General features: G+C 44.2%; 3 protein-coding genes across 4 annotated transcripts; 1 reads left to right on the top strand and 2 right to left on the bottom strand.

Moving 5' to 3' along the window:
• Nucleotides 1-6,059: 6,059 nt before the first annotated feature.
• Nucleotides 6,060-75,925, top strand: LOC110509667 (LHFPL tetraspan subfamily member 2a protein). 2 transcript variants are annotated; one of them, XM_021590682.3, is made up of 4 exons: nucleotides 6,060-6,699; nucleotides 30,279-30,355; nucleotides 61,553-62,566; nucleotides 74,413-75,925. In XM_021590682.3, exons 3-4 carry the CDS (start codon nucleotides 62,050-62,052, stop codon nucleotides 74,667-74,669), a joined length of 774 nt encoding a protein of 257 aa, XP_021446357.1. In that variant the 5' UTR covers nucleotides 6,060-6,699; nucleotides 30,279-30,355; nucleotides 61,553-62,049; the 3' UTR covers nucleotides 74,670-75,925. The 2 variants fall into 2 exon arrangements, with proteins under 2 accessions (XP_021446357.1, XP_021446359.1); XM_021590684.3 differs by lacking the exon at nucleotides 30,279-30,355 and having other exon boundaries at nucleotides 6,276-6,699.
• Nucleotides 75,926-80,137: 4,212 nt separating this feature from the next.
• LOC110509325 (butyrophilin subfamily 1 member A1-like) lies at nucleotides 80,138-85,675 on the bottom strand. Its single transcript, XM_090227080.1, has 6 exons — nucleotides 85,545-85,675; nucleotides 83,099-83,365; nucleotides 82,884-82,904; nucleotides 82,116-82,451; nucleotides 81,129-81,717; nucleotides 80,138-80,929 (listed from the first exon to the last, which is right to left on the bottom strand). Exons 3-5 carry the CDS (start codon nucleotides 82,897-82,899, stop codon nucleotides 81,692-81,694), a joined length of 378 nt encoding a protein of 125 aa, XP_090083206.1. The 5' UTR covers nucleotides 82,900-82,904; nucleotides 83,099-83,365; nucleotides 85,545-85,675; the 3' UTR covers nucleotides 80,138-80,929; nucleotides 81,129-81,691.
• Nucleotides 85,676-87,837: 2,162 nt separating this feature from the next.
• Nucleotides 87,838-106,615, bottom strand: LOC110511055 (secretory carrier-associated membrane protein 1). Its single transcript, XM_036967388.2, has 9 exons — nucleotides 106,146-106,615; nucleotides 98,319-98,396; nucleotides 96,262-96,372; nucleotides 94,775-94,886; nucleotides 94,512-94,640; nucleotides 92,072-92,231; nucleotides 91,857-91,958; nucleotides 91,586-91,703; nucleotides 87,838-91,354 (listed from the first exon to the last, which is right to left on the bottom strand). Exons 1-9 carry the CDS (start codon nucleotides 106,200-106,202, stop codon nucleotides 91,205-91,207), a joined length of 1,017 nt encoding a protein of 338 aa, XP_036823283.1. The 5' UTR covers nucleotides 106,203-106,615; the 3' UTR covers nucleotides 87,838-91,204.
• Between the last annotated feature and the right edge of the window lie 5,986 nt (nucleotides 106,616-112,601).

Genomic DNA, 112,601 nt, shown 5'->3' with positions numbered 1-112,601 from the left:
AAATGGGTTAGGAGTATTTTAGGGGTCAGAGGTTAGAAACATGAGGAATGTCCCAGATCCTGCTGGTATGGCCAGAGACATAACATCCACGCCCCAATCATACACTGTCTGTCTCACTATCAGAGAGCAGCCTTGTGTGTGTGTGATGTTTGGATTCACTTGAAGTTCTAACTCTGTGCTACTAGGTGTCTAAAGAGAATATGGTTCAACGAGCCAATGATATATTAACATGTGAGACCCTCTCAGCGTAATATCATGTTAATATGTAGTACACTTGTTAGTGCAGAATGACAAACCGATGTACACACATTCCCCCCAGTGACCATTTCCATCTCTAAGAAACGCATTTCCTCTACAGACACTTTATGACCGCCCCTCTCACCCCGCCCTTTGACCTCCCTCCGGCCAGCAGCATGCTGGGTAGTCACAGGAAACGCCGCCTGCGGAGGGCCGACGGCCTGGTCACCAACGTGACCGTTGACACTTGGCCTGTAATGTGAGCTGATTGACCGCAGGAGAGGGACAAACTGTACCGCTAGCGACATTTAGAAATAACAAAAGATGACAGTTGCATGGCCCAGATTTTTACCGCATCATATATATCCTTTGTCAAAGAGTAAACGGAAGAAAGACGTCCTCAAATATTCTGTATGTCAGAAGGGAGACGCACAGCACTCTGGTGGCTAAGCATTGATTTAGTTTCGAGTGTAGTCCCTCCCACTTATCTCCTCAACGTTCCCATTACTCCAATTTGACACAGCAGCAGCAGGCCTGTGATATCACTAACTACAGCACTAACCACAACCCCCTTTTCTCTCTCACACACATCTCTCTCACTCCTAACTGTGCTGTTTACCCATCACCTCTTTCATCCCTTTCTCCCTTCATTCATTAAGAGCTTTTTTTAAACTGTAACTCTACCTGTGTGTGTGTGTGTGTGTGTGTGTGTGTGTGTGTGTGTGTGTGTGTGTGTGTGTGTGTGTGTGTGTGTGTGTGTGTGTGTGTGAGAGAGTGAGAATGGGGTATACCGACCAGAGTGTGTGTCTGCTTTTCACAGCCGACACTCATCACTGCGAACAACTGGCAGCATAAAGGTGAAGGCCTCCTGTGGTGCAGCAGTCTTAACTTGCTAACCACACTGCTCGCATTACAAAAATACATGTACACACAGTTGAAGTCGGAAGTTTACATACACTTAGGTTGAAGTCATTTAAAACAAATGTCTTGTTAACAAACTATAGTTTTGGCAAGTCGGTTAGGACATCTACTTTGTGCTTGACACATCATAAATGCCGACAATTGCAGTTTCCCAACAATTTTCCCAACAATTGTTTACAGACGGATTATTTCACTTATAATTCACTGTATCACAATTCCAGTGGGTCAGAAGTTTACTATGCTTTTAAACAGCTTGGAAAATTCCACAAAATGATGTCATGGCTTTAGAAGCTTCTGATAGGCTAATTGACATAATTTGAGTCAATTGGAGGTGTACCTGTGGATGTCTTTCAAGTCCTACCTTCAAACTCAGTGCCTCTTTGCTTGACATCATGGGAAATCAAAAGAAATCAGCCAAGACCTCCGCACTTGGTGGCAGCATCATGTTGTGGGGGTGCTTTGCTGCAGGAGGGACTGGTGCACTTCACAAAATAGATGGCACCATGAGGATGGAAAATTATTTGGATATATTGAAGCAACACCTCAATACATCAGTTAAAGCTTGGTCGCAAATGGATCTTCCAAATGGACAATGACCCCAATCATACTTCCAAAGTTGTGGCAAATGGCTAAGGACAACAAAGTCAAGTTATTGGAGTGGCCATCACAAAGCCCTGACCTCAATCCTATAGAAAATGTGTGGGCAGAACTGAAAAAGCGTGTGCGAGCAAAGTCTACAAACCTGACTGTCAGGAGGAAAGGGCCAAAATTCATCCAACTTATTGTGGGAAGCTCGTGGAAGGCTACCCGAAACGTTTGACCCAATTTAAACAATTTAAAGGCAATGCTACAAAATACTAATTGAGTGTATGTAAACGTCTGACCCAATAGGAATGTGATGAAAGAAATAAAAGCTGAAATAAATAATTCTCTCTAATATTATTCTGACATTTCACATTCTTAAAATAAAGTGGTCGTCCTAACTGACCTAAGACTGGGAATGTTTACTAGGGTTAAATGTCAGGAATGGTGAAAAACTGAGTTTAAATGTATTTGGCTAAGGTGTATGTAAACTTCCGACTTCAACTGCACGTTATTCAATCATTGCATACAAACAGCTCGCTCGCGCATGTCTTCTTAGCTAGGCGCTAAAATAGAACTTGGTTCTATTTGTGACGCTTGATGCGCTGCAAGTCCCACCTATCCCATCTCCTCATTGGTTTTTAGGGGCATATAACCACGTGGGGGATTGAAAGATTAACTGAGGTCCACACTCCAGTCCAGTTGGTAGTGGTAATGCACCTTAAAGTTGGTTGCCCACTGTCATATAAAGTCCAAATAAGAAGTCTGACAGAAGAGAGATTACTGAAAATGAACTCGGTTTACCCTTTTATCTGTGGATTAATAACAACCCAATGTTTATCCCAGGAAAAATTAGCTAGCAACAGCAAGCTAGCTAGCTGAATTGCCATGAATGTTTCATGCTTTTCGACCTGTCCCCAAATGAATATAGTTGGTTCGGAGTTTGTTTGGATGTTTCAACCTGCGTGTCTTGAGCACATCTGGTGTGGATAGACAAAATCAACTTGCGCACACCCAGTCTAGTCAGCAAGTAAGGCACTGCATCTCAGTGCTAGAGGTGTCACTACAGACCCGGGTTTGATCCCGGGCTGTGTCACAGCCAGCCGGAATGTCCTTATCCGTACGGAAGTTGCAGCGATGGGACAAGACTGTAACTACCAATTGGAGATCGTGAAATTAGGGAGAAATGGGAGTTAAAAGTACCACAAAAAAAATAGCAAAGATGAAGAATGTAGCAAGACAAGAGCGTTGTCGCGTCCTGCATGCTTGGGATTTTCCAAGACCGGCGCGGGATTCTGTCTGCTGCTCTCACAAAGGTCACAGGTCGTCTTCATGGTTCCTCTCATTACAAACCACCATACTGAAGCTAATAGCTTTGGACTGAAGAGTTGAGGTGTGACATGACATTTGAAAGTAGACTCTTTGCTCGTCCCAGACTCACTTGTGAATATTGTTACAAAGAGTTCCTCTGTAGTTTGGTCTGATTTCACATTGTATTTTACATGCAGTTAGTAAGTTGTCCAATTCCTGGAAATTCACTAATAACCATACTGCAGTGAATAACCTTAGTCTACCTAAATCTTCTGCAGCATTAATTGTACATTTGACTCAACGTTTGCTCTGTTTTCTGATGTGAAGAGAATAGTTAATTGAAGTTGATGACATACATTTTTTGTTCAGGTCAACTTCAAACCACAGGTAGGAAAACATTTGGCAGACTTTATATGACACGTGTCAAACAAGGCAGAATCTATCCCGTGACACATTTCTATCAGGCTCACGCAATGATTTGTATGGAAATTACATTAAATTCTCTGGCAACAGCTCTGGTGGACATTCCTACAGTCAGCATGCCAATTGCACACTCCCTCAAAACTTGACACTTCTGTGGCAATTGTGTTGTGTGACAACTGCACATTTTAGAGTGGCCTTTTGTCCCCAGCACAAGGTGCACCTGTGTAGTGATCATTCTGTTAATCAGCTTCTTGATATTCCAAGATAACATGGATTATCTCGGCAAAGTAGAAATGCTCACTAACAGGGATTTTCTGTGAAAAATGTCTGGGATCTTTGATTTCAGCTCGAGAAACATAGGACCAACACTTTACGTTTTGGGTTTATATTTTTGTTCAGTGGACATTATAAAGGGACATATTTTTCAGAATAAAACAATGGCCAGTTTGGGTGGCAGTTGTATGCACTGTTTAAAAAAAAAAAATTAAACAGCATAATAGGCTATACGTATCTTGGCTGTGATTTTTTAATATTTTTAAATATGGCCCTTGAGCTGACTGAGTTTGACACCCTTGTTGTACAGGAACTAGCTATCCCCTAAACAAAAACACAAAGCCCCTCCCTCTTCTCCTCGTCATTGTGAACAAGTGTTTCTCTGCAGTGTCGTCATAGTCTGTCTCCTCCCCTCAGTGTCTTTGATTCACACTGCTGCTGGCTGCCTTAGGGTGTGATAAACACACGTCTCTCCAATGTGGCCTCGCTGAATCAACCCCATCTGATTCACCCTGGCACACACACAATCTCTCTCTCTCTCTCTGATGTAGGCCCACCACTCACATTTGTTTTATCAGCTGTGGTAACGCTAAGCCAGAGATCAGATCCCCCTCCTCAGCCCCGATGCCCCTGATAGACATGACAGTGGCCCTCGTTGGCCTCGCCAATGTCAGACTCAGATGTTTCCACGATGACTTCATGCGGAATAGAATGTGTGCCGCACCTTGATTCCATTCTGGAATGTCCACAAGGATGAAATCCACCAGCCTGGGGAAGTTCTCAGCTCTCATATAGCGAAGTCAGACTGAGAGAGGAATTCCAAAGAATATTTGTGTGTGTGTGTGTGTGTCTGTGCAGCCTTGCCTGCCTGTGAAAACAGATTAGAAATCCTTTACTGACCAATGCAGGCAGGAATGTGTTGGACCTTGAGCCTCACTCACTCAAAGGCCAGGGGAAATCAAGTGCTCATCACACCCAACACTCAGAAAACATTATCCTACAGATCCATCAACTGGTTGACGCGCACACAAGCACAGGGTCGGGGAGTAACTGATTACATGTCATCTGATTACAAAAAACGAATCCGTTACATTACCAGTAGAAATATTGTAATTGGATTACAGATACTTTTGAAACACTAGATGATTACATTTTGGATTACTTTTCAATTCAGAAAGGATGTTTGCAAAAAAAATACATTGACACTTTTCTGTTTTCTCAATGACATTCAGTTAAACATTGAAAAAAGGCACAAGTTTAAGTTTGTTCCACATGAGCAAGTCTGAGCACAAGTCCGAGACCACTATGATAACACACCAAACACGTTTGATGGATTATTTTTGTCTTCTTCTAATGCCTCTTAAACGGAAAGTGAACCAAAAGTAACTGAAAGTAATTAGATTGTCACTAAATTGGGTAATCTAACAATTCCATTACTGATTTCAATTTTGGACAGCTAACTAGTAACTAACCGATTACATTTAGAAAGTAATCTACCTGACCCTACACAAACACACACGCACACCATTGTGTAAAACAATAGTAATTACCAGCAGTAAGGCTTTTTTAGGAAGAGGAACTTGCTCAGTGCTAGGTCGTCCAAGCCCTCCAGGTGTGTGTGTGTGTGTGTGTGTGTGTGTGTGTGTGTGTGTGTGTGTGTGTGTGTAGTCATAACAAAGACACAGAGCTCTGCTCCACTGTAAACAAACTGAGCTGGAGACAGCCCACTGCCCTTATCTCTCTGCTGTCACAAGGACTGTGTCAAGAATGCCCTTGATGTGAGTGTGTGTCAACTTCTTCATCAAAAGTTACATCAAAAGTACTACTTACATGGTGGTTTTATTTCAAGCTATTTTGAGGGTGTTGTATTTTCTTTAATCAAAATATATATATATACATATTTTTTTAAAGGAAACTACTCAAAGTAGCTAACTATAAAAGCCTGTCAACCATTTTAATCTGGTGATGATGGTTTTAGGATGTGGTTTCCTCAAACCTCCTTGGTTGAATCTGCTCAGTAGTAAGTCCCTGTACCAGTAACTTTTTCCCAGCTTCATTCACATTTCAAGAAGCACAATTATACGTTTGAGAGTTCCTGGCACCAGTTGTTCCTTCCCCCAGTCGCAACAGCCCATTCTCCCTGCTCCTCTGCCCTGTAAACTTAACACAATGTCAACTAATACACAAAAGCTGTTATTTCTTCCTATTCCTGTTTTCCAATGTGGCGCATTCACAACCCTGAACTGAGATATCTGCTATGAATGGGCTCCATCTCTCCATTCATTCGGACTAAAACGCACCAGACCACAAGCACTAGAGACTACGTGTGAATGGGAGATGGCACAGTACAACCATTCACATAAGTCAAGTAGGTTCAACTAGGATTTCAGTGTTGCCTTTTTCACTGCAGTAATACATGTAGTATGGCTATGACCTCTAACTACTCTGGCTCCTCTGAAGAACGTGAAGTGTTCAACCTGAATGACATTGACTTGTGTTGACCACACAACTACGACATGAGTGCGCATGGCATAAGATCATGTAGGAATGGAGCAGGGTTAACTCATATGGGCACACAGAACAGGGCATAACTCCCCTCAAACGTCCTCCAGTAAAACTAGAAAGTTTTAATGAGAGAGAGAGAGAGACGGAGAGAGAGAGATTAAACGGTAACACGAGAATAACGTCACTCGCTCTCAGATGTAAGCAGACTGGTCCGGAGAAAACCGCTTGCGCCTCACTCATTCGTGGTCGAAGAGAGAAAGCGTGGGGTAGAAATAGACTTGGACCAAGGAATCGTGTGGGTAGAGGCAGCACACGGCATTATCCACAAAGAAACGTGTAACGCAAAAATAGTGGTTTTAAAAAGTTATTTCCGCCAGTTGGATTTTTTTTATTGAAAAGCGCCCATATTCATCGCTGGACGTTTTGCAAAACGTGGAAAACCTACCCGTAAGTAGGGAGAATGATTTATTTTGCTTTTGCCATTCAATCCGTTTTTCATCTATAGCCTATTCCCGCTATTCACTTACACTGATTTCCTATACAATGTATTTTCAACAATGCTTAGATTACTTTAGAGGAAATGTCACAGTAAATGTAATTGTTTTCATTTGTCTGGGAGCGGCTGGTTCGGCGTTGTGGGGAAACCAGATTGACGAAAAGTTTGCCAGGCAACGTTTCACATTCTACTCTTCCATTATTTTTCATGTTATTACAATGTTATTAGGCCTGTGTATGTACGCCCGATAGCTATTTCAGCAGTTTCCGTCAAATTAACTTTGAACAAATTACACGTCAATAATAGGACACAGAGAAAAGGTATATATGCCCGCACAACAAAAAATATTGCCCTTACAAAAAAAGATTAGCAGTTTGAAATTGCAGTAAAAGTGCAGTAACTGCAGTGGGCTGTTGTATTTTAGATGCAGTTGATCTGCAGTTATACTGCGCTTTAACTGAAGTTACACTGCAAAATTACTGCAGTAGAAACACACGTGTTATTTTGAAGGCAGTATTTGCAGCGTACTGCAGTTATACTATGCTCTAATCTTTTTCCCTACGGGAATGAACGACATTTGATTTTAAAAACACAGCCTATTTATACCTGGAAAACATCCAACTCATAATGTGAACAAATGCAGATGGGGGTGTTGTCACTGAGGCAGAAGTAGCTTCTTTTTTTCTCTGACCTAGTGGCTGGCCAGTTTGGCTGATCTTAAATGGTCCAGAGGGAACTCCCTGAACTGTGATTTTGGTGGAATATCCCAACTAGAATGCTGATCTGTCAAACTGAAGGGCTAATTCATGTCAAACTAAAAAAAAGAAGTCCAAAAAGGAGAGGACATATCTTTCCTAGATGGGCTTTTGAGACTGAAGTGGTCATAAATAGGCAACTTGCTAGAGTTTTGTTGTTGTCGTTCCTGACCCTACTCCCCATCCCCCCTTTCAAAGCAACAACCTGGAACCATATCCCACCTGTGTGCGTGAGCACGTGCACTTCTGTAAGCCTATGTGTGGGAGAGCCCTGGGGGGTAAGAAATATTATATTACTGGCTACGGTGAAGCCTTTTGGACCCCTGTATTGTCAACCTCATAATAGCAGTGATATAGAGATTGTGTCCCATGAAAACCATCTCATATATGAGATCTGCTATATAGGCCAGCCTGGCCCTCTCCCCTTTCCTTAGTTAGCCATCCCATAGCTCTGCATGGGGAGTTGGCTGCCAATACAATTGTCTAAATAATCCAAACTGAAGTGCTGCAGTAAAATATTGATTTGTGTGAATAGTGGATGTGGCACTGTGTTGAATGAGAATGCTTGTTTTTGTCCCAAGGCTCAAGCCATTTAAGGGGTGTCTATAGCAGCAGTCGTTAGGGAATCAATAACTATTCACCTAAGAACAAATCAAATTCTATTAGTCACATGTGCCGAATACAACAGGTATTCTTACAGTGAAATGCTTACTTACAAGCCCCTAACCAGCAATGCAGTTTAAAAAATACAAATAAGAATAAGAAATAAAAGGAACAAGTAATATAATAGCAGCAGTAAAATAACAAGCAAGGCTATAAACAGGGGTTACTGGTACAGAGTCAATGTGCGCGGGCACCGGTTAGTCGAGGTAATTGAGGTAATATGTACATGTAGGTAGAGTTATTAAAGTGACTACACATAGATAATAACAGAGAGTAGCAGTTCTAGTCCTAGTGTTAAGTTTCTCTCTTACTTTTCTCTTGTCATTTTCTATGTTTCCCGTCACAGTACTTGCATGAAATTCCCGAGACACATTTAGAAAGACCGGACCTTTAAAGTAAATAGCTAAACATGCTACCATTCATTGTCACACTGTAGCCAACTGCGTGGCAGTGGCATGCTGCAGCACAGTCACTGTGTGATCTTGGTCAGAAGATGCCACATCATTCAATGGGGACTCACCTGTGTCTAACAATAAAGATGGCAGCCATTGGAAGACCGGTTGTGGAGTGGAAGACTGGCTGTGGTTAATGCTGGAGGTCCGAAGCACGTGGCGTCCCTCAGAGCTCCATGTTTGGACCAATAAAAAAAAAACTGGAATCAAACAGGCAACAATCATTATAGGCCTGCTGGAGAAGGCTCCACTGTTCTGCTCGGTTCAGCTCTGGCATCAGGAAAAGGGGAAAATATCCACTTCCTCCTGCTGGCTGTCTGGGCAGGCTAGGAGTGCAGCAGTTGCCTTGGGAAAGTTCTTTAATGTTATTGGTTTTTCTTCTTCTTCTCCCTTTGCCTAAACAGAATGGTGAATTATCAAAGGGTGGAAAAAATCTTACCAGCCTCTGCTTTTTTTGCGGCCTGCCTGGTGCTGTGAGTGCAGTTGGCGATTCTTTTAACGTCATATAAAAAAAACTCTGCGGACTTCGACTGGCAACCAGTTCATACAGACCACATAGTCTGCTCTCCAAACTTCAGCTTTTCTGCTCTTTGATGACATTGTCGACATGTGTATGTCATCAGTCCAGGCCCCTGACCTCAGTTTATAGCTTTCGTCAATATGTTCCCCTTTGGCGTGGCGACACTTAAAGCGACTTTCAATTGGAGGGTTTGGTGCGCACCTTTTTCATGCCCTCAGTGGTCGGGCCTTTTTCAAATATAAACATTTGCTCAATTGATTAAGTTAACATCAGTATTTCAAATCAAATCCAATTTTATTGGTCACGTGTCAAATACAGCAGTGAAATGCTTACTTACAAGCCCTTAAACAACCATGCAGTTTTAAGAAGAATACAAAAAAAAAAGAAAAGTAACAAATAATTACAGAGCAGCAGTAAAATAACAATAGCGATGCTATATAAAGGGGGTACTGGTAGAGAGTATTTGGAGACGGTTCTTAGCTGAAATCAGATCCTTTCTCTATCAGTGTGTGTGTGAAACCCGAGGCTGGACCACAGGCTCGGTGTGACAGGCCTGTGAAATTGGCTGATTAAATGGAATCTGTGGGGTCAGGGGTCAGGCTGTAGTGTGGAGGCAGGGATCCACATCTGGTGTACAGTTTGGCACAACAGGACCCCACTACTCACTACTAGAGGAGATGGGGCTTATAACATGGCTGTTTGGTTTGCGTCAGATTGCCTGAAGGGGAATGAACTGGGTCTCAGTAACACGCCGTACTCGACTTTACTTCTTACTTTTTTCCATACCAGGGGTTGTGGGTAAGAGCTGGTGTTCTATAAGAGATGCTGTTACTCAAGCAGTAGGTTAGAGTTTCAGTACTGGTCAGCCCCTTCAACCACTGTTTGCATCATACTGCTTCAAACTAACATGTTACAGATGCAGGAGGGGGAATAGAAGAGTAAAAGAAGAGAAGTTTCACTTTCACTGATTCACTGCAGCATCTGGTTTTGACATAGTCTTAGTTTTTTTTTCTTTTACCCCCTCTACAATATTCTTTGATGTTTGTGTGCAAGTCAGTGGAAGCCTTTCAACAACAACCCCCAGGAACCCTCTAAGCGATCCCAACGCGCAAAAGGAAGATTTTTTTTCAACGTCCTTTTGTTTCCCGAAGATTAGTTAATTGACAGTAAAACCACCGGAGTGACTTTGAGGAGGGCTGCGTTGGAACACGGGCAGGCGGAACCTACTGACTGACTAACTGGGTCACATTACGTTAGGAGGTTTTCCATCACAGCCTCCCGAAAGGAGACTTTGTGATTGAATTAAAAGCAGCCGTCTGTCTGTCCGAGGGAGGGTTGGGAGATGCTCTCCTACATTAGGCTCTGGATGGAAAAGTGTCACACGATTTTAGTCAGCAGAGCACAGTGGAAAAGTAGGGCCTGGGTGTGTGTGTGTGTGTACACACTGTGTGTAAATGCTTTACAGTATACCGGGGTCGTTGCTGTGTAAAGGGCCAAAGGAGTGGAAGCAGTTAAGGTGATGGAGTTTTTCCACGATGGTCGAAAGAAATAAAGAGTTTCTTTTTAGATTTCATCCTCAGAGCCATCTTCCACAGATCATAGTAATGTGTAGCACTGTATAGAATAGTGAATACCACATTCTTTCTCTGTCTCAGCCGCTCAGTCTCTCTTTCTCTCTCTCTCTCGCTCTCTTTCTCCTCTGCTCTCTCTCTGTCACGCACACTGTTAAGATTAGGCAGCATTGGAGTGAATCTGTCTTCTCTCCTCTATTTCTCTCCCTTTCCCTGAGTGTACTTTGCTTTACACTCTTTCATACTCTGACACATTCTCCCTCCTCTCCCACCGTCCTTTGGGCTCATGTGGCTCCCAGAGATGAGGCTCTGCTGGGGGTACAACAGACACTCCCGACCTCCTCTTGGCGCCTACCGGCCCCCAGCCTGGTCCCTTTACTGGGAAACCAGCAGGGAGGGGCCCACACAATAACAAAGAACTACCCTCTCTCTCTCTCTCTCTCTCTCTCTCTCTCTCTCTCTCTCTGTCTCTCTCTTTCAATTCAATTCAAATGGGCTTTATTGGCATGAGAAACATATGTTTACATTGCCAAAGCAAGTGGAATTCACAATAAACAAGACACAAAATAAAATCAACAAAACACGGTTGGAAATTAACCGTAAACATTACATCACAAAGGTTTGAAAAAGATTAACACATTTCAAGTCTCTCTCTTTCTCCTCTCTCTCTCCTCTCCCTCTCTCTCTCTCCTCTCTCTCTTCCTAAGAATAAGATATCCGGAGACTGACTGACAGGAGGGGAGGTGGGTGAGGGAGGAGGTTAGAGGGCAGGACCGGGGAGGTTCCAGTCTGTCTGGCTGAACAAGCAGAGGCGAGTTGGGGTTTTGTCCCATTGTGTCTGTCAATGGGTCAGTCTCAGGGAACTACGGACAGACGGACATCAGCCGTTCCCAGCTGGTCTATCATAGAAATTAGATTCAGATTAGCTGTTTGTATTCCCGGTTTGTGTGGGAAGTAATGTGCCGATCTCTTATTTCTGCATGTAACATGCTCAGTGTAGCCAACATGTAACATACTAGTCTGGGGATCCACTAAAACTGGTTCCCTTTTTGCCGATGTGACACTTGAGGACAATGGACATTCTTTCCTTTATGGATTCTGAGTTCCCTGCAGAAGGATCCTTTCAGCCATCCTTAGGTTGCCGTGGCAGCAGACGTTCTGTCCGGGGTTTATGGATATTGATTGGCTGAAACTCAAGTGACCCGGGCCTCGGCCTCGCAGCTGTATGCTAATGAAAGAGAGAGATTACAGCCAATCAGAAACATCTGGCCCTCTGCGCATGGTGATAAGGAGATTATCATTTGGTGTGCGTCTGTTTACGAACAATGTGCTTTGAGTCGGGTTTGGTACAGGTGTTGAAGATGACAGGCTACATGATTGTAGTGGTTCATCAGGCTTTGTGATATGAGTGTTATGTGTTTTTGTTCGTAGCTGGGTAACATCTGAAAGATAGAACTGTTCACCGTGGTGCAGAAATCAACTCCCCCCTCCTGTAGAAGTCAAGAAGTCTGACCAAGCGCTGACCAAACTCTTTTCTAGCTAACAGTTAGTTTATGACTGATCTGTCCTCTTCTCTTTCCCTGTCACCATGACTACTCCACTTCAGTTTGGATTAGCAAGCCTTCAGCGGTCATTATCACCAGCAGCTAGGGCCATCGTAGCGCCACAGACGGAAACCAACTGCCATAGCGGTCTCTGTCTTTCTCCTCCTCCTCCTCCTCTGTTCAATTCAAATGGATTTATTGGCACGGAAAACACATGTTAACATTGCCAAAGCGAGTGAAATAGATAATCCAAAAGTGAAATAAACAATCAAAAATTAATAGTAAACATTTACGCTCACAGAAATTTCAAAGGAATAGAGACATTTCAAATGTCAGATTATGTATGAATACAGTGTTATAACAATGTGCAAATAGTTAAAGTACAAAAGGGAAAATAAATAAAAATAAATATGGGTTGTATTTACACTGGTGTTTGTTTTCTTGTTTGATCTTGCTGTTGTGATTGTACACTGTGGTATTTTACCCAATAGACATGGGAGTTTATCGTAATTGTGTTTGTTTTCAAAAAGTTTGTGGTTCTGTGTAATCTGAGGGAAATATTGTGTCTCTAATATGGTCATACATTTGGCAGGAGGTTAGGAGGTGCAGCTCAGTTTCCACCTTGTTTTTTGGGCAGTGTGTACGTAGCCTGTCTTCTCTTGAGAGCTAAGTCTGCCTACAGCGGCCTCTCTCAATAGCAAGGCTAAGCTCACTGAGTCTGTACATAGTCACAGTGGTCAGGTATTATTCCATTGTTTACTCTCTGTTTAGGGCCAAATAGCATTCCAGTTTGCTCAGTTTTTTTGTTAAATTCTTTCCAATGTGTAAAGTAATTATCTTTTTGTTTTCTCATGATTTGGTTGGGTCTAATTGTGTTGCTGTTGCCGTCCTGGGGCTCTGTGGGGTGTGTTTATGAACAGAGCCCCAGGACCAGCTGCTTAAGGGACTGTTCTCTAGATCTCTCTGTAGGTGATGGCTTTGTTATGGAAGGTTTGGGAATCGCTTCCTTTTAGTTGGTTGTAGTATTTAACGTCTCTTTTCTGGATTTTGATCATTAGCGTGGATTGGTCAAATTCTGCTCTGCATGCATTATTTGGTATTTTACATTGTACACGGAGGATGTTTTTGCAGACTTCATAGTCTCAATTTGGTGTTTGTTCCATTTTGTGAATTGTTGGTTGGTGAGCGAGCCCGGACATCACAACCATAAAGGGCAATGGGTTCTATAACTGATTCAAGTATTTTTAGCCAGATTCAAATGTTATGTTCCTTTTGATGGCGTAGAAGGCCCTTCTTGCCATGTCTTTTAGATTGTTCACAGCTTTGTGGGAGTTACCTGTGGTGCTGATGTTTTTTGGAACACCAGTCTTACTGAGATTTAACGTCAGGGCCCAGATCTGACAGAATCTGTGCAGAAGATCTAGGTGCTGCTATAGGCCATCCTTGGTTGGGGGATCTCTCTCTTTCTCTCTCTCCTCTTGGCCCACCAAGTTGTGCTAAAGACGGGCTGTCCTCTTCCAGACTAGTGTTAGGTGATTTTTCAAGCCATACGGTGTTTCAGGGAGATGCGAGAGCTCTAAGTCTATGAGTTAGTTCCAACTGTAAACCAGGGTCTGCTAGTTAGGTGTTGAAGGGTATCTGACTCAATAGGTGATCATGACTTACACACACTGGGCACTATTCAATCAAAGAGTCGATGTGGAAGTGTCAGGGCTAAGGTTAACCAACCAACAGTCGTATATTGAATTAAAGTAGTTGAGTTGTGTTTAACCTGCCCAGGGACTGCGGTTGAAAATTAGCCGGCTGGCTAAAACCTGCACTTTTACTGAAACGTTGATTAATGTGCACTGTCCCTGTACATTTTTACTCAGTTTTGCATAGTTTCACATAGTTCATATTTTTCTATTGATTTCCTTTTATTATAGATAATCAATCCAAATAGAATCATATTCTCAGTGCAAGAAGCATGGACAGCTAGTGTTTTGATATTGTATTTTGAGTGAATAAGGCCCACTGTTTGAATGGAAGCCAAGGGCCCCGGTCACTGTGTATAGGCCAGGTTAGTGGTGTGTACCAGGTCTCTCTGTGTAATGAATAGTGTAGGATTAATGGTGTGTGCATCTGGGAACGCATTTGTTGCAGCACGAAAGAGTCTCCAGGGTTAGCTGCTGCTGCTGCAGGGGACTGGAGAGCTGTCACACTGGATCGGACAGGGGGCGGGATATAATGATACATCACCTAGGGGACTGTAGACAGATGCAGCCGCGCGCACACACACACACTCACACTCTCACACATGTGCATGCGCATGCCGTAGCAGATTCAATGACATGAAGCGTGTTTTTATTGTCTCCCAATTGTTCATGTTAGTCTGCCCAAGGACAAACTGTGAGCTCTGAACCAATAACCGACAGAGACAGATTCAGTCTGATTGTTTGGCAATGACCATACCTCCAGTTAAACCCACATAAAACAGCACAGTGTCCCGAGGCCCCAGAACTCATATCCCTCTGTCTCATGAATACAGGACTAATTGAATTCAGCTGGAATCAGCCAAAGCAGTTATATCACCACTGTACAGCCTCTCCTCTCCTAATCAACAGATGCATCCTGTTTGGTGAAATCTCAGGTGCTGTGAAGGACAGCCGGGCACTGACACACTTTCAGTCACTAAACAAACACAGAATGAACTGACACAGTTTCAGTTTCACCTCAAGCTCACCTTCCTCTCTCTCATTCCCTGTTAACCCCTCCCCCCTTCCATTGTCTATAAACCTGCAGTGCTCTACTCTACTTTGTTTCAATCCCTGGTCCTATCACACTTAGAGTACTGTCCAGTTATATGTTCATCTGTAGCGAAGAAAGATTTTAAAAAGCTCCAAATGGCTCAAAACAGGGCTGCCAGATTACCTCTTCAATTGGTCTATCTGAATGAATATTAGTCAAATGCATGAGAATCTCTCATGTCTTCATGTTGAAAACAAATTACTATCCAGTTTTCTGATTTTCTTTAGGAATGTTATATTTTTCCAAAAAACACAGTATTTTTCAGGCAAACCAGACAGGCAAAGACCCAAGCCAAGGACAAATCTCATTAAATCTACAGTTTTATATAGAGCAATAGCTGAATGGAACTCTTTACCAATCCATATTTTTCAGGCAAAAAGTAAATCGACCTTCAAGAAAAAAATAAAAGAACATCTAATGTGATAGATCATATGACTGGACAGGAAATAGAAAGTATCGATTGAATGTTAAATGTGTTCCCTGTCAGGTATTTGAATTGTCTGTATTGTCTACTTGTTGAATGATTGTGAAGTCTTGATTTGTGGTTGTTTGTAATGTCTGGTTAATTGGTTTTTGACCCCAGGAAGATTAGCTAGCGTTATGGCGTTAGCTAATGGGGATCCTAATAAAAATGACAAAATGTCTCCTGTCAGGGAGACTTCCTGTGAGGCTACAGTAGTACAGTGCCTTCAGAAAGTATTCACACCCCTTGACTTTTTCCACATTTTGTTGTGTTACTGCCTGAATTTAAAATGTATTAAATTGTGATTTTGTGTTTACAAAAAATTAAAAGCTGAAATGTCTTGAGTCAATGAGTATTCAAACCCTTTGTTATGGCAAGCCTAAATAAATGAGGAAGTACAAATTTGCTTAACAGGTCTCATAAGTTGCATGAACTCATAGTGTTTAACATGATTTTTAAATGACTACCTCATCTCTGTACCCCACACATACACTGAGTGTACAGAATATTAAGGACACCTTCCTAACCCCCCCCCCCCCCCCCCCTTTCCACTCAGAACAGCCTCAATTCTTCAGGGCAGGGACTCTACAAGGTGTCGAAAGCGTTCCACGGGGATGCTGGCCCACGTTGACTCTAATGCTTCCCACAGTTGTGTCAAGTTGTCTTGATGTCCTTTGGGTGGTAGACCATTCTTAATACACACGGTCAACTGTTGAGGGTGAAAAACCCAGCAGCGTTGCAGTTCTTGACACAAACCGGTGCGCATGTCACCTACTACCATACTCCGTTCAAAGGCCTTGAAGCCGTAAGACTGCTGAACAGTTAATCAAATGGCCACCCGGACTATTTGCATTGACCCCCTTTTTTATTGTTATCTATCTAAGGCTTTTATTGACAATTATATGAAGTTGATGCAAAGAGTCAATATTTGCAGTGTTGACCCTTCTTTTTCAAGACCTCTGCAATCCGCCCCGGCATGCTGTCAATTAACTTCTGGGCCACATCCTGACTGATGACAACCCATTCTTGCATAATTAATGCTGGGAGTTTGTCAGAATTTGTGGGGTTTTGTTTGTCCACCTGCCTCTTGAGGAATGACCACAAGTTCTCAGTGGGATTAAGGTCTGGGGAGTTTCCTGGCCATGGACCCAAAATATCGATATTTTGTTCCTCGAGCCACTTAGTTATCACTTTTGGCTTATGTCAAGGTGCTCCATCATGCTGGAAAATGCATTGTTCGTCACCAAACTGTTCCTGGATGGTTGGGAGAAGTTGCTCTCTGAGGATGTGTTAGTACCATTCTTTATTCATGTCTGTGTTCTTAGGCAAAATTGTGAGTGAGCCCACTCCCTTGGCTGAGAAGCAACCCCACACATGAATGGTCTCAGGATGCTTTACTGTTGGCATGACACAGGACTGATGGTAGCGCTCACCTTGTCTTCTCCGGACAAGCTTTTTTTCCGGATGCCCCAAACAATCGGAAAGGGGATTCATCAGAGAAAATGATTTGACCCCAGTCCTCAGCAGTCCAATCCCTGTACCTTTTGCAGAATATCAGTCTGTCTCTGATGTTTTTCCTGGAGAGAAGTTGCTTCTTTGCTGCCCTTCTTGACACCAGGCAATCCTCCAAAAGTCTTCGCCTCATTGTGCGTGCAGATGCACTCACACCTGCCTGCTGCCATTCCTGAGCAAGCTGTGTACTGGTGGTGCCCCGATCCCGCAGCTGAATCAACTTTAGGAGATGGTCCTGGCGCTTGCTGGACTTTCTTGGGCGCCCTGAAGCCTTCTTCACACCAATTAACCATTCTCCTTGAAGTTCTGGTTGATTTCGGTGCAATCTTACTGGCAGCAATACCCTTGCCTGTGAAGCCCTTTTTGTGCAAAATGATGACGGCACGTGTTTCCTTGCAGGCAACCATGGTTGACAGAGGAAAAACATTGATTCCAAGCACAACCCTCCTTTAAAAGCTTCCAGTTTGTTATTCAAACTCAATCAGCATGACAGCGTGATCGCCAGCCTTGTCCTCGTCAACACTCACACCTGTGTTAACGAGAGAATCACTGACATGATGTCAGTTGGTCCTTTTGTGGCATAGCTGAAATGCAGTGGAAATGTTTTTGGGCGATTCAGTTCATGTGCATGGCAAAGAGGGACTTTGCAATTAATTGCAATTAATCTGATCATTCTTCGTAACATTCTGGAGTATATGAAAACTGCCATCATACAAACTGAGGCAGCAGACTTTGTGAAAATTAATATTTGTGTCATTCTCAAAACGTTTGGCCACGACTGTAGGAGATATATTCACCTTTCAGCAGGACAATAACCTAAAACAACAACAAAAAGTCCAAATATACACTAGAGAATGCTCCTGAGTGGCCTAGTTACAGTTTTGACTTAAATCAGCAATCAAATCCATGGCAAGACTTGAAAATGGCTGTCTAGCAATGATGAACAAACAACTTGACAGAGCTTGAAGAATTTTCAAAAGAATAATGTGCAAATATTGTATAATCCAGGTGTGCAATGCTCTTAGAGACCTACCCAGAAAGACTCACAGGTGTAATCAGTGGCAAATGGGATTCGAACATGTATTGCAAACATTTATAAATACATGTTTTCACTTTGGCATTATGCGGTATTGTGTGTAGATGGTGGAGAAAAAAAATACATGTAATCCATTCAGAATTCAGGCTGTAACACAACTAAATGTGGAATATGTCAAGGGGTATGCATACCTTCTGAAGGCACCATATTACTTCAAATGAATGATAACAATTGGATGACTTTGGGCGATTCAGATAGCAACAATTGGATGACTTTGGGCGATTCAGATAGCAACAATTGGATGACTTTGGGCGATTCAGATAGCAACAATTGGATGACTTTGGGCGATTCAGATAGCAACAATTGGATGACTTTGGGCGATTCAGATAGCAACAATTGGATGACTTTGGGCGATTCAGATAGCAACAATTGGATGACTTTGGGCGATTCAGATAGCAACAATTGGATGCATACTTTATTCCAATATTTTCATAATTCAGTGATATTTATTCCAGTGGTGGAAAATGTTGTCACACAAAAATGGTCATACTTGAGTAATAGTAAAAATACCTTAATAAAAAATGACTCGAGTAAAAGCGAATGTCAGCATGTAAAATACTACTTGAGTAAAAGTCTAAAAGTATTTTGTTTAAAATATACTTAAGTATCAAAAGTAAAAGTGCAAATAATTTCAAATTCCTTATATTAAGCAAACCAGACAGCACAGTGTTCTTTTCTTTTTCTTTTTTCTATCTACGGATAGCCAGGTGCCCATTCCAACACTCAGACATCATGTACAAACAAATCATTTGTGTTTTGTGCGTCCGCCAGATCGGAGGCAGTAGGAATGACCATGTTCTCTTGAGAAGTGAGTGGATTGGACCATTTCCCTGTCCTTCTAAACATTCAAAACGTAACGAGTACTTTTGGGTGTCAGGGAAAATTTATGGAGTAAAGAATACATTATTTCTTTAGGAATGTAGTGAAGTAAAAGTTAAATATAAACAGTAAAGTAAAGTACAGATACCCCCAAAAACGACTTAAGTAGTACTTTAAAGTATTTATACTGAAGTACCACTGATGTATTCCCACAGTAATTTATTATGGATCCATTCAGTTGTGGTTAAGAAAACTGTGCATGTGGTGGGCTGTGCGAAGAGATGGGCGAAGCTTAGAACTGCCAGGAGGATAGATGTAATGGGCGCTGCCTAGCACCCATCAAGAGGTTAAGAGCGTAGTGCGTGTGTGCCATTACAGCTACAATTCATACTGAGCCGCAGGCAGAACTTTACCAATCACGACTAGGTCGGTTGGCGGGAAAGAAAAGTAGAGACTTTGTCGCCGGCAATACCGTTCGTACAGTGCCTTGCGAAAGTATTCGGCCCCCTTGAACTTTGCGACCTTTTGCCACAATTCAGGCTTCAAACATAAAGATATAAAACTGTATTTTTTTGTGAAGAATCAACAACAAGTGGGACACAATCATGAAGTGGAACGACATTTATTGGATATTTCAAACTTTTTTAACAAATCAAAAACTGAAAAATTGGGCGTGCAAAATTATTCAGCCCCTTTACTTTCAGTGCAGCAAACTCTCTCCAGAAGTTCAGTGAGGATCTCTGAATGATCCAATGTTGACCTAAATGACTAATGATGATAAATACAATCCACCTGTGTGTAATCAAGTCTCCGTATAAATGCACCTGCACTGTGATAGTCTCAGAGGTCCGTTAAAAGCGCAGAGAGCATCATGAAGAACAAGGGACACACCAGGCAGGTCCGAGATACTGTTGTGAAGAAGTTTAAAGCCGGATTTGGATACAAAAAGATTTCCCAAGCTTTAAACATCCCAAGGAGCACTGTGCAAGCGATAATATTGAAATGGAAGGAGTATATGATCACTGCAAATCTACCAAGACCTGGCCGCCCCTCTAAACTTTCAGCTCATACAAGGAGAAGACTGATCAGAGATGCAGCCAAGAGGCCCATGATCACTCTGGATGAACTGCAGAGATCTACAGCTGAGGTGGGAGACTCTGTCCATAGGACAACAATCAGTCGTATATTGCACAAATCTGGCCTTTATGGAAGAGTGGCAAGAAGAAAGCCATTTCTTAAAGATATCCATAAAAAGTGTTGTTTAAAGTTTGCCACAAGCCACCTGGGAGACACACCAAACATGTGGAAGAAGGTGCTCTGGTCAGATGAAACCAAAATTGAACTTTTTGGCAACAATGCAAAACGTTATGTTTGGCGTAAAAGCAACACAGCTGAACACACCATCCCCACTGTCAAACATGGTGGTGGCAGCATCATGGTTTGTGCCTGCTTTTCTTCAGCAGGGACAGGGAAGATGGTTAAAATTGATGGGAAGATGGATGGAGCCAAATACAGGACCATTCTGGAAGAAAACCTGATGGAGTCTGCAAAAGACCTGAGACGGAGATTTGTCTTTCAACAAGACAATGATCCAAAACATAAAGCAAAATCTACAATGGAATGGTTCAAAAATAAACATATCCAGGTGTTAGAATGGCCAAGTCAAAGTCCAGACCTGAATCCAATCGAGAATCTGTGGAAAGAACTGAAAACTGCTGTTCACAAATGCTCTCCATCCAACCTCACTGAGCTCGAGCTGTTTTGCAAGGAGGAATGGGAAAAAATGTCAGTCTCTCGATGTGCAAAACTGATAGAGACATACCCCAAGCGACTTACAGCTGTAATCGCAGCAAAAGGTGGCGCTACAAAGTATTAACTTAAGGGGGCTGAATAATTTTGCACGCCCAACTTTTCAGTTTTTGATTTGTTAAAAAAGTTTGAAATATCCAATAAATGTCGTTCCACTTCAAGATTGTGTCCCACTTGTTGTTGATTCTTCACAAAAAAATACAGTTTTATATCTTTATGTTTGAAGCCTGAAATGTGGCAAAAGGTCGCAAAGTTCAAGGGGGCCGAATACTTTCGCAAGGCACTGTATATAAAAGAAAGGTTGGTGGTAAAGCATCTTGGTTTGGAAGGTGTATTAGAGGCATTACAGGCTCCATTATGGCCTTGTTAATGTAAAGCCATCAGATTCCTGGGGGGAGGGGGGGGGGACTAGGTGTGGCTTCTTTTCTGCTGAGAAGTATTGAATTCCAATGGAATACAATAGAAATGGATCACAGTCAATACTCAGGAAGAACAGAAATAGGATTAGTCTCGACCTGGAAGGAAGAGTGGAAGGAGGAAATGTGTCTGGTCCAATAGTGGATGTTTTCTCCTGGGAGAGTCAGGGTTGGCCCAGGTCCATTACAGGAGTGTTAACCTCCCCATCCGTTATTATAGGACAGTTATTAGCCATGCCTCTGCGCGTGTGTGTCCATGCTAAGTCTATCAGAGAACACATTATAGCTCAGACACACCGGTGGGATTTGTCAAACGTTTGCCTCCCGACAGTACTTAGCACCTCTGAACAGTGTGTCGGCTGTCAATCTCGTTTTGTGTTCACCCCAGCAACTTTGAAGTCGTCAGCCTCTCAACCTTGTTAAAATACTCCCAACAAGAAGGTAGCAGTAACGTTGTCTGGCAATGTGTGTTGCTAATGGTCTCGATTCCAATGTTAGCTCGCTAACTGTGCTAACTGTGCTAACGTTGCTGTTTCTTTTGTAGAAAGTACTTGATGATCATAGCCAGATGGCCACAGCTAGATAACTGATGACGAAGAAACTATTTCATTCACTCTCCAAAATCTTGGAGGAATGATTTTGTTTTGTGTGCAACATCCCATAGCCCACATTGCATATGAAATGTGACTGGCTCATGTCATTTAGCCGTGGATGTACGGAGAAAATGCCCTCTTTTTCCCTCTTTGTTGTCAAGTTGTTGGCCATTGGCAAGCTTTGCTATTCTACATGTAGAAAAGGCAAGTCCCCCGCAACTGGATCGGCACGCAGCAGGTACCGCTTTTGTTCTAGCAAGAGAAGGAAAGGCCTTCCACTTTGGTAAGTACCTGTCAGTAGTCTATCGGCAGTGAGATTCTTGGTTCATGCTTCAGTCTCTCCCTGACTCCAGGCATCAGGGACCCATATTCACAGCACTCTTTAAATCTGCAGGCCAAATGTATTCACTAGTGTGTGTGTGTGTGTGTGTGTGTGTGTGCCTCTGCAGTCGTATTGTGTTGCATATTTATGCTCTGTTCTCCTGCCTTGGCTGCATGCAATCAGGAAAGTCAGCTCATTCTCTCAGTTGGAACAATGAAGTCAACTAAGTCAACTAAGCAACACACAGGCCAGAAGCCCCCCAGTCATTGAGTTCATAACCATTCTCTCCTCTCCTATCCTGGCAAGTAGAGTAGTGTGCTGCTGGAAGGTACTGTGTCTTTGTTACAGATGTGTTTGTGGTCAGATATTTTCCATCAGGCAGTAGCTGGCCTAGCGGAGAGAGAGACAGGTCCTCATTGTTAGGCTGATGCTGCCCAGCCATCTGTGCAACTCCACAGCCTGTACTCTGCTCAGTTATTAGAGTCATCCCTGCAAGCTGATGTAATCTGTCTCTGTGTGTGGTCGTTTGTGGGCAACACACACATGAAAGCACAGTGCACCATATACAAAATACACACACCTACAACACATGAAGGAATACATACAACTTACACACATACAAGGTACACACCATCATAAAGACAGAGGAAATTAAAGTGTGTGTTTAGCCTAATCATTACGTTTGCTCAAAGTCTGTAATCAACAACGTGCATATTGCCTAAGGGTGGTTTGCACACCTTGTATTTCAACATTACAGCTGGTGTCCTGTCTAAATGGCCCAAGTTGCACAGCAGTGAAGTGAAAGTGTGAGTGTATTCAGGCGAACAAGGATGATTTTGCAGAGGCAACTAAACGCTATTGGAAGTGATGATGTCATTAAAAAGGGACTGTTTTGCTTGGATCTGTACTTCAGTTTCTGTTGAACTTCTCTCACACATCCAGTTTGTTCCTTAATCTATGCTTCTTGGTTGGGGCAGCGAGGCAGTAGGGCTGGCCAGTAAACCGCATTTGACTATATACCAGAATTGATGCACTGACCAGTTTGGATCTTTACTTTACCTTACATAACGGTATTGCAATGTTTTGTTTGTTAAATGTTTTATAAATGTAATAACTGAGTGATGAAACTCAAAAAAAAGTATGGCAGTCGTCCGTTCTTCCCGCCAGTAAGAGACTGCTAACCGCTGAGAAATGCTAATTTGCGAGCAAGAGCTTCGGGTTCACACTGCGCACATGTCATTTTATGCCATGAATAGTGCCTGTGAGGCAATGCTGATGCAAAAGGTGTGGACATGTACTTTTTTGCCATGAATCTTGCCTTTGTGGCAGAGCAGGTGCCAGAAAGCACCTTTAGAAATCGGAACAATGCCCCTTGTGGCTAAAGTAAGAACTGCCATTGAATCCATTGAAAATACATGGTTCTATAGGATCATAATTAATAGTAGTGGTTCTATAGAAAATGCATGGTTCTATAGGATCATAATTAATAGTTAATAGTAGTGGTTCTATAGGATCATAATTAATAGTTAATAGTAGTGGTTCTATAGAAAATGCATGGTTCTATAGGATCATAATTAATAGTTAATAGTAGTGGTTCTATAGGATCATAATTAATAGTTAATAGTAGTGGTTCTATAGAAGATGCATGGTTCTATAGGATCATAATTAATAGTAGTGACTTTCTTCATGATAAATAGGCATACAAAGACAAAATAAATGTTTTACATTGTGGAAATTAAAACCAATTAGTGAAGGAAATGCAGAAATTGATGAAAATGCTGACAATGATTTTCATGTTGAAGTTTGATTGAACATTATAAATCAATCAGAAGAGAGAACGCTCTATCAAAACACTTAGCATATACCTGTTGCCACCCTGGGATCATGCTTTACTCATGAAGAATATTTAGACATTTTATTATTAAAAAACAAAATCATACTGTCAAAAATGTGAAAAATACTGTGATGTGATAATTTGGCCACATCGCCCAGCCCTACGGGGTAGCGACAGTAGATGTTCTTCTGTACAGTAGCTTAAATGTAAAGCACACATCCTGAGTTAAGAGTCAAGAGTGATGTTGTCCCAGTCGCTCTCTCTCTCTTTCTTTCTTTCTTTCTTTCTTTCTTTCTTTCTTTCTTTCTTTCTTTCTTTCTTTCTTTCTTTCTTTCTTTCTTTCTTTCTTTCTTTCTTTCTTTCTTTCTCTCTCTCTCTCTCTCTTTCTTTCTTTCTTTCTTTCTTTCTTTCTCTCTCTCTCTCTCTCTCTCTCTCTCTCTCTCTCTCTCTCTCTCTCTCTCTCTCTCTCTCTCTCTCTCTCTCTCTCTCTCTCTCTCTCTCTCTCTCTCTCTCTCTGTCTCTGTCTCTCTGTCTCTCTCTCTCTGTCTCTCTCTCTCTCTCTCTCTCTCTCTCTCTCTCTCTCTCTCTCTCTCTCTCTCTCTCTCTGAGGCAGCTAGCTAGCCCTGACACCAAACGGAAGCTCAGCGGCACCACAAATCCAAAGCTTTTTCCTTTTCCTCCTCTCGTCTCTTTGAAGAGCTCCTGGCAAGGCTTTCAAAGGCCCTGGTCTCCTCTCTGGTCTCCCAACGTAATGTGTGTTAAATGTAAGACAGCTGGCCAGCAGAGTAGGAACAGAACAGAGTTTATAGCTTGGTTATCATTGGTTGTGTTTGTCATCTCAGTATTTCAAAATTTCTCTTATAATATACAGTCGTATCCAGGGTTAACACCCCTACTCTTGCGATAAGTGCCATGGGATGTTTTGTGACCACAGAGAGTCAGGACAACCTTTTAACGTCCCAGCCGAAAGACGGCACACTGTGCAGGGCAGTGTCCCCACTGCCCTGGGGGATTAGGATTTTCTTAGACTGGAAGGAAGAGTGCCCCCTAGTGGCCCTCCAACAGCATCTGGTCTCCCATCAAGAGATCGACCAGGACCGTCCCTCCTTAGCTTCAGAGGCAAGCCAGCAGTGGGATGCAGGGTGGTATGCTGCTGGCAATGTCAGCAGGCGTTTCTTATAGAGTGGAGTCAGAATAAACACATCGAATCAAACTTTATTTAAAGCCCATTTCACACGTATCGCAATCAGCGATAGCAACACATTTTACACAACCCTAATGGAGTCATGTGTAAACATTCTTCACAGTGTATGTGTGTCTTCCTTGCAATGAATGTATATCCCATACTTGGAATAAACAGTCATTGAATTACCATGGATATTGCCCGTGTGTCCAAGACGTAAACATGGAAACATACTGTACATAAAGGGTGACTATTGGTCAAGACGACCAACTATGTGTTTGGTGTTGTGTAAATAGTCACGAGCAGCTATGAAAAACATTGGAGAACACAGTTTTTCCAGTTCAGTTTACTGTACGCGTTCATCTGATACACAAGAAAGCACTGAGAGTGAGCGGAGGAGTGCCAGTGTGTAACAGATGGAGAGATATGATACAGAAAGCGTCTTCCGAGGAAGCGTTCTGTTTCTGTGATATTTGTCTCCTCAACTCTCCGCCTTTTCTCTACATTTTGATCCCTACCGCCTCCTTTCACTTTCTCTCTCACCCCCTTGGTCTTTCAAACACACGTATAGCCAGGTGAGAGGTGTGTGTGCGTGCGTGCGTGTGCGTGTGCGTGCGTGTGCGTGCGTGCGTGTGTGTGTGAGAGCGAGAGAGAAAGAGAGTAAAGCAATACTGACCATCGCTTCTGTCGTTCGGGGATTCAATCACAGCTTGAGAAACGTTTAGGACCAGAGAGAGTCCCCCAGTAAGCCCCCTCCTTCCCCACTCCATCACTTCACTTCCCCAAACAACCCACCTCTTCCCCGAACTCCCTAACGGCTATAAGAGAGACCCCACTATGGTGGGGTTGGCCACAGTGGACATATTATATAGGAAATCTCAGAGGACATCTTATTCCCTATACTATGTTATGCAGCCACACACTTCTATGCTCCACTATCAGGAGAGAAACGGTGTACGATTTGACCGAGCTTGTCGTAACTGTGTGACTGTGTAACTGGGTTGTGATAGTGGAGGGAAAAGCCCCTTGGCCAGGGTCATTTACTGTGACCTGAGTCTTCAGCTCTGTTATTGGGAAATACTCTGCAAGAACCTCGAATCGACACTGTTCGGGTTCAGCTGAGTAACGACGTCAAATGGCACATGCACGCGCACGAACACGAACACACACTCGGACACATACACACAATGGAAACCTAGAAAGCCTTCAGAGGGGACGTGTGAAGTGTATGTGTGCATTAAACATTACGGTATGATGATAAGAACATGATATCTCACTCTACTTGGCATACCTCTGGGTGGAGGAGTAAGGACCGATGCCCTGGCTTTGCTTCAGTAAATCTGAGTTGAAGGGGTGAATTGCACTCTCCTTTCAAACTGACAATGGTAGTCTGTGTTCTAGTGGCCCAGGGCCAAGGCAGGTGTCAAGTGTTTGAAGAAGTCCTGAGTGCTCTCCGGGGGCAGTCTATTGATAACCATGATAGCCCAAAGGGGTGGGAGGTATCCCACTGATAAACCTATTAGGCTGTTCACTCACCTGATCAGCTGAGAGCTGTTGTTGGTCAGATGTTATCACAAGAGCAGCTGGATCCAGTAACGGATAATAAGGCTCTCAGACCCCCCAAACAAACACTCCCCGCATAGTGTCGGATGTCAGTCATCTTTCTGGGAATGTCTAGTTCTCCTCTGGCTCTTATCCTCCCAGAAAGCCCATAGATAACATTACTGCCTCACTATCACAATAGCAGACCTGCCACACAACAAACATGATCTCGTTGGGATCAGGAGCTGGACAAAAAAAAAGAAGTATGGGAAATGAACGGTTGTTTATGGATCGTTCCTTTTCCTCAGGAAGCTGAGATCATGATATACTGTAGCCGTTGAGACGTTTCTTGCAGGATATTGATTATTGAACTGGTGGACATTAAGTAGAGTGCTCCTACTTTACGTAGCTGATGCTTAAGGTGGTGTGTTCTGAAACATATGTCTTCATAGTAGGCTACTCACATTCAGAGTGGGGGAAGCTATTAACACAGCTCTTCATCCCCCTGTTTCATCACAAACCCCCTCAAAAAGTAAACAGCATTGTCTGTTTGAAGATGGTTGTGGACAACACATTAAGAACACCTTCCTAATATTGAGTTGCACCCCCCCCCCCCCCCCCTTTTGCCCTCAGAACAGCCTCAATTCTTTGGGGTATGGACTCTAGGAGGTGTCGAAAGCGTTCCACATGGATGCTGGCCCATGTTGACTCCAATGCTTCCCACAGTTGTGTTAAGTTGGCAGTGTTGGAAAAAGTACCAACTTGTCATACTTGAACAAAAGTAAAGATACCTTAATAGAAAATTACTCAAGTAAAAGTGAAAGTCACTCAGTAAAATACTACTTGAGTAAAAGTCTAAAAGTATTTGGTTTTAAATATACTTAAGTATCAAAAGTAAATGTAAATGCTCAAATATACTCAAGTATCCAAAGTAAAAGGACAAGTATAAATCATTTAAAATTCCTTATATTAAGCAGAGCAGACGGCCACATTTTCTAGTTAAAAAAAAATGTACAGATAGCCAGTTGCACACTCCAACACTCAGACATCATTTACAAACAAAGCATGTGTTCAGTGAGTCCGCCAGATCAGAGGCAGTAGGGATGACCAGGGATGTTCTATTGATAAGTGCGTGAATTGGACCATTTTTCTGTCCTGCTAAGCTTTCAAAATGTATCGAGTACTTTTGGGTATCAGGGAAAATGTAAAAAGTAAAAAGTACATGATTTTCTTTAGGAATGTAGTGAAGTAAAAGTAAAAGTTGTCAAAAATATAAATAGTAAAGTAAAGTACAGATACCCCAAAAAAACTACTTAAGTAGTACTATAAAGTATTTTTACTTAAGTACTTTATACCACTGCAAGTTGGCTGGATGTCCTTTGGGTAGTGGAAAACTATTGATAGAGGAAACTGTTGAGCGTGAAAAACCCAGCAGCGTTGCAATTCTTTACACAAACCGGTGCGCCTGGCACCTACTACCATACCACGTTCAAAAGCACTTCATTATTTTGTCTTGCCCATTCACACTCTGAATGGCACACATACACAATCCATTTCTCAATTGCCTCAAGGCTAAAAGAGCCTTATTAACCTGTCTTCTCCCCTTCATCTACAGTGCTTGAAGTGGATTTAACAAGTGACATCAATAAGGGATCATAGCTTTCACCTGGATTCATCTGGTCAGTCTATGTCATGGAAAGAGCAAGTGTTCTTAATGTTTTGTACACTCAGTGTAAATCTCCCTGGAGTTTAAATCTGTATTGTTTTCCATATGCACCTGGAAATAAGGTGTGTGAACAACCTAAAACTGCAGAGCAACCCTTGAAACAACCCCAGTGATTCCTCCTTCTAATCTACTCCGTCTCTCTCCGACAGTAAAGCTGTATTCTGTAAATCAGTTGGCTCTAGATGCCATGCCACAGTGTTCCTCTTGAGAACACACACAGTCATTCCACAAATGGAACATTATGACTATAACTACTGTTCCCTGAAGGAGGGAAACAAGGTATAATCCACTATGACGCCTGACAATGCCAATGAAAACTTATCCTCGCTGGAAGCCCTGCCTTAGGTCACGAGCGTGAGGCTCGGATTCATTCCTTCCCGTCACCGAGCCCCGTAACGAGCGGAGCGGGGCTAAACAGGTACCTTGTTTCCCTCCTTCAGGGAACAGTAATTATATTCATAACGTTACATTCCCTTTCAGTCAGTCAACTTCGGTACAACATACTATGGGGAAATAGGATCATGCCCCAAGCCTGGATCCCAACGGATCCTAAATGAAAACGGCCCATGGCAGACCACTCAGACCTGACCCCCCCCCCCCCCCCCCAGATGCGTCAGTCTGGGTATTGTGCACACGGCGTGTTGCCAAGTGTCCCTCTCCTGTCCCAGCTGTCTTTTATGATTATCACGTCACACTACGATGTCACCAAGGGTCAGTTCATAGTTTGAGCGAAGGGAGCAGGTCAGAGGATGGTAGATGATGGTGATGGATCCTGCTGACGAACTTGAAGAGGGAAATTCTGGGAACCAGCCTGACTCTTAGAGCCACTGGATGTCTCTTCTTCCACTCTGAGTAGCACCCAGTTGGATGACGCCTCAGCAGCTCTGAGGGCCAGAAAGCTCATCACACACAGTTCAAAATAGTAGCCAGTCATCCTCACTATGAGCCCTCTGCCTCAGAACTGATGTATCTCCCATTCCTCTCACGCTTCAGGCGACCCTTCAAATAATGTTCTCAGAAGATCAGGAATTGGCAGCCAGTATGGCTTTTAAGCAGACATTGCGATTTCAGCCGTCTTATGGCACGATTTAGCCATCAGATTGGCCCTCCCTAGGGCCAGGCCTATAGGAACCAAATCTCCGGCCTCGCTTGCCAAACCTACGACAACAGGGGTGACTAATGTAAGACAGTCTCGTGTTCCAATTGTTTGTTGTAGTGAATCCTTCCTGTTCACACCGAGGTGAAGAGAGAAATAATTGAATGAAAGAATCCGGGCCGCACGCTTATCACCTGTGGAAGGTGGGGCATCCAGCAAAGAGCGGTTTTCATTGGTCTTGTCAGGCGTGATTGTAGATCCTTCAACCAAAATGATATTTTTTTTTTGTCTAGGCAAGTCAGTTAAGAACAAACTCTTATTTCCAATGACTGCCTTGTTCAGGGGTAGAACGACAGATTTTTACCTTGTCAGCTCGGAGATTCGAGCTTGCAACCTTTCGGTTTCTAGTTTAACACTCTAAACACTAGGCTACTTGCCGCCCCAAGTATATGTTGAAATGGAACTTCCCTTGCTTAACAGTATGCTAATGTTTCTAGCATAACCTATATTATGCGTTCTTGCTGCAGCTTTGGGTAAATGAGGGATGCAGACCCTTTTATTAAAGGATACGCTCTGTTGAACAGTTTCCATATCTCTCCAGGTGTGATGGCTCTCTCTCTAAACCTCCTCCTCAGACTCCTCAGGTTGAGTGGAAAATAAAATAGCATCTCATTTTGTCAGGGAGCCAAAACTGACGGAGCTCCTGACTGGTCAACCTGTGGTCTCTCTAGAGATGCTGTGGTTTCATAATATAAGCAGTTGGCATGTGCACAAGCGCGAGAGTGTGTGTGTCACTCTGTAATGCATCATCTCTGCTGCCTCTACAGGTTCTGAAGAGAAGACTTGCATAACCAGGTCTGAAGTGAACCTGACTCTGGCTCGTCCTCAAGACTCCACACAAAAGGTTAGCACATTCGGTACACGGCATGGTCTGAACTATACGAAACAGTAGATCTGACATCATTCTGAGTCCGATTCTGATTCCAGGATAAATCTATTGACCTCATGGAGAACCGAATTCTGAAACGTAATGGGATAGTTTGTGATTTTGGCAATTAAGCCATTTATCTACTTCCCCAGAGTCAGATGAACTCATGGATACCATTTTTATGTATCTGTTCAGTTCGATGGAAGTTGCTAATGAGGCGTTAGCGCAGTGACTACCTCTAACTTCCTACATATTGGACGCAGAGACATAAAAATGGTATCCATGAGTTCATCTGACTCTGGGGAAGTAGATAAAGAGCTCGTTGCCAAAATCCCAAACTGCCCCTTTAACATGCATAACGTGCATAACCTGCCTTGTGCTGCTTTTCCCATTGTATTTTTAACAAATCAGATTAGGAGAACTAATAATACCTGTTGCATCATCATTATAATAATAATAATAATACCCAACTGCGTAGCTAACCTTGTCCACTCAAACAAACAGAGCCATGGTTTCCTGTCTTTGTTGCTATTGTATTGGGTTCCTGGCACCTGTCCTAACCTGATGGAACGACAGCCTTGTCCCCAAGGTCCCATTGTTCAACTGTAAGCATGTGTCAGCTGATTTGAACCTAGGTTGTCTGAGTGCTATAGGCATTAACTCGAGGTCTTCAGGTCTCAGACAAGAATCATCTTTATGTGAATGTTACATATGCTAGGGGATCATAACCCCGGTTCTCAAGCCAAGACATACTGTAGCCTAGCAGTATTTTTACAGTACTAATAATTTAGTTCTCTGTGCTTTAGTGAATTACAGTATACTGTAGTGTTAGCTGGTTGAACCACCATAACCCCCATAAACCCAAAGACAATGACACCTTAAAACCCCAGCAACAACCCATATTTCCCTTAGGATTTGTTTTAGCAGCGGTGGCATAGTTAGTGGGCATGGCCAATGCGGTGTTTTACCGCTGAGACAAAATGTTGCTGTTTGAAAGCAACTTTCCTGCAATTCTACACATTTTACTATGGGGCAAAGCAAACATTTGACCCTTTTAAAGCTAGTTTACTGCAATTCTACACATTTTACTATGGGGCAAAGCAAACATTTGACCCTTTTAAAGCTAGTTTACTGCAATTCTACACATTTGCTATGGGGCTGAGAGAAAATGTTTAGTTTCGAAACACATTTCCTGCAATTCGAAACATTTCTCCATGGGGTTGAGATCATTTTCAGGTTTAAAGCGAATTTCTTGCAATTATACACATTTTGCCATGGCTTTTGCATTTTTCTTATGTTATCTGAGTGATTCAAACATAATAAGATCAGTGGGGACCCCCATGCCATGCCATTTTTTGAATTTCAGATTCTCCCTGATTGTCTAGTTTTTATTTTGGTGATTGTAAGTTCTCATAGATGAGCTTATGAAATATATTGCTACATTATCTTTTCTACATACACAAAGTATGTGGACACCCCTTGAAATTAGTGGATTCGGCTATTTCAGCCACACCAGTTGCTGACAGGTGTATAACATCGAACACACAGCCATGCAATCTCCATAGGAAAACATTGGCAGTAGAATGGCCTTACTGCAGAGCTCAGTGACATTTAATGTGGTACCGTAGGATGCCACTGGCGCCGACAGAGATGGTCGCCTCGCTTCGCGTTCTTAGGAAACTATGCAGTATTATGTTTTTTTTAAATGTATTATTTCTTACATTGTTACCCCAGGAAATCTTAAGTCTCATTACATACAGCTGGGAAGAACTATTGGATATGAGAGCAACGTCAACTTAACAACATTACGACCGGGAATACGACTTTCCCGAAGCGGATCCTCTGTTTGGAACACCACCCAGGACAATGGATCGGATCCCAGTAGGCGACCCAAAACAATGGCGGGGCAGACGCAGCGGTCTTCTGGTCAGGCTCCGTAGACGGGCACATTGCTCACCGCTCCCAAGTATACTACTCGTCAATGCCCAGTCTCTTGACAACAAGGTAGACGAAATTCGAGCTACGGTTGCCTTCCAGAGAGACATCAGAGATTGTAACATTCTCTGTTTCACGGAAACATGGCTCACTTGGGATACGTTATCAGAGTCGGTACAGACACCTGGTTTCTTCACGCATCACGCCGACAGAAACAAACATCTCTCTGATAAGAAGAAGGGCGGTGGTGTATGCGTTATGATTAACGAGTCGTGATATGATCATAACAACATACAGGAACTCAAGTCCTTTTGTTCACCTGACCTAGAATTCCTTACAATCAAATGCAGACCGCATCATCTACCAAGAGAATTCTCTTCGATTATAATCACAGTCCTGTATATCCCCCCAAGCAGACACCTCGAATGCCCTGAAAGAACTTAATTGGACTCTATGTAAACTGGAAACCATATATCCTAAGGATGCATTTATTGTAGCTGGGGGTTTTAACAAAGCTAATCTGAAAACATGGCTCCATAAATTTTATCAGCATTTCGAATGCGCGACCCGGGCTGACAGCATTCTGGATCATTGTTACTCTAACTTCCACGACGCATACAAAGCCCTCCCTCGCTCATCCATATATGTATGTGTACATATTCTTATTCATTCCTTTACACTTGTCTGTATTAGGTAGTTGTTGTGAAATTGTTAGATTACTTGTTAGATATTACTGCATGGTTGGAACTAGAAGCACAAGCATTTTGCTAGACTCGCATTAACATCTGCTAACCATGTGTATGTGACCAATAAAATTTACTTTGATTTGATTTCCAACAAGTCAGTTCACCAAATTTCTGCCCTGATAGAGCTGCCCCGGTCAACTGTACTGTAAGTGCTGTTATTGTAAAGTGGAAACGTCTAGGAGCAACAACGGCTCAGCTGCGAAGTAGTTGGCCACACAAGCTCAAAGAATGGAACCACTGAGTGATGACACTCGTAAAAATCATCTGTCCTCGGTTGCAACACTCACTACCGAGTTCCAAACTGCCTCTGGAAGCAACGTCAGCACAAGAACTCTTGGTCGGGAGCTTTCCAAAATGGGTTTCTATGGCCGAGCAGCCGCACACAAGTCTAAGATTACCATGCACAATGCCAAGCTTCGCCTGGAGTGGTGAAGTGTAAAAGCGTTCTCTGGAGTGATGAATCACGCTTCACCATCTGTCAGTCCAATGGATGAATCTGGGTTTGGCGGATGCCAGGAGAACACTACCTGCCCGAATGCATAGTGCCAAATGTAAAGTTTGGTGGTGGAGGAAAAATGGTCTGGGGCTGTTTTTCATAGTTTGTGCTAGGCCCCTTGGTTCCAGTGAAGGGAAATCTTAACACTACAGCATACAATGACATTCTAGACAATTCCAACTTTGTGGCAGCAGTTTGGGGAAGGCCCTTTCCTGTTTCAGCATAACAATTGCCCCTATGCACAAAGCGACGTCCATACAGAAATGGTTCGTCGAAGACCTCCTGAGTGGGGCAGCGGTCTAAGGCACTGCATCTCAGTGCTTGAGGCATCACTACAGACCCGGGTTCGATCACAGGCTGTGACCGGGAGACCCATGAGGCGGCGCACAATTGGCCCAGCGTCGTCCGGGTTAGGGGAGGGTTTGGCCGACCGGGATGTCCTTGTCCCATCGCTCTCTAGTCGCCAGTTGTACAGTGTTTGCTCCGACACATTGGTGCGGCTGGCTTCCGGGTTAAGCAAGCAGTGCATCAAGAAGCAGTGCGGCTTGGCAGGGTCATGGTTTTGGAGGACACATGGCTCTTGACATTCGCCTCTCCCGAGTCAGTACTGGAGTTGCAGCGATGGGACAAGACTGTAACTACCAATTGGATATCACGAAATTGGGGAGATCGGTGTGGAAGAACTTGACTGGCCTGCATAGAGCCCTGACCTTAACCCAATCGAACACCTTTGGGATGAATTGGAATGCCAACTGCGAGCAAGGCCTAATCGCCCAACATCAGTGCCCGACCTCACTCATGCTCTTGTGGCTGAATGGAAGCAAGTCCCCACAGCAATGTTCCAACATCTAGTGAAAAGTCTTCCCAGAGAGTGGAGGCTGTTATAGCAGCAAAGGGGGGGACCAGCTCCATATTAATGCCCATGATTTTGGAATGAGATGTTTGACGAGCAGGTGTCCACAGTTTTGCAGTGCGCCTCTGCTAAATGTATATAGGGGAAACTGACTTCCTCCTCCTCTCACCAAGTTCACGGGCTGTATTATTCCTCCCCCCCCCCCCCCCCCACCCCCGACACAGAAGATCAGTCCAGTCTGTTTATTATGTGGAACCGGCAGGAATGAGGAAGACAACGTTTTTCCAACATGGTGGGAAAAAAATGGTGTGAGTGATACTGCTCTGCTCTGGCCTGCCTGGCTAGCTGAGACCATCTGGGAAGGTCATCTCAACGAGGAAAGCCCCTGAAACAATAAACACAATCATCACTGCTGATTGTCACTGGCCTGGGCAGAGAGAATAGAGAGGATAGGATAAGGGGGTTTCTGAGAGTGTCATGGGATCAGTTCCTGTTATCTGGTACCTGTTTTGGTGCTCTTCCTGTCTCTCTGTGTACCGGATTAAGCACACAGCCTGTAGATCTGAGGAATGTTATCGCTCAGGTTCAAAAGGTTGTTATCTTTTTAGTTTTTGTTGTTATCTGTGAGATTTTTAGCGATGACTTCAAATTGCTTGTGTGTGAGTGTGTGTGTGTGTGTGTGTGTGTGTGTGTGTGTGTGTGTGCGTGTGTGCGTGCGTGCGTGTGTATCAGACAGTAGAGTGAGAGCGGTAGAGTTATTCTCCCTGGAGCGTGACTGTCTGTAACACCGTTCTCTTTGTCTCCAGTTGAAAGCCATGTCACATCCAACTTACCCCCGAAACCAGCCAGACAATACCTACACACGTCCACATCTCTCACTTTCTCACCTTGTCTTTCTCTCCTCAGTTTCCTATTTCCTTTCTACCTCTCTCCTCATCTTTCACCATCTCCACCCCCACACACTCTCGTAAAGGCCCAGTGCAGTCAAAAACGTGTTTCTTCTGTGTTTTATATTTCCACACTATGAATAATACTGTGAAATTGTGATGATAATGATGATAATGCCCTTTTAGTGTAAGAGCTGCCTGAAACGTCAGCCTGTTTCGGGGGAATGGAATTTTGGCCTCCCTGCTGAAGGTAAATTAGTTAACAGACCAATAAGAAAGGGAGTTCCTAACCTCTCTGCCGACAACAGCTAGTTTTCAGTTTCCCCCTCCCCTACTCAGACCACTCACAGACAGTCCTAGCAAAATTCTTGCTTGAGAAATTGCTCTGTTGAACCATTTTAATTGAAAACAATCTCAGTAAGGTACTTAATTATTACCCAGAAATTATATTTTTTCAGAAGAAAGAAAAACCATCTGCATTGGACCTTTATTTAGTTTAGCTGCGAGCGGGCACCAGACGCAATATCACCTGATGCTCTTATTATTATAGGAAGGCTGAGATTCTGAGCCAGTGTACAACTCCCCCACACCTCTGTGGACCAGTGAGTGCTTACTGTTGTTGATTGGAGCATAGTATCAGGTTTTCCTGAGAGCGCCTATATAACACACACACGCACGCACACGCACGCACGCGCACACATACACACACACACACAGTCCCTGGTCTGCCCTGAGGGTCGTTGGTCTAAAGCATTAAGACATTAGATTTCCATCTAGCAGCAGGTCTATAGTGTTCTGTGCTGGGGAGCACAGTGGGAGGTTCTGCAGTTACCCTCAGGTCAGTTAGTTTGAAATCAAACTGCTGTCATCCCCTGGGCAGGACACAACCCCTCCGGAACATTACTGACTCCCTGTTAGGAAAACAGAAGCATTCACAAAGGATTTGGCTGAGGATTGGGAGTGTAAGGACTTTCCTCTCCCCCTTTTCATTCTGGGGTCATGTGAAGGGTTAAGGAGGGCTGGAAATGGTTAAGTATAATGGGACCAGTGTTAAGGCCTAGAGAGCCTGTTGGTCAGTGGGAAGTGGGGTTTTAAGACCTTACTGAAAAAGCAGTCTTTTTCTTGTCAGTCTGTTATGTTGTTGAATAGTTTTCTGATTTCTCCTGGTCTTTGTGAGAGCTGTTGTATACTGTTGAGCATATTATCTGGGTTTGTTTGGTTGCTTTTCTTCTTTTTGTGTGTGTGTGTGTGTGTGTGTGTGTGTGTGTGTGTGTGTGTGTGTGTGTGTGTGTGTGTGTGTGTGTGTGTGTGTGTGTGTGTGTGTGTGTGTGTGTGTGTGTGTGTGTGTGTGTGTGTGTGTGTGTCTTTCAAACATCTCCAAGGAGGCATGACATCACAGCAGTGTAGTCTAACTGCTCAGAGATCACAAACAGAGGAACTGGGAAAAAACGTCCTGTTGCGGTGCCACTGAAACAGCAAACAGAGATCTTTCCACAAGATGACTGTCCAAAACAACCCTACTCCACTCCCCCTGGTGTGGCCTGGCGGTCTGTCTCTCTCTGGGGGCGTTGCTGGTTGGCCACCCACTAAGACAACGGCAGACTCTGATATGTCAGATGGTCATTTTTTTTCCAACATCCTCTTAACCTCAGAGACCTCAGAGACACTGGGCTCCACAGAGGCCAGTCAATTTAGGGCGGTATAAAATCTGTTTTATTTTTTGCCTGATTCCATTTAGTTTTTTTTCTCCAAGTTTCCGTTTCCCCCTCTTTCTTCAGGTTTTCACTCTCAAAAGAACACTTTTTAAAATAAAAAAAACAGCTAAATTAGATGTTGTAAGTCCACAACAATGCTTAAACCACATTAGGAGACCACTTTTGAGGTCTGGGAAAAAATGTAAATTGACATTTTTTGGTGTAGTTACCCTTTAATACCAGTGCCCACCTAGCAGAGGCTGTTTAGCAGTGTTCATGTGATGGTAGAGTTTGCAAAACAAGTACCGTACATTTTTGAATAAGACTGTAATGTAACAAAATGTGGAAAAAGTCAAGGGGAATGAATACTTTCCGAATGCACGGCTTTGTAGTTAACATTTAATTAAGGCTTCTTTCTTTCCATCTACCAGAAGACTTTTAATTAGCATCATGCTAACGGTTACACAAATTGGTCGATGTGCGCACTGCACATACACAGACGGGGAATTCTCATTGCTCTTCAGAAAGTTGCAGGAAATACGAATCACTCTAGCATTCTGTTCATATATTATGATTAACTTAGGAAAATTAATTTTTTTTTTTGTGTTTTTTTTCTTCTTTTGAATTTTTTTTTAGCCCCTTTTCGTAGTATCCAATTATTAGTAGTTACTATCTTGTCTCATTGCTACAACTCCCGTACGGGCTCGGAAGAGATGAAGGTCGAAAGTCATACGTCCTCCGAAACGAGTCGCTGGTGCGCGATGAGACAAGGATATCCCTACCGGCCAAACCCTCCCTAACCCGGACGACACTAGGCCAATTGTGCGTCGCCCCACGGACCTCTCTCTGGGTGCGAACCCAGAGTCTCTGGTGGCACAGCTAGCACTGCGATACAGTGCCCTAGACCACTGCGCCACCTGGGAGGCCCCAAATTAATTCATTTTCAATACATTTACTAAGTTCAATACATTTCTGAATATTGTTCCAAATATGAATGTCTGGATTCTGTGATTGTGTCCGTGTTATAGGGCCATATCAATGTGAGAAGAAGAAGACGAAGAAGACGCACACACTCAAACAAACACACACACCCGGACCCCCCTCCAAGTCTCTTCCTGTAATATGCCCAATACTCCCACCCTCACAAAATTCAAACACATATACAAACATACACATGAGGAAGGAAAGAGATTGGAGGAAGAGAAGAGAAAAGGAAAGGCATTGAGACTTCTGTGACGGGTGGATCCAACCACTGCCCCTCAGCTGAGAAAACACCCTCTTATGTCCTTCTCTTTCCTCCTTCTCTTTTGTCTTTTTTCCACACTCCGAAATAGCTGAGACTCCCTCACCTTCAACACAGCCCTGTGTTTACACCTCCTCAGTCCCTATGCACATGGAAAGATACAATATACAACCACAATATCTGCTACTAGACATTCACTACAGGGTCATTCCATGTAATTTCAGCAAGCCATGACCCACAATCTCAGATAGTCCTGTAATCGTTTCTATAGTTAGAAACAGATAAAATTATATTCCAAGAAAGAATGCTAATCCTATCATCCATATTGGGCATTTTAATTTATAGGATTCATATAATATTCAGTAAATATAGTACCTAACATCTGATTTGGACAAAACTTTTTTCCAACAATGAGTAAGGCATAAGAAATCCAAATAAATTGTCAATAAAACACCATAAACAGCACCATCTAGTGGTCAGAACCTGGTAGTATCAGGATGTAGGATGAGATTAACTTCAATTTCTCGGAATTTCTCTAATTTCTCTGAACAGGAGGAAAAACGTCACCAAATTGGAAATACTTTACAGAGAAACAATACTCAAAGCCGCAGTTGTATGGAGTGTCGGTGGCTTCTGACCATTCCTTTGACCATTCCTTTGGTGTCACGTTCTGACCTTTATTTCCTTCGTTTTGTCTTTATTTAGTATGGTCAGGGCGTGAGTTTTGGTGGGCATTCTATGTTTGTTTTTCCATGTTTGGTTTCTGTTTCGGCCTAGTATGGTTCTCAATCAGAGGCAGGTGTCGTTAGTTGTCTCTGATTGAGAATCATACTTAGGTAGTCTGGGTTTCACTGTTGGTTTGTGGGTGTTTGTTTCCGTGTGTGTGTTTGTCGCCACACGGTACTGTTTTGGTTTTTGTAGATTTCAAGTTATCGTTTATTGTTTTTGTTCGAGTGTTCATTTGTCTTTATTAAAAACATTATGGACACTTACCACGCTGCATCTTGGTCCTATCCTTACTCCTCTTCAGACGAAGAGGAGATGTGCCGTTACATTTGGATTCTTCATGTCTAACTCATTGTTAGAAAAAAGTTTGGTCAAAATACGATGTTAGGTACTATATATTGAATATTATATGAATTCAAATTGACAATTTGGATGCAGTCAATTAGCTTAATTTATCAGAGATCTAATTATATTTCAACAAATAATGTTGGAAAAATAATAATCTCATCTGTTGCTAACTACAGAAACAATTTCAGAACAATCTGAGGTGGTGGATCTCGAAGTCCTCTTTCTGGTGCTTTTTGAGGTGGAACGACCCTTCACTCAGCCTAGAGGTTAGCTGACCTAGGTGCTAATGGAGTTGCTGACTGCTGAAGTTGATAGGGCTTCAGCTTGTCTTGTCAGTCCAATAGCATTTCATTACACGCAGGAATGAAGACAAGAGCACCTAAGAGGTGCCAAATGGATGGACAGATGGATGGTTTATTTTTCAGGGAAGTTTTGACAATCCAGTGGCCTTTCAACGCTGTCGTTATGTAAAGCAGGAATGTCTAGTAGTAAGGTGGTCAGTCAGGCAAGCTTTATGACTGTGTGTGTGTGTGTGTGTGTGTGTGTGTGTGTGTGTGTGTGTGTGTGTCTGTGTGTGTCTGTGTGTGTCTGTGTGTGTCTGTGTGTGTGTGTCTGTGTGTGTGTGTGTGTGTGTGTCTGTGTGTGTGTGTGTGTGTCTGTGTGTGTGTGTGTGTCTTTACCATATTACATATCTTTACCATCGGTATGTAGACTCAGATATGCAGGCGTGGAATGACCTGCTGTATACTGTACTGGAGTGTTTCCCAAACCTTGGGGACCACAAGATGTTTCACAGTTTAGTCTTAGCCCTGAACTAGGAGCAAACGTGGAAATGGTGGAAATGACCAGTTGTGATGTCATAAATAACGGCCAACATGCTGCGTCAACCATAAACAAAATCATGCTTGTAAACAAATTATAATATTCAAAAACCATATTGATAGATTGCTTTTTATAAATAATGTTTTGTTGGTACATTTAACCGCTAAAAATAAGGCAATTTCCTTAGTAGATGACGTCAGAGCTCAGGGATGATAGACAAGTTTCCCACTAGTAATTGCCAGTTGGAGGGGCCATTCAACTGGATTTTTCTTACCGCCTTGCCACTTGGTTATGAATGCGACAAAAGGCTTGATGATTAGGTCAATCAGGTGCTAGCTCTGGAATAGATCAAAAACATGGAAGGGCAGGAGGTCCCAGGGGAGAGGTTTGAGAACCACTGCTGTACTGTACTGTATAGGCTGCCTCTGTAAGTGTTGGAGATCCGGACCACAGTGTTGTGACAGTGTAACAGGAATAGTCTCAGAGCAGAGTGGCCTGTCGTTGGTAGGATTTCTCCCTGACTGGAAACTCCACAGACTCATCGGGAATCTCAGTGAGCTGTCTTTCCATCTTCTTTACATTTGTCCGTCCATCAGTTTCCACTGGGATTTTATGAGGGGGCTCTGGATAACCTCTTCGACGCTGACTGGAGACTGGGGTGATTTAGAACGCGTATACACACACACACACACACACACACACACACACACACACACACACACACACACACACAGGCACAGGCACGGCACTGATCTAAAACACACATGGATGTGTATTAACTGCTTGGAGTCATATTATGTGAAGCACGTCCGGAGATCTGGCTCCGAAGTCAAGACAAAATGGACTCAAGTGCATTCCATCTCAATAGTATATGGGGTCTCTCCTCACCTCCTCCTTCACCCCAATAGTCTGAAATGGCTGCTTTCTTTGTTTGTTTGTACGGTATATGTAGGCATTCACTATATTGCTGTCACAATAGCTTAAAAAAAAAAAATCTGCACCTTGATTCCAGGGAGCAAAGTCAGCAAACTAAATAGATCTGGTCAGCCTGTTTTCTCTTTTGTACTTTCTCTTCTTTAAGAGCTCGTCCCTCTCTCATACTCTGTTTAGCTCTATGGTATGCTGTTGATTGATCTGTGTCAAGGAAGACAAACCACCCACCGTCTGTGTGTGTGTGTGTGCGTGTGCATGTGTGTGTGTGTGTGTGTGTGGGTGTGTGGGTGGGTGCGCGTGTACAGTGAGTCTGTGCTCTGAGCTCTATGCTAGCGCAGAGGGGATGCAGTGTGTGTGTGTGTGTGTGTGTGCTGCTATATTCAGAGCTGAGGGTATTTCTGTCTGTGCTGTCTCCTCTGATCCTTCCAGTCTTTGATGTGAAGGCCTGCTTTGTGTCGGAGACCCACAATCTGCCAAGAGGAATCACCCTTAGAGCACCGAGTAGCCCTGCCATACACACTCCATCGGTAAAATGATACACCGTGTCAGACGTGTGTGTGTGTGTGTCTGGCTGTCTGTCAGTGTCAGGCTCCGCTCACCCCAACCGAATTACACAAGTGGCAGCAACACAAAGCTATAAGGGTCGGTACTGCAACATTTGATGGGCATTTTAATGGCAGCAAGCTTTAAAAAAAAATCAACAAGTAATGTTGGAGAAATAATAATCTCATCTGTTGCTAACTACAGAAACAATTTCAGAACAATCTGAGGTGGTGGATCTCAAAGTCCTCTTTCTGGTGCTTTTTGAGGTGGAACGACCCTTCACTCAGCCTAGAGGTTAGCTGACCTAGGTGCTAATGGAGTTGCTGACTGCTGAAGTTGATAGTGCTTCAGCTTGTCTTGTCAGTCCAATAGCATTTCATTACACGCAGGAATGAAGACAAGAGCACCTAAGAGGTGCCAAATGGATGGACAGCTGGACAGATGGATGGTTTATTTTTCAGGGGAAGTTTTGACATTCCAAAAAAAGAAAAAAAAAGCAGAGGAGGGATTTGAAGAGGCTTTTAGAATTCTCTATTTTCTGCTGAGGACAGCATTAAAACCAGATCAGCACTGGTGTGGTACTATAGACTAAGACCACACCGTATGGCCTTAAACAGACCATTAACCTCTCTCTAACACACACACACACACACACACACACACAAGCAGTAGACAGATAGAGTTCTGTTTGTAGCATTTATAGACCCAGGGTCACAGAGGAGTCTTTATATTGGGCTGAAGGTGAACGCAGATGGATTATAGTAGCAGACATTGTTGAAGTGTTCTGCAGCTCTGCTACCTCAAGTGGATCGATGCATGGTTTCTCTAACCCTTCTCCACTCCTTTCACAAAGAACCGCTTATGCATTTGTTTCTTCATGTGATGGGTTTAAATATTCTAGGTGGATTTGAAGAACCACTGGCCACACGACCCGCAATATGCATAAATTATTTATTTATAAATAGAGACCCGTTCTGAATGTACCCGAGGACAGTCAGACCCGTTCCGAAAAGGACGGTTGGAAAACAGACTGCGGGGACTTGCATCCATTCAGCCACAAGAGCATTAGTGAGTTCGGGCACTGATGTTGGTGAAGCGTGATTCATCACTCCAGAGAACGTGTTTCCATTGCTCCAGAGTCTAATGGCGGTGAGCTTTACACCACTCCAGCCGATGCGTGGCATTGCGCAATGTGATGTTAGGCTTGTGTGCGGCTGCTCGGCCATGGAAACCCTTTTCAGGAAGCTCCCGACGAACAGTTATTGTGCTGACGTTGCTTCCAGAGGCATATTGGAACTGGCTAGTGAGTGTTGCAACCGAGGACCGACCATTTTTACGCGCTTCAGCACCCGGCAGTTCCGTTCTGTGAGCTTGTGTGCACTACCACTTCGCAGCTGAGCCGTTGTTGCTCCTAGACGTTTCCACTTCAAAATAACAGCACTTACAGTTGACCGGGGCAGCTCTAGCAGGGATTTGATGAACTGACTTGTTGCGAAGGTGGCATCTGATGACAGTGGCATGTTGAAAGTCACTGAGCTCGTCAGTATGGGCCATTCTACTTCCGATGTTTGTCTATGGAGATCGCATAGCTGTGTGCTCAATTTTACGCACCTGTCAGCGCCGGGTGTGGCTGAAATAAATGAATCCACTAATTTGAAGGGATGTCCAGATACCTTTGGCCATATATCTGGATATATTGTTCGATTAAAGGAGTAACTCTGGTCGGCGTAAAAACATTCTTCCTCACCTCGATTGTCGGAGTCAGTTGGAGCGCCCCGGGGCTCAGCCTTCATAGGCCTGCTGTATCGAAGCCTAATAATAACCATACCACACCAAACCTTCACAACAGTTGTTTAACTTTATTTAGGGTAATATCAAAAGTAAGTCAAGTCATTGTTTAAAGGGAAAATATGAACAGGTTATTATATTGCGGCGTTAAAAGTCATGGTTTGAGTGAAAGTAGCATAGTAGGCCACATTACATTATATATCGGCAAACACAGCATTACAGCTGGAACTTCTTTTGGCCAACGAAAATAGCTTAACAGAATGAAAAGTGTTTGCCTACCATAGGGCTGCCCAACAGATCACAGCAATAGGATTATGCTATTTATTTTACAGCAGGCCCATAATAATAATTATTATTATAAATGGCGAAACAATTGAAAGTAAATACGAAAATAAATAAATGAAAGGTAGAAAATTGCATCAAACCTGAATAGCGAGTTGCACCACAGTCCATTTGGCCTAGGCAACATTCTTCTCATCTTTGTCCGCTACAATATTAAAACTTATTCCCGAGGACATTCCCCTTGTCGGCTACTTTTCACTGTACACTTTCTCCTTTAACTTTTCTCTCTCTCTCTCCTTCTCTCTCTCTCTCTCTCTCTCTCTCTCTCTCTCCTCTCTCTATCTCCTCTCTCTCCTCTCTCTCTCTCTCCTTCTCTCTCTCTCTCCTTCTCTCTCTCTCCTTCTCTCTCTCTCCTTCTCTCCTTCTCTCTCTCTCCTTCTCTCCTTCTCTCTCTCTCCTTCTCTCCTTCTCTCTCTCTCTCTCTCTCTCTCTCTCTCTCTCTCTTCTCTCTCTCTCTCTCTCTCTCTCTCTCTCTCTCTCTCTCTCTCCTTCTCTCTCTCTCTCTCTCCTTCTCTCTCTCTCTGACCACAGCAGCAGTCGGTAAACACATTTTAATTGCACATAACCAAGTCCCTCCCAGATCCGAGACAAAAGTCCGAATTTAGGACCCGGTTGGATCTTGGGAATTTAGGTCCTATTGGACCTGTGACGACCTTTAATGTGGACCCTCTCAGGGCTGTGGCTCCGGTGTCTGACCAATCAGTGCTGGCTGTGAGTCCAGGGGGGAGGAGTTACGGGAGGAGTTACTGACTGGGGTCTCAAGTGCTCGTGAGCGGTTAGTTGTGTGTGGGGACCAGAACCACCAGTAGTACACAGCTACAGCAGAGCTGCACTGAAGGAGGAGAATATGTTTTTTTTCTTTTTTTTCTAATCTTCTGTTTGGTGTTGTGTCAGCTGTTCTCTCATCAGAGTATATACACGAACATTACTTGTTGTCATGTTTAGCTCAGCTTAGCCAATGAGAGCGCTCCACACTCACCTCTACCTCATAGTGTTTAGAAGACAGTTTCAAGTGTTATTTTTCCTGATTGGCAGTGCTTCCCAAGTCTAATAAAGGGCTATGAATATTATGTTCCATCTTCTGAATCATAATGTAACTGTAGTGTTGAACAGGTTACACAGTAGCCCTGGCAAAGGTTGGCATTCTCACAATGGAAATGTTGAGCACTACAGACATTCGTCACCAAACACTGGCACTACTACCATTGTTAAGTCATATACTTATTTACTTATTACCAGAGGACTAGGTGGTGTGTGTGTGTGTGTGTGTTTGTGGTGTGTGTGTGGGGGGGGGGGGGGTATATCTGCTTGCAAGTGTGTATGTGCAAAAATCTGTGTGTCCTCTGATCTTGTGTTTACGCCAGAGGTGAAGAGGGTCTCTTCCTCATCCTGACTCACACTGATGACTCCCAAGTTGTTTTTCAGTAGGTCTATAGTAGGCCATGGGAATGTTCCACTATTGTAATGGTTTATGTTTTTGAAGAGTCCGCGCGTGTTTCAGAAGTTGCTTTGCGGTACAGTAGCAGCTGAAAGTGGTTTTCAGGACAGGAGTGGAGAGTGAAGACCATGTCGTTTTGCAAAAAGCATAAACTGCTGTGGTCCGAGAGAACGGATAGTTACAAGCCTAACCCCAAATCATAACCTTAACCATTAGGTGGATCTGAAGAAATCTGACCCTGGGCCAGCATTTAGGGGATGTCTAGAAACACACATATTGTTGTTCCCCTGCCTGCCCTGAGTTGATGGACGGATGACGTTATTTGGGTCTTCCTAATGAAAACCTGATGTGTGGATCTAATTGTATAGTCATTCCATCCATAGCATCAGTATGTGTATGTATGAGTGTTTGACCTACAGTTATCCCCAGGGAGTGGGAGAGAGAATAGGAAGAGAGAGATGCGATTGAGAGACCACCATGCACCATCCACCACCCAGAATGAACCACTTCGTCGTCCGGGAGACGCTTACCGTAGCTGTGGCATTACCATAGATATGCAGATAGTTTCCTGTCAATGGTAGTGTGCTGAGGGACTCCCTGCTGTTGAGACTTTGTCACACTGTGACTCAGGCAGCTTTGTGTCCTCTGTAGTGCAGATGAAGTGTAGCGGGGGTGGTATTGTGTACACACACATAGACACACCCTAGGGTTTGTAAGTCTAGGGTCACAGGTTCAGTGCAGCTGGCAGGGGGTCTTATTAGGTATCTGTGTGTGTGTTAGTGCTGAGCGATTAACCGAAACGTCAGTTATTTTCAGTTTTTTAAACAACTAATTGACCAAAGTCCGTTCAATTATTTAAATCGTAATTTCGTCCCGTTTTTTTTTCTGTGAGCTCAATGAGCAGTTTCTCTAGCGATAAGTCAGATCAAGCCCGAACTGTGCAATGTAGTCGGGAGTTGTAGTTTCCAACAGGCCAATATTCTACATAGTTTAGCACAGAAAATGTGGTAATTAACTACAATGACCATAATCCATTGCGCGTCTATTAGTGTGGGGCAGACACGGAGAGGGAGAGAAGAAAGCGCAATGGAGAGGGATAGAGAGCAGTTGTTTCGCGATGTATCTCTACCTGAAAATACATGATCTAAGTGACTGAATGTTGGTATTCAGTATGCCTTATTTACTTTGAAGAACTACTAAAATAGTGATTTTGTCAGACGGCGTAGGCAGCAGCTGACTTGATGGCTTGGAATTAAATAAAAGTAATCAAATAAAACCAATGTAATATAAACATAGTCAAATATTTTATTCAAGTAGAGTAATGTGAATAAACGATTGTTAATAAGTGATACGCAGTAATGGGCAGTCACTGCCATCATGGAACTTATTGTATTAATTGTTTTATTCTGCATTCAACCCAAACAGAACCAACCTCAAAAAGCACTAATCTCTCAGCACTAGTGTGTGTGTGTGTGTGTGTGTGTGTGTGTGTGTGTGTGTGTGTGTGTGTGTGTGTGTGTGTGTGTGTGTGTGTGTGTGTGTGTGTGTGTGTGTGTGTGTGTGTGTGTGTGTGTGTGTGTGTGTGTGTGTAATAATATGATCCCTAAATAATCGTAACCTACCTCTGTCTTCTGAAAGAGGGTAATAGACATCATAAATCCAGTCACTGCCATGAGTCACACTGCTGGGAAAGTTCTGCTCATGATAGCTAACGACTTGAAGCTCTGCCTGTCTTGTCTATCTGATCTGTCTCTAGGGGGAATATCGAAGTAGGCTTTTTCCTAACATTACCTTCCTACACACTATACACTGCCTTATGATACACTAGTAGATATGTCGACTGTAAGCAAATATTAAAGTTTTATCTTAGTTACAGATACTGCGCTTGACCAGACTTTGAACTTTTTGACTGTTCCAGCATGTTCTTCATTTCGAGTACTCGAATGCAAAAAAAAATACCAGTTGTGTTTTGTGTTAGCTAATCCAAGTTTATAATTTTAAAAGGCTAATTGATCATTAAAAAAAAATTTTGCAATTATGTTAGCACAGCTGAAAACCTTCTTTAGACTAGTTGAGTGTCTGGAGCATCAGCATTTGTGGGTTCGATTACAGGCTCAAAATGGCCAGAAACTTTCTTCTGAAACTCGTCAGTCTATTCTTGTTCTGAGAAAGGAAGGCTTTTAAAAATTATAAACTTGGATTAGCTAACACAACGTGCCATTGGAACAGAGGAGTAATGGTTGCGAACAATGAGCCTCTGTATGTATATGTAGATATTCCATTAAAAAATCTGCCCGTTCCAGCTACAATAGTCATTTGCAAGGACATTTCTAAGTGACCCCAAACTTTTGAAGTAGTGTGTATTCAGTCAATACAAAAAGTGCTATTTAAGATTGATTTATTGAAATCGGAATATCAGCTGGTGATATTATATCATGGATCACAATCTTCAAAAGGCAGTAACCTCAGCAGTGGCACTCGTCCCAAAAGTTCTACTTTTGAATCATCTGTCCATAGAACATTCTTCCATGAGTCTTGATGATCACCCAGGTGCTTTTTTGGCAAACCTGAGTCAACTTTTTGGATGACATGGATCACATTATGTCTGGCGAAAACGGAACACTGCATTCCACTGTCAGAACCTCGTACTAATGGTCAAGCATGGTGGTGGCAGTGTGATGGCTTGGGAATCTTTGTTGCCTCAGGACCTGAACCCTTTGACGCGTACCAACACACGGGTAGGATCATTCTACAGTGGTGACCTGCAGCGTGCGCTCAAACCGGTGTGATTAGAATGCTTATTTAGAACGCCCATTTGCGATTGACGCAGGAGTTGGCGCTGGCAACACTTTTTTTTCACAGAAACTTTTTGCACAAACAGTCCTTACAACGTTGCGTTCACAGAAGTGGCAACAGCCTGACACAATCATCCAAACCGTAAAATGTAGGCTACATTAGTCCTAGCACTAACTGAGGGGAGATTGACCTAACACAAGCGGTCATATTTAACTAACAGAATATGAATTAACTAATAGAAATGACTATTGACAATTCATCACATCACGGGTGAGCTCACCATTGATCAATATAATTGAGTAAAACACTTTCTAAAAATGTTAATTCATCAGACGATGGGTAGTTTGTGCGCGCCGCCATGTTTGTTTTTTAGAGGTCAACTAAAGATAAGAAGAGGAGGCAAGATGAGTTGGGTCTGTTTGCAGTATGCATGCTCAAGGGGGTGTGTCGTCATTACAATCTATGCAAGAATCGGAATGCATGATTTGTCACCAGTAATTGAAAACATGAATAAAACAGTAAATACATTATGCTCCATACCTACATACTTTATGCTACAGTAGTAACGACAACACGATATACAGACAATAAGGCATTTACTTTGATAGGAAAGCACACATATCCAAAGTTATTTGTAAGGAAAACAACAATGAAGGCAATGCAAGCGCCAGCCAGAAGATGTGCCAGGGGGAAAAAGCTTGTGCTAGACTGCGCAAATGTCTGCATACATAATCTGAGGAAACACAGGGGAGGTGGTTGGGCTTTCATCAAAGAGATAAGTTTGTCCAGTTCAGTAAATCCTCGAACATTCATTGCATTCAGAAAGTATTCAGACCCATTCCCTTTTTCCACATTTTGTTATGTTACAGCCTTATTCTAAAATTGATTAATTTCTCCCCCCCCCCCCTCATCAATCTACACACACCCCAAAATGACGAAGGGATTTTTTTTTTGGCAAATGTATAAAAATAAAACATCTTATTTACATAAATATTCAGACCCTTTGCTGTGAGACTTAAAATTGAGCTCAGGTGCATCATGTTTCCATTGATCATCCTTGAAATGTTTCTTCAACTTGATTTGAGTCCACCTGTGGTCATTTCAATTGATTGGACATGATTTGGAAAGGCACACACCTGTCTATATTTTGTCTAAATGTAACCTTTATTTAGCTAGGTAAGTCAGTTAAGAACAATTTTTTTATTTACAATGACGGCCTACACTGGCCAAACCCGGACGATGCTAGGCCAATTGTGTGCCGCCCTATGGGTTCTCTCAATCATGGACGGTTGTGATACAGCCTGGATTCGAACAAGGGTGTCTGTAGTGACGCCTCTAGCACTGAGATGCAGTGCCTTAGATCGCTGCACCACTTGGGAGCCCATATAAGGTACCACAGTTAACAGTGCATGTCAGAGCAAAAACCAATCCATGAGGTCGAAGGAATTGTCCATAGAGCTCAGAGACAGGATTATGTCGAGGCACCGATCTGGAAAAGGGTACCAACAAATTTCTGCAGCTTTGCAGGTCCCCAAGAACACAGTGGCCTCCATCATTCTTAAATGGAAGAAGTCTGGAACCACCAAGACTCTACCTAGAGCTGGTCGCCCAGCCAATCTTTGCAATCGGTGGAGAAGGGCCTTGGTCAGAGATGTGACCAAGAACCCAATGGTTACTCTGACAGAGCTCCAGAGTTCCTCTTTGGAGATGGGAGAGCCTTCCAGAAGAACAACCATCTCTGCAGCACTCCACCAATCAGGTCTGTGTGGTAGAGTGGCCAGACGGAAGACACTCCTCAGTAAAAGGCACATGACAGCCCGCTTGGAGTTTGCCAAAAGGCACTTAAAATCTCTTTTGGTGCATGAACCACTAGCGGGACACCTACGACAACATCCGGTGAAATTGTAGAGCGTGAAATTCAAAATACAAAAATCGTAATATTAAACATTCAAGTGTCATACATCATTTCAAATATTAACTTCTTGTTAATCCAACTGTGTTGTCAGATTTCAAAAAGGCTTTACTGCGAAAGCATACCATGCGATTATCTGAGGACAGTGCCCCACACCAAAATACTTTTTCAACCAGCACAGGCGTCACAAAATCACAGAGATAGAGATTCAATAAATCACCTACCTTTGAAGATCTTCCTCTGTTTGCAATCCCAATGGTCCCAGCTACACAATGAATGGTTGTTTTGTTCGATAAAGTCCTTCTTTATATCCAAAAAAGCCTGTTTAGTTGGCGCCAATAATCTCAGTCATCCACTCGTTCAACGTGCATACAAACTAATCCAAAAAGTTACTGGTAAAGTTTGTCCAAACAAGTCAAATTATGTTTCTTATTAATCCTCAGGTACTCTAATATCTAAATAAATGATCATATTTAAGACGGAGAATAGTATGTTCAATAGGGAAGATAAATAACGATGAGCGCGCACATCATTCATGTGCCAACAAGCCTACTTTTGTAATGAGAGACACCTTGTATTTTTTCAAACTACTTGCTCATTTTTCAAAAAACAAGCCTGAAACCCTTTCTAACGACTGTTGACATTTAGTGGAAGCCATAGGAAATGCAATCTGGGTCCTATCTATTTGTATTTCCCATAGGCTAGCACTGAAATGGCCTGTGACCTCAAAACAAAAATACAGATGGATTTTCCTCGGTTTTTTCCTGCCATATCAGTTCTGTTATACTCACATACAGTGCCTTGCGAAAGTATTCGGCCCCCTTGAACTTTGCGACCTTTTGCCACATTTCAGGCTTCAAACATAAAGATATAAAACTGTATTTTTTTGTGAAGAATCAACAACAAGTGGGACACAATCATGAAGTGGAACGACATTTATTGGATATTTCAAACTTTTTTAACAAATCAAAAACTGAAAAATTGGGCGTGCAAAATTATTCAGCCCTTTTACTTTCAGTGCAGCAAACTCTCTCCAGAAGTTCAGTGAGGATCTCTGAATGATCCAATGTTGACCTAAATGACTAATGATGATAAATATAATCCACCTGTGTGTAATCAAGTCTCCGTATAAATGCACCTGCACTGTGATAGTCTCAGAGGTCCGTTAAAAGCGCAGAGAGCATCATGAAGAACAAGGAACACACCAGGCAGGTCCGAGATACTGTTGTGAAGAAGTTTAAAGCCGGATTTGGATACAAAAAGATTTCCCAAGCTTTAAACATCCCAAGGAGCACTGTGCAAGCGATAATATTGAAATGGAAGGAGTATCAGACCACTGCAAATCTACCAAGACCTGGCCGTCCCTCTAAACTTTCAGCTCATACAAGGAGAAGACTGATCAGAGATGCAGCCAAGAGGCCCATGATCACTCTGGATGAACTGCAGAGATCTACAGCTGAGGTTGGAGACTCTGTCCATAGGACAACAATCAGTCGTATATTTCACAAATCTGGCCTTTATGGAAGAGTGGCAAGAAGAAACCCATTTCTTAAAGATATCCATAAAAAGTGTTGTTTAAAGTTTGCCACAAGCCACCTGGGAGACACACCAAACATGTGGAAGAAGGTGCTCTGGTCAGATGAAACCAAAATTGAACTTTTTGGCAACAATGCAAAACGTTATGTTTGGCGTAAAAGCAACACAGCTCATCACCCTGAACACACCATCCCCACCGTCAAACATGGTGGTGGCAGCATCATGGTTTGGGCCTGCTTTTCTTCAGCAGGGACAGGGAAGATGGTTAAAATTGATGGGAAGATGGATGGAGACAAATACAGGACCATTCTGGAAGAAAACCTGATGGAGTCTGCAAAAGACCTGAGACTGGGACGGAGATTTGTCTTCCAACAAGACAATGATCCAAAACATAAAGCAAAATCTACAATGGAATGGTTCAAAAATAAACATATCCAGGTGTTAGAATGGCCAAGTCAAAGTCCAGACCTGAATCCAATCGAGAATCTGTGGAAAGAACTGAAAACTGCTGTTCACAAATGCTCTCCTTCCAACCTCACTGAGCTCGAGCTGTTTTGCAAGGAGGAATGGGAAAACATTTCAGTCTCTCGATGTGCAAAACTGATAGAGACATACCCCAAGCGACTTACAGCTGTAATCGCAGCAAAAGGTGGCGCTACAAAGTATTAACTTAAGGGGGCTGAATAATTTTGCACGCCCAATTTTTCAGTTTTTGATTTGTTAAAAAAGTTTGAAATATCCAATAAATGTTGTTCCACTTCATGATTGTGTCCCACTTGTTGTTGATTCTTCACAAAAAAATACAGTTTTATATCTTTATGTTTGAAGCATGAAATGTGGCAAAAGGTCGCAAAGTTCAAGGGGGCCGAATACTTTCGCAAGGCACTGTACATTATTTTAACAGTTGTAGAAACAGAATGTTTTCTATCCAATGCTACCAAGTATATGCATATCCTAGCTTCTGGGCCTGAGTAACAGGCAGTTTACTTTGGGCATGTCAGTCATCGGAAATTCCGAACAAAACAGGTTAAAGACTCTCAGACCATGAGAAACAAGATTCTCTGCTCTGATGAAACCAAGATTGAACTCTTTGGCCTAAATGCCAAGCATCAAAGTCTGGAGGAAACCTGGTGCCATCCCTACAGTGAAGAATGGTGGTGGCAGCATCATGCTGTGGCAATGTTTTTCAGCGGCAGGGACTGGGAGACTAGTCAGGATCGAGGGAAAGATGAACGGAGCAAAGTACAGAGAGGTCCTTGATGAAAACCTGCTCCAGAGCGCTCAGGACCTCAGACTTGGGCGAAGGTTCACCTTCCAACAGGACAACGACCCTAAGCACACAGCCAAGACAACGCAGAAGTGGCTTCGGGACAAGTCTCTGAATGTCCTTGAGTAGCCCAGCCAGAGCCCGGACTTGAACCCGATTGAGCATTGCTGGAGAGACCTGAAAATAGCTGTTCAGCGACGCTCCCCATCCAACCTGACAGAGCTTAAGAGGATCTGCAGAGAAGAATGGGAGAATCTCCCCAAATACCAAGCTTGTAGTGTCATACCCAAGAAGACTCAAGGCTGTAATCACTGCCAAAGGTGCTTCAACAAAGTACTGCGTAAAATGTCTGAATACTTATGCAAATGTCATATTTAATTTATTTTTAAATACATTTGCAAAAATGTCTAAAAACTTGTTTTTGCTTTGTCATTATGGTGTATTGTGTGTTGATTGATAAGGTGAAAAAACTATGTAATCCATTTCAGAATAAGGCTGTAACATAACAAAATGTGGAAAAAGTCAAGGGGTCTGAATACTTTCCGAATGCACTGAACATTGTCCGCAACAGTGAAATGGGCTACTTCTATGTGAATTTATGTGGAGGCGGAACACACCTCAATTCAAACTGTTGTCAGAAAATTAAACTTGTTTGAAAATGATTTCAAATCCACAAGTTGATATTAGCCTATAGATAATTAGCAGACAGCATGTGTTTTGGTTTGAGGGCAGCGCAGGTTAACTCTCCTGTTGAGTTCATTCTGACATCCTGCTCATAAAACAACTCACACTGGGGTGACCATTAGAGATATTTTGAACTCACGTGTGGAAAGGTCAATAGAAGGAAGCACGAATTCTGCTCTGGATTAAAGAGTTCTACAGGAGAGTGTCAGGCCATCTGTCCATGAGCTGAAGCTGAAGTGCAGCTGGGTCATGCAGCAAAATATTGATCCAAAACGCACAAAACAAATCTACATGAAAATGGTTCAAAAGCAACACATATGAAGTTTTGGATTGGCTAGTCAAAGTCCAGACCTAATCCCAATTGAGATGTTGTGGCAGGACTTGAAACCAGCAGTTCATGCGTGAAAACCCACAAATGTCTCTGAGTTACAGCAGTTCTGCATGGAAGAGTGGGCCAAAATTCCTCCACAGTGATGTGAGAGACTGATCAACAACTACTGGAAGCGTTTGGTTGGAGTCATTGCAGCTAAAGGTGGCACAACGAGTTATTGAGAGTAAGGGGGCAATTACTTTTTCACACAGGGGAATTGGGTGTTCCATAACTTTGTTTATGAACTAAAATGAAATAAGTATGTAATTGTTGTGTTATTTCTTCACTCAGGTTATTCACTTCAGTATTAAAAATATGCAAAAGTAGAGAAAACTGGAAAGAGGGCAAATCATTTTTCACGGCACTGTATTTCCCCACTTGAAAATCCAATCCATTTAGAATTTGTGATAAAACAAAACAAAACTTGTCATTTGGCATGGAATGTAGCTCGTGTATCCCTTCAGTTCGATAGATTTTATAGGCACATCTTTCTGTAGGCCTAACGTGAGCTTGTGTGCGTGCTCAAGCAGCGTCTGTAGAGGGAGCGGTCGGAACTTAGGGAGGAGACCTGTGTGACGCTTGGCTTGGTTCCTTTTCTGTTGTGACCCGCAAATGCACATGTAAAAGCGGAACACTAGAGTCAAAGCAAATTCACGCTGTCTTAATTTTTTACTAATTTAATCAGGACACATTTGCAATTGCCCGTTCTGGCAGCCACAAAGCACATTCCACCAAATAGTTTGACAGTATTCGAAAAAATATTTGATCTCTAGTTAAAGATCGAGTTTTGACATAGAGTAATTTACTACTCATGCCCATCCCTAGACCAGACATGCCCAGACTTGTCCACTTCTCCTCTCATCACTTTTCTGTCTGTTTCTGTTTCTCTCTGACCCTCTATCCATCTGTCTCTCTGTTTCTTTCTCTCTGTCCCTCTGTCTATCTGTCCCTCTGTCTGTCTCTGTTTCTCTCTGACCCTCTATCCATCTGTCTCTCTGTTTCTCTCTCTCTGTCCCTCTGTCTCTCTGTCCCTCTGTCTCTGTCTGTTTCTCTCTGTCTATCTGTCTGTCTCTCTGTTTCTCTCTCTGTCCCTCTGTCTCTCTGTCTCTGTTTGTCTCTGACCCTCTATCCATCTGTCTCTCTGTTTCTCTCTCTGTCCTTCTGTCTCGGTCTCTCTGTCTGTCTCTGTCGCTGTTTGTCTCTGACCCTCCATCCATCTGTCTCTGTCTCTCTGTCTCTTTGTCCCTCTGTCTGTCTCTGTCTCTGTTTATCTCTGACCCTCCATCCATCTGTCTCTGACCCTCCATCCATCTGTCTCTGTCTCTGTTTGTCTCTGACCCTCCATCCATCTGTCTCTGTCTCTCTGTGTCTTTGTCCCTCTGTCTGTCTCTGTCTCTGTTTATCTCTGACCCTCTATCCATCTGTCTCTCTGTTTCTCTCTCTGTCCCTCTGTCACTCTCTCTGTCCCGCTGTCTCTGTCCCTCTGTCTGTCTCTGTTTCTCTCTGACCCTCTATCCATCTGTCTCTCTGTCCCTCTGTTTGTCTCTGTCTCTGTTGCTCTCTGACCCTCTGTCTAGCTGTCTGTCTATCTGTTTCTGTCTCTGTCCCTCTGTCTCCCTGTCTCTGTCTCTGTCAATTCAATGCTCTATCTGTTTCTTCTACCTATCCCCTCCAACAAACACACAAACACACACACACACACACACACACTGCAATCAGGCACCCCTGTCGGTTGGAGTCAAAGGCCAAGTGGCCTAAGCTTCAAAGCAGGTCAGTTGGTCCTGCCCTGTGTACCTACCTCCAGCTGCTTCAGATCCTTTCTGCTTTCTAAGTGTTTTTAAACAACATCCATGTGTGTGTGTGTGTGTGTGTGTGTCTCTGTGTGTCTCTGTGTGTGTGTGTGTGTCTGTGTGTGTGTCTGTGTGTCTGTGTGTGTGTCTGTCTGTGTGTGTGTGTCTGTGTGTCTGTGTGTGTGTCTGTGTGTCAATGAGGAATTAGTCTTTGCAACTGGCCGGCAAACATTTGACCTCTGCCTCAGAGTGTCTCAGTGCATGACTGAGCCAGAATCATTCCTCTTGGCGCTTTTTGAACTGTAGTCTGTGGAACATCACAGGTGTCAGAACATCTACAGGTTTTTGTGTCAAGAGACTGACTCAACTATGAACTAGAACGACCTGGCGTGCGTGTGTTTGTGTGTCTTTGAGTGTGCGCATGTGTTTGTCCGTGCGTGTGTGTGTGTGTGTGTGTGTGTGTGTGTGTGTGTGTGTGTGTGTGTGTGTTGAAAGTAGAAAGAGTTACTGGAAACGTTGTTTTGCATCAAGACAGTGACTAATCCTGTCCGGTTGAGGTCGTCGGGACTGTTTGCGTGTGTTTAGTTAATAAGCACATTTGCGATTTAATAAAAGTAATTCTAATCCTACGCCTGTTCTTATGACCTCACCAGACTTGGAAACACACCACGCGACACACAGTCGCTAGCCACCCACAGATCTGGGTCATTCTGTCTCTTTAGTGGAAGAAGAGAGGAGAATGAAACTGAGGGAGGAAAGCCATGGGGGCTGTTGATATTTCAACAGGATAACAGAGGTCAAAATGTCAGTATGCTGTCATTGTATCATCTCCCTAGCTCAGGCATAATGAATTAAACACACACACTAAGCCCCCCTAAAGGGAGTGTGACCTCATAGCAGAGCAGACTAACCCGCTCCATGGGGGCCGTGTGACCGAAACGACCAGGAGGTTCAGAGCGTAGGCAGCACACGCGTCACCACTAGGGCTGTGGCGGTCACGAAATTTCGTCAGCCGGCGATTGTCAAGCAAATAACTGTTGGTCTCAGGGTAATTGACCGTTAATTAACATAAACACATTTAGCATCTCCTGGCTTCCACACATAGCCTACTAGTTATTTGGCCACTTTAGTTGTGAATACAAACCTTATCAAAACTTATAGGCCTATGTGCTAGGCTACATGAGGCAAGCGACTATTCGGGGAAAAAAATACTTTGTTTCTTGCCTTAGGCTGGGCATCATTCACAAGTGATAATATATTTATATATATATATATATATATATATATATATATATATATATATATATATATATAAGTGATAGGCTAATATTGTCACCCATCACACTATTCTTGGTTTAATCTTATCTTTACATATACTACATAATATATGTGTGAAATTTGTTAGGATTTAGCATATGCTATTATCATAAACCTGTCATCTATGTACTTAAATAGCAAATGAAGGACTCTTTTCCCGTGATTCATGTTCATACCAGCAAGGTAGGCTATACTCCTGTTGTAAAGATAAGCAATGTGCTTAATATTTGCTTAAATTGAGAAATAGATATAGGAGGCCTAGCCTATAGAAAGCTGATGGGATCCTCCTCTTTTTAATAGAGGCCATCACTCTATTTTCTTGCACAATTGCATGGCCTATAGAAATGTTGCGCAATATGAGCTCATGGGCTGTCATGAAGTGTTTAATTCGATTTTCGACGACATTTGCATTGATGTCAGAGTGATTCGAGGGACAATAGAGTGCTGAGTACCAGGCAGTTAGCAAGTTTGGTTGGCTACTAATGACCATCAGCAGCATCAGAGCTTGGAGAAGCCTAATTACCATGACTAAACGGTCACGTGGAATTTGACTGCCTTCATGAGTGTGGCAGTAATACGGCCACCACAACAGCCCTAGTTACCACCGGCCCCTGGCTCTGCTCCAGGCCGCTCCACGAGCCGCTTCGCTCCTTACCCGGCTCCCCAGACTGCCTGGCCCCATGTTCCCCCAGACTCTCCCACACCGGCCCTCCCTCCCACTCCCCACACACTGTCCAGGAACGGGCTGAGGGATTCCCATGAGCTGGTGAGGGAGGGAAGGTGGAAGCAAGGGCGGGAGGGAGAGGGGGAAGGTAGCGGTTCAGAGAACAGAGGAAAAAAAAGGTCTGTGTGTGCGATCATCTCTCCAGTCTCAGTGCTTCACGATACCAGACACAGTTTTACTACTCACTGATGTGCTCGGGAGTCTGCACTCATGACTGGAGTTGTTTGATGGAAAACGCAGCGCTAGTTAGTGAGCCTGCTGAGAAGGTAGAACCTTATGTAAGTGGTTTTCAGCACACTCAGGAGAGTGTTAACGACTTCAAAATAAATAAATAAATCCCCGTCCTTCCAGGTGTGTGTGTGTGTGTGTGTGTGCGTGACAAGGTGCGTCCTCCGCTGACCCTTTAAAAGTTCCACGCAGATGAAGTTATGAACTCAGCTCCAGATCCAGATCCAACATTCCCATATTCACTCCTGGGAAAGGCCGAAATGTCACCCTGGAAGGATCCACTCAGCTGTCAGATGAGTTATGAGAGAGTGAGTGATTCCCAGTAGACCCAGATACTTCATTGAGATCCAGAGGCCCAGTGAGAGGCACAACCTCAGCCTGGCCTGAGGAGGAACCCATCAACACGTGACTCCCTTGCCGTTTGGGCTCATCAACTGTTTAATACAACGTGTGGTTTCTAAGCCAGCAGCTTTTACATTCGAGTCGTTTACTGCAGCATTGATGTTCTGTAGCAGGATCTCCTTTACATTAATATGGTGGTTCACATGGACTGCTAAGCTGCCTTATTGTTAGTGTCTATGTGCCAAGTTGGACTGTACATTAACATGTGTTTTTAGGTAAACTAACAGTTAGATAAAAGAAGACCACTGTTTGTGAAAAGGCTTTTTTGAAGTGAAGCCAGTAGGAAGGGATATATTATTTCCTCCGACTGATGTTGCTCTGGTTTATCTCGCCAAGGCCTGTTGTAGTGCTGAGTGATTAACTGGAATGTTGGTTATTTGTCGGTTTTAAACAACTAATTGACCAACGTCGGTTTATTCCATCCAGTTCGTTTTTTTTCTTTTTCTGTGTGCTTTTCTGTAGAGATAAATCACGTCAAGCCTGAACTGTGGGATGTAATGGGGAGTTGTAGTTTCCAACAGGCCAATATTATGCAAGGAAACGTGGTAATTAACTACAATGACCATAATCCATTGCGCACCCACTTAAACTGGTCCGGTCTGTGAGAAGCAGACAAGGAGACTGAGGAGAGAATGATGGAGAGCAGTTGCTTCACGAGCCTGAAAAATACATGATCTAAGTGATTGATAGTTGGTATTCAGCAGTCATAAAAGTATGTCTTATTTACTTTGAAGAATGACTAAAATAGTCATTTTTTTTGGCAGACAGCGTAGGCAGCAGCTCTATAGGCATGAGATGATGACTTGGAATGAAATAATAAAGTCACCAAATAAAATAAATATTTTATTAAAGTAAAGTAATGTGAATACATTGTAGTTAATAAGTGATACGCAGTAAGGGACTGTCACTACCATCATGGGACTTGTTTTATTTTGTTATTGTTTCATTCAGTGTTGTTACAGCATTCCACTCACATGATGCTGTAAATAATCAAACCCCAAACAGAACCGACCTCAAAACAACACAAATCCCTCAGCTCTAGTCTGTTGACATGCTTTATTTATTGTCTATTCACTTTAAAGGCCATGCTGTGGAACCAAAGCCCTGTGGGTCAGCTATCTGGTTCCTGTTTAGAGATGGTGTGTGGAATGGCCGAGTTGTGAAATGATGTCACGGCTCGTTATCCCACAGCCTTCTAGTGATGGTAGTGAATGGTGCGTTGTTAGATGGGAGACAGTCTAGAGTGTCACTAGGTTATCTATTCAACTCTCCAGCGAGTGACAGACTCTGCGAGATGACGGTGTTGTTGTGAGATAGAGATCGGGTGTGAGATAGGGATAGTGAGATAGGGTTACCCCCGCCCCCTGGAGTTACCCCCCTGGGGTTACCCCCCCTGACATTGATAGAGCTTATGACATGTTCATGTCACTGGGATATGTGTTGGTAGTGTTTTTGTAGCTTTTATGTGATGGTGACACTGGGGTTCTGTAGTGCTGGTGTTTATAAATTGACTGTGTCAGCAGGGTTATCTCAAGCAGGCTGATTCTAGATCTGTTATGTGTTAGCTCCGCGGTGGTTGGAAAGCCGAGCTGCTATCAGCTGGTAACTGACCGTAGGTCAGCGGCGCGGGCTGTTTCATCTGAGACTGGCGTTTGTTTTTTTCCCTCCGTCTGCATCCATTTGTCAAAAAATCCATCATCCCTTCTTTCCACATCTCTCCTCTCTGACCCCGTGAGTCACGGAGCTCTGCGGGGGGAAACCAAAACAGAGAGCAGAGCAGCCGGGTTCCTCCGGGCTCTCCGACATGAAGACACTCAGAAAGGAGAGGAGGCCCCACTTCAAACGAACACTGACACACATCTAGACATCTGTGTGACCAGGCCTCCTCTCTCTCTCTCTATCTCTCTCTATCTCTCTCTCTCTCTCTCTCTCGACCTCCTCCGTCTCTTCCTCCTCCTCTCTTCCTCTCCAGGTCTGGCTTTGTTTAAGCCTGACAGGAGGTTGTTGACTCGCAAGCCCTCTGTCTGTGTATGTTTTATTCACCGTGATTCTCGTTCACCACGGCTGCGCTACGCCACTTACTCTAAGAGCAGGGGTGTCAAACTCAATCAATGCCAGGGCCATATTGGGGAGGGGGGGGGGGGACCACAACGAATTTGTGGGCCAGACAAGTTAGGCCTAACGGAAAAAAAACGTGTCCACAAACTGCGACCCAAACTGTCCGTTGTTTTATTTGTTTTATATTGGAAAAAATATATCCCTTTACAATAGGATTCTGTATGTAATTTTTTTTTAAATACATTATAATACAAAATAATGATATTTGTCCAGCCTTTGCTGCTATGCTTGCAGGTGTGCATAATATGGCGCGACCCGAATCGAAAGGTGTTTAACTCCAGATAACAAAAACATGGCTAGGTTGTTGTAACGCTTAAACTTAAAACCTCTTTTTCATTTTCGTATCTCACTGCATGCATGGCCAGTACGGTTGAATGCAGCGTTGGTGTATGGTGCAATCTCAAGGTCTTGTAGTGGAGTAGCCAGCCGAGGCCTGCTACTCAAATGTTGCTGTAAGAGGCCTCCTTTGCATGGTGAACATTTTAGTGTCCTAGCTAGGACGGTGGCCTGTGTACACTTCTCCTCCGCTGCGCACAGTAAACCCGACACACGAACGCAGCTTCATTGACATTGAATTCACCCATGCGATGCCATCAGGCTGTCATTTCATGAAGTAGACTGTTGACTCTTTTATACTCGCTTGTGTGTCCTATTGTCCTTTAGTAGTAATTTATACCGGCGTGTGAGTCCTTTATCTTTTCACTTATTGACAATCAAGATGACATGTTCTGTAGAATACTGCAAGGACCTGTTGGTACTGAAACCCGGCATGGGGGGGGGGGGGGGTGCAGCACGTTGGCAGCGCTTGCTGTGACTTGTCAGTGCAGTGCTTCGCGAGCTGTATGGGAGCGGGCCAAAATTAATTGACAACCCAAATCGTTGCGCGGGCGGGATCGAAATGTGTCACAGGCACATGCGGCCCGCGGGCCTTGTGTTTGACACAACATGTCTTAGAGTTATGGTTGGTTGATTAAAACTGCTGTGTCAATGGCCCCGTTTTGTGTTTGCTGATTTAAAGTGACATTTTATGCGAGTTGGGAGGCGGCTTCGGAAACATTCCATACCAACACTGTTAATACAGTCACAGCTATACGTTTTTACCATGGTCTGTCATAAATTATGATCACATCCTCACTTTCTTTTCCCTTCCCTTCTCTCTCTCTCTCTCTCTCTCTCTGTCTCTCTCTCTCTGTCTCTCTCTCTCTCTCTCTGTCTCTCTCTCTCTCTCTCTCTAGGTGTGTAGTTGGTGAGAAGCCAGCTGGCTGGCCCTGGAGACACGCCTTCACTACGATGTAGAGTCCAGAAGAGAGAGAACGAGAGAGAGAGAAAGACGAAAGCGATACTGTTTACTCGCTACGCACAAGACGGGATAGAGAGCAAGTGAAAGAGGGTGAGTAAGACAGTGGGAAGGACGGAAAGAAAATATCGAGTGACTGAGCAGAAAGAAGGAACAAGAACAACAGCAGTGCCCGAACCACATCAGGAGGAGATAAGAGCAAAGAAAGAGAGGGACACTGTGAATCATTGACCTCAGGCCCTGCCTCCAAACCAGCCTCTCCCGCCCTCCACCTCCTCCTTCCTCCTTTCCCTGCGTTGGAACTGTTCACTCTCTCCCACACCTCTGTCACAACAGGAACCCATTCTTTGCTCTCTCCCTCCACCCGTTCCCTTCTTCCTGAAGACCCCTGAGGACTTGAACCTTCACCTTTGACACCACCTGTGTGACCCCTGGATGACAGTCCACCTCTCCCGGAATCAACCCCGTCGAACTTCACTGAACAGACAACACCAGGAACACTTCAGAAGCACTGCAGACGTCAACACCACCATGTGTCACGTGATCGTGACCTGTCGCTCCATGCTGTGGACTCTACTCAGCATCGTGGTCGCCTTCGGCGAGCTCATCGCCTTCATGAGCACTGATTGGCTGGTGGGCTCCCCCCGGACACCGGACGCCGTCTTCAGCCCTCACGGCACCACTGCAGCCGGCGAGGCCTACCGGCCCACCCTGGGCATCTACGGCCGCTGCATCAAGCTGCCCCACCTGCAGCGCGGCGTGCTGTGCGGGCCGTACGCCGCGCACTTTGGGGAGATCGCCAGCGGGTTCTGGCAGGCGGCGGCCATCTTCCTGGCGGCAGGCATCCTGCTGCTGTGTGCCGTGGCCTTCATCTCCGTCTTCACCATGTGCTTCCAGAGCATCATGAAGAAGAGCATCTTCAACGTGTGTGGACTGCTGCAGGCCATCGCAGGTGAGGCGGAGGGAGACACCTATTGACATGCACGGGCGGCCCCTCGCACAGCTAATGCACAGGGCCCGCTTGTTCCAGTGTTGCTGTGCGAGGTGTTGCGTTGCCTGGGGGGGTTGGTCGTAGTTTTCAGCGGGCAGTGTAGTAGTTAGACACAGCTGACTGACTGTTGAACCCCTGGGATGTAGGGAGAGAGGGGCTTGTGAAGGGGTGGGTGCCATTTGACCAGCCAACATTCAGCCCCCATCTATCTAACCTTTAGTGCTGCTGTCCCGTCTCTGACCTTCAGAGTTTAAACATTTACTAGAGCAATCAGACCCCGCTGACCACACACAAACACCCACGCGTACACACACAAACACACAGGCCCCCGAGAGTGTATTAACTATTACTCCCAGCTGGCTCTCTGTGTGCTCTAGGTGACCATTAACCCTATAGGTCGGGTATCCGGGTATCCGGGAAGCACAGCAACCTTGCGCCTCCCTCTTGAGGTCGTTGCCATGAGCGACGAGGTACCAAATATTTGTCATCTTGAGTCAGCTGGAGGTGACGTCACGTGACCTGTGTGGTGTCTGTGTGTGTGTGTGTGTGTGTGTGTGTGTGTGTGTGTGTGTGTGTGTGTGTGTGTGTGTGGTGTCTGTGTGTGTGTGTGTGTGTGTGTGTGTGTGTGTGTGTGTGTGTGTGTGTGTGTGTGTGTGTGTGTGTGTGTGTGTGTGTGTGTGTGTGTGTGTCTGTATGAGTCTCGGGGTCACTGTGACCTGCTGCGGTGAGTTATGGGAGGCAGTCATAGGAGAGAGTGAGGTCGTTCCGACTGAATCTCTCTGAGCGTTCATCCCTCTCTCCTCTCCTTCCCCGTGCTTGTTCCTTAGACGGTCAGGGTGAAGTCGCCCTACAGACACATATCTACTGTAAGATCAATTTCATGTATTTTCCACACTATTTGTTAAGGTTAGAATTTGGGTATGACGACAACTTTCTGGCACAACATGAATTGACAGTGTAACCCACATTCAGACCTAGTGAAGGTGTCAAATGCAGTCCAGTGTTATTGTAGTTGCTATTGAGCCGTAAGAGGACTTCCACAACTGGATTGATTAGAAAAGCAGAGCTGCTCGTTATGGGTCTGTGGGTCGCTGGGAGGAAGAGGATGAGGAAGAGGAAAGGGGGCGAGGGGGAAAGCAGAAATAGCAGGGAGACGTTTCCTTCATGCCCCCAGCCCTCAGCCCCCAGCCCCCAGCCCTCAGCCCTCAGCCCCCAGCCCTCAGCCCCCAGCCCTTAGCCCCCAGCCCTCAGCCCCCAGCCCTCAGCCCCCAGCCCTCAGCCCGCAGCCCTCAGCCCTCAGCCCCCAGCTCTCAGCCCCCAGCTCTCAGCCCCCAGTCCTGCCCCCAGCCCTCAGCCCCCAGCCCTCAGCCCTCAGCCCCCAGCCCTCAGCCCCCAGCCCTTAGCCCCCAGCCCTCAGCCCCCAGCCCTCAGCCCCCAGCCCTCAGCCCGCAGCCCTCAGCCCTCAGCCCCATGTCTGAGTTGACTATAGGTCATTAACCCAAAGGGAAAGATGAATCCATTTTGAATATTATATTGTTTTTGTGCATCTCTGAGTGATGTTCGATCGATTCCCAGGGTCATTTCATGTTTTTCATGTGTATCTGAGTTATTCCTGTTCAAGCAGGTAGAAATACAGCCAGTGTGAGCTAGAATTGCTCACTACACTGGAAGTGAATAGGAATACAACTTTTAGATTGGGAAAACGTCCATCATACATGTCACATTTCAATATTGGCTGATGTCATAACTCAGGAGGGCTTCTTCTCTCGAATGAGCCGAGCCATTGATCATATTTTTGCGATACTCCTACACTGAGAAATGTGTAATTTAGCAGAGGGTCCACTACATTTCTCCTATTTGTCTGCCTGGTCAGTCCAGGGTGCTTTACATAGTGCCATTGCACGGTCGTTGTGAACGTAACACTCCACTCTGCGAGGCACATCGGTCTACAGGTTGAACTTGGTGAGATTGTAGACTGCTAAATTGATAGTGCAGTTTGTTTAGGTGATTTTACAGCCAACTAGCTACTTCACATGCTGATGTTGTCTTTGGTATTATTGTGTGTAGCTAAGTGTTCTACCGAGCTAGATAGCCCTTAGACAGAGCATTGCATTGTGGGTTTTGAGCTGCAACAGAATTCCACAATGATTTTAACATGTTGCTACAAAACCTTATTATTATAACGACAAAATGAAACATATATTTACCAAAAATATTGTTATCACATGTTAGTGTTATTTAACACTATAAATTATAGGTGGATTTGGGTGGATTTTTCCTTTAATGCCCTGGCTACAGGAAGAGATAAGGACCAAAACACACAGCAACACCATATCAAGCAGTGTTGACGTGGCTGGAGAAGTTGGTGTTTTTCTGTTGGTGTTTTTCCTTCAGATTTCTTTCCTATTGACATTGATACCTCCACATGTCTTAGACCAGAGGGATGGAAAACTCTGTTATTTCTCAGTCAGCCAGCATTCTGTGATATCACTTTATCATCTCTCTCTCTCTCTGTATCGCTCTCTGTATCTCTCTCTGTATCTCTATCTCTATATCTCTCTCTGTATTTCTCTCTCTCTCTCTGTGTATATCTCTCTGTATCTATATCTCTGTATCTCTCTCTGTATCTCTCTCTGTATCTCGGTATCTCTCTCTCTCTCTCTGTGTATCTCTCTCTCTCTCTGTATATCTCTCTCTGTATCTCTCTATATCTCTCTCTGTATTTCTTTCTCTCTGTGTATATCTCTATCTCTGTATATATATATCTCTGTATCTCTCTCTGTATCTCTCTGTATCTGTATCTCTCTCTCTGTATATCTCTCTGTATCTCTGTATCTCTCTCTTTCTCTCTCTCTCTCTCTCTGTATCTCTCTCTCTGTATCTCTCCTTGTATCTCTCTCTGTATCGCTCTCTTTATCTCTCTCTGTATCGCTCTCTGTATCTCTCTCTCTCTCTCTGTGTATCTCTCTCTCTCTCTGTATATCTCTCTCTGTATCTCTCTATCTCTCTCTCTGTATCTCTCTCTGTATCTCTCTCTGTATCTCTCTCTGTATCTCTCTCTCTCTCTGTATCTCTCTCTCTCTGTATCTTTCTCTGTATCTCTCTCTGTATCTCTCTCTCTCTCTCTGTGTATCTCTTCCTCTCTCTGTATCTCTCTCTGTATCTGTATCTCTATCTCTGTATCGCTATCTTTCTCTCTCTGTATATCTCTGTATCTTTCTGTCTGCATCGCTCTTTCTCTCTCCTTTCCACCAGTTTGACTTCTCTCTCTCTCTCTGTATATATATATCTCTCTCTCTACATATATATATATATATATATATATATATATATATATATATATCTGTATATCTCTCTCTCAGTATCTCTGTATCTCTCTCTTTCTCCCTCTGTATATCTCTGTATCTCTCTGTCTGCATCTCTCTCTCTCTCTCCTTTCCACCAGTTTGACTTCTCTCTCTCTCTCTCTGTATATATCTCTCTCTCTCTACATATATATATATATATATATATATCTGTATATCTCTCTCTCAGTATCTCTGTATCTCTCTCTGTATCTCTATCTCTGTATCTCTTTCTTTCTCTCTCTGTATATCTCTGTATCTCTCTCTCTGTATCCCTCTCTCAATTCAATTCAAGGGCTTTATTGGCATGGGAAACATGTGTTAACATTGCCAAAGCAAGTGTGGTAGACAACATACAAAGTGAATATATAAAGTGAAAAACAACAAAAATGAAGTAAACATTACACATAGAGGTTTCAAAACAGTAAAGATATTACAAATGTCATATTATATATATATATATACAGTGTTTTAACAATGTACAAATGGTTAAAGGACACAAGATAAAATAAATAAGCATAAATATGGGCTGTCTCTCTCTCTCTGTATCTCTTTCTCCCTCTCTCTCTCTCTCTCTCTCTCTCTCTCTCTCTCTCTCTCTCTCTCTCGCTCTCTCTCTCTCTCTCTCTATATATATATATATATATATATATATATCTGTCTCTCCTTTCCACCAGTTTGACTTTCCTCCAATCATTATTTCCACTAAGTGTGCAGACCGACCGTACCGTAATGTGACCAAGACTGGGATCAGGTGGCAGATGTTTTTTGGTGAAAGGCTTGACCTCAGAGGGAGAGATTGTGGTTGTGTAGCCAGCGGTGGTCACGTCATCCCAACTGGAGTCACTAGACTGGTCCTGACTCTACTCACCTCATTTACACACACACTGATGTCATACTGGGAAGGTTGTGTGTCTCTGATTGAAATCTATTGGAGATGTAACTTAACTAGAAAGGCTTGGCCGAGATCCAGATTGTCAGACCTTCATACCGACCTTGTACCATAACGGGATGTTCAGTAATACTGAACACAAGGGGGCGCTATTTTCAAACCCCACTGTATCCTCTGTATTTCAAAGGTTAGCAATGCTAGCAAAGATGAAAGTATTTGCAGGACAGACATCCCAGCTCATAAAGTTATACAAGTAACAAAAAAATGCTACTCGCAGTTTTCTGCACACACAGAACAAATATTAGACTACAAAGCTATTGATCCAGGAGGGGATTCTCTGCCGTTACCTAGTGAGGCTTGATTTTGGAAGAAGCTAACCATTTAGCTAGATAGCTAACTAACTAGCTACTAAATTAGGAAACCAAATGCACAAATGCAGGTTATTTAGCACATTTTAGACAGTTAACATAATAGTTATAAGATATCTGGCTGGTAAACATTTAGTTGTGAATTCCATACTGTAACTAGGTCACCTGGCGACCGCTGCACAACAGTGACTCACAAGGCTCCTGTCTCTCGTCGCGGTGTGCTTGTAAACGAACGCCACGTGACTTGGGGAAATCCGGTGAAATGAAGAACGTGGCCTTCTTTATCGCCCTAACGTGTTGCGCAAGTTGACAGCAGGTATTTGCTTAAAAAGTAGCAACACATATTCCAACTTATTTTTATTTATTTTTAATTCTAAGAAATACTTTCAACGGTATAGTACTGTCACACGGGTGACCTTTGACCTGGGTGCTAGGGTTGGGCTGAGTGATGGCTGATGGGAATTGTGACACTGACTCCGGTAAACGGACGAGGAAATACAATATGGTACAGTGTGACTGACTGTTACAGGTCAGATGATAATGACTGTATTGGAACAGGCTGATTGTGACGACTAGTCTAGATGTTTCTACTGTTGAGCAAACAGAGAAAGCCAAAGTACAATACTGACTGGAACTCAAATCTCATTACCCAATCAAATGTCTGAGATGTCGATCGATCACAAGCAGTGTTTACAAAAGAGCTGGGAGGGGGAGAGGGGGAGGGGGAAAGAGAGAGAGAGCGAGTTTACAACAGAGGTGTGGGCGAGAGGAAGAGAGAGGGAGAGGGAACGAGATAGAGGGGGCGAGTCAGGTGAAAGGAAGTGTATTGTAGATAAAGGCTGATAGACATGAATGGAAGGTCCGGTCTACGGTCACGGTGCATATTACTGTAACCCCGAATCAGGCCTTCCTACCAACGGAACAGTAACAACTCCGGTATGACTGTGTGGACAGACATCAGGATATCATCTGTCCCTATTATTCCCTGTTCTCCTATTACACTACAGTCCTCGGTGGAGCAAAGAACACAGAGAAACACAAAACTCCCCCAGGTTTCCCTGGGGAAAGAAAAACATGTCTAACTGCTGAAACCATTTTCTTAACTCTAGCAGGCAACGGTGGCCAGCCGTCCTCCTGTAGGGGATACTAGCTATGCAGGCTTTTGATTCAGCACTGCTCTAAGACACCTGATTCAGCTGACGAAGGTTCCTGAGGAGCAGCGGATGAGTGGAGTCGGTGTAGTTATTGGTGAGAGTGTCTTTAGGAGAGTGAGGAGACCCAGTTCTTCACCCTCTTGGCTCACAGTTCTACCTGGCAATCACAGCAGCCTGGAAGTTTCCAGTAAGAGTCCCAACCTCCTCCTTCCCTCTCTCCCTTTTCTTCCCTTTTTCCTGGAAAGCTACACTCTAATATTTGTGGGGAGTTAAATGTGTGGAGAGGCAAGAAATATGAGAAAGACGACACAAACTCTTGCATCTCTCTCTCCCACCCTCTGTCCCACTCTCACTGCCTCTCTCCCACCCTCTGTCCCACTCTCACTGCCTCTCTACCTCAGGCTCTGTCCCACTCTCACTGCCTCTCTACCTCAGGCTCTGTCCCACTCTCACTGCCTCTCTACCTCAGGCTCTGTCCCACTCACTGCCTCTCTACCTCAGGCTCTATCCCACTCTCACTGCCTCTCTACCTCAGGCTCGGTCCCACTCTCACTGCCTCTCTACCTCAGGCTCTGTCCCACTCTCACTGCCTCTCTACCTCAGGCTCTGTCCCACTCTCACTGCCTCTCTACCTCAGGCTTGGTCCCACTCTCACTGCCTCTCTACCTCAGGCTCTGTCCCACTCTCACTGCCTCTCTACCTCAGGCTCTGTCCCACTCTCACTGCCTCTCTTCCTCAGGCTCTGTCCCACTCTCACTGCCTCTCTACCTCAGGCTCTGTCCCACTCTCACTGCCTCTCTACCTCAGGCTCTGTCCCACTCTCACTGCCTCTCTACCTCAGGCTCTGTCCCACTCTCACTGCCTCTCTACCTCAGGCTCTGTCCCACTCTCACTGCCTCTCTACCTCAGGCTCTGTCCCACTCTCACTGCCTCTCTACCTTAGGCTCTGTCCCACTCTCACTGCCTCTCTACCTCAGGCTCTGTCCCACTCTCACTACCTCTCTACCTCAGGCTCTGTCCCACTCTCATTGCCTCTCTACCTCAGGCTCTGTCCCACTCTCACTGCCTCTCTACCTCACCCTCTGTCCCACTCTCACTGCCTCTCTACCTCAGGCTCTGTCCCACTCTCACTGCCTCTCTACCTCAGGCTCTGTCCCACTCTCACTGCCTCTCTACCTCAGGCTCTGTCCCACTCTCACTGCCTCTCTACCTCAGGCTCTGTCCCACTCTCACTGCCTCTCTACCTCAGGCTCTGTCCCACTCTCACTGCCTCTCTACCTCAGGCTCTGTCCCACTCTCACTGCCTCTCTACCTCAGGCTCTGTCCCACTCTCACTGCCTCTCTACCTCAGGCTCTGTCCCACTCTCACTGCCTCTCTACCTCAGGCTCTGTTCCACTCTCACTGCGTCTCTACCTCAGGCTTGGTCCCACTCTCACTGCCTCTCTACCTCAGGCTCTGTCCCACTCTCACTGCCTCTCTACCTCAGGCTCTGTCCCACTCTCAATGCCTCTCTACCTCAGGCTCTGTCCCACTCTCACTGCCTCTCTACCTCAGGTTCTGTCCCACTCTCACTGCCTCTCTACCTCAGGCTCAGTCCCACTATCATTGCCTCTCTACCTCACCCTCTGTCCCACTCTCACTGCCTCTCTACCTCAGGCTCTGTCCCACTCTCACTGCCTCTCTACCTCAGGCTCTGTCCCACTCTCACTGCCTCTCTACCTCAGGCTCTGTCCCACTCTCACTGCCTCTCTACCTCAGGCTCTGTCCCACTCTCACTGCCTCTCTACCTCAGGCTCTGTCCCACTCTCACTGCCTCTCTACCTCAGGCTCTGTCCCACTCTCACTGCCTCTCTACCTCAGGCTCTGTCCCACTCTCACTGCCTCTCTACCTCAGGCTCTGTCCCACTCTCACTGCCTCTCTACCTCAGGCTCTGTCCCACTCTCACTGCCTCTCTACCTCAGGCTCTGTCCCACTCTCACTGCCTCTCTACCTCAGGCTCTGTCCCACTCTCACTGCCTCTCTACCTCAGGCTCTGTTCCACTCTCACTGCGTCTCTACCTCAGGCTTGGTCCCACTCTCACTGCCTCTCTACCTCAGGCTCTGTCCCACTCTCACTGCCTCTCTACCTCAGGCTCTGTCCCACTCTCAATGCCTCTCTACCTCAGGCTCTGTCCCACTCTCACTGCCTCTCTACCTCAGGTTCTGTCCCACTCTCACTGCATCTCTACCTCAGGCTCGGTCCCACTATCATTGCCTCTCTACCTCACCCTCTGTCCCACTCTCACTGCCTCTCTACCTCAGGCTCTGTCCCACTCTCACTGCCTCTCTACCTCAGGCTCTGTCGCGGTACGTTCACACCATTTCCTTGTGTTGAGAGGAGGTGAACACCCCGGTTTTCTGGGAACCAGGAGTAGAATGGCCGGGTCAATGAGAGAGGGGGTGGAGGAGTGTAGAGAAGGGGGTGGAGAAGGGTGTGGAGGAGTGTAGAGAAGGGGGTGGGGGAGGGGGTGGAGGAGTTTAGAGAAGGGGGTGGAGGAGTGTAGAGAAGGGGGTGGAGGAGTGTAGAGAAGGGTGTGGAGGAGTGTAGAGAAGGGGGTGGAGAAGGGGGTGGAGGAGTGTGGAGAAGGGGGTGGAGGAGTGTAGAGAAGGGGGTGGAGGAGTGTGGAGAAGGGGGTGGAGGAGTGTAGAGAAGGGGGTGGAGAAGGGGGTGGAGGAGTGTGGAGAAGGGGGTGGAGGAGTGTAGAGAAGGGGGTGGAGGAGTGTGGAGAAGGGGGTGGAGGAGTGTAGAGAAGGGGGTGGAGGAGTGTAGAGAAGGGGGTGGAGAAGGGGGTGGAGGAGTGTGGAGAAGGGGGTGGAGGAGTATAGAGAAGGGGGTGGAGGAGTGTGGAGAAGGGAGTGGAGGAGTGTAGAGAAGGGGGTGGAGGAGTGTAGAGAAGGGGGTGGAGGAGTGTAGAGAAGGGGGTGGAGGAGTGTAGAGAAGGGGGTGGAGGAGTGGAGAGAAGGGGGTGGAGGAGTGTGGAGAAGGGGGTGGAGGAGTGTAGGTCAGTGTTTCCCAACTCCTCGAGTACCCCCAGCAGCGCACATTGTTGTTGTAGCCCTGGACAGACTCCCCTGATTCAACTCATTGAGGCCTTGATGATTAGTTGACAAGTTGACTCCGGTGTGCTTGTCCAGGACTACAACAACAAAATGTGCTGCTGGGGCTATTCAAGGTCTGGAGTTAGAAAACACTGGTTGAGACAGAGGGCGAAGGGGGAGGGGGTTTGACACAGAGAGGGGTGAAAAGGGATGCAGGGGTGTGGGGGTAGTGTGGGGTTAGGGGGGTAGTGTGGGTGTAGGGGGTAGTGTGGAGGTAGGGGGGTTGTTTGGGGGAAGTGGGGGAAGTGGGGATAGGGATTAGGGGGGTAGTGTGGGGGTATTGTGGGGGTACGGGGGTAGTGTGGGGGAAGGGGGTAGTAGAATTGAAACCATACCTCCAGTCCGTCACCAGAGCTGCTCTGGCTGTCAAGGCAACGCAACAACATGTGGAAGCAATTTATGACCTACTTTTCATTTCCGCGTTTAATAGGATTTCGGTCTGCTCTGAGAGAGATGGAGAAAGAGAGAGAGAGGAAAGCTGGTGTCGGCATTGCACTTTTTTTCCCATCTCCTGGCGAAGCGAGTGACTGGGGCAGACAGAGGGAGGGAAGGAGGCTTAGAGTGCTGGACTGATATAGAGGTGCAGGAGACCTAAGAGGCCATTTATGGCCCCTCTCTCTTTGTATCTCTCTCCATACCCTTCCCTCTCCATACCCTTCCCTCTCCATACCCTTCTCTCTCCATACCCTTCTCTCTCCATACCCTTCCCTCTCCATACCCTTCTCTCTCCATACCCTTCTCTCTCCATACCCTTCCCTCTCCATACCCTTCTCTCTCCATACCCTTCTCTCTCCATACCCTTCTCTCTCCATACCCTTCCCTCTCCATACCCTTCCCTCTCCATACCCTTCTCTCTCCATACCCTTCTCTCTCCATACCCTTCCCTCTCCATACCCTTCTCTCTCCATACCCTTCCCTCTCCATACCCTTCCCTCTCCATACCCTTCCCTCTCCATACCCTTCTCTCTCCATACCCTTCTCTCTCCATACCCTTCTCTCTCCATCGCTCTCTCTCTCTAGCCTTTCATTTTAATCCTATTATTCTAACTGTTTCCTACTGAGATGCAGACGGCTGCAGACCCTCAGGCTGCCTGAGTGATCCGCTCCCACGGTAGGGAGGGGAGAGGAGCAGGAGAAGCATGCAGGACAAGTCATGAAATCTCTGAACAAGTGGCCTTACGGTAGTGATATGTGCCTGTAGACATATCGTAGTTACATTGTTCCCAATCTAGACTCGAGTGGACATCCAGCATTACTATTGCAGTTCTATTAACAGAGCTTCCAGTGGTAGACTTATATTAGTAGACTTCTAGTAGTAGACTTCTAGTAGTATACTTCTAGTAGTAGACTTCTAGTAGTAGACTTCCAGTAGTAGACTTCTAGTAGTAGACTTCTAGTAGTAGACTCCCAGTAGTAGACATCTAGTAGAAGACATCTAGTAGTAGACATCTAGTAGTAGACATCTAGTAGTAGAATTCCAGTAGTAGACATCTAGTAGTAGACTTCTAGTAGTAGACTTCCAGTAGTAGACTTCTAGTAGTAGACTTCCAGTAGTAGACTTCTAGTAGTAGACTTCCAGTAGTAGACATCAAGCAGTAGACTTCCAGTAGTAGACTTCCAGTAGTAGACATCTAGTAGTAGACTTCTAGTAGTAGACATCTAGCAGTAGACTTCTAGTAGTAGACTGCCAGTAGTAGACTTCTAGTAGTAGACTTCTAGTAGTAGACTTCCAGTAGTAGACTTCTAGTAGTAGACTTCTGGTAGTAGACTTCCAGTAGTAGACTTCCAGTAGTAGACATCTAGTAGTAAACTTCTAGTAGTAGACATCTAGTAGTAGACTTCTAGTAGTAGACTTCTAGTAGTAGACTTCCAGTAGTAGACTTCTAGTAGTAGACTTCCAGTAGTAGACATCTAGCAGTAGACTTCTAGTAGTAGACTGCCAGTAGTAGACTTCTAGTAGTAGACTTCTGATATATTGTAGTTCCAGACCCAGCTGCCAACAGCGTGACGGAACGTCTCCTGGTGTGTGTCAAAGCTGGGGAACCAGTAGGAGGATCACTGCCTTTTCCTACAACGTCATTCTGGAGTATGGAGATGGTCTGCGCAGGGATACAGAGATATTGAACACAAGACACTACAGGGGCCTGCGCTGTTTCCCCTTCACTGGTCAAGTGTGGGATTTGGGCAAACGTTTCAACTGCTACTTCAGACCAAGCTTCGATTAGGCTTTCCTCTAGGTTCTGGTGTTGTACAGGGGTGTTGTAACAGAATCCGTGTTCTGTTAAAAGTGGAACATTATACAGTGCAGGGGTGTTGTAACCGAATCGGTGTGGTGTTAGAAGTAGGTCCCGCCCCCACAGGAAGTGGCTCCATCCTCCAGCAGCGAGAGATACAGGAATCTGAGACAGGGTTAGTCGGTCGGTCACTTCAGTGACTTGGCAGGAGGAAGCCCCTTTTCCTGTTGTTCCTGTAACCTTGTGCTGTAACCTCAGGTTCACGATGCGGGGAGCATGTTTGAGGAAAGATGGGCATCAGGCCTTTTTGTTGCAATGAGAGTTGACACTGGCCAGGTGTACTGTTAGAATGGAATGGAGTAGGAGTCCCATCTGAAAGGGATGGTGAAGGAAATCATTTTAGCCCCGTATAGTATGTTTGACCAACGGGAAGTCAGAATGCTAACGTGTTATTGAAACAGGAAGTGTTTTGATACCAGAGAATGTAGCTGTTAGCTGTTCTGTGGATGGACTTTAGAGAATGTGCTGTTGTCATCCCACACTTTTCTGCAGCTACATTTAAAACACACATTCAATCAGTCACACACATATGTTTGCTGGTTCTAGGTCTATTTAATGCTTTATATTGTTACTGATGAACTAACGCTGGCTCTCTCTCCCCTCTCTCTGGTCCAGGTCTGTTTCTGATCCTGGGTCTGATGCTATACCCTGCAGGCTGGGGTTCAGACAAGGTGCAGCTGTACTGTGGTCAGGACGCGGCTCCCTACCGGTCGGGGCTGTGCACCATGGGCTGGGCCTTCTACACAGCCATGGGGGGCACCGTGCTCACCTTCGTCTGTGCTGTGTTCTCCGCCCAGGCCGAGATCGCCACGTCCTCAGACAAGGTGCAGGAGGAGATTGAGGAGGGCAAGAGCCTTATCTGCCTGCTCTGAGGCTGACGAGGAGGATTGTCACGTCCTACCCCCCTCGTCTCCACTCTGGGGCCCAGCTGTCAATCAAACGGAGCCCCCCCCCCCCCCCCCCCCCCTCCCCCATATTGTTTACCACTAAGACTGACTCTCTGACCTTTGACCCTGTATTGTTGTTATTGTTGATGTGGGAGAAATCTACAGTGCCAAGCTTTTCACAAACGTGTGTTTCAGTGTATTTCCTCTCTCCGCCACCAGAGGTGCTGTCTGTCTGTGTTCTGTGTGTTATTATTTGTAATGTGTGCCAGTACCAGCTACCCTGACACCAGTAAGTTTGTATTGTAAATAAGTGTGCATATACTGTACATAGTGATGATGATGATGATGATCTGAGAATGGTGGTCCTCTCAGCTCTGTTCAGGCTGTGTTTTAAATGATGTCACTCTGGCCTTGAATCCTGGTGTGATGATGTCAAGACCTGAAGATCCGCCTACCTGGTGCTAGTCAACTGTAATAACGTAAAATCCCAGATAGAAGTTGCCCCTGGCTACAGATCTAGGATCAGATTTCCCAACCCCAAAACATAACCTGAACCTAATGGGGAGGATCAAATAACATCTGACCCTGGACCAGCGGTTAGAGGGAACTTCTGCCAGCGCCAACTTAAGCCAGGTGTGAGTAAATTTACAAGGGAACCACTACTCAGTCCAGTAAACTACTCTCAGACATGGCCTTAGTTTAGCATGGAATCGTGATGTCCTTAAAGCTTACAGAATGTACTGTCAATTGAAATGACCAATGTATGTCTTCTTGGACCCTTGAAATGTATTGATGGGACACCTACACCAGCCATGGTTCACACGGACTGTATGAGCCTGCTAAGAGAGAGCTGTGGTGTGTTTGTGTGTGTGTGTGTTTGTTATTGTGTGTGAGAGACTGTGCTTGGTTCCTTTTTCAAATATTGAGATGATTTTGCCTGGACCCCCCCCCCCCCCCCATCTCTGATGATCCTAGCCCGGTCTCGTTGAGGTCCTCCTCAGCCGACTCCCTATAATCTATGGACAAAGACTTGGACAACAACACACAAGTATTCATATGAGTGTCTTGTTTCAGGGAGGACTCTTATTCCTGCGACACCAAGGGAGGACTGTTATTCCGGCAACACCAGCCACAGCGCTGGAGAGAAACTGTTGAAACGTGTGTTGTTGAATGGTCATCCCACTTTCCCAGCACCTCGGTCCGTCTCTGCCAAACCAATAAAAACAGAAAGAGAAAGAAAAGGTGTCCTGAGTTTTTCTCCAGCAAAGTTCATATCTGTGGGGCTCTCTCTAATGTAATGTGTGGAAGGATGGGTGAGCGAGGGAGGGAAATAAGTGGTGTTCACTCACTATCGCCAGCTATAACTTACCCCTCACCACACTCCAGACCGCCAGTGTGTATGTGCATGAGTCACCCCCCCCCCCCCCCCCCCCCCCCCCACCCATGCACGCACGCAGCGCGCATACACACACACACACACAGAGCAGTTGATGACTTCCAGATTGGACAGCGTTTCCATGTCACTTGACAAATTTCCCTGTTCCTCCAGAGGGCTGTAGTATGAGACGCCAAGCCCCTCGTCTACTGTCAGCAAGTCAGTTTAGCCTGGTTTTACCCCTCTATTGACTGAGACGAAGAGAAAGAGAGAGTCGATACTTATTTCATTTTGTGTGGGGGAGGTAACCTGATAACAGAGTTATGAAGGCAGCGCTGCTTCCTTATTAAGCCATAATGAGTGTAACACAAGGTGACCCCTGACCCCAGAGTGTTGCTGACTCAGTACTGTCGGTCAGTAGGTGGGGATTAGAATAGGAGCTTTAGAAACGGCCTTCTAAGACCTGGAGAATCACAGACCGATAAGAATAACAAAATGACACACACAAACAAACTCTCTTCCCACACATCATGTGTTTGCCCTACTGGTCTTGATAGGAGAACAGTGAAAAAGGAGCTGTGTGTGTGTGTGGTCTGAATAAGAGCATCCCTGTTGGCTGCCATGTCGCTCATCGTGTTCACACACACACACACACACACACACACACACACACACACACACACACACACACACACACACACACACACACACACACACACACACACACACACACACACACACACACACACACACACACACACACACACACACACACACACACACACACACACACACACACACACACACACACACACACACACACACACACACACACACACAAAATCTCTAAGAGGATTTGTTCAATGTTGAGTTTGTTTAAATCAGTTCAGATGAATAAACACTGCCATCTTCTGGCCGTCTGGATAAATAACAGCAGGAAAATCATTCAAATCAACTGGGTGGGACAGGAAATGGCACTGGACCTATCATTTGAATGAACAAAAGACAAAGACAACCGTTTAATTCACATCTCTTACTACAAATGGGTCCACATAACAAACAATAAACATGCAATAAACATGCATGACTTAAGAATCCTTTACTGAAAATATACTAACTGGAAACAATGGAAGGACTCTTTGGTCAGTAAGACATCTACAATGAACATTGTGGGATAAATACATCGTGATTCTTTCTAAATTGTCTCTCCTTTAACCTTTTAACAAAGGAGTTGTCTTTTCCAACCGACCCTTCCTCCTGTTACCCTCCCCTCCCTCTCTTCCTTCTACTCCTGCTACCTTTCCCCCTAAATGTGAGCTACTTCTCAGACTAGTTATGTAGACCTCTTCTAAAGAAACCCCCACTAAGATCACTCAGTCGGTCTCAGTTCCTTTCATCTCTCTGGGATGAAGGTAAAAAAATAGAAGGGAAGAAAACGGAGGAACTGCCTACTTACCACACACAGCTTGAATCAACGCTGTTTCCACGTCCGTCCAACGGAATGACGTTGAACCGACATGGAATAGACGTTGAATTGACGTCTTGTCCCCAGTGGGTGTGGTCACATAAGCTCCCACTTTGCTGCTACATTGTGGGATAAATCCAGTGTGATATTCTCTCTACCTTTTCTCCTCTCTAACCCCTCAATGAAAGAGTAGTCTCATTCGCTCTATCATTTGTTCTCCCCCTCTCCTTCCTCTCGTCTGCCTCTTACCTCCCCCTCCATCTCCCAGGTGTCTGTGTGCTTCTTGGCAAGTAGACCTCCAAAACGTTAAAGTCATCTCTCAGTCTCTCCCTCACTATGTCTTTATCCATCTTTCTCCTTCATCTCTCGATTCTCCTCCTCCGTCTGGCTGCTCAACTCCCTCAGCATCTTTGTCTGTGAGATCATGACGTTCCTCTGTAACTCAGGTCAAACTATCTTCACCACTGCTTCAACTCTGGCCTCTCCTTCATATGCTCAATCTCCTGCCTGTGTCTCTCCTCCCTCCTCTCATTCTCTCTCTCTCTCAATCTCTCCAGATTTCTCCATTCCCTCCCACCTATCAGACTCTAGCTCTTTCTCCAGCTCTCTTTTCTTCTCCTCATTCCTCTCTTCTTTCACCTGTCTCTCCAGTAGAGTGGTTACTTCGCCGTGTGTTCTGATACCTCCCTCAAGCTCCTGGATCACTCCCTCTATCTACTTGAGAGAGTCACGCATCTCTCTCAAAACTCTCTCTGTTGTCTCTCTCTGCTCCTTCTATTTCTTCTCCTCTCCCCCTCTGGATCTTTCCCTCCATGTCTCTTACCTGGGCCTCTGCCTCCTGGTAGGTTTCAACTTCTGTAGAATCTCTCTCTGTTTCCCACCACTGTCTCCTCTACCTGCTCCAGTAGCTCTGAGACCTGAGTGCCGAGGGCCCTGTCCTTAATGTTGAGGACATGGTACCTGCTCCAGCAGCTCTGAGACCTGAGTGCCAAGGGCCCTGTCCTTAATGTTGAGGACATGGTACCTGCTCCAGCAGCTCTGGGACCTGAGTGCCAAGGGCCCTGTCCTTAATGTTGAGGACATGGTACCTGCTCCAGCAGCTCTGGGACCTGAGTGCCAAGGGCCCTGTCCTTAATGTTGAGGACATGGTACCTGCTCCAGCAGCTCTGGGACCTGAGTGCCAAGGGCCATGTCCTTAATGTTGAGGACATGGTACCTGCTCCAGCAGCTCTGGGACCTGAGTGCCAAGGGCCCTGTCCTTAATGTTGAGGACATGATACCTGCTCCAGCAGCTCTGAGACCTGAGTGCCAAGGGCCCTGTCGTTAATGTTGAGGACATGATACCTGCTCCAGCAGCTCTGGGACCTGAGTGCCAAGAGCCCTGTCCTTAATGTTGAGGACATGGTACCTGCTCCAGCAGCTCTGGGACCTGAGTGCCAAGGGCCATGTCCTTAATGTTGAGGACATGGTACCTGCTCCAGCAGCTCTGGGACCTGAGTGCCAAGGGCCCTGTCCTTAATGTTGAGGACATGATACCTGCTCCAGCAGCTCTGAGACCTGAGTGCCAAGGGCCCTGTCGTTAATGTTGAGGACATGATACCTGCTCCAGCAGCTCTGAGACCTGAGTGCCAAGGGCCCTGTCCTTAATGTTGAGGACATGGTACCTGCTCCAGCAGCTCTGGGACCTGAGTGCCAAGGGCCCTGTCCTTAATGTTGAGGACATGGTACCTGCTCCAGCAGCTCTGGGACCTGAGTGCCAAGGGCCCTGTCCTTAATGTTGAGGACATGGTACCTGCTCCAGCAGCTCTGGGACCTGAGTGCCAAGGGCCATGTCCTTAATGTTGAGGACATGGTACCTGCTCCAGCAGCTCTGGGACCTGAGTGCCAAGGGCCCTGTCCTTAATGTTGAGGACATGATACCTGCTCCAGCAGCTCTGAGACCTGAGTGCCAAGGGCCCTGTCGTTAATGTTGAGGACATGATACCTGCTCCAGCAGCTCTGGGACCTGAGTGCCAAGAGCCCTGTCCTTAATGTTGAGGACATGGTACCTGCTCCAGCAGCTCTGGGACCTGAGTGCCAAGGGCCATGTCCTTAATGTTGAGGACATGGTACCTGCTCCAGCAGCTCTGGGACCTGAGTGCCAAGGGCCCTGTCCTTAATGTTGAGGACATGATACCTGCTCCAGCAGCTCTGAGACCTGAGTGCCAAGGGCCCTGTCCTTAATGTTGAGGACATGGTACCTGATCCCACACTTCTATACAAGCTGCTGGATGTCCCTGACTCCCTGCTTGGAGAAACTCCACAATGCTCTGCTCTTTCAGGTCATCAAGCATGGGTGAATAGAATCACAGTGCTTTCCCAACAACCCTCCCCAAACAGCTCCTCCATTCTCTCCAGCACCCCTCTATCGTCTCCTTTGGAGTGCTCCACTGGTAGGAACAGAAGGAAGGTGTGGGATACTGTATACTGGTTGTTGGGGTGGGATTTGCATGAGGTGTGTGTGTGGGGGTGTGGGGGGGGGGGGGGGGGGTCTGTGAGTGGCTTTTGATCATCAGTATCGGATTCCTCATGTCTTGCTCATTGTTAGGAATAATTATTGTCCAAATCGGTAGGTTAGGTACAATATTTATTGAAGGTTATATGAACGCTTTAAATAAAAATGGCCAATTGGGGGTCAGAGATCAAACTATGTTTCAACAAAATGATTTTTCAGAAATGCTCATCTCATCTGTTTCTAACTACAGAAAGGATTTTTAGAACAATCTGAGATGGTGGTTGTCAGAAATCCTCTTTCTTGTGCTTTTTTTGTTTTAGGGGGGAATGACGCTGCAGTTGGACTCTACTTGGCTGTTCGAGTCCTGCAGGTCCTTTCCCAGTGAATCCACTTGTCTCTTACTCTTCTCCACCTCTCTGGTAGTGTCCTCCAGTAGTCCCTCTTCCTCTCTGACTCGCTGGGTTACAGTCCATTCAGAAAGTACTCAGACCCCTTGACTTTTTCAAAATGCTGTTACATTACAGCCTTATTCTAAAATGTATTCAATCTACACACAATACCCCATAACGACAAAGCAAAAACAGGTTGCTTGAATTTTTAGCAAATGTATTAAAATAAAAAACTGAAACATCACATTTACATAAGCATTCAGACCCTTCACTCAGTACTTTGTTGAAGCACCTTTTGGCAGCGATTACAGCCTCGAGTCTTCTTGGGTATGGTGCTACAAGCTTGGCACACCTGTATTTGGGGAGTTTCTCCCCTTCTTCCCTGCAGATCCTCGCAAGCTCTGTCAGGTTGGATGGGGAGCGTTGTGGCACAGCTATTTTCAGGTCCCTGCAGAGATGTTGAATCGGGTTCAAGTCCGGGCTCTGGCTGGGCCACTTCAGAGACCTGTCCCAAAGCCGCTCCTGCATCATATTGGAATGTGTTCATCACGTTTATTAATGTTGTACATCAAGGGAAAGGGATGTGAGCAGTCTCAGAATGACTGAATGTTTCACAAAGCCTCTACTTCTCTATGGCATCATACTGCAACACTGGTCTGTTCTTTGTCTTGTGTTATTGGTTATCAATAATCAGAACAGACATATGTACGTTGTTACTCACCATATAACCTAGCTAATTGTTCCGTTATCCAAGATGGAGATCCACGAATCATGATCATGTAAAACAGAATGCAGGCTATTAGTTATCATTGTTACACTCGGTAAATCCCATTTCTGATGTATTACATCATTCGATCAAATTGGAATGACTGTTCATCAAATTCACTACTAATTTGCATCAAGGGAAAGGGACGTAAGCCCTGCGACGGTAAGCAGTCAGTGTTACTGAAATGCTTCATACTCGGACATACTCGGACATCAAGCTAAATCCACGCTGATTCTCTATTCATCTTGAAGTGTTTAACGCTGAGTTCTAAGGCAGAGATTGTGTTGGAGGAGGCGGGGCTATGTAAATGCAGGACAATTTATTTGAGATATGTATCATAAACGGAACATTTGGGAAGAGTGCTGATAAGTGTAGAGTACTCAGGAGCCTTGAAGAATTCATGCACTCACTGCTGTTTACAAGGCCACTAGTTCTGTATGGTATCAGATTGAAACACTCTGGTCTGCTATCGGTTTTGTCTTATTGGTTGTCAATAAACAAAGCAGCCAAATGAGTAATCACTCACCAAAGTCCAATCGTGATCCTTCATTGTCCAAGATGGAGAGCCATGAGTAATGATAATGAAAAAAATTGAACGTATTAGTTATTACAGTACCTTATCCAATCAAATTCCAGGATGATGTGATATGCAACAAAGGGGTTACGAGTGTTCATCACATTCATTACTAATCAGAATCATGGGACGTGACCAGTTACGCTGGAATGGTTCAAACGCTTTAGGGTTAGGACATCAAGCTCAAAGCTCAGAGTGATTGTCATATGCATTACTGCTAGTTGATAGTCAGAATCCATCTAGTCCAAACTCCTACTACAAACTCCTAACTACATGAGGAAGTAGCCGTGTGCTGTACAGGGAAACAGACTGGTTGTTATTGTTGCTTAGGTGTATATTAACATGTACTGTATTTACAGAGCCCTTACCACTAGCAACCTCTAAACCCACTGCAGCCTCCTCCTTCTGTTCTCCATGGACAACCTGACATCTGTACCTTCCTACGTCTGACCTCCTGAAGTCTCTCAGCCTCAGGGACACGTTGCCTCCCTCCAGCTCCGGCGTGATCAGACTGACTCTGCCCTCGTAGCCAACGCTCTCTGTCACCTGGCCATTCTTATACAGGTAAATGCACTCTGTCCCCTTAAACCACCTGATCGTCATGACTACCGCACTGGTTTTGGGGGAGAGGTGACAGTGGAGGGTGACATCATGACCAGGACCAACCCTCTCGTTGTCTTCAGCGGTGGTAAGTTGAAAGTCATCTGTTCAGTGCGAGAGAAAACATTTCTGGCTTAATGTCATCATCTTTGTCAGGTGCACAAATACTATCAGTACATTCATGCAAAAAAAATTTTTAAATAGGCATAAAATGACAGGGACAATATTAACCTCTGAAATACAACAAGCTATCCCAGGCAGACATATTTATCTGACAGAAATTATAAATATAGGATAGCAGAACGTGAATGCTACTATGGGAATTGAAAGTAAATGTTTTGGAGGGAGAGGTCACTGTGGAGAGCGCAGCATCAACTCCTGATCTTAACAAGCACATTTCATCCAATGACATTTTTACACACAAATGAGAAATTCAACCTCAAACTCGTTTCCCTTCACATACTTGGTTTAGTATTTTTTTGTCAAGGAAATGTGTACGAACAGCTCAGAATGAATTCTAGCATGGTGTGACTTACTCTTTACTCTGGACATTTTACCTGCGATAAAAAGAGAAAACATTTATATTTAGACAATTCCACCATTTATTCACCAGACCCCTTTGCATGTAATTGTTCTCAAGCAAAATAGATACACACATCTATTCCTTTTTACCACCCAGCCCTAATGGTTTTAAAACAGGAGTGTTGTTGTGTCTCGTTTTCGACTAGAATATACTGAGATCTCTCCATACCTTTACAAGTCTTCACGTCCTCCACTTCAGAAGGAAAAAGATAGTTGATTTAAATCCAACAACACTGCCTCACTATTCATGAAAAAATATACTGCGCACAAACACATTTTACAGACATATATTCACCACCTTGTTTGTTGAATACTCTGCAGCTCAGGCCTATACAGGAAATCTACAGGCTTTCACCGAAACCAGATACAGCCTCATATAAAGTCCTTCTTCTCTTCTGTATCACACCTCCCTCCTCCATGCGTGTCCAATAGAGAACTGTAGATAACATGAAGGCGGTTATCAATGGAACTCCTGTACTTAGCATTTATAACCACATTATGATACTGTTGAGACCCATCAACGACTCGGAGCAATTCAGAGCAACATTCAGTCCAGTTCATTACGATCGGATATTAAAGTCTGATTGGTTCTGCAGGCTTGGCTCTGAACATTTGAGTTCCAAAGTGCATGATAATGGCAAAATGACCAACTCAACTGAGGACCAACTTTGATCATAGATCCCCCATTTCTAAACTTAACTGTTACCTGCTGTAAGCGATTGAGCAACATTTAGTGTGTGTGTGTTTTGTGACGGCAGCTCTGCTTCCGTATTAAGCCATAAAGAAGTGTAACACTAGGTGACCCCTGATGCCAGAGTGTTGCTGACGCAGTACTGTAGGTCAGTAGGTGTGGTTTAGGAGGTCAAATCAGGCCTTCTAAGACTCGGAGAATCACAGACAGAGATAGGAGTCCCAGAACGCACACGTGCGGCGCCAAGGAACATAAAGTACCATTTCTGTATCTAGGCACAGGTTAGACGGCATACGAACATAAAACTCTCTTCCCGGATTATCTTCCCACACAAGATGTGTTTGCACAACTGGTCTCGAGAACCGTAAAAGAGGAGCCATGAATGTTTGAGTGTGTGTGTGTATACCGGACAGAGAGGACACACATCCTAATGGGCTCCAGATTACCTTTATTCGTCCACTGGTTAGAAATGGAGCACAAGGTGATCACTGTGAGGTGGAACAGGAGTCCTTGCATGCAGTTTAGCACGAGGCAATGTGATCTCTCTGGTCATCTTTGTTTCTCTCTCTCATCGCTGTCATTGCCAAGTACCTCAACTCCATCAAGAGTTGAGTGCAGCCTACCGTTTTTGTATATATTTTTTAACCTCTGACCCCTTCAAGGCGTTATGCGTCTGCTCTTGCAGTCACCTTTGCAGGATGGCCACTCCTAGGCAGAGTAGCAACAGTGCTGAACTTTCTCCATTTATAGACCATTTGTCTTACCGTGGACTGATGAACATCAAGGCTTTTAGAGATACTTTTGTAACCCTTTCCAGCTTTACTGCAAGTCAACAATTCTTAATCTTAGGACTCCTGAGATCTCTTTTGTTCGAGGCTTGGTTTCACATCAGGCAATGCTTCTTGTGAACAGCAAACTAAAATTTTGTGAGTGTTTTTTCTAGGGCAGGGCAGCTCTAACCAACATCTGCAATCTCGTCTCATTGATTGGACTCCAGGTTAGCTGACTTCTGACTCTAATTATCTTTTGGAGAAGTCATTAGCCTTGGGGTTCACATACTTTTTACAACCTGCACTGTGAATGTTTAAATGATGTATTCAATATAGACAAGAAAAATACAATAATTTGTCTGTTATTAGTTTAAGCACACTATGTTTGTCTATTGTTGTGACTTAGATGAAGATCAGATCAAATTTGATGACCAATTTATGCAGAAATCCAGGTAATTCCAAAGGGTCACATACTTTATGTATGTATGTATGTAAATAAATATAAATAAATATTTACCCCCAAAATATATGGGGGATTGGAAATGATGCAGACAATTACATTGATGGAAGCTACGATCTATCTGTAATATTAAAGCTGATCCACCCCCTAAAATATATATATAAAATATAAAATAAAATGTACCTCTATTCGTGAGTTTTTTTGCACTGCTGGGATGGGTTATATAGGCTACACTGCATTACACACTGCAATGGCGTTCCCAACCATGCTGCCTGCTCTCCTCTTGCTTCTCTTGTACTACATTAGCTAAATATAAGGCTAATACGGCATTGAATGTATTACCTGAAAGAGGTAGTCTAGGACATATACTGTATTAAACTTTAACAGGATTACCTACTGTAGTAGGATGCCATTTGGATGGAATTGGTGGAGAGAAAGTAGGGCTGCGAGAGTGCACAGATTTAAAGCGATGATATTTGAGCGATAGGCTGTTTTAAAAAACTGCAGCTGCAATTTAAAATAATATATAATAATAATAATCTTTCCAAAAAAGTCAGATTGATACACAGTATGTAAATTAGACTGGCATTTAGTCCTTATACGACTGTATCATAGGCTACGCTGCAGCAGATGTAGACAGACCTACCTACCTGTCACTAGAAAAACAGTTACAATGACGACATGATAGGTCTACCTGCATTGTGAACTGCGCTCCATACTGAGGTGCGCCGTCTGTCCCCAGCCTGATCATTGATGATTTATCATGCAGATAGCGGAGAGGAGGGCATAGAGGAGCCAGATTTAGACGTGCATGTCATTTCAACAGTTCCGTTTTATGTCATGCTGTTCATATGTATCGTCATTTGCCGGTTTCTCAGTTGTTTTTTTCCTGGAAAATGGAGTGGGTTTGGGCGGGAAATCTTGGTAAATCTCTGTAACCCAGTTCCGCTACTCAACTCTAGTCTCCATGCACTCCTTAAATATCTGTGTCAGTGAAGAGCTTGGTGCGTTATGTGAAAAATCAGAGCTCGAATTGAGAGGGTATGTGAGGGAAGTGTGGCTTTTGTTACAGAAAATGGATACAGTCATAGGCCCCTTGTTAGTTTAGGAGTTTTGATCTATAACAAGGCTTTAGTGCACAATGCTTTATGCTAAAAACAAGCTGCAAATGATGATGATGATATTCAGAGGCTGCGCTGCAACCTCCTATAGGAGACACAACATTGACTTTGCTTGGGAAGTAGCCTAATGTGTGATTCTGTCACAATCAATTGATGTTAGACGTGTTAATAGGCAATTAAACAACATACTGACTTTAAATCAGTCAGGAGCAAGCCAGGTAGCCAAGAAGAAACAAAAATGAATTATTATTTCAAGGCTGTAGCCTGCCATTTAAGAAACCTATTGTGAAGTATGTTATAAACGCAACATGTAAAGTGTTGGTCCCAACTTTTATGAACTGAAATAAAAGAGTAGAGAAATTTTACATACACACAAAAATATTATTTCTCTCAAATTTTGTGCACAAATTTGTTTACATCCCTGTTAGTGAGCATTTCTCCTTTGCCAAGATAATCCTGACAGGTGTGGCATATCAAGAAGCTGATTAAACAGCGTAATCATTACACAGGTGCACCTCGTGCCGGGGACAATTAAAAGCCTGTCTAAAATGTTCAGTTTTGTCACAACACAATGCCACAGATGTGTACAGTTGGCATGCTGACTGCAGGGATGTCCCCCAGAGCTGTTGCAAGAGAATGTAATGTTAATTTCTCTACCATAAGCTGCCTGCAAAGTCATTTTAGAAAATTTGGCAGTATGTCGAACCGGCCTCACAACCGCAGACCACGTGTATTGCGTTGTGCGGGCGAGCGTTTTTTTTATGTCAATGTTGTGAACAACGTGCCCCATGGTGGCTGTGGGATTATGGTATGGGCAGGCATAAGCTACGTACAATGAACACAATTGCATTTTAAATCGATGGCAATTTGAATGCACAGATACCGTGACGAGATCCTGACGCCCATTGTCGTGCCATTCATCCGCCTCCATCACCTCATGTTTCAGCATGATAATGCACTGCCCCATGTCGCAAGGATCTGTACACAATTCCATGGCCTGCATCCTCACCAGACATGCCACCCATTGAGCATGTTTGGGATGCTCTGGATCGACGTGAGCAACGGTGTGATCCAATTCTCTGCAATATCCAGCAACTTTGAAGAGGAGTGGGACAACAATCCACAGGCCACAATCAACAGCCCGGATCAACTATGTGAAGGAAATGTGTGGCGCTGCACGAGGCAAATGGTCACACGCCAGATACCGACTGGTTCTCTGATCCACACCCCTACCTTTCTTCTTTAAAAAAGGTTTTCTGTGACCGACCAATGCATATCTGTATTCCCAGTCATGTGAAATCCATAGATTAGGGCCTAATGAATTTAAATTCAGTATATGATAATGGATATTTTTTTCACCTCTACCCTCGTCTGTGGTGGTCTGTAAATCCACAACCATCCATTATAAGTCTCAGTCCCTAACAGGATTACAAATGAAGATAGTTGCCTAGCGAAACTCTATATCTGGTGATCAACTAACATATTTTGTTATAATGCTTGCCGAGCTGGTGAGTGAGATTGACTCAGCTTTTTGGGTGCTAAGAGAGGTCGCTAACATACAGATGATACTGGTTCAGTCTGTGATCAACTCTGTGGAGGAGTTGAGGCACTTGTCAATCTCTGTCCCAGTCTCGCTCTATCCTGTTGTTTGTTTCCCAAAGTCTGTACCTGTTAAAGACAAAACATTTTATTTAAAATCAGTCAATCAAAAAAGATGTCCATAAAACTCTGGGATTATGAGCCACAACAAGCTGATCAACTACATTCAGAACTCTCCTCCAGTTCCTTTGATTTCTACTGACCTCTTCTGGTCTACAACTAGTAGTGCAGCTTCAAACACCATTCAGAACAAAGGAGGCTGTGGAGTTGACTTTAGGATTTTATTTAGCGTTAATACAATATACAAAAACAAACTACTCAACATGCAACTTGAAGGAGAGACGGAGCTTCTGTACAGTAAAATTAAATTCAGGGCACCAGCCGACCAGTCGTCAAACTTTACAAAATATACAAACATCATAAAGACTGCTCACTTTCTTTAAATAACTTCAATTTATTCCAGTCAGAAATGAGCAAGACCAATTTCATATTCATTCTCAGTGTTTTCTACCACATACTTGTGTCATTGATTCAAAAAGTACAAGTTAAAGCCACAGTCCATCTCAAAAGATGCACAGTTCATGTCGCTTACTTCCCGCGACAGACTCTCTCACATTTAAGCAGTTGATGCATCCCCCCCCCCCCCCCCCCCCCCCCCCCCCCCCCCCCCAAACCTCAGAGAGATGACTATCAGTCTAAAAGGAAAACAGGAAGATCTATATATATAGATATTAAAAAAAGGAGCATAAAAAAAAGCTGAAAAACACAACAGGTATCCTGCAGCAACAGAACGGAAGATCTCAGCATGTCTCTGCCCTGCCCACAATAGCATTCAACTGAACAGCCAGTTATCCTTGTTAAGACTTCACTTTGACTGACACACACACCACACCAAAATGGTATTAGATCACACGCCGCCGCCGCCTCCCTCCCCCTCTTCATGTCACACTCAAAAAGGTGAAAGTCACAGGCAGGTTCACGGTTTTACACTCAAAACAAGGAAGTTAGAGCTTATGCATGACCTTCTCGACCAACATGATGATGAATAACATACAACTAAGAGGATGACGCACAGAACAAAAAGATAAACAAGCCACTCTCGGATCAGAAGGCCTAAAACACTTGTTGTTGGTGGGGGGGGGGGGGGATTGCTCCTTTCACTCAATCATACAATGAATACTCAGGCTATCAGCGTCGACACATCCATGCAGCATAGACCAATGATATTACTGGGAGATTTCGCCTGTTCTTGGAGCGTTTGGAGACACAGGGATTACTGGACCGGTTCAGTTTAATGCACAGCATTTTAACTTCAAAACAAGACCATTTCGTTCACTCACAAACCATAGACTTCTATAATACAGAGAGGCGTAGACCAGAGCAGTGTCCTGTAGATCAGCAAGCTCGGTCATGCACGTAAAGAGCACTGACTGAGGTACTGTATATCCCCGGGTAGAAAACCTAGGCTAGAGATGAGCCAACTCTCTCTCACTGGAGTCGGTTGTTAGCATACAGCTCAGCTAGCATACATTTGCAGGTCTGAAAGCATCGGGTTTTGGGGGGTGCGTGTGTGATGCGGTGTCTACGTGAAGGGCAACGTTACCACTAAAGCAAGGGACAAGGATAGAGGCTATGACATTTAGGTCGCTGTCATCTGGCTTCTTTGTTTATATTATAAAAGTGTTATTGAGAACACAAGATGTTATCAAAAGGCAAGACTTAAAAGCTACTACGACATGGCTGTGAGACAAGACAACGTGAGAGGGGGAAAAAAAATCTAACCAAGACACCGAACCTGATTTCTGAGACACTTCCTTGTTTAGAACACGGATGGGTTTACACTCGGATCTTGAGATGAATCAGTCTTGACGATTCCCGAGGTGACAACGTTGGACTGCGCAGCACTCATCAACACTACCAGGTCTCACCACCAGAGGGCAGACTGGTGACCACTGACTGGTGGCCATATCCGCTTGACTGGCGCAAGGTTCAAAACAAGTGTTTTGTTTTCATTAAGTGTTAAACATTTCTAACGGTACTTGGTTAAATCCAGTGAATAAATGAGTCGTGTACGTTTATGGATAGCTACAGCCATTTGAGTCTTGGTGAAGGGAATTGACTTGCATCAGAGGGAGTGACAGAAACTGGATGTGGAACGTACCCAATGTATAGGCCTCGGCATTAACATATAGAGAGATACTAATATTCATATGCACACACACACACACTTCAAGGAAAGTTTGCAAACACTTGTATAGTGACATGACTAAGTGGTGTGGGGTCAGACAGACACAGGACAGGAGTGTTTTAATAAAGCCACTAGGGTGAGCGGAGTTACAGCCCTCAGGGCAAGATGAGAGGCGGGGGTTGGTGGATGAGACGAGAAGGATAAGACGGTGATGTCCTAAACCTCTAGATTCCACAGGATGTAGATCTGCACTGGGAGCTGGACGGAACTGAATGAAACGACTTAAACACAAGCCTCTCATGTATACTTCCTGCTTTCATCTACTATGACAAAGTTGGGCTCATCCTTCTAGGTCTCATCCAGAGAGAATGATAGAGGCCTCTATTGGCCAAAAGCCCATTTTAGCATGGGCAGCACCATTGAGTGCTTCTGCCATTTTAAGCCAGGGGAGGGGGGTTCTACTAAGCTATATGGAATTGTTTTAAGAGGTCATACCAAGGATCACTTTTCTATTTGATTTTGACATTTGAAGACCCCTTTGAAGTATATTTTTTATTCAAACATTTTGAGCCTTTGTGCTCTTAGCCCATACAAACTGATTGAATATCATTCACTATATGGAACAGTCGCCCCCCCCCCAAAAAATCTAAAGGAAGTTTATTGTGTCTGTCCTGTATCAGAAATGAGAAAGATCAGGAAATATGTTGTTTTTATTACATGCATTAAACCCCTTATTTTTGGCACTAAACAGTCTCCATATATACTTCCATAAATGTTTTAAACTTGTACCGGGGGACCTTTAAGACGAGTCTTGTGAGGCCTGACCTTAGACGAGGCCCAAGATGGTTTGTGGGGTGGGGTGGGGGTCGTAGAGCAAAACACCATTGTCTTTGTGAGAGTCCCATCTTTACATAGATTGGTTTGGACTAGAAAACTTTCTGATGCTACGGACGAGTTTGTGAGCAGAACCATTTTCAGGACGTCTCTTGGTCGGACAAACGCCGCTCGAGCGCCATCACCTTTCACTGCAGATGCGGAAGTGTGGCATGGGCGCATGCGGTGGACTGAGACGCATCCAATACACCATCTCCCAAGCTTAAACATTTTTACCGGGATTATTTTATTATGCTTATTATGTTAATGCTAATTAGATTTCCGTGGGGGCGCGGACATCGACATAAGGGGGTTAAAGAAATCAAAAAGTAGTCAACTGGGTCGGTATTTTTGTTTTATGGGTTGTAGCCTCAATGGCGCTGCCCCATGCTGTCACAGACGACTACAACGCCACAGATACAGAGACGAGCCCTCTACCTCTCTCTCTATGGTCTCATCCTAGTCATGCGAGTAGAGCTAGGTTGGGAGGGCAGGGAAGCTTGAGCTCAGCTCGGGAGGGGGGGGGGGCTGGATTGGACGGAGTGAAGAAATAGGGCGGGCTCCGGGGGCCAATCAGATCTGTTGCTTGAAGGCTCCGCTGGCGGCGTTGGAGGCGGCGGTGGCAGCGGCGGTCTGGACCGTCTTGTTGGCCATGACGCCCGTGGCGAACTCGGCCTGGGCCTTCTCAAAGCTGGCCCCTGTGGTGCGGTACATGCCATGGACCTGGAGGGATAAGAGGGAGAGGAGGGACAGAGGAGGGGAGAGGGAAAGAGGGAGAGCAACGAAGAGGAGATTATTGAAATGAGGTCTATGAATACCCCAAGTGTTTCTTCATCTCAAAGAACGTGCGGGATGTTCTGATGCCTTTGAGTCTAATCTCCACAAACCTGGTGAACAGCCGAGTCACAGTCACCTTATTGATTATGATGACGGATTGTGTGTGTGTGTGTGTACCTTTTTGAACATAATGAGCGACATGGCAGCCAGGGCAGTGAAAAGAGCAGCGATGAGGATCATGATGATGCCAACAGGGATGCTCTTATTCAGGCCAGTCAGAGCGGAGAGCCACCCGCTGTTGGAGAGAAAGAAGGACAACCAGAGAGAGGATACTAGGTACTGAATCTCTAGCCATAAACAGGGTGAACAACGTAGAGTCCGGGTGATGTCAGAGAACCGTGTCGCCATGTCACTTCCTGTTAAAGTCTGCGACAGTGACTGCCCTCACCTGGCGCCCCAGCCGGAGATACCGATGGACTGCATCACGTGAACGCCAAACTGACAGATGTACACGAAGAAGAATACAAAGAAACGGAACGAGCTGTCACTCCTGGAGAGAAGAAGACACTGCCATTTAATGAACGACATCGGAGTGTGTGTGCGTGTGGGTATTTTGGGTACGTGTGTATGTCTGTGCGCGCGCTCGCTCTTTTCTACACCCACCTGAAAGCTCCGTAGAGGGGTCTGTACCAGCAGACGAAGGAGCAGGGGGTGAAGATCATGAACCAGAGCATGGCCAGACCAAAGTCCACTCCCTTGGTCGCATCCACACAGAACCAGGCCAGACAGCCAAACATGTTGGCGAACAACGTCCCTGTGTGGACTTGAGGGGAACGACAAACACAATACCTCTGATCAGTTTAAATTAAAACGTTGCAGATGGAAATGTAACAGAGCAGATGGAAATGTAACAGAGCAGATGGAAATGTAACAGAGCAGATAGAAATGTAACAGAGCAGATAGAAATGTAACAGAGCAGATAGAAATGTAACAGAGCAGATGGAAATGTAACAGAGCAGATGGAAATGTAACAGAGCAGATAGAAATGTAACAGAGCAGATAGAAATGTAACAGAGCAGATAGAAATGTAACAGAGCAGATGGAAATGTAACAGAGCAGATGGAAATGTAACAGAGCAGATGGAAATGTAACAGAGCAGATAGAAATGTAACAGAGCAGATAGAAATGTAACAGAGCAGATAGAAATGTAACAGAGCAGATAGAAATGTAACAGAGCAGATAGAAATGTAACAGAGCAGATAGAAATGTAACAGAGCAGATAGAAATGTAACAGAGCAGATAGAAATGTAACAGAGCAGATAGAAATGTAACAGAGCAGATAGAAATGTAACAGAGCAGATAGAAATGTAACAGAGCAGATAGAAATGTAACAGAGCAGATAGAAATGTAACAGAGCAGATAGAAATGTAACAGAGCAGATAGAAATGTAACAGAGCAGATGGAAATGTAACAGAGCAGATAGAAATGTAACAGAGCAGATGGAAATGTAACAGAGCAGATAGAAATGTAACATAGCAGATAGAAATGTAACAGAGCAGATGGAAATGTAACAGAGCAGATAGAAATGTAACAGAGCAGATAGAAATGTAACAGAGCAGATAGAAATGTAACAGAGCAGATAGAAATGTAACAGAGCAGATAGAAATGTAACAGAGCAGATAGAAATGTAACAGAGCAGATAGAAATGTAACAGAGCAGATGGAAATGTAACAGAGCAGATAGAAATGTAACAGAGCAGATGGAAATGTAACAGAGCAGATGGAAATGTAACATAGCAGATAGAAATGTAACAGAGCAGATGGAAATGTAACAGAGCAGATAGAAATGTAACAGAGCAGATAGAAATGTAACAGAGCAGATAGAAATGTAACAGAGCAGATAGAAATGTAACAGAGCAGATAGAAATGTAACAGAGCAGATAGAAATGTAACAGAGCAGATAGAAATGTAACAGAGCAGATGGAAATGTAACAGAGCAGATAGAAATGTAACAGAGCAGATGGAAATGTAACAGAGCAGATGGAAATGTAACATAGCAGATAGAAATGTAACAGAGCAGATGGAAATGTAACAGAGCAGATAGAAATGTAACAGAGCAGATAGAAATGTAACAGAGCAGATAGAAATGCCCGTTGTGTAGAATAGAGATGTGCATCAGCTCTCTAAGTTACATTTCTATGTGAAAGGGAGAGAGAGAGAGTGCTTGGTACAGGTCCTTTGCCGCATCCCATTCCATCTCTATCTGAAAGGGAGGCCCTGATAGGCTACGTCAGGGTCCTGCCAAGTAACGCTAGCGAAGAACAGGAGGTTAGGAAAAGGAGGACAAGGAAAGATGGCTGCTCAATAATTGAACACCACGGAGCCTGGTGGTGCGCGTACGCAGTCAATTAAATAATTCACACACTGAGCAGAACTCTACCTTGGGGCTATAACAACGGCAGGCCTCTGGGCATTGTGGAGAGTCTGGTGCGCTGCAGTCTACAGACACTTTGGCATATAGCTACAGCGGCAGGACTCTGCACCATACTGAGGCATCTAACACTCACACTCTGGGTGAGAGAGAATACATAACGTGTAGGTAGAGGAGAGTGAGGGGGTGGGTGAGAGCCACAAAGAGGGTAGAGCGAGGACGAGTGAGAGATAAGAGAGTAGGAAGGCACGGCGTCAAGACAGGTTGGAACTCCCCGTGCCTCCACCCCCTCACCAGTCACCTGACCTGGTCACATAACCAACCACATGACCTAACCATGTGGGGATGGAATTCCAAGCTGTGCTATTGGCCCATGTCTAATACATTTCCTTTATAATCCTTCTCAATGACCTTTTCATATTTAACAGACTGGCTGTCAAGCCTTAAAAAATATATATATAAAAATAAAAAAATGGAGATACGTTTTTTTCCCAAAGCTGACAACAAAACTCAGACAGAGGTTCAGGCATATTGAAAGAACAATTCTAAAGAATTCTACATTTACCATACTAGTGTCCGTTTTCCGACGTCACAAGCACTGAGCGGGACGGGTGGGGGGGGGGGGGGGGGGGGGGGGAGCAGATGACTTGACAAGAGGGCAGAGGTCACTCACACATCCAGATGTAGTACATGATCTTGACAGTCTTCTGGAACTCCACAGGGATGTCCACAGTGATGTCGTGGTAGAAACAGGGGCCCACGGGGAACTTCTCAGGGAGAGGAGGCCAGTTGTTTTTCCTACCTGAGCCAGAGAGAAAGGGAGCAACGCTTGAATGATTCTGCCAAACATTGCGTGAAGGTTTAGGCCTGACAAAGCTTCTAGGTAGTTTGCACGCAAGACCATTGGTTGAATGTTGTGTGAAGGTTGGTGCCAACCTCCTGATGTGCTGAGCGACTGCATCTCTCTCTCGCGGCGGTCTAGCTCGGCGGCCTTCCTCTCCAGCTCTTCCTGTCTCCTCAGCAGCTCTGTAGCCGCCCACGCCTGCTCCTACACACACACACACACACACACACTAACATTACACTAAACCAACAAGCGATATACAGTACAGAGAGATGTTATCCAGGCTAGATCACACTCCACATGGCTGACAAGTTGGATTTGACCGAAAACGTTGAACTTCAAGTCAACTTGAAACTGACATTGAGGCAGCTGACTTTTTGTTTTAGTAGTGTGTGTGTGTGTGTGTTCGGCAGACTACTGTATCAGCACACAGCACAGTCCCAGTAGTCGTCTCCACCTCCTCTCTTTCCATGCGATTCAGAATAATTTACACTTCGCTTTTAATTTGACTAAAGGCAGATCGCTGTGCAGGCTTCACTAGTGTGTGTGTGTGTGCCCCAACTCTACCAAGCAACAACTGCAGGAAGTAATGGCTGTATTTGATGTTACGAGCCACACTACTGACAAAATGCTGCCCAATGCAACTTTTTTATTTAACTAGGCAAGTCAGTTAAGAACAAATTCTTATTTACACAACGGCCTGGCCAATTGTGCACCGCCCTATGGGACACCCAATCACGGCCAGTTGTGATACAACCTGGAATTGAACCAGGGTCTGCAGTGACGCCTCTAGCACTGACCTGCAGTGCCTTAGACCGCTCCGCCACTCGGGAGGCCCCAATCGTTTAAAGGTAGGAAGATTTTTTCAATAGGGCAAGGGACAGGATAGTAGATCACATGCCTTATTGCCAACTTCCTAGTTGCAGCCTAGGTTGAAGAAGACAACGGGATTCTAATATCCCATATCTCTTTGCAACAATGGAACTAATGCTAGCTCTCAGCGGCGCTGGTAGTTAGCAACGGCGCCGGTCCCAGATTTGTGACGACGTCATCTTAAGCTGTATATCTGATCTGGGTCGCAGCATCCTGATATAGTCAATGTGTGTGTGTGTGTGTGTGTGTGTGTGTGTGTGTGTGTGTGTGTGTGTGTGTGTGTGTGTGTGTCAAAACATAAAAGAAGGTATATGCGTCAGTAGAGGTAGAAAAAGACTAAGTAGAATAAGGAATGGTCTTCCTGTGCTACCTGTCTGCTGAGGTCTCTCTATCGCTCTCTTTTCAGCTGCAAACACGAAGTTACACATGTCCCTCAGAAAGCCGAGGCGTAGAGCCCACATTCATGTTTATGAAGCGTCTCTGTGGCATAGAAGCATCTCCACGCTGTCACAAACAGCTTTTATTAGAGCACGCCACGCTCTGTGGGGAGAGCCTGCTGACAAACCCACCAGAGCATGGTGTGTGTGTGTGCGCGTGCATGGTGTTTCTATGGAAATGCAACGCTACATTGAGCCCTCTTTCTTCAGAGGGGTGGAATAGCACGGAGTGAAAGGGTAGAACAGGATGTGAGGCACGTGTGGGGTACCTGTGACTGCGAGTATGCAGGAGGTTCTTCAGTAGGCTTCATGATGGCTGGTTGTGTGTTGGTGGTGGTGGTGGGGGGGGCCGGCAATTTAGGCGCTGGGCCAGGGTGGACCTGGGAAGGACAAAAAAAAAAATAGCCAGCGTGGGATTGTTAAAATGTAGCTATGTCTCAAACCGTACCCTATTCCCTATGTAGTACAAGCAAACAAGTGTAGCTTGGGTCAAGACAATGTAGTGTACTGAAGGGGGAATAGGGTGTGAACAGCGAAGCAGACACAGTCCGGAATCAGCATCTTCAACCGTTCTTCCGGAACAGAAGCTTTTGAGGAGGGACGAAAAAACATAATTAACACCTGTCATCTGGAACTACGTCACCGTCGGTCCTTATCGGTGCTTCTGTTTTGCTCTCAATTCAATTCAAGGGGCTTTATCGGCATGGCAAACATACGTTCACATTGCCAAAGTAAGGGAGGTAGATAATATACAAAAGAGAAATAAACATTAAAAATGAACAGTAAACATTGAACTCACAAAAGTTCCACAAGAATAAAGACATTACAAATGTCATATTATGTCTATATACACACGGTGTTGTAACGATGTACAAATGGTTAGAGTACAAAAGGGAAAGTTAATAAGCATAAATGGGTTATATTTACATATATTTATTTGTTTGTTCTTCACTGGTTGCCCTTTTCTTGTGGAAACAGGTCACAAATCTTGCTGCTGTGATGGCACACTGGTATTTCACCCGGTACATATGGGAGTTGATCAAAATCAGGTTTGTTTTTTAAATTCTTTGTGGATCTACATAATCTGAGGGAAATATGTGTCTCTAATATGGTCAAACATTTGGCAGGAGGTTATGAAGTGCAGCTCAGTTTCCACCTCATTTTGTGGGCAGTGTGCATATAGCGCGTCTTCTCTTGAGAGCCAGGTCTGCCTATGGCGGCCTTTCTCAATAGCAAGGCTATGCTGACTGAGTCTGTACATAGACTGCTCTCATCAATGGTGTCTCTCACACCTACCCGCCACCTCTCCTCTCACACTGTGCAGTTGTAGGGCAGCCCTCGAAGTGACTTATCAACTGTATGCAGGATTTTCCACTGTGTTGATCTCACCAACCCCCATTGTCTCACCTCTGAGAAGCAGAGGTTACAGCCTGTAGGTCTGATACCTGATTGGAGGTTAACTTTACAGTAATGCTATTGGTCAACAAATCAGATTGAATCCAAACAAGTCAAATGCATATAAAAAGGGTCTTAGATTCAGTGTTCTTTCTATTACGTGTTCCTGACTTGCTGTGGTGAGATCCCCGTCTCTCCCATGAGCAATTTTTAAAATGTTATTAACTAGGCAGGTCAGTTAAGAACAAATTCTTATTTACAATGACGGCCTACCGGGGAACAGTGGGTTAACAGATTTTTACCTTGTCAGCTCGGGGATTCAATCCAGTAACCCTTCGGTTACGGTCATCCCTCTCATTCCTTCTCTGATCATGCTTAGAATAATGCCTTGTAATCATTTGCAACTTAAGCTTTATGCCTTGTATGTGAATCCATTCATTTAGCAAAGTAATTAAATACACTCAGACATTTTTCCCATTGCCTATTACTGTAACGCGACCGCAGCGCTCCGTTACTGTAACGCGACCCCAGCGCTCCGTTACTGTAACGCGACCCCAGCGTTCCGTTACTGTAACGCGACCCCAGCGTTCCGTTACTGTAACGCGACCCCAGCGCTCCGTTACTGTAACGAGACCCCAGCGCTCCGTTACTGTAACGCGACCCCAGCGTTCCGTTACTGTAACGCGACCCCAGCGTTCCGTTACTGTAACGCGACCCCAGCGTTCCGTTACTGTAATGCGACCCCAGCGTTCCGTTACTGTAACGCGACCCCAGCGTTCTTCCATATTGCTAAAATTATCTTTATGGAGTCACATACACATTTTAGTAGGCTAATTACGAGTCGCATGTGAGGTTTTACAGTATCCTATATACACACACACACACACACACACACACACACACACGTCAGATATGACTACACTGTACTCACCGGCTTGGCATCTGTGAAGGGGTTGTACTCTTCCAACCCTGGAGGAGCATTCTGTGTTACTTGGGTCACCGATGGATCCTGCGAGGAGAGGGAACGAGAGAAACTCACTCTTCATTACATATGACACACCGTTCTACAGAATGGATGAGGAGCCTTGAGGGAGTACGTCAACAGGCTACACTCCCCATGTAGTCACCCAAGTCGAAATAATAGACACTTAACTTGACTAGCCTATATGCTGCGTTGCCGCGGTGATGAACGAACTCGGAAGCCAGTCCAGTGTGACATGAACAGGTCTGTAGTGAATGCTAGCCTAGCCTACATGCATATAGCAAGTTCTTTCAACCCATTCTATGACATCTGCTTACGAATCAAGCGCAACAAAACTCAAGGGCAGCACCACCACAAGAATAATTTGCCTAACCCGGCCTCTGGTTTTCAACGGCCAACAAGACAGACAAGTACTTTTCATCTGAAGAGAATACAGACAAAAATACCCTAACAGCAGGCTGACCTTCACGGTCTATAATCTAGGGCCCGATAAAAATACATCTATATATATATTTTTTTGTGTGTTTTTTTTGCCTAGTTGTGTTTTTTTCCGCTGAATTCCGTTTTCCAAGGTTTCTGTTTTTTCAGGTTTTCCCTCTCAAAAACAACTTTTGTATTTTTTTTTATAACATCAGATTTTTTTTCTTTCAAAAACATCCACAATGTTTAAACCAAGTTTAAGATCTGGAGAGAAAAAAAAGCTGAACTGAGCACCACCAACAGACTCCATTTGGTTTGGGGCGTTTCTGTAGCACACATGCAATTGCAGTTTGCTAAACAAATTGCCAATGTATTGACACAAATAATCATGATATCAGGTAGGCATACTTTGTAGTTAACATTTAATTGAGAATGTTTTTGGGAAAGCTTTTCCACCTATCAGAAGACTTAACATTATTAGCATCCTTTAGGGAGGTCAGAGACCTGGCCGTGTGGTGCCAGGACAACCTCTCCCTCAACGTGATCAAGACAAAGGAGATGATTGTGGACTACAGGAAGACGGAGCACGCCCCCATTCTCGTCGACACGGCTGCAGTGGAGCAGGTTGAGAGCTTCAAGTTCCTTAGTGTCCACATCACCAAACTAACATGGTCCAAGCACACAATGACAGTCGTGAAGAGGGCACAACAAAGCCTATTTCCCCTCAGGAGACTGAAAAGATTTGGCATGGGTCCTCAGATACTCAAAAGGTTCTACAGCTGCACCACCGAGAGCATCCTGGTTTCATCACTGCCTGGTATGGCAACTGCTCGGCCTCTGACCGCAAGGCACTACAGAGGGCAGTGCGTAAAACCCAGTACATCACTGGGCCAAGCTTACTTCCATCCAGGAACTCTATACCAGGCGGTGTCAGAGGAAGGCCCTAAAAATTGTCAGACTCCAGCCACTAGTCATAGACTGTTCTCTCTGCTACCGCACGGCAAGTGGCACCGAAGCGCAAAGTCGAGGTCCAAAAGGCTTCTTAACAGCTTCTACCCCCAAGCCATAAGACTCCTAAATTGACTCTGTACTGGTACCCCTGTATATAGCCTCACTATTGCTATTTTACTGCTGCTGTTTAATTGTTACTTGTATTTTTAAAATACCTAACACGTTTTTCTTAATGTCTTATAGCATTGTTGGTTAAGGGCTAGTAAGTAAGCTTCTCACTCTAAGGTTGAGCTGTTGTATTCGGCACGTGACAAATACCGTTTGATTTGATTATCGCTAATGGCTCCACCGTGATAGACAAACACGCACACAGACAGCGGCTTTCCTGCGTTACAGAGTTGAAGGAAAATATGAATCGCTAATGCATTTTGTTCATGTCTTATGGTAATCTCGGACATATTAAAACATTTTCTAATCAGTTCAATACATCTAGTTGTTTTCCTACTAAAAGTGCAATACATTTCTTAATGTTGTTCAAATGCGTTTTAATGTCTGGATTCCGTCCGCGTTCTCTGCTTCGTGGATTTTATTAGGCCCTAATACCCTGAAACTGGCAAAGACGAGATGACTCCAATCATTTTCACCACCACACAGACAGCTATAAATAGGGCAGAGCCCACGAGTTCGAGAACACTTTCCTCTGCTAAGACAAAGGACTCGGTGTGCTGCCGTCACTGGCATACTGTGCTGTAGTGCAGACACCGACACAGTCTAGGCTAATTGTTTTATTTAAATCAACCTTTAACCTTCAAGCTATGCAGATTCTAGGTTGGTATCAGCGAGTTCAAATTTCAGTTTCATAGGCCACTCCCGTGTGAATCCGGGAGGCTACGACTAAGCTATTTGAAAGTATAGCCCCATAGGTGCACTGCCGCATTGTTTAAGGTGTCTACAGGTTTGTGATGCCGTTCTCTCTGAAACAGAGAATAACGTAGGGCTTGTAGTGGTGTAGCCCCATCATCTTTGTGTGTGTGCGGTACTGTGCACATGGATACGTGTGTGTGTGTGTGTGTGTGTAGGGTGCATTTCAGGTGGCTAGCTCACCATGACAAGTTCACGCATGCAGCATCAATTCAGACGGTACTTCAGTTCAGTGCAGCCCTGTCCAATAACTCCAGTAAAGTAGTCCAGTATAGACCGCTACAGACCAGTATAGTCCAGTTACAGCCAGTACGCTCCAGTATCAGGTCAGTCCGTCCCAGTCCAACCCTTCTCCTCTGTCCTTGGCTGTGAGGTTCTGTTCTGACTGAGAGTATCATATCTGTGTGTAACAGGATGCAGGCTGTGCCTTGTCCCGAGGACAGGCATGTATGTCATCAATACTTCAGAGTGCATCGTGATACATCTTTAATATTGTCCTGATGCACAGCCAGATTGACACACAGTGCTCACGTACAAGCTCGGTACACCCCACGGAACTACACAACTACAGGATAGGCGACTGCTGTTCACAGGCTACATTACAATATAGATTGGGCCAATAATGAACTAGGCCTACCTGTTGGATTTATGTGAACACAACAAAACTCTCTCTGTTAATATTAGAGATAAAAGGAGGGCCTCCACTAGAAGCTGTTAGTATGCCTATTGCTCGAGGGGGAAAAGCGTCTCGTAAAGAGAAAGCAGCAACGTTGACAAACATGCGTGTCTGTGTTAGATAGGCCTACAAGTTCTCTCCCTCCACAACAGTACTGAATGTCCCGTAGGTTTTATGAACGCAATTGATTTGATAAGAGACTACCAGGAAGGAGCAGAAAGTAAGTCAAGGGAAAGCAGCTCATGTAACACTAAGCACCAGCTGTCGCCATGACAGCACCATATGATTTCATGAACTATTGAAGAGAGCCCAGAGTTGCAAGGCATGAATCATTAGGCTTCTGGCCGCAAGGCTGAAACGGGGAGTCAACTAACAATGCCATAACTAGGGCCCTAACAAACAAACAAAAAAAGTTACTTTTTTTTTCAGGTTGTCGCTCTCATAAATCACACAAAGAAAAACAAGAGTTGGATGTTTTAAGTCCCAAAAATGCTTAAACCACATCAGGAGACCAAGTTTGAGGTCTGGGGGGAAAAAAATGTAATACATTTTCGGGTGTAGATACCCTTCAATTCACATGAGCACCAGCAAGAGACTTGTTTGGTTAGCACTTAGCAGTGTTTGTGTAGCACACATGTAGCAGTTTGCTAAACAAATTGCCACTGGATTTATGCAAATAATCATGATACCAGGTAGGCATAGGCTACTTTGTGGTTAACATTTAATTTAGAAGGTATTTGGGAAAGCCTTTCCAACTACCGGAAGATGCTTATCATTATTAGCGTCATCGCTAACGGCTAGGTTACACAAAGTGGTAGACAATCGCTCACACAGACATGGGCATTCCTGCGTTGCATCGTCAGAAAGTTTCAGGAAAATACGATTCACTGATGCATTTTGTTAATGTCTTATGATAATCTTGGGCATATTCATTTTCTAATAATTCAATACATTTTGTTGATTTCCTACTAATAAGTTCAATACATTTTGGAATATTGTTGAAATGTCTGGATTCCGTGATCCCGTCCACATTGCAGATTTCATAGGGCTCTACCTAACAGACAGGTTTAGAAATATATATTTTTCCCTGATAGGTTAGCCTAGGCCTGATACAGGTGATACACAGTACCGGTCACTGGTTTTCAAGCCTTTCAATCACTTTCAGAGAAACTGTGTGTGCTGTGCACTCTGTAACTTATTGATCCATGAAGTGATAGGGAGAGAAAAAAAGAAAAAAACAGGACAGCAACCCACTAGGCAGACAGGCAGACACCCATGTCCTTTTCCCAAGAGACTGAAGTAACAGACTGAACGACTTGAGATGGTTACACTACAGCCTTCAAGCTCTGAAACCTAACGGTTCTAAAATCTGACCAATCTTGTTTGTTCACACACACACGTGGGATTCCCCGGAGACCTGCAGCAGTACAGACGTAACAGAGAGGGACTAATCGTGTATAGCCAGATAAATAATTGACTGTTTACGTGGTGCGGTGTTCAGCGGCAGCTCTAGTGTCGAGTTACACACACACATTTCTATACAGCACAGTTAGGCTAGCTGTGGGAAGTGCACCATTCATTCCTTCACGAACAATAAAACCCATGCTTACGATCAATTATCGATACTCCTTACACATAAGCATCAACCTACAGACCGAGCCACATCATCCAAACAGCAAGGAGGAGGGGACCCATTTTCCCCAGAGGGCAACACTGCAGCTTCCTGGAGTGACAGAGCAATGATTAAAGGACCAGAAAGGGCAGAAGTGTGCATGTCAGAGGGCGAGAGCCAGCGAGCAACCTTGCAGTGAGTGAACTATAATTTAATTGATATCGAGAGAGAGACAGAGCGAGAAAGGGATGAAGGATAAAGAGAGAATGAAAGGAAGGCAGAAGCTTCTGTCTAAAACAGGGAACACCAACGAGCCAGGAAAGTAGCCTAGCCTAAACAACACAAAGCAAATGGAGTGAGCTGTGCTTATGAGGATCAAAGACCGTTTCTCCCTGGTGAGCCACCGTCTACAAAAAGACACATCTAAGTAATACCATTTTCATAATGAAAGCAGGGCAACATGTCATCTTACAACCGCCACAGCAGCCGGCATCAAAGCGTGATTTCCTGGAAAGAAAATGTAGTGGGATCACATGTGACATTATAACAGAACATCAAATGACTGTAGGCATCCTTGTTGTTTTGAAGAAATGGCTGAGACTGGAATAGAGTATTTCATCTGTCAATCACAATGTGACCTGTCCTGGATTCCAAGACAACAGCTGGAACAATGGATGTCCCAAAGAGTGGGATTATCATTCCCAGAACCACTGACAACAAAAGCCCCCCCCCCCCCCTCCCTCCCTCCCCGCAATGCTTCCATTCACCCACTCTTCAAATCCCTTGGGTTGTTTATTTCAAATAAATCACACACACACATGGCCATATCATGAAGATTGTGCTCGGACTTCTAATCTGTAGCCTTGTATACAGGGTAAATGAACATGGACATGGTAAATATAAATCTAGCTGGTTTGTCTATATAAATCGGCAGGACAGAACGGTGGCGGCGGGGATCCAGGACAGGCCACATTGTGAGTGAACTCTAATATTAAGGAAGTCTCAAGGTTCTGCTTGCCCGAGTTAGAATAACTCATGATAAGCTGTAGACCATACTACTTACCAAGAAAGTTATCAACATTTTTCATAGCAGTCTATTTACTACCACAAACCGATGCCGCACTCAACAAGCTGTATAGGGTCACAAGCGACCAAGAAAGCGCTCACCAAGGTGCAGCGCTCCTAGTGGCCAGTGACTTTAACGCAGGAAAATTGAAATCCGTTTTACCTCATTTCTACTCACATGTCACCTGTGAAACTAGAGGTGAAAAAAACTCTAGACCCAAACACAGAGATGCATACAAAGCTTTCCCTCGCCCGCCATTTGGCAAATCTGACCATAACTCTTACTTATATTCAAAAACTCAAAACAGGAAGTACCAGTGACGTGCTCAATACGGAAGTGGTCCGATGAAGGAGATGCTAAGCTACAGGACTTTTTCGGTAGCACAGACTGGAATATGTTCTGGGATTCATCTGATGGCATTGAGGAGTTTACCACATCAGTCACCGGCAACATTAATAAGTGCATCGTCGACATCGTCCCCACAATGACCGTACGTACATATCCCAACCAGAAGCCATGGATTACAGGCAACATCCTTACTGAACTAAAGGCTAGAGCTTCCGCTTTCAAGGAGCTGGACACTAATCCAGATGCTTATAAGAAATCAAGCTACGCCCTCCGACAAACATGCAAAGCGTCAATACAGGACCAAGAACGCATCCTACACGGGCTCTGGCGCTCTTCAGATGTTGTAAACGTTCACGTATTACAAAGGGCAACCCAGCCGCGAGCTGTCCAGTGTCACTATTTAACTATATTTTGACTCATCACATACAATACTGTTACTGTTTATTATCTATCCTCTTGCCCAGTCACTTTATCCCTACCCAAATGCACATATCTACCTCAATTACCTTGTACCCCTGCACATCAACTCAGTACTGGTACACCGTGTTTATAGCCAAGTTATATTTACTCATTGTGTAATAATTGTGTTATTTTATCTATTTTTCTTCTCCATGCATTGATGGGAAGGGCCCGTAAGTAAGAATTCCACTGTTAGTCTACACCTGTTTACAAAACGTGACAAAATTTGATTTTGAAGATTAACCTGCATTGTGTCAGTTGGGAATGGGTGTATTTTGGACATGTATAAAGCTACATTGTTGCCCCATAACTATACAATTTTTCAGTGCCACACAGTCCACTACAAGCAACAATTCGGGTCTGATGAAGTCTCATCATGTAGGCCCTGGGCTAGCTGCCTACCAACCTCAACGAGTTGTCCTTAAATTGAAAAACTCACATGTAAACATTAGTGAAAGAATCATCAAGAGATGAGGCAACAGTTAACGTTACCTTTGTGTGAATAATGGCAGACCCTATACGCTGCCTCTGTCTACCTAGTTAACTATCAGATGTTAAAACACTTCAGGTGTCAAGACGCACCCCAACAACAGATGGCTGACAAGTCATAAAATAGCTAACGTTTGCTAGAAGTAGCAACTAGAAAAATGATGCCTGGCTGAACAGGACACAAAGTGATAACTCCACAATTGAATGGCAATAAGCGACATCATCATCTAGCTTGGTTGCTAGTTAGCTATAGTTTGTAAATAAATTGCTTGATACAACGTTCTCTTTGTTTAAAGTAACGACTTGCTGAGGTTAAATGTTTGTTAGCAAGTGCTACAGTTAAGCAATAAGGCACGAGGGGGTGTGGTATATTGGCCATATACCACCAACCCCGAGGTACCTTATTGCTATCATAAACCTGTTTCCAACGTAATTAGAGCAGTAAAAATACTTGTCGTCATACCCGTAGGTTTACGGATATACCATGACTGTCAGCAAATCAGCATTCAGGGCTCGAACCACCCCGTTTATAATGAACGTTAGCTAGTTAGCTGGGGCGTAAGTTATTCATTACGCAGCTTCTGTTACAAAACGTTTCGAAGCAAACGAAACCGGGAGGAATCTACCTGCATTTGCTCAATAAAAACTCTCGTTTTAAATGCAAAAGCAACTGTTTAGACTAATGATGGCGTAACTGCTGTCATGCCAAAGGAAACGACTTGACACTGTCATCGCTAGAAAGCTAGCTAAATTCAATTAAACATAACTGACATTAGCAGGCTAACAAATTAGCATAGCCAAATGACATACCGGCAAGTTAGCTATTTCACTTACCTGAAAAGGGTTATTGAATTCGGGGTCCGCGAACGGGTTGTGGTCGAAATCTGACATTCTACTTTGATGACGTCTTCAATTGTTAAAAACTGATTTAGTCTCGTTAAAAAAAATAATGAGCTGTACTTCAAAACAATGGCTGCAGCCAGCACCAGCTAGTCTGGACGCGGCTTGCTTTGAGCATCAGCAGCAAAATGGCAGGATCTCGGAAGTGATGTCTGCTTTGCTTGCCCCTGTAAAATGTGATCAACATCAATGAGTACGGCTACATGCACAGAATAATATAATTATTGTGGATTGTCAGATTAAAATAATAGTTAGTGTACATGCTTTGCAAGAAGACGGATTTCCCTATTAATAATGCTGTTTACACGGACACATCTGAAATCAGACCACTTGATCAAAATAAACATTCCATGTTATTTTTTGCAAAGCCTATTTGATTCGGAGTTCGGACACCCCTTCAAATTAGTGGATTCGGCTATTTCAGCCACACCCATTGCTGACAGGTGTATAAAATCGAGCACACAGCCATGTAAGTTCCATAGACAAACATTGACAGTAGAATGGCCTTAATGAAGAGCCCCTTAGTTCCAGTGAAGGGACATCTTAACGCTACAGCATACATTCTAGACGATTCTGTGCTTTCAACATTGTGGCAACAGTTTGGGGAAGGCCCTTTCCAGTTTCAACATGACATGCACAAAACAAGGTCCATACAGAAACAAGTTAATGGTTTGTTCAGATCGGTTTGGAAGAACTTGACTGGCCAGCACAGAGCCCTGACACTTGTTCACATTCATTTTGTGAATTGTTTGCCCTTTAATTGTACTTCTGTATTTTGATCAATTCTTCATTACATACATGGAACAAAAATATAAAAGTGTTAGTTCCATGTTTCATGAGCTGAAATTTTCCCCCATTTTCCATATGCACAAAAAGCTTATTTCTCACAAATGTATTTACATCCCTATTAATGAACATTTCTCCTTTGCCAAGATAATCTATCCACCTGACAAATGTGGCATATCAAGAAGCTGATTTAACAGCATGATCATTACACAGGTGCACCTTGTGAAGGGGACAAAAAGCTACTTTAAAATGTGCACTTTCGTCAAACAACACAATGCCACAGACAAAGGGGTGCTGTTTCACACGCTCAATGCTTTATCTTAGATTGATGCATCTTTCTGTCGTTGTGCATCTCGGTCAAATAAATTATAAATATTTCAATATTTTATTTGGACAAGGAGGTAGGGTCGGGGGTCCCCATTGAAGCGACACCTATTACTGGCAATAAATCCTAGACAATTGTGCAGCTCTAGCGCCCACTACCGGCAGCTTAGGCTAATAAGAGGGAGGCTTGCGCTACCGGTGCTGGCACATGCGCAGATCAAATACACAGCTAGAATGCTGATTCATCTGTTTACATGTCCTAATAATTCTAAAGATTGCTCAGAAAACCAGGTTGTAATCAGCGTATGCTTGCTTTGTTTCTGACCTTTTACGCCGATTAAGATAAGCAGAGTAAAGTGGTTTAATGACTATTGCCATGCTCTGCCTACTGCCATAATCAGTTTAATATTGAATTATTAGTGTGCATGTAAACATACTCAATCACTGGTCAGCTAATCAATGAATCATCATCATTGTAGGGTTATTTTGAGGGCTACATGGAGTATTCTTCAGGGAATTATTAAATGCATTCGACAGTGGCAATGAAATATAACAAAATAGTCATCTCTATATGAGCAATGTACTGTATCTGATGACGCAATCCCAATACCATTTTTTTCTAATTTCCTTCATCTGCACTGATCTGGAAACATGGGACAGGAAGTCTAATATGAATTTACCTTCATCTGTTCAGTTCTCTCAGAAGGAGACAAGGAAGCGATTTTCAATCTATCTAGATGCAGACTGGTCACAAGAGAAGGGTGACCACAGGGTATCTCCAAGAAAGTCCTAGCTAGCCTCAAGCAAGAGGAAATTGAAGAAAAAAAAACTGGGTAAATCAATGAGTATCCAAATGTTACAGCACAGAAGATACCGACCCTACCAGTACGCTTGTTTACTGAGCTGCACTGGGTCGTAGCGCAATCATGGTTACATTAAGACACTGTGGAGCCGGCACCAGATAAGTTCAGAAAAAAATATCCCTTTATCCACACTGCTCCATCCAGAAGATTGAAATACTGCTAGCTAGCAGTAGCCACAGCAGCCATTATGAAATAGCACGTCGCAATGAACAATGTTCCAAAATGGTTGAGGTGGCTACTGTTAGCTAGCATGAGGACGAAAAGGGCAGCAGTATTTCAAGCTTCTCGATGTATCAGTGTGGATACAGGTAACATTGAGTAGAGGCATATCCCATTCCTGCACTGAAGTACGTTTTCCGACCCCTATCTCACACCAGGCTTCACAGTGTCTTAATGTAACCATGACTGCATTCTGACCACAGTGCAGCTCACTAAAAAAGTATAACGGTAGGGTCAGTATCTTCTGTTCTCCTTTTGCTGATATTGGTGAACATGGCTGGCTGAATGTGCTTCTATTTCACAGTCAAATTAAGTCAGCAGTTTGCAGTCATGCCTAATCAAATACTGGTCCATTGCTGCCATCTACAGTAACAGACATTCTTCAGGAAACAAACAGTTTCATTGATGAAACAGTATTATGCTGAGCTCAGATCCAGATGGCAGCGTTTAGAGATTTATCAGAATAATAATAATAAAGAGTGACTTGTGTCCGATTAAAAAAATGATTTGTTTTAATCATGTCTTAATGGACTCATTAACCTTTACATAAAACATTCTCTTCTCTCAAGACAAAGAAAATGTCACAATGAAAATATATCTTGGTGACATATCAACATGAAACATCAACTAAAATCCAACTGAACAGAGCATTTTTCTTACAACAAATGCCACTGGTATCAGCTGGTTATGACTGCAGTTCCACTGAAAAACATCAAAAGACACCAGTTTTCGTGATCTGAAAATGACAAAGAAGCATTCTTCTTCAATTCATCTTCATTGTCAGAGTCCGGATCGGCTTTACACTTGACAGGTGATATCACTAAAGTGACCTCTCCAGGTAAGATCGTCAGAGGGTATCAGCTGTTATTACCAAGATGTGGAAAGACTCTCTCAGTAAAAGTGTGTGTGAACGTGTGTATATGTGTGGCATTATCAGGGTTAGAGAATGAGAGTGTTCCTTTGTCCTAGTCCAGGTGCACTCTAATTGTCCTGGTATAGTCTACAGTGAGGAAAATTTGATCATTTGGTGGGGGAAAAGCTTTGCATGTACCATACAAGTGTGTTAAACCCCAGAACTGGTCTCTAGTCTTTATTTCTCCCTTCCTCGGGGCAGACTCTAATAGAACACCCACCATCCACTCTTCATTTTCCCCAACCACAACATCCTAAGTGTGTAAGCTTGAGTCAAAGCCCTCAGAGCCCAGGACTGAGGGCCATTTATCAAACCTCTCTGGGTTGTCAGGAAGCTGCATGCTGCGCTCCAAGTGTGTGCCAATGGTAAGCTCATCAGACAGGACAATTTGTGAGTGTTGGGGTCCAGAATCACAGGATCTGAGTGGAAAGATCAGAGATACTTTAGTCTTAAATCAGTGGTTGATTTTTTTGTTGTTGTTGGTGTTCTCGTTGTTTGCACCCTCTTCGGTCTTCTTGTTGACCCGACAATGAACAGGTCAAATTCCAAGTAGTTCCCTATGTAACAGTACAAATTTAGACCGTCCCCTCGCCCATACCCGGGCGCGAACTAGGGACCTTCTGCACACATCAACAGTCACCCTCGAAGCATCGTTACCCATCGCTCCACAAAAGCCGCGGCCCTTGCAGAGCAAGGGGAACTACTACTTCAAGGTCTCAGAGCAAGTGACGTCACTGATTGAAACACTATTTAGCGCCCACGCTAACTAAACTAGCCGTTTCACATCTGTTACACCTACTCTCAGTGATGGAGTTAGCTTGTACATTACATAGTAACATTTGTATGCCCTAAGCCTTAGGCAAAGGCACAGAAACCTGTTGGTTAATGTGTACACCTGGGTACCAAGGCACATACCAGTGATAGTATTTTTCTGAAGAAATAAACTTCAGTGGTAAAAGTATTTACGAGTGATATGGAGAAAAAAAAATCAGCTGCATTTTTCCGAGTCGCTATCAAGATCATATCGGTTTGTAGAAAATTAGGGCTGTTGAGTTAATGGCATTAGTTAGTCGCAATTTTAGAATTTGCACAAATTTGGGCCTCATTTTTTATTTTATTTTCCATTAAAAAAAAGTAGTGCATTGAGTTACAGGCATACTATGTTTTGATTGTAAAGGACGGAACTCAATTATCTACATCTAAATGTTAATGGAATTTTACCATGAACGACACAAATGTCACTGTAACATACAACTATTAATCCTCCCAATGTTTAAGTAGGCCTACTTTCTCTTATCAGTGCTCTTGAAGTAGTGTGACTATAGGAAAAAAAGAAATTGCTTTATGGATACAAAAGAACGAGGATCTTTTAAACTTGTCCAACAATGTTATGAAAACTCTGTAGCCATCTGTACTGTTCAGATCATTCTAGTCTTCCACTCTCCCTCCCTCCCACACCCGCTCTCTCACTTACTCTTTCACACACACACACACACACACACACACCCACACACCCCTCTTGCAAATGCAGCCTAATGTACCTTTGAAGCATCTCTTTGAGTAGCCCAACCTGGTCACCGAGCATTTCATATTATTATGCAAGTAAATCCAAGACACTCCATTTAGTATGATACGTTACATTTCGTATGGTCTGTATTCACTAGTGGTTGTCCATCACCCTTTTAGTATAATATGTTACAAATTACAATTCGCATTAGATATATAATTTTCGAATTATATTACGAATATTATGCATTTTCAAAATGTACAATATGTTACGAATTCTAGCTAGGTGGCTAACATTAGCTTGGCTAGGGGTTAGGGTTAAGTTTAGGAGTTAGGTTAAAGGGGAAGGGTTAGCTAACACGCTCAGTGGTAAGTAGTTAAAGTTGCTAATCAGCTAAAGTTGTCGGTGATGAGATTCGAACTCACAACCTTTGGGTTGCTAGACATTCGCGTTATACATCCACCCCGACAAACCACCCTCCTTTTTGTTTTTGTTGAGTAGCCTATTCATTTTCAGTTCTTCCTGTGCCATCCACATTTGTGCATAGCCTAGTCAGTGGTCAAGTTATCAGGTTGCTAACTAGCTAGGTAACATGACTAGCTGGATAAACAATGTTTATTATCAAACCCAAAAATACCGGCTTGCGACTAGTTTAAAACGGCCCGTGACATGCTCATGAATTCACCACAGAAAGAAGAAAAAACATCTCCGATAATATTGGGCATAACTTTGACATGATTTTGGCAAGAGGCACATAGTCCTCAATAACGTAAAGGGGTTGTCACTAGTTGCCATAGCCACAAAGTTATAAACACCACCCATTTCAAATTTTTGTTTTCATGAAAGCACATGTTTGTCATACATTTTTACGATATATAGGCTATATCGTAAAAGTGAATGAAAAGAAAATTGTGCTTTTGGTCGTAGTTTAAGGTTAGGCATAAGGTTAGCGGTGTGTTTAATGTTAGGTTTAGCCAATTTTGACTTTGGCTGTGGTAACAATAGACACAATAATGTAAAGGCGCAAGCATTGAATGTAGGCAAAGACTATGGATATATTGACAAGATAAATGTCTCTCCACCCTAACAATGGGAATCGTAGTCCACAAAGCAGAACAGCAGGATGTCTAGCTCCCGGCTACCCTTTCTTTGGATTGGTGGATACATCCCATTATTGTAATCCTTTTTTGAATATTTGATCAGAGGTTGTTGACGTCAACCGCCTGTATTCAATGGCGATAAACGCTATGCTACTAGCCTCATACCACGAATATGCATAGCCACCTCCAATATAAAGTGTTTTATCTCAAAGTTGCCGTGATGTCACGTGTCATATACAGTGCATTCGGAAAGTATTCAGACAACAAAAATGGTCACTCGGACAGAGCTCCAGAGTTCCTCTGTGGATAGGAGAATCTTCCAGAAGGACAACCATCTCTGAAGCATTCTACCAATCAGGGCTTTATGGTAGAGTGGCCAGATGGAAGCCAGTCCTCAAATGAAATCACATTTTAATTGTCACATACACATGCTTAGCAGATGTTAAAACGGGTGTAGCAAAATGCTTGTGTTTCTAGCTCCAAAAACAGTGCAGTAATATCTAACAATTCACAACAATACACAACCTAAAAGTAAAAGAATGGAATTAAGGAATACATAAAAATTAGGATGAGCAATGTCGGAGTGGGATAGTGTTCCATTATTAAAGTGGCCAGTGATTTCAAGTCTATGTATATGGGGCAGCAGCCTCTAAGGTGCAGGGTTACGTAACCAGGTGG

Source organism: Oncorhynchus mykiss, chromosome 29 (genome assembly GCF_057628025.1).
Source record: "Oncorhynchus mykiss isolate SJ-2025 chromosome 29, ASM5762802v1, whole genome shotgun sequence".
NCBI lineage: Eukaryota > Metazoa > Chordata > Actinopteri > Salmoniformes > Salmonidae > Oncorhynchus > Oncorhynchus mykiss.
This window is presented reverse-complemented; position numbering and strand designations above follow the sequence as displayed.

Bases quoted from the DNA above. Each gene is read 5' to 3' on its own strand.
- LOC110509667 (XM_021590682.3), top strand. From the start codon at position 62,050: ATGACAGTCCACCTCTCCCGGAATCAACCCCGTCGAACTTCACTGAAC. The intron at 62,567-74,412 runs GTGAGGCGGAGG...TCTCTGGTCCAG, and splicing joins ACTGCTGCAGGCCATCGCAG to GTCTGTTTCTGATCCTGGGT.
- LOC110509325 (XM_090227080.1), bottom strand. The intron at 81,718-82,115 runs GTAAGGGCTCTG...TGGACAATGAAG, and splicing joins GGGTTTAGAGGTTGCTAGTG to GATCACGATTGGACTTTGGT.
- LOC110511055 (XM_036967388.2), bottom strand. From the start codon at position 106,202: ATGTCAGATTTCGACCACAACCCGTTCGCGGACCCCGAATTCAATAAC. The intron at 98,397-106,145 runs GTAAGTGAAATA...CTCTCCTCGCAG, and splicing joins AATTCAATAACCCTTTTCAG to GATCCATCGGTGACCCAAGT. The intron at 92,232-94,511 runs GTGAGTGACCTC...GTTCCCCTCAAG, and splicing joins CATGTACTACATCTGGATGT to TCCACACAGGGACGTTGTTC.